Below are 144,179 nucleotides of genomic sequence, written 5' to 3'. Positions count from 1 at the left end.
ATTTGGTTTCATCACTATTGTTCTGTAGTATAGGTTGAAGTCAAGGATGATGATTTGGCCAGAAAATCTTTTATTGTTGAGAATGGTTCTTGATATTCTTGTTTTGTTTTGTTTTGTTTTGTTTTTGTTATTCCAGATAAATTTCAGAGTTGTTCTTTCTATCTCTGTGAAGAATTGAGTTGGAATTTTGATGGGGATTGCATTGAATATGTAGATTGCTTTTGGTAAGATAGTCATTTTTATTATGTTTATCCTGCTGACTGCTGGTAGAATTGCAAGCTAGTACAACTACTCTGGAAATCAGTCTGCTGGTTCCTTTAAAAAAAATGGAAATAGCTCTACCTGAGGACCCAGCTATACAACTCCTGTGCATATACCCAAAAGATGTTACAACATATAACAAGGACACATGCTCCACTATGTTCATAGCAGCCTTATTTATAATAGCCAGAAGGTGGAAAGCACCCAGATGTTCCTCAGTAGAAAAATGGATACAGAAAATGTGGTACATTTACACAATGAAGTACTACTCAGACATTAAAATTAATTGCTTTACTGGGCGTGGTGGTGCACAACTTTAATCCCAGCACTCAGGAGGCAAAGGCAGGTGGATTTCTGAGTTTGAGGCCAGCTTGGCCAACAAAGTGAGTTCCAGGACATCCAGAGCTACACGGAGAAACCCTGTCTAGAAAACAAAAAACAAAAAAACAAAAACAAAAAAATGTAATTGCTTCATGAAATTCTTAGGCAAATGGATGGAACTTGAAAATATCATCCCGAGTGAAGTAATCGAATCACAAGAGAACACACTTGTATGCACTCACTGATAAGTAGATTAATATCTACTTATCACCAACCAGAAAGAAGTTTAAAATATCCATTATACAACTCACAGGACATATGAAACCCAAGAAAAAAGAAGACTACAACAATGTGTGGATGCTACAGTCCTACTCAGAAGGGGAAAGAAAACAATCTCAGGAAGTCAAAAGAGAGAGGGATCTTGGAGGAAGTGAGAAGGGGGAAGAAAAAGGAGGCAGTTCAGATGCAAGAGGAGATGGGGGAGAAGTATTTTGAAAGATGTATAGCAGTGGGAGAAGGGGAACTGGGGTAGCCATGAGAAAGTCCCACATACCAGGTCCCAAGAAGTACCCAGGACCCAAAAAGGAGGACATTAACTGAAATACCCAACAAATGGGAAATAGAACCTGTATAGAACATATCCAGTGGATAGGCATGGCCCCTGGTTGAGGGATGGGGCCACCCACCCACATCAAAGATATTAATCCAGAATTCCTCCTGCCAAAAGGAAGTGCAGAGACAAAGAGTGGAGCAGAGACTGAAAGAAAGGCCATCCAGAGACTGCCCCCACCAAAGGATCCATCCCATCTGCAGACACCAAACCCAGACACTATTGCCAAGAAGCACTTGCTGACAAGAGCCTGGTATAGATATCTCCTGAGATGCTCTGCCAGAGCCTGACCAATACAGATTCAGATGCACACAGCCAAACATTGGACTGAGCATGGGTACCCCAATGGGGAAGTTATGGCAAGGCCTGAAGGAGCTCAAGGGGTTTGCATTCCCATAGGAAGACAACAATATCAACTAACCAGACCCCCCAAAACTCCCAAGGACAAAATCACCAACCAAAGAGTACACATGGGAGACCCATGGCTCCAGCTGTATATGTAACAGAGGATTTCCTTTCAGGCATCACTGGGAGGGGAGCCCCTCAGTCCTGTGGAAGCTCAACAACCCAGGGTAGAGGAATGCTAGAATGACCCAGGGTAGAGGAATGCTAGGGTGCTGAGGCAAGAGTGGGCGGGGAGGTAGGGGAGAAGAAGAGAGGGAATAGGGAGTTTATGGAGATGAAACTGGGAAAGGGAATAATATTTGAAATGTAAATAAATTAAATAACCAATAAAAAACCACATGTGGTCACACCCAGTACCCACTCATTAAAAAACAACTTAGTAGTTTTGTGTGTACACTAGTAACTGCCCTTGCCAAATCTCATTTGTACATAGTGTAACAAATCTCTCTGATGCAGGCAAATCATTAGGTGGCCATGACTCTCTCCAAGATAACTGACAAGATTACATAGAACGACTTCATGGAAGGTAAATTAGTATAGACGTGTTACAGTTAGTATGTGAACGGTTTATGTGTGTGAATGTGCATGTGTTTGCTGATGCTGGAGAGATCAGAAGTCATTGAATGTCAGATCCCCAAAAACGAGAGCAGAAGCATCTATGAACCAATTGGTGTGGGTGTTGGGATTCTAGCTGAGTCCTCTGCGAGATCAGGACACAGTCAACTACTAAGCCATCTCTTCAGCCCCAGAAATTAACTTTCATCACATTTATGTATTTATTTGTGTGTGTTCATACATGTATGGTGGAGTGATTGTGAAGTTCAGAGGACAACGTAGGGGAATCAGTTCTATCTTTCACATGGGACTCGGGGTTTGATCTCATGCTCTCAGTCTTTGGCAGCAGCTGTACCATCTCCACCACCCCTCAGGGGATTTCTAAAATATACTACTCTGAATAATTATGGAGGACAAGTCCAGAGGACAAGGACAGAATCAAGGAGATTAGTGAGAAGGCTTTTGTAGCATCTCAGGGTAGAATGACAGGGAAGGCTGCTCTCAACAAGATGGTGAGGAGTCAGAGTCAGGAATATAATGGGGAAGAAGGAGTCAAGGATGACTCCCAAGTTACCAGTATCAGCAACTGATGAAGAGTATTGACACTTACAGAGATAGGGAGCCACTAGGGAGGAACAGTGGGTGCACCTGACTGTTTGTTTAGGCAGGAAGTTTGACTGTGGTGTGAAGGAACACAATGATCACTTCATTTATAAACACACTCTTTGAAATGGCAAACAATTAGAGTTGTATTTCAGGCCACTGAAAATACATGTCTGAAGTTCAAGATGGGAACAGGGCAGGATGAAGTCAGAAGTCTCCAGTGTGCACATTAATCCTGTTTATTTAACCTTTATTATGATAAAAATATGAAGGCATACAAAAGCAGAGAGGAATAGAGTGGGTATCCCTATTCTTCCTTTCATCCTTTTTTATACTTTGTTAATTTCTATATGGTCAGGTGGCATGGTGGAGTAAAAGTAGTTGCCATGAAAGCCTACCCAGCTGACTTTCAATGTAAGGACCATGGTGGAAAGAGAAACCAACTCGAAAAAGTTGTCTCTGACCTCCACACATATGCGCTGGCACACAAGTTCACACTCAATCTTATCTCATCCCTCCCACCTTCTCTTTCTGGAGTTAGACTGAAAAATATACACACTTGTTAATTAAAGACATATTGTGGCCATAAATACTTCTTCTCAATTAGAGAAAATAAGAATGATAAGTGAGTGTAAAGGCAACTGTCTTTAGCCCTGTGATAAGGAAATGGAGGCAGTAGGATCTGAAGTTCAAATCAACCCTGGCTACAAAGTGAATTTGAGGCTAGCCTGGGATACATAAATCAGTAGCAATGAAGAACCTAACTTCAGTTTAGATATATACTATTTACTTGAGATATAGATGCAAGAGTTTGATCAAAATGGATTTAAAAGTGGCTAGAAAAGCTGGGTGTAGTGGAAACTGCCTTTAATCTCAGGATTTGGAAGGCAGATCAGAAAGGTCTCAGTGTTTGAGAGTACAGCCCAATCTACAATGTGATTCCCAGGACAGTCAGAGATATATTGGAAATGTAATAAGGAAAATACCTAATAAAAAATATTTTTTTAAAAATTGGAAAGCTTCTGTACAGCAAAGGACACTGTCAACAGGACAAAATGGCAACCCACAGACTGGGAAAAGATCTTTACCAACCCTATATCCAACAGAGGGCTAATATCTAAAATATACAAAGAACTCAAGAAGTTAAAATCCAGAGAACCAGATAACCCAATTTAAATAATGGGGCACAGAGCTAAACAAAGAACTCTCAACTGAGGAATCTCAGATGGCAGAGAAGCACTTAAAGAAATGTTCAACATCCTTAGTCATCAGGAAATACAAACCAAAACTGCCCTGAGATTGTACCTCAGACCAGTCAGAATGGCTAAGATCAAAAACTCAGGTGACTGAAGATACTGGGAAGGATATGGAGAAAGAGGAACACTCCTCCATTGCTGATTGGACAGCAAGCTAGTAAAACCACTTTGGAAATCTGTGGGGTATTGGGCTCTGCACAGACAGGCTTGTCTCCAGTCGAGCTTAGGTCTGAACCCCGGAAGGGTAATAATTCACCTACATGACATGGTAGGCACTCCCTCATGCTCCTGGAACTCTGACTCCTGCCTAAGTTACTGCCCACCACAGCCCTCACAAGAGAAGCATGGCTAGACAATGTCCCATGCTCCTGACCTTCAGGCTAAACTCATCCCCAGTTACCTAGCAACAGTAAGATAAGACAGCATACTTTAAAAGGGGCTGTTTGGCCTCTTGCTCTCTCACTTCTCTCTTTCCTTTTTCTCTTACCTCTCCCTTCTCTCTCACCTCTCTCCTCTATCTTTGTCTTCCCCTTTCCTCTCTCCTCTCTCCCTCTTACTCTCTTTCTCTCTAGCCCCCCTCTCTCTTTTTCTCTCTCTCTGTTTCTCTCTCTCTTGCTCTCTCTTTTCTACCTTCTCTCTTTCTCCCAGGCTTTCTACAATAAAGCTCTAAAACTATAGAATGTCTCTGCTCATCAAGGCCCACTGCACTTGGAGGATGGGATAGGCTTTCTCCTAATTTCTAATCTTCTGATGGAAGGCCTTCCTGTGCTCCAGTCAAGATCCCCTGCACTCCTCTTACCAGTGTGGGAAACTCTCCTCCCTTTTCCCTCTCTCCTATAAACCTGGGGCTTTAGGAAAGTAGCCCCTGGGCTCCCAGGTTGGACTGCCCCTTGTTCACCCCCAAAGAGTGGGTCAGAGGCTTAGATGCCCACCCGGGGCTGAGTGGAAAGTGTATGGCAGTTCTCCTATTTCTGCCTGACCAGAGTATAGGTGGAACTCTGGTGAGGCATGGGCCTTCCCCCTCTTCCCCAGGGACCCCTTATTAGTACCCAACAGAAATCAATCTAGAAGTTCCTCAGAAAATTAAAGATAGTTCTACCTGAAGACCCAGCTATACCATTACTGCACATATACCCAAAAGATGCTCCAACATTTAACAAGGACACAGGTTTCACTATGTTTATAGCACCCTTATTTATAATAGCCAGAAGCTGAAACCAGATAGCAGGAGGCAAGCACAAGAACATAAGCAATAGAAACCAAGGTTACTTGGCATCATCAGAACCCAATTCTCCCACCATAGCAAGTACTGGATACACCACCACACCAGAAAAGCAAGATTCGGATCTAAAATCACTTCTCATGATGATGATTGATAGAGGACTTTAAGAAGTACATGAATAATTCCATTAACAAAAATACAGAAAAACACAGGTAAACAGCTAAAAGCCCTTAAAGAGAAAACACAAAAAAAAATCCCTTAAAGAATTACAGGAAAATACAATCAAACAGGCAAAGGAAATAAACAAAACCATCCAAAATCTAAAAATGGAAATAGAAACAATAAAGAAATTACAAAAGGAGACATCTCTGGAGATGGAAAACCTAGGAGAGAAATCAGGAGTCATAGATGCAAATATCACCAACAGAATACAAGAGATAAAAGTGAGAATCTCAGGTGCAGAAGATACCATAGAAAACATTGACACAAAAGTCAAAGAAAATGCAAAAAGCAAAAAGCTCATATCCCGAAACACCCAGAAATCCAGGACACAATGAGAAGATCAAACCTAGGTATAGAAGAGAGTGAAGATTCCCAACTTAAAGGGCCAGTAAATATCTTCAACAAAATTATAGGAGAAAACTTCCCTAACCTAAAGAAAGAGATGCCCATGAACATACAAGAAGCCTACAGAATTCCAAATAGACGGGACCAGAAAAGAAATTCCTCCCGACACATAATAATCAGAACAACAAATGCACTAAACAAAGAAAGAATATTAAAAGTAATAAGGGGAAAAGGTCAAGTAACACATAAAGGCAGACCTATCAGAATTACACCGGACTTCTCACCAGAGACTATGAAAGCTAGAATACCTTGGGCAGATGTCATACAAACCCTAAGAGAACACAAAGTGCCAGCCTAGGCTAGCTACTATAGCCAGCAAAACTCTCAATTACCTTAGATGGAGAAAGCAAGATATTCCATGACAAAACCAAATTTACACAATATCTTTCCACAAATCCAGCCCTACAAAGGATAATAAAGGGAAAACTCCAACACAAGGAGGGAAACTACGCCCTAGAAAAAGCAAGAAACTAATCCTTCAATGAACCCAAAAGAACATAGCCACACAAACCTAATTCCACCTCTAACAACAAAAATAACAGGGAGTAACAATCACTTTTCCTTAGGATCTCTTAACATTAATGGACTCAACTCCTCAATAAAAAGACATAGTCTAGATTTTGCTGAAAGGACCCAGATATAGCTGTCTCTTATGAGACTATGCCAGGGCCTAGCAAACACAGAAGTGGATAATCACAGTCAGCTATTGGATGGATCACAGGGCCCCCAATGGAGGAGCTAGAGAAAGTACCCAAGGAGCTAAAGGGATCTGCAACCCTATAGGTGGAACAACATTATGAACTAACCAGTACCCCAGAGCTCTTGACTCTAGCTGCATATGAATCAAAAGATGGCCTAGTAGGCCATCACTGGAAAGAGAGGCCCATTGGACTTGCAAACTTTATATGCCCCAGTACAGGGGAACTCCAGGGCCAAAAAGTGGGAGTGGGTGGGTAGGGGAGTGGATGGGAGGGTATGGGGGACTTTTGGGATAGCATTGGAAATGTAAATGAGGAAAATACCTAATAAAAAGTATTTAAAAAAAAAGACATAGCCTAACAGACAGGATATGTAAACAGGACCCACCATTTTGATTCATACAAGAAACTCACCTAAGTGACAAAGACAAATACTACCTCGGAGTAAAATGTTGGAAAACAATTTTCCAAGCAAATGGTCCCAAGAAACAAGCTGGCATAGACATTCTAATACCAAACAAAATCGACTCAATACAAACAGATATATAAATTTGGGGTCATAAACAGATGCACTTAGCACTTAAAATGAGCAGAATGCATAGAAACAAACACTTATCTAGGACTAATTGGCTATTCTGGATCTTTTGTTGTTCCATATCAAATTGAGGGGTTTCTTTCTATTTCTGTGAATAATGAGATGACGATATTGATTGTGCTTTCATTGAATCAGTAAATTGTTTTGGTAGGAAGGTCTTTTTTCACAATGTTAATTCTACCAAGCTATACTCTATAGCCCTGGCTGTCCTGGAATGCACTCTGTAGACCAGGCTGGCTTTGAACTCAGAAATCCGCCTGCCTCTGCCTCCCAAGCACTGGGATTAAAGGTATGTGCCACCACTGCCCAGCTCTAGTATGTTTCTTAATCTCTTTCTTCACACATTTAAAGTTTTCTTTATAGAGGTTTTTACCTCTTCTGTTATGTATATTCTAAAATTTTCATTTTATTTGAGAAACTGGGAAGAGGAGTGTGTCCATGACCTCTTTATCAGCATGCTTGTTACTCATACTCTCTTTTGTTAAGACTGGTAAATTTTGTAAGTCAATTATATATTGTAACACTTTGCTGAAATTATTGATAATTCCTACAATTTTTCTAGTCAAATTGTGGGAACAGTGAGTACAAGATAATATAATCTTCAATTGAGAATAATTTGACTTAATATTTTCCCATTGGTATCCCTTCTCTTGCCTTATTGCTCCAGCTAATGCTTCAATCACATTATGGAGGAGCAGTAGGGACATTAGGCAGTCCTCTTCCATTCCTGAATTTAATGGGGCTTATTAATGGTTTTATTCATTTAGGATGATATTGGCCATGAGTTTGTCACACATAACCTTTATTATGTTGGAATATGTTTCCTACAGTCCTACCTGTCCTAGGACTTTTATTAAGAATGCATGTTGAATCTTATCAGACTAATTCTTTTTTATTTTTTTGCTTCCATTGAGATGATCATATAATTCTTGTATTTTTTGTCCATGTATTTGGTTTATTACATTTATTTCTTATATGTGTTAAAAAATAAATTAAAGAATTAGCATAAACACCCAACACAGTATTTTGCCATATTGGGATGTCAATTCTTTTTTGTTTTGTTTTGGGTTTTTTGGTTTTAGTTTTGTTGTTTTGGGTTTTAGGGGGGAACAGGGGGTTTGAGACATGGTTTCTCTGTATAGCTCCAGCTATCCTGGAACTCATTCTATAGGCCAGGCTGGCCTTCAACTCAGAAATCTGCCTGCCTCTGCCTCCTAAGTGCTGAGATTAAAGGCATGCACCAACACTGCCCAGTTGTCAATTCTAATCTCAACATATCATGTAACAACATAGAGAAATAGTCTAGTCAACACAAGGATCTAAGAATTGGTAACATTCAGTCAAAAGAATGTGAGTTGGTAGTCATGACTCATTCAAAGGCAAGTTGCTATCAAACAATCTTCCCGAGTTTTATTATAGTGATTACATATGAACAGATATATATCTTTATATTTTTAACCACAAAGGCATTTATTGATGTTTCAATAGTTATATAGAATAATACAATTAAACATCTAGACAGATATTTTGATGTATTTAAAGACAAAGGGGCTAGTGCCTTGGATTCTAGATGTGCAAGTCTCTGAAAAATACCATCAAAAATAGAGAAAAAGACTAAGAAAAGGAGGCCTGTGACCAGACCATAATGTGAGTCATTGAATAGAAAGTGAAAAAGAAAGGCCATAACATGGAATCATCATGTACTGGGAAGAAATCTATGGTAAGTACATACAAACCATGAAAAATTTATAACAGTACCTGAATGGGAATTTGAATTTCCACTATAAGATCTGAGCTTAGATTGTATTTATACCCACTGCCCAAGTCAATTTGCTATATGAATAGCCAAACTGACTCACTTTAGAAACAATTTTTGTTTATCTTGATGTAGTTAATTTAACATACTTTATACAAACAGTGCTGCATAAATAATTTTATAAAGTGGATGGACCACAACTGTATTTTCTTCACAAGTTCTAGTAGAGTTGAAAGACTCCGTGAGGAGCCCCTCACTCAAGCCTCGGGATAATAGCGAACCCCCAAGAACTCACGAGAGACCAAGCTTGATGCAAATCACATGAGGCTTTATTCAGGGAAAGCCAGAGCTCTGGGGATGACTCATATCCCACGCAGGGGTAGAGGAGTTGACCCTGAGGGAAAAAGGGTCCCAGTTTTTATAGGTCCTTAAGGAGGAAAGGAGAAGGGAGGAGTAGGGGATTTCCAGATCTAAACAATGTCTATTCTAAAATGATTGATTTCTTACGAAATGGGTATGGGAGGGAAACAAGGAAGGAGTTAATGAAGGTGCAGCAACTCCGGATTGGCCCCAATTGTGGTTGCTGGGGAGATTTTCTGACTCTATCCCAGCAACCAATATCACAAACACCTGGCAGTGAGGTGCAGCAGTGGGCACACACCTGGGTTCAAGGAACGGTCAGAACATTGGCAGGCACACAGGTTCGAGGAGCGGCAAGGACATTGTGCACCTCTATTTTTCTAAATCAGTGAAGCTAGTTCTGCTAACAGTGAAAGCTATTTTGCCAATTTCAGGGATTCTGTGACCTTTTACATTCTGTCAGGGATCTTTCAGAGTCTTTTCATATGCATCTGTACTTTCTTACTAGTTTCTATTTTGCTCTTAGTAGTTTCTTGTTTACCAATCATTTAGCCAATGTTGTACTTTTTCCTTTAAAGCAATTTAAAGATATTTTCTGAACCAATAAAAACTTCATTGATTCACTAAATATGAAGTGAATTAATATTAAAATATTTTGCTTTCATTTAAAAAAAGAAGAAAACGTGCCTTCTTTGTATGGAAGCTGAAATCAGGTTTATAGCCAGACTCTTGTTCCTCATGCTTCCAATCTGTAATACATTGTGTTCTATGGCTAGATTCTTTCTCTCAGTGTAGAGTCATTTTTTTCAGTTATGTTCTCAATTTTTTCCTAAAATGCATTGAAAATATTTAAGTGGATCTTTATGAAGAATGTAGCTATGGTACAGTGGAATTCCACAACACTGGCTCTTTTTTTGTTTTGTTTTGTTTTGTTTTAAGACAGGGTTTCTGTAACTCCTTCCATGGGTATTTTGTTTCACCTTCTAAGAAGTATCTGTTAGAGTTCGTCAAAAGACCCTCACTCACAAAGACCACAGAGACTGCCATCGCTGCAAACCACATGAGGGTTTTTATTGATCCAATATGTTGGGGACTCCCCTCTCAGCATGCAAGCCAGAGGAGAGACCCAGAACAAAGAAAGAACACACTTTTTATACCTTGTAGGGGGTAGATTTGAGCAACAAGTTAGCTGGCTTATTCTAACTGGTGTAGCAAGTAACCTTTTCAGACATTGGTTGGTTTGCATAGTGACTACCTCTGGCCTAGTGACTCACTTTGCCTGCCCCCATGGTAGGTTATTATGAATTGATCAGCAAAGTAATAGTACATTTTGAACTTATGAGTCAGCTATTAATGTCACATCTATTAACATCTCGGGGAATCCTAGCAAGGTCAGGGCAGTTCGTGGGGTTTTTCTCAGAATTCAATGTGGGGTGGGGGTAGGAGAATTCTTCTGAGAACTGTTATTTTTGTTATGGTTATTTCTCTGAGAACAGCTAATATTATTTTGGTAGATGCAGGTTTAATCATTTTGACCGCTAAAACTATGTTTTTACATTTGTATAGTCAGCCAGCTTCCTTATCTGGTGTAAATGTATCACATTTTCTATATCCATTCCTCTGTTGAGGAACATCTGGGTTCTTTCCAGCTTCTGGCTATTATAAATAAGGCTGCTATGAACATAGTGGAGCATGTGTCCTTATTACATGGTGTAGCAAATAAACTTTTCAGGCATTGGTAGGTTTGCATAGTGACTACCTCTGGCCTAGTGACTCACTTTGCTTGCCCCCATGGTAGGTTATTATGATTTTGCCAGCAAAGTAATAGTACATTTTGAACTTATGGGTCAGCTATTAATGTCACAGCTATTAACATCACAGGGAATCTTAGCAAGGTCAGGGCAGTTTGTGGGTTTTTTCTCAGAATTCAATGTGGGGTGGGGGTAGGAGAATTCTTCTGAGAACTGTTATTTTTGTTATGGTTATTTCTCTGAGAACAGCTAATATTATTTTGGTAGCTGCTGGCTTAATCATTTTGACTGCTAAAACTATGTTTTTACATTTGTTTAGTCAGCCAGCTTCCTTATCTGGCTCTGTACTTGGCCTGCTAGTACAATTTGGAAAGTCCTTTTCAAAGGGGGGAGGTACTGGATGGTATTGAATTCATTTTATATATCACAGTATCAAAGTATCCACACTTTGGCCTTCCTTCTTCTTGAGTTTCATGTGGTTTGTGAATTGTATATTGTGTATTCTGCGTTTCTGGGCTAATATCCACTTATAAGTGAATGCATATCATGTGTGTTCTTTTGTGATTGGGTTACCTCACTCAAGGTGATATCCTCCAGATCCATCCATTTGACTATGAATTTCATCAATTCATTGATTTTAGTAGCTGAGTAGTACTCCGTTGTGTAAATGTACCACATTTTCTATATCCATTCCTCTGTTGAGGAACATCTGGGTTCTTTCCAGCTTCTGGCTATTATAAATAAGGCTGCTATGAACATAGTGGAGCATGTGTCCTTATTACATGTTGAAGCATCTTTTGGGTATATGCCCAATATTGCTGAGTCCTCATTTGTTCCTAGAACTCACTCTGTAATCCAGGTTGCCCTTCATCTCAACGATCTACCAGCCTCTGTCTCCCAAGTGCTAGTATTATCGGTATGCACCACCATGTCCAGCTAAGATTAGATTTCTCACAAAAGTTTGGAAGGAAGGGCTTTAGATGGAGGATGAGATGCAAAGTAGGGATTCAAAGGAGAGAGCAGCCTGGGCAGAGAGGGTTCTAGATTGGAAATGTAGCTGATTCCAGACAGCTATTGAGAGGTTCCATGTACTTAACACCTGTAAGGTGGGTTGGGATGTGAACCCCAGGTTCAATGGAAAGGAAGGACACATTAACCTTTAGATGGACATTAGGAGAAGAACTAAAGCATTATGGCCACAGACAGCCATGGTGGGGACTTGAAGGGGATGAGCCTTCAGTTAGGAAACACAGAGGGAGTATCTGGCTCTTTCAGTTTCGAGGAGTTGGGGAACTCCCATGCCACATGACCTGTGTATTAGAAGCCACGAAAGAACAGGTTAAAGGATCGCCATACCTATGTAGAGGCATGCCACCATATATTCGTATCAAGCTAGAAACTGGCTTTGAGTCTGTGATTGGAACGATTTCTAGCAGGCGTGAAGAGGGGGAAATTATTGTGAACAGCTAAAGATAAGATTAATTATTCAGTGGGAATTCAGTGCTTAAATTCAACTATTGCATGCAAAGCTTGTATATTACAAGTAAAGAAGGAAAAAAAGAAAGAAAGAAAGGATTCCTAACAAGCCAAGGTTTGAGAGGCTAAAGTTTATTGGCCATGTGAAAACTCCCTTGGACTTATGGGCATACATCACCATGCCCAGTCTTCCTAAGCCCCAAGGTGTTTTTGTTGTTGTTCTTGTTGTTGTTGTTGCTATTATTAGTAGTAGTAATAGTAGTTTGTTTGGAAAGATTTATTTTTATGTATAGGAGTGTTTTGCCTGCATGTGTAAGTGCACTGCATGTGTGCCTGGTACCAGCAGAGGCCAGAAGATGGTATTGGAGCCCGTAGAACTGGACTTATAAATAGCTACTAACCACCATCTAGGCATTTGGGACAGGAACCTGGGTCTTCTGCAAAAGGAGAGAGTGTTCTTCTCTATCAAGCCATCTCTCTAGGCCCAGACTTAAGTGCACTGCTTTTGTGGCTAAACTGCATGTTTTTGTAATTTTTTCTCAGATATTCATTTCTTTTCAGTACTGGGGATTGATCCCTGGGCCTCACGCATTCTAGGCAGCAAGCACTCTCCCACTGAGCTATGCCCTCTAGGTCCTAACTTTTAAAAATGATTCTGCTCCCAATTTTCACTGCAGAGCTGATTTAAAAGCAGCTAGAACCTGGCATGGTGCTGCACACCTATACTCCCAGTTCTTGGGAGTGAGGGCCAGAGGATTAGGAGCTAACCTCAGCTACTTGAAATAGGGTCTTTCTATGTGACCTTGGCTGGCCTGGAACTTACTGTGTAGACCAGGCTAGCTTTAAACATGAAGCAATCCTCCTGCCTCTGTCTCCCAGTGAGGGATGACAGCTAGGCCCTGCAACCCTTGGCTTTTACCTAGAGTCCTGAAGAGTTCACCAAAGTCCTAAACTGTCCTTGTACATTTCCACACACTGTTCCTGATGATAACCGCACCTGAACAATCAACTCTTTCATGAAAAGGTCACAAAAAATGGTCACTTGCTGTTTGCCAGAAGATACTTGTATAGTGTCTATATCTACTTACTGACCTAGATCTGGAGGTGTCATTGGAGGACCAGCTGGTGAGTTTCTCAGCTCAAATGTGAGCTCTTTAGACCCAAAGACCACAAGTCTGTATGGCATCAGTCCTTTTCTTTAGAGCAATGTCTATGCTTCTTTCTTCATTTTTTTTTTTAAAGTATGGGGTCTCTCATATCTCAGTCTGGCCTTAAGCTCTCATTATAGCTGAGGATGACCTTGAACTACTGATCTTCTGCCTCTACCTCCCAAGTGCCAGATTACAGGAGTGTGCAGTGCTAGAGATGAACACAGAGCTTGCTGCATGCTAAACAAGAATTCTACCACTGGCATATACTCCCAGCCCTGTCGATCTCTAAAAATTTCATTATCAGACTAACTTTCTAAAGCTTCACAAACTAGACATTGTTTGCAATGATGGAAATGATTTGGCATCTCAGATGTCCAACACAGCAACCATTATATTTATGTGACCCCTAAACATTTGATATATGGCCAGTAAACTGAATATATGAGAGCTGGAACCAGTGGCATAGCACCTGTAATACCCAGGACATAGAAGGTGGAAACACCAGGAGTTAGAGGCCAGCTTGCACTAAATGAAATGCTTTTTCAAAAAGAATCTATTTAGGTGTTGGATTTGGGGGGGTGTTGTTTGGTTTGGTTTGCTTGAGACTTGGTTTCTATATATAGCCCTGGCTGGCCTAGAACTTTGTACATAGACCAGCCTGGTCTCTAACTAAAGAAATCTACTTGCCTCTGCCTACCAAATGCTGGAATTAAAGGCACCATAACTTACTTTTTTTGTTTGTCTGTCTGTTTGTTGGTTGGTTGGTTGGTTGGTACTTGAAATTTTTTGTTGTTTTTTGGTTGGTCTTTAGTATTGTTTGTTTGCTTGCTTGTTGGGGTTGGTTGGTTGTTTGCTGGGCTTGGTTTAAGACAGGGTCTCAAAATATAGCCAAGACTGGCCTCAAATTCCTGCTCTTTCTGGCTCTGTCTCCTGCATGCTAAAATTACAGGGACATACTACCTGGCCCAACTTAAGTTTATTTAATGTTAATTAATTTACATCTCAATGGCTACTCAGGACCTCCTTAACTGGCAACTAATGTCTATTTGCAAAGGGACTGTTAATTTTGTCAGTTGTGAAGCCTCTGATAAATTGGCCTGCTCTGGGGAATAACCTCCCACCATGCAAAGGGAAGAAATTCTAATTAAGCTCAGTGAGCTACACCCAGAAAGAAGACATGAATGTAAAAGGGAGTCTTTTTTTTTTCCATTTTTATTAGGTATTTAGCTCATTTACATTTCCAATGCTATACCAAAAGTCCCCCATACCCACCCACCCCCACTCCCTTACCCACCCACTCCCCCTTTTTGGCCCCGGCGTTCCCCTGTACTGGGGCATATAAAGTTTGCGTGTCCAATGGGCCTCTCTTTCCAGTGATGGCCGACTAGGCCATCTTTTGATACATATGCAGCTAGAGTCAAGAGCTCCGGGGTACTGGTTAGTTCATAATGTTGTTCCACCTATAGGGTTGCAGATCCCTTTAGCTCCTTGGCTACTTTCTCTAGCTCCTCCATTGGGAGCCCTGTGATCCATCCATTAGCTGACTGTGAGCATCCACTTCTGGGTTTGCTAGGTCCTGGCATAGTCTCACAAGAGACAGCTACATCTGGGTCCTTTCGATAAAATCTTGCTAGTATATGCAATGGTGTCAGCGTTTGGATGCTGATTATGGGGTGGATCCCTGGATATGGCAGTCTCTACATGGTCCATCCTTTCATCTCAGCTCCAAAAAAAAACGTTCCAGCAGAAGAGGGAGGAGGAAGAGAGAAAAAGTGAAGGTGATGGTGGAAATAAGTAGAATTCATGGGTCTGCCATCTGCAACCTCAAGCTGAGGCTGTTTCACAGCACAAAGGTCCTGCCAGGAGAGACCTGTTCTCCCAGGAGTGCTTTCACTCCTGGGCTCAGAAGTGAGATAGCTGCTTTCTCTCTAATAACTATGTGGAGCAGGGTCTGCCAGGAGCACGAGAAAAACAAGAACAGTGAAGCAGCTGGGTCAGAATCCTTCAAGCCCCCCATCTGCACCCCTGAGCTGAGGCTGATTCACAACCGTCTGTGCACGGGTCCCCCCAGGAGAGACCTGTTCTCCCTGGAGTGTTTTCACTCCCAGGCTCAGGGGTGATATAGCCACTTTCTCTCCAATAACTGTCTGGAGCTGGGTGTCGAGGAGCACACGGGGCATAAAAAGAGTGGAGCAGCTGGGACAGGATCCTTCTGGTCACCATTTGCACCCAGACCGTGGGCTGTTCCAGAGCCCTCTATAAACTATGAGAGAGATGGTCTCCCAGGACTGCTGACACAGGCTTTCGGATCCACAGGAGGAACAAGCTCCAGCCAGAGACAGCAAGAACGTCTAAAACCAGCGATTACCAGATGGCAAAACGCAAATACAAGAATCTTTTTTTTTCCATTTTTTATTAGGTATTTAGCTCATTTACATTTCCAATGCTATACCAAAAGTCCCCCATACCCACCCACCCCCACTCCCCTACCCACCCACTCCCCCTTTTAGGCCCCGGCGTTCCCCTGTACTGGGGCATATAAAGTTTGCAAGTCCAATGGGCCTCTCTTTGCAGTGATGGCCGACTAGACCATCTTTTGATACATATGCAGCTAGAGACAAGAACTCCGGGATACTGCTTAGTTCATATTGTTGTTCCACCTATAGGGTTGCAGTTCCCTTTAGTTCCTTGGGTGCTTTCTCTAGTTCCTCCATTGGGGGCCCTGTGGTCCATTCAATAGCTGACTGTGAGCATCCACTTCTGTGTTTGCTAGGCCCTGGCATAGTCTCACAAGAGACAGCTATATCTGGGTCCTTTCAGCAAAATCTTGCTAGTATATGCAATGGTGTCAGCGTTTGGAAGCTGATCATGGGATGGATCTCTGGATAGGGCAATCACTAGATGGTCCATCCTTACGTCACACTTCCAAATTTTGTCTCTGTAACTCCTTCCATGGGTGTTTTGTTTCCTATTCTAAGAAGGGGCAAACTGTCCACACTTTGGTCTTCATTCTCTTGAGTTTAATGTGTTTAGCAAATTGTATCTTATATCTTGGGTATCCTAAGTTTCTGGGCTAATATCCACTTATCAGTGAGTATATATTGTGAGAGTTCCTTTGTGATTGGGTTACCTAACTCAGGATGATGCCCTCCAGGTCCATCCATTTGGCTAGGAATTTCATAAATTCATTCTTTTTAATAGCTGAGTAGTACTCCATTGTGTAAATGTACCACATTTTCTGTATCCATTCCTCTGTTGAGGGGCATCTGGGTTCTTTCCAGCCTCTGGCTATTATAAATAAGGCTGCTATGAACATAGTGGAGCATGTGTCCTTCTTACCGGTTGGGGCATCTTCTGGATATATGCCCAGAAGAGGTATTACTGGATCCTCCGGTAGTACTATGTCCAATTTTCTGAGGAACCGCCAGACTGATTTCCAGAGTGGTTGTACAAGCTTGCAATCCCACCAACAATGGAGGAGCGTTCCTCTTTCTCCACATCCTCGCCAGCATCTGCTGTCACCTGAATTTTTCATCTTAGCTATTCTGACTGGTGTGAGGTGGAATCTCAGGGTTGTTTTGATTTGCATTTCCCTGATGATTAAGGATGTTGAACATTTTTTCAGGTGCTTCTGTGCCATTCGGTATTCCTCGGATGAGAAATCTTTGTTCAGTTCTGAGCCCCATTTTTTAATGGGGTTATTTGATTTTATGGAGTCTACTTTCTTGAGTTCTTTATATATATTGGACATTAGTCCCCTGTCCGATTTGGGATAGGTAAAGATCCTTTCCCAATCTGTTGGTGGCCTTTTTGTCTTATTGACGGTGTCTTTTGCCTTGCAGAAGCTTTGCAATTTTATGAGGTCCCATTTATCGATTCTTGATCTTACAGCACAAGCCATTGCTGTTCTATTCAGGAATTTTTCCCCTGTACCCATATCTTCGAGGCTTTTCCCTACTTTCTCCTCTATAAGTTTCAGTGTCTCTGGTTTTATGTGGAGTTCCTTAATCCACTTAGATTTGACCTTAGTACAAGGAGATAGGAATGGATCAATTCGCAATCTTCTACATGATAACAGCCAGTTGTGCCAGCACCATTTGTTGAAAATGCTGTCTTTTTTCCACTGGATGGTTTTAGCTCCCTTATCAAAGATCAAGTGACCATAGGTGTGCGGGTTCATCTCTGGGTCTTCAATTCTGTTCCATTGGTCTACTTGTCTGTCGCTATACCAGTACCATGCAGTTTTTATCACAATTGCTCTGTAGTACAGCTTTAGGTCCGGCATGGTGATTCCACCAGAGGTTCTTTTATCCTTGAGAAGAGTTTTTGCTATCCTCGGTTTTTTGTTGTTCCAGATGAATCTGCCGATTGCCCTTTCTAATTCATTGAAGAACTGAGTTGGAATTTTGATGGGGATTGCATTGAATCTGTAGATTGCTTTTGGCAAGATAGCCATTTTTACAATGTTGATCCTGCCAATCCATGAGCATGGGAGATCTTTCCATCTTCTGAGATCTTCTTTAATTTCTTTCTTCAGAAACATGTAGTTCTTGTCATACAGATCTTTCACTTCCTTAGTTAGAGTCATGCCTAGGTATTTTATATTATTTGTGGCTATTGAGAAGGGTGTTGTTTCCCTAATTTCTTTCTCAGCCTGTTTGTCCTTTGTGTAGAAAAAGGCCATTGACTTGTTTGAGTTAATTTTATATCCAGCTACTTCACTGAAGCTGTTTATCAGGCTTAGGAGTTCTGTAATGGAATTTTTGGGGTCACGTATATATACTATCATATCATCTGCAAAAAGTGATATTTTGACTTCTTCCTTTCCAATTTGTATCCCCTTGAAAATGCAAGAATCTTACCATCAAGCCAGGCATGGTGGCGCACACCTTTAATCCCAGCACTTGGGAGGCAGAGGCAGACGGATTTCTGAGTTTGAGGCCAGCCTGGTCTACAAAGTGAGTTCTAGGACAGCCAAGGCTATACAAAGAAACCCTGTCTCAAAAAAAAAAAAATCTTACCAACAGAAACCAAGACTGCTTGGAATCATCAGAACCCAGTTCTCCCACCACAGCAAGTCCTGGACACCCTAACAAACTGGAAAAGCAAGATGTGAATTTAAAATCTTATTTCATGATGCTGCTAGAGAATTTTAAGAAGGACATAAATAAATCCCTTAAATACTGTAGAACACAGGTAAACATGTAGAAACCCATAAAGAGGGAACACAAAAATCCGTTAAAGAATTACAAGAAGGAAAAACATATAAAAAGAATTACAAGAAAACAAAACCAAACCGGTGAAGGGATTGAACAAAACCATCCAGGATCTAAAAATGGAAATAGAAACAATGAAGAAACCATACTCTGGAAATAGGAAACCTAGAAAAGAGATCAGGAGCTATAGATGCAAGCATCACAAACAGAACACAAGAAGTAGAAGAAAAATCTAAGTGCAGAAGATACCATAGAAAGCATTGACACAACAATCAAAGAAAATGCAAAATGCAAAAAGATCCTAACCCAAAACATCCAGAAAATCCAGAACACAATGAGAAGAACAAACCTAAGGATAATAGGTATAGAAGAGAGTGAAGATTCTGAACTTAAAGAGCCAGTAAATATCTTCAACAAAATTATAAAAGAAAACTTCCCTAACCTAAAGAAAGAGATGCCCATGAACATATAAGAAGCCTACAGAACTCCAAATAGATTGGATCAGAAGAGAAATTTTTCCTGTCAAATAATAATTGAAATACCAAATGCACAAAACAAAGAAAGAATAGTAAAAGCTGTACTGGAAAAAGGTCAAGTAACATATAAAGGCAGACCTATCAGAATTATATTAGAATTCTCATGAGAGACTATGAAAGCCAGAAGATCCTGGACAGATGTCATACAGACCCTAAGAGAACACAAATGTCAGCCCAGGATACCATACCCAACAAAACTTTCAATAACCATAGATAGAGAAACCAATATATTCCATTACAAAAACAAATTTACACACTATCTCTCCACAAATCCAGTCCTTCAAAGGACAATAAATGGAAAACTCCAACATAAGGAGGGAAACTACACCCTAGAAAAAGCAAGAAAATAATCTTTTAACAAACCAAAATGAAGATAGCCACACAAACATAATTCCACAACTAACAACAAAAATAACTGGAAGCAACAATCTTTTTTCTTAATATCTCTTAATATCAATGGACTCAACTCCCCAATAAAAAGGCATAGACTACCTCAGAATAAAAGGCTGGAAAATAATTTTCCAAGCAAACGGTACCAAGAAACAAGCTGGAGTGGCCATTCTAATATCGAATAAAATTTAGTTCAACCTAAAGTTATCAAAAACAATAAGGAAGGACACTTCATAGTTACAAAAAGAAAAATTTACCAAGAGGAACTCTCAGTTCTGAACATCTATGCTCCAAATGCAAGGGTACCCACTCTCTTAAAAGAAACTTTACTAAAGCTCAAGTATGAACTGCACCTTAAACACTAATAGTGGTAGAATTCAACATGCCACTCTCAGCAATAAACAGATCATGGAAACAGAAACTAAACAGAGATACAAGGACACTAACAGAAATTATGAAACAAATGGATTTGACAGATATCTATAGGATGTTTCAACCTAAAACAAAAGGATATACCTTCTTCTCAGCACCTCATGGTACCTTCTCCAAAATTGACTATATAATCCATCACAAAACAGGCCTCAACAGATACAAGAAGAATGAAATAATCACATGCAACTGATCAGATCACCATTGACTAAGGCTGGTCTTCAATAACAACATAAACAATAGAAAGATTACATACACGTGGAAGCTGAACAACATTCTACACAATGATAACTTGGTCAAGGAAGAAATAAAGAAATTAAAGACTTTTTAGAAGTTAAACAAAATGAAGCCACAACATACCCAAACTTATGGGACAAAATGAATACAGTCCTAAGAGGAAAACTCATAGCTCTGAGTGCCTCCAAAAAGAAACTGGAGAAAGCATACACTAGCAACTTGACAGCAAATCTGAAAGCTCTAGAACAAAAAGAAGCAAATTCACCTAAGAGGAACATATAGGAGGAAATAATCAAACTCAGGACTGAAACCAACCAAGTGGAAACAAAAACAACTATACAAAGAATCAGCCAAACCAGGAGCTGGTTCTTTGAGAAAATCAACAAAATAGATAAACCCTTACCCAGATTAACTACAGGGCACAGAGACAGTATTCTAATTAACAAAATCAGAAATGAAAAGGGAGATATAACAACACAGACCAAGGAAATCCAAAAAATCATCAGATCCTACTACAAAAACCTATATTTAACAAAACTGGAAAATCTGGATAAAATGGACCATTTTCTAGACAGATACCAGGTACCAAAGTTAAAACAGGATCAGATCAATGAACTATAGAGTCCCATGTCCCCTAAAGAAATAGAAGCAGTCATTAATAGTCTCACAACCAAAAAAATCCCACGACCAGATGGTTTTAATACAGAATTCTATCAGACATTCAAAGAAGACCTAATACCAATACTCTTCAAAATAGTCCACAATATAGAAATAGAAGAAACACTACCCAATTCGTTCTATGAAACCACAATTACTCTGATACTTAAACAACACAAAGACCCAACCAAAAAAAAAAAAGAGAACATCAGACCAATTTCCCTTACAAATATTGATGCAACAATAGTCAATGAAATTCTCGAAAACTGAATCCAAGAACACATCAAAACAATCATCCATCATGATCACGTAGGCTTCATCCCAGGGATGCAGGAATAGTTCAACAAATGAAAATCCATCAATGTAATCCACTATATAAACAAACTCAAAGAGAAAAAAAAACATATGATCCTTTCATTAGATCCTGACAAAGCATTTGACACAATCCAACACCCCTTCATGGTAAAAGTTCTGGAAAGATCAGGAATTCAAGACCCATACCTAAACATAGTAAAAGCAATATCCAGCAAGCCATTATCCAACATCAAACTAAATGGAGAGAAACTTGAAGCAATTCCACTAAAATCAGGGACTAGACAAGGCTACCCACTTTCTCCCTATCTCTTCAATATAGTACTCAAAGTCCTAGCCAGAACAACTAGACAACAGAAGGAGAGCAAGGAGATACAAATTGAGAAGGAAGAGGTCAAAATATCACTATTTGCAGATAATATGATTGTATACTTGAGTGACCCCGAAAATTCCACCAGAGATCTCCTAAACCAGATAAACAACTTTAGCAAAATAGCTGTATATAAAATTAAATCAAACAAATGAGTAGCTTACTCTACACAGAGGATAAAGAGGCTGAGAAAGAAATTAGGGACACAACACCCTTCACAATAGTCACAAATAATACAAATACCTAGGTGTGACTCTAACCAAGCAAGTGAAAAATCTGTATGACAATAACTTCAAGTCTCTGAGGAAAGAAATCAAAGAAGATCTCAGAAGATGGAAAGATCTCCCATGCTCATGGATTGGCAGGATTAATATAGTAAAAATGGCTATCAAGCACCAGGTCACCTTGGGCACGAAGTCGGCGGACACCCCCAAGGACCCCAGAGCACTCTCCATGGGATCTAAGGACCTCTGGTGAGTTGAACATAACTTCTGTTCCAATCCAAATTGTGTGGAACCTGAGACAGCATTAATTAGGGAAGCAGAAAACCCGGCCTGACCAGGGTCACAAGTCCCTTCCTGTAAGCGCCAGCACCGGGTCACATTGGGCGCAGAGTCCTCGGACACCCACAAGTTCCCCAGAGCACTCTAGATGGGACCTTAGGACCTCTGGTGAGTGGAACACAACTTCTGCCAGGAGGCAGATTCAAATGCCAGATATCTGGGCACCTTTCCTGCAAGAAGAGAACTTGCCTACAGAGAGTGCTCTGACCACTGAAACTTAGGAGAGAGCTAGTCTTCCAGGTCTGATGATAGAAGCTAACAGAATCACAAGAGGAACAAGCTCTAACCAGCTAGACCTGGATTTAAAAGCATATCTCATGATGATGGTAGAGGACATCAAGAATGATTTTAATAACTCACTTAAAGAAATACAGGAGAACACTGCTAAAGAGCTACAAGTCCTGAAAGAAAAACACAAAAATACAACCAAACAGGTAGAAGTCCTTAAAGAAAAACAGGAAAACACACCCAAACAGGTGGTGGAAATGAACAAAACCACACTAGACCTAAAAAGGGAAGTAGACACAATAAAGAAAACCCAAAATGAGGCAACGCTGAAGATAGAAACCCTAGGAAAGAAATCTGGAACCATAGATGCCAGCATCAGCAACAGAATACAAGAGATAGAAGAGAGAATCTCAGGTGCAGAAGACTCCATAGAGAACATCGGCACAACAATCAAAGAAAATGCAAAATGCAAAAAGATCCTAACTCAAAACATCCAGGAAATCCAGGACACAATGAGAAGACCAAACCTACAGATGATAGGAGTAGATGAAAATGAATATTTTCAACTTAAAGGGCCAGCAAATATCTTCAACAAAATAATAGAAGAAAACTTCCCAAACTTAAAGAAAGAGATGCCCATGAACATACAAGAAGCCTACAGAACTCCAAATAGACTGGACCAGAAAAGAAATTCCTCCTGACATATAACAATCAGAACAACAAATGCACTAAATAAAGATAGAATATTAAAAGCAGTACGGGAGGAAGGTCAAGTAACATATAAAGGCAGACCTATCAGAATTACACCAGACTTTTCACCAGAGATATGAAAGCCAGAAGATCCTGGACAGATGTTATACAGACACTAAAAGAACACAAATGCCAGCCCAGGCTACTATACCCAGCCAAACTCTCAATTACCATAGATGGAGAAACCAAAGTATTCCATGACAAAACTAAATTCACACATAATCTTTCCACGAATCCAGCCCTTCAAAGGATAATAACAGAAAAGAATCAATACAAGGACAGAAATCACGCACTAGAAAAAGCATGAAAGTAATCCTTCAACAAACTAAAAAGAAGACAGCCACAAGATCAGAATGCCAACTCCAACAACAAAAATAATAGGAAGCAACAATTACTTTTCCTAAATATCTCTTAATATCAATGGACTCAACTCCCCAATAAAAAAACATAGACTAACAGACTGGCTATACAAACAGGACCCAACATTTTGCTGCTTACAGGAAACGCATCTCAGGAATAAAGACAGACACTGCCTCAGAGTGAAAGGCTGGAAAACAATTTTCCAAGCAAATGGTCTGAAGAAACAAGCTGGAGTAGCCATTCTAATATCGAATAAAATCAACTTCCACCCCAAGTTATCAAAAAAGACAAAAAGGGAGACTTCATACTCATCAAAGGTAAAATCCTCCAAGATGAACTCTCAATTCTGATTATCTATGCTCCAAAAGCAAGGGCAGCCACATTCATTAAAGAAACTTTAGCAAAGCTCAAAGCACGCATTGCACCTCACACAATAATAGTGGGAGACTTCAACACACCACTTTCATCAATGGACAGATTGTGAAAACAGAAACTAAACAGGGACACAGTGAAACTAACAGAACTTAAGAAACAAATGGACTTAACAGATATCTACAGAACATTTTATCCTAAACAAAAGGATATACCTTCTTCTCAGCACCTCATGGTACCTTCTCCAAAATTGACCACATAATAGGTCACAAAACAGGCCTCAACAGATACAAAAATATTGAAATTGTCCCATGCATCCTGTCAGATCACCATGGACTAAGGCTGATCTTCAATAACAACATAAATAATGGAAAGCCAACATTCCTGTGGAAACTGAACACTCTTCTCAATGATACCTTGGTCAAGGAAGGAATACAGAAAAAATTAAAGACTTTTTAGAGTTTAATGAAAATGAACACACAACATACCCAAACTTACGGGACACAATGAAACCATTTCTAAGAGGGAAACTCATAGCTCTGAGTGACTCCAAAAAGAAACTAGAGAGAGCACACATTAGCAGCTTGACAACACACCTAAAAGCTCTAGAAAAAAAGGAAGCAAATTCACCCTAGAGGAGTAGACAGCAGGAAATAATCAAACTCAGGGGCGAAATCAACCAAGTGGATACAAGAAGAACTATTCAAAGAATCAACCAAATGAGGAACTGGTTCTTTGAGAAAATCAACAAGATAGATAAACCCTTAGCTAGACACACTAGAGGACACAGGGACAGCATCCTAATTATCAAAATCAGAAATGAAAAGGGAGACACAACAACAGATCCTGAAGAAATCCAAAACACCATCAGATCTTTCTACAAAAGGCTATACTCAACAAAACTGGAAAACCTGGATGAAATGTACAAATTACTAGACAGATACCAGGTACCAAATTTAAATCAGGATCAAGTTAATGAACTAAACAGTCCCATATCACCTAAAGAAATAGACGCAGACATTAATAGTCTCCCAACCAAAAAAAGCCCAGGACCAGATGGGTTTAGTGCAGAGTTCCATCAGACCTTCAAAGAAGATCTAATTCCCGTTCTGCAGAAACTATTTCACAAAATAGAAGCAGAAGGTACTCTACCCAATTCATTCTATGAAGCCACAATTAATCTGATACCTAAACCACAGAAAGATCCAACAAAGATAGAGAACTTTAGACCAATTTCCCTTATGAATATCAATGCAAAAATACTCAATAAAATTCTCACTAACCGAATCTAAGAACACATTAAAACAATCATCCATCCTGACCAAGTAGGTTTTATTCCAGGGATGCAGGGATGGTTTAATATATGGAAATCCATCAACGTAATCCATTATATAAACAAACTCAAAGACAAAAACCACGTGATCATCTCGTTAGACGCAGAGAAAGCATTTGACAAAATCCAACACCCATTCATGATAAAACTCTTGGAAATAGCAGGAATTCAAGGCCCATACCTAACCATGATAAAAGCAATCTACAGCAAACCAGTAGCCAACATCAAAGTAAATGGTGAGAAGCTGAAAACAGTCCCACTAAAATCAGGGACTAGACAAAGGCTGCCCACTTTCTCCCTACCTATTCAACATTGTACTTGAAGTCCTAGCCAGAGCAATTTGACAACAAAAGGAGATCAAGGGGATACAAATTGGAAAGGAAGAAGTCAAAATATCACTTTTTGCAGATGATATTATAGTATATATAAGTGACCCTAAAAATTCCACCAGAGAACTCCTAAACCTGATAAACAGCTTCAGTGAAGTGGTTGGATATAAAATTAACTCAAACAAGTCAATGGCCTTTCTCTAAACAAAGAATAAACAGGCTGAGAAAGAAGTTAGGGATACAACACCCTTCTCAATAGTCACAAATAATATAAAATACCTTGGCGTGACTCTAACTAAGGAAGTGAAAGATCTGTATGATAAGACTTCAAGTCTCTGAAGAAAGAAATTAAAGAAGATCTCAGAAGATGGAAAGATCTCCCATGCTCATGGATTGGCAGGATCAATATAGTAAAAATGGCTATCTTGCCAAAAGCAATCTACAGATTCAATGCAATCCCCATCAAAATTCCAACTCAATTCTTCACAGACTTAGAAAGGGCAATTTGCAAATTCATCTGGAATAAAAAAAATCTAGGATAGCAAAAACTATTCTCAACAATAAAATAACTTCTGTTGGAAACACCATCCCTGACCTCAAGCTGTACTACAGAGTAATGGTGATTAAAAAAAATAATAATAAAAAAAATAAAAAAACCTGCATGGTATTGGTACAGAGACAGGCAGGAAGATCAGTGGAATAGAATTGAAGACGCAGAAATGAACCCACACATCTATGGTCACTTGATCTTTGACTAAAGAGCTAAAACCATCCAGTGGAAAAAAGACAGCATTTTCATCAAATGATGCTGGCTCAACTCTTGGTTAGTATGTAGAAGAATGCATATATATCCATTCTTATCTCCTTGTACAAAGCTCAAGTCCAAGTGAATCAAGGATCTAAAACCAGGTACACTGAAACTAATAGAAAATAAAATGGTGAAGAGCCTCGAGCACATGGGCACAGAAGAAAATTTCCTGAATGCTCTCAGATCAAGCATTGACAAATGGGACCTCATAAAATTGCAAAGCTTCTGTGAGGCAAAGGACACTGTAAATAGTACAAAAAGGCAAACAACAGATTGGGAAAAGATCTTTACCAATCCTACATCCAGTAGAGGGCTAATATCCACTATATACAAAGACAAGAAGTTAGACTCCAGAGAACCAAATACCCCTATTAAAAATGGGGTACAAAACTAAAGAATTCTCAACTGAGGAATACTGAATGGCTCAGAAGCACCTAAAAAAATGTTGAACATCCTTGGTCTTCAGGGAAATGCAAATCAAAACAATCCTGACATTCAACCTCACACAAGTTAGAATGGCTAAGATCAAAAACTCAGGTGAAGCAAATGCTGGCAAGGATGTGGAGAAAGAGGAATACTCTTCCATTGCTAGTGGGATTGCAAGCTAGTACAACCACTCTGGAAATCAGTTTAGCAGTTCCTCAGATAATTGGACATACTACTACCTGAGGATCTAACAATACCTCTCCTGGGCATATATCCAGAAGATGTTCCAACTTGTAATTAAGGACATATGCTCCACTATATTCATAGCAGCCTTATTTATAATAGCCAGAAGCTGGAAATAACCCAGATGTCCCTCAACAGAGGAATTGATACAGAAAATGTGGTACATTTACACAATGGAGTACTACTCAGCAATTAGAAACAACGAAATCATGAAATTCATAGGCAAATGGATAGAACTAGAAAATGTCATCCTAGTGGCACAGCTTCTGGGACAGACCCCGTTTCAGGCACCAGACATCCAGGCTCCTTCCTTGCCAGAAGAGAGGTGACCACCCAGGAGGGCTCTGCTGGAGCACCTGGGGGAGCCATCTTGGGTCCTGGATCCCTCAGAGACTAATCTGCACAGATGAGAGTGCAGACTACAGAAGCGACACAGCTTCTGGGACAGACAGAAGGGACACAGCTTCTGGGACAGGCCCTGTTTCAGGCCTTCATCTTCAGCCAGGAGGCAGGTCAGAATGCCAGATATCTGTGCACCTTTCCTACAAGAGGAGAGCTTGCCTGCAGAGAGTGCTCTGACCACTGAGACTCAGGAGGGAGCTAGACTCCCAGGTCTGCTGTCAGAGGCTAACAGAAACACAGGAGGAAAAAGCTCCAACCAGAGACAACTAGAACAACTAACTCCAGAGATTACCAGATGGCGAAAGGCAAACCTAAGAATCTTACTAACAGAAACCAAGACCACTCACCATCATCAGAACCCAGCACTCCCACCTCAGCCAATCCTGGATACCCCAACACACCTGAAAAGCAAGACTCAGATTTAAAATCATGTCTCATGATGCTGGTAGAGGACATCAAGAAGGACTTTAATAACTTACTTAAAGAAAAACAGGAAAACACAACCAAACAGGTAGAAGTCCTTATAGAAAAACAGGAAAGCACATCCAAACAGGTGATGGAAATAAACAAAACCATCCAAGACCTAAAAAGGGAAGTAGACACAATAAAGAAAACCCAAAATGAGGCAACGCTGGAGATAGAAACCCTAGGAAAGAAATCTGGAACCATAGATGCCAGCATCAGCAACAGAATACAAGAGATGGAAGAGAGAATCTCAGGTGCAGAAGATTCCATAGAGAATATCAGTACAACAATCAAAGAAAATGCAAAATGCAAAAAGATCCTAACTCAAAACATCCAGGAAATCCAGGACACAAAGTGAAGGCCAAACCTACGGATAATAGGAGTAGATGAGAATGGATATTTTCAACTTAAAGGGCCAGCAAATATCTTCAATAAACTTATAGAAGAAAACTTCCCAAACCTAAAGAGAGAGATGCAATTGAACATACAAGAAGCCTACAGAACTCCAAATAGACTGGACCAGAAAATAAATTCCTCCCAACACATAATAATCAGAACAACTAATGCCCTAAATAAAGACAGAATATTAAAGGCAATAAGGGAAAAAGGTCAAGTAACATATAAAGGCAGGCATATTAGAATTACACTAGACTTCCCACCAGAGACTATGAAAGCCAGAAGATCCTAGACAGATGTTATGCAGACCCTAAGAGAACACGAATGCCAGCCCAGGCTACTATATCCAGCAAAACTCACAATTACTATAGATGGAGAAACCAAAGTATCCCACGATAAAACCCAATTCACACAATATCTTTCCACGAATCCAGCCCTTCAAAGGATAAGAAAGGGGAAACACCAACACAAGGACGAAAACTACACCCTAAAAAAAGCAAGAAAGTAATCCTTCAACAAACCTAAAAGAAGTCAACGGCAAGAACAGAATCCCAACTTTAACAACAAAAATAACAGGAAGCAACAATTACTTTTCTTTAATTTCTCTTAACATTAATGGACTCAATTCCCCAATAAAAAGACATAGACTAATAGACTGGCTACACAAACAGAACCCAACATTTTGTTGCTTACAGGAAACCCACCTCAGGGAAAAGGACAGACACTACCTCAAAGTGAAAGGCTGGAAAACAATTTTCCAAGCAAATGGTCTGAAGAAACAAGCTAGAGTAGCCATTCTAATATCAAATAAAATTGACTTCCAACTCAAAGTTATCAAAAAAGACAAGGAAGAGCACTTCATACTCATCAAAGGTAAAATCTACCAAGATGAACTGTCATTTCCGAATATCTATGCTTCAAATAAAAGGCATCCACATTCATTAAAGAAATTTTAGTAAAGCTCAAAGCACACATTACACCACTCACAATAATAGTGGTAGACTTCAACACACCACTTTCATCAATGGACAGATCGTGGAAACAGAAACTAAACAGAGACACATGGACACTAACAGAAGTTATGAAACAAATGGATTTAACAGGTATCTACAGAACATATTATCTAAAACAAAAGGATATACCTTCTTCTCAGCACCTCATGGTACCTCCTCCAAAATTGAACATATAAGTGGTCACAAAACAGGTCTCAACAGATACAAAAATATTGAAATTATCCCATGCATCCTATCTGATCACTATGGACTAAGGCTGATCATCAATAACAACATAAATAATGGAAAGCCAACATTCACGTGGAAACTGAACAACACTCTACTCAATGATTCCTTGGTCAAGGATGAAATAAAGAAAGAAATTAAGGACTTTTTAGAGTTTAATGAAAATGAAGCCACAACATACCCAAACTTATTGGACATATGAAGGCAGTCCTAAGAGGAAAACTCATAGCCCTGAGTGCCTCCCAAAAGAAACTAGAGAGAGCATACACTAGCAGCCTGACAGCACACCTACAAGCTCTAGAACTAAAGGAAGCAAATTCACCAAAGAGGAGTAGACAGCAGGAAATAATCAAACTCAGGGCTGAAATCAACCAAGTGGAAACAAAAAGAACTATTCAAAGAATCAACCAAACCAGGAGCTGGTACATTGAGAAAATCAACAAGATAGATTAAACCCTTAGCCAGACTAACTAGAGGGCACAGGGACAGTATCCTAATTAACAAAATCAAAAATGAAAAGGGAGACATAAGAACAGAACCTGAGGAAATCCAAAGCATCATCAGATACTACTACAAAAGGATATACTCAACAAAACTGGAAAACCTGGATGAAATGGACAACTTCCTAGACAGATACCAGGTACCAAAGTTAAATCAGGATCAGATTAATGATCTAAACAGTCCCATTTCCCCTAAAGAAATAGAAGCAGTCATCAATAGTCTCCCAACCAAAAAAAGCCCAGGACAAGATGAGTTTAGTGCAGAGTTCTATCAGACCTTCAAAAAAGACCTAATCCCAACCCTTCTCAAAGTATTCCACAGACAGCCGGCCACCTTCCTGGTGAGAGCACGGGGGTCTGCCTGGCCTGAGAGGTTTGTGGCACAGGCGCCGGCGGGAGCCTTCTTGGCTCCGGGACTCCGCGGAGGGCAGGCTGCACGGGTGACCGTGTGGAATACAGAGTGCCAGCCGTTTCTGGGACGGGCGAGAGTCGCAGAGCTTCTGGGCGGCGCCATCTTCAGCTCCAGATAGCCGGCCACCTTCCTGGTGAGAGCATGGGGGTCTGCCAGGCCTGAGAGGTTTGTGGCACAGGCGCCGGCGGGAGCCTTCTTGGCTCCGGGACTCCGCGGAGGGCAGGCTGCACGGGTGACCGTGTGGAATACAGAGTGCCAGCCGTTTCTGGGACGAGCGAGAGTCGCAGAGCTTCTGGGCGGCGCCATCTTCAGCTCCAGATAGCCGGCCACCTTCCTGGTGAGAGCATGGGGGTCTGCCAGGCCTGAGAGGTTTGTGGCACAGGCGCCGGCGGGAGCCTTCTTGGCTCCAGGACTCCGCGGAGGGCAGGCTGCATGGGTGACCGTGTGGAATACAGAGTGCCAGCCGTTTCTGGGACGGGCGAGAGTCGCAGAGCTTCTGGGCGGCGCCATCTTCAGCTCCAGACAGCCGGCCACCTTCCTGGTGAGAGCACGGGGGTCTGCCAGGACTGAGAGGTTTGTGGCACAGGCGCCGGCGGGAGCCTTCTTGGCTCCGGGACTCCGCGGAGGGCAGGCTGCACGGGTGACCGTGTGGAATACAGAGTGCCAGCCGTTTCTGGGACGAGCGAGAGTCGCAGAGCTTCTGGGCGGCGCCATCTTCAGCTCCAGATAGCCGGCCACCTTCCTGGTGAGAGCATGGGGGTCTGCCAGGCCTGAGAGGTTTGTGGCACAGGCGCCGGCGGGAGCCTTCTTGGCTCCAGGACTCCGCGGAGGGCAGGCTGCATGGGTGACCGTGTGGAATACAGAGTGCCAGCCGTTTCTGGGACGGGCGAGAGTCGCAGAGCTTCTGGGCGGCGCCATCTTCAGCTCCAGACAGCCGGCCACCTTCCTGGTGAGAGCACGGGGGTCTGCCAGGACTGAGAGGTTTGTGGCACAGGCGCCGGCGGGAGCCTTCTTGGCTCCGGGACTCCGCGGAGGGCAGGCTGCACGGGTGACCGTGTGGAATACAGAGTGCCAGCCGTTTCTGGGACGAGCGAGAGTCGCAGAGCTTCTGGGCGGCGCCATCTTCAGCTCCAGACAACCAGCCACCTTCCCGGCAAGAGCCACAGAGCTTCTGAGGCAGCGCCATCCTCAGCTCCAGACGGCCGGCCTCCTTCCGGACAAGAGCCACAGAGCTTCTCAGGCGGCGACATCTTCGACTCCAGACAACTGGCCACCTTCCTGGCCAAAGCAACACAGCTTCTGGGAAAGATCCTGTTTTGGGCCTTCACCTTCAGCCAGGAGGAGGTCCAAACACCAGATAACTGTACACCTTCCCTGAAAGAGGAGAGCTTGCCTACAGAGACTGCTCTGACCACTGAAACTCAGAGAAGAGAGCTTGTCTCCCACACCTGCTGATAGAGGGTAACAAAATCAACAGAGGAACAATCTCTTAACAAAGACAACTATAACAACTAACTCCAGAGAATGCCAGATGGCGAAAGGTAAACGTAAGAATCCTACTAACAGAAGCCAGGACCACTCACCATCATCAGAACCCAGAACGCCCACTTCGCCCAATCCAGGACACCCTAACACACCTGAAAAGGTAGACCTGGATTTAAAAGCATATCTCATAATGATGGTAGAGGACATAAAGAAGGAATTCAATAACTCACTTAAAGAAATACAGGAGAACACTGCTAAAGAGTTACAAGTCCTTAAAGAAAAACAGGAAAACACTGCTAAAGAGTTACAAATCCTTAAAGAAAAACAGGAAAACACAACCAAACAGGTAGAAGTCCTTATAGAAAAACAGGAAAACACATCCAAACAGATGATGGAAATGAACAAAACCATACTAGACCTAAAAAGGGAAGTAGACACAATAAAGAAAACCCAAAATGAGGCGACGCTGGAGATAGAAACCCTAGGAAAGAAATCTGGAACCATAGATGCCAGCATCAGCAACAGAATACAAGAGATGGAAGAGAGAATCTCAGGTGCAGAAGACTCCATAGAGAACATCGGCACAACAATCAAAGAAAATGGAAAATGCAAAAAGATCCTAACTCAAAACATCCAGGAAATCCAGGACACAATGAGAAGACCAAACCTACGGATAATAGGAGTGGATGAGAATGAAGATTTTCAACTCAAAGGACCAGCAAACATCTTCAACAAAATTATTGAAGAAAACTTCCCAAATCTAAAGAAAGAGATGCCCATGAACATACAAGAAGCCTACAGAACTCCAAATAGACTGGACCAGAAAATAAATTCCTCCCGACACATAATAATCAGAACACCAAATGCACTAAATAAAGATAGAATACTAAAAGCAGTAAGGGAAAACGGTCAAGTAACATATAAAGGCAAGCCTATCAGAATTACACCAGATTTTTCACCAGAGACTATGAAAGCCAGAAGAGCCTGGACAGATGTTATACAGACACTAAGAGAACACAAATGCCAGCCCAGGCTACTATACCCAGCCAAACTCTCAATTACCATAGATGGAGAAACCAAAGTATTCCACGACAAAACTAAATTCACCCATTATCTCTCCACGAATCCAGCCCTTCAAAGGATAATAACAGAAAAAAACCAATACAAGGACGGGAACCACGCCCTAGAAAAAACAAGAAGATAATCCCTCAACAAACCTAAAAGAAGACAGCCACAAGAACAAAATGCCAACTTTAACAACAAAAATAACAGGAAGCAACAATTACCTTTCCTTAATATCTCTTAATATCAATGGACTCAATTCCCCAATAAAAAGACATAGACTAACAGACTGGCTACACAAACAGGACCCAACATTCTGCTGCTTACAGGAAACCCATCTCAGGGAAAAAGACAGACACTACCTCAGAGTGAAAGGCTGGAAAACAATTTTCCAAGCAAATGGTCTGAAGAAACATGCTGGAGTAGCCATTCTAATATCGGATAAAATCGACTTCCAACCCAAAGTTATCAAAAAAGACAAGGAGGGACACTTCATACTCATCAAAGGTAAAATCCTCCAAGAGGAACTCTCAATTCTGAATATCTACGCTCCAAATGCAAGGGCAGCCACATTCATTAAAGACACTTTAGTAAAGCTCAAAGCACACATTGCACCTCACACAATAATAGTGGGAGACCTCAACACACCACTTTCATCAATGGACAGATTGTGGAAACAGAAACTAAACAGGGACACAGTGAAACTAACAGAAGTTATGAAACAAATGGACCTGACAGATATCTACAGAATATTTAATCCTAAAACAAAAGGATATACCTTCTTCTCAGCACCTCACGGGACCTTCTCCAAAATTGACCATATAATTGGTCACAAAATAGGCCTCAACAGATACAAAAATATTGAAATTGTCCCATGTATCCTATCAGACCACCATGGCCTAAGACTGATCTTCAATAACAACATTAAGAATGGAAAGCCAACATTCACGTGGAAACTGAACAACACTCTTCTCAATGATACCTTGGTCAAGGAAGGAATAAAGAAAGAAATTAAAGACTTTTTAGAGTTTAATGAAAATGAAGCCACAACGTACCCAAACCTTTGGGACACAATGAAAGCATTTCTAAGAGGGAAACTCATAGCTCTGAGTACCTCCAAGAAGAAACGGGAGAGAGCACATACTAGCAGCTTGACAACACATCTAAAAGCTCTAGAAAAAAAGGAAGCAAATTCACCCAAGAGGAGTAGACGGCAGGAAATAATCAAACTCAGGGGTGAAATTAACCAAGTGGAAACAAGAAGAACTATTCAAAGAATTAACCAAACGAGGAGTTGGTTCTTTGAGAAAATCAACAAGATAGATAAGCCCTTAGCTAGACTCACTAGAGGGCAAAGGGACAAAATCCTAATCAACAAAATCAGAAATGAAAAGGGAGACATAACAACAGATCCTGAAGAAATCCAAAACACCATCAGATCCTTCTACAAAAGCTTATACTCAACAAAACTGGAAAACCTGGACGAAATGGACAAATTTCTGGACAGATACCAGGTACCAAAGTTGAATCAGGATCAAGTTGACCTTCTAAACAGTCCCATATCCCCTAAAGAAATAGAAGCAGTTATTAATAGTCTCCCAGCCAAAAAAAGCCCAGGACCAGATGGGTTTAGTGCAGAGTTCTATCAGACCTTCAAAGAAGATCTAATTCCAGTTCTGCACAAACTATTTCACAAGATAGAAGTAGAAGGTACTCTACCCAACTCATTTTATGAAGCCACTATTACTGTGATACCTAAACCACAGAAAGATCCAACAAAGATAGAGAACTTCAGACCAATTTCTCTTATGAATATCGATGCAAAAATCCTTAATAAAATTCTCGCTAACCGAATTCAAGAACACATTAAAGAAATCATCCATCCTGACCAAGTAGGTTTTATTCCAGGGATGCAGGGATGGTTTAATATACGAAAATCCATCAATGTAATCCATTATATAAACAAACTCAAAGACAAAAACCACATGATCATCTCGTTAGATGCAGAAAAAGCATTTGACAAGATCCAACACCCATTCATGATAAAAGTTTTGGAAAGATCAGGAATTCAAGGCCCATACCTAAACATAATAAAAGCAATCTACAGCAAACCAGTAGCCAACATCAAAGTAAATGGAGAGAAGCTGGAAGCAATCCCACTAAAATCAGGGACTAGACAAGGTTGCCCACTTTCTCCCTACCTTTTCAACATAGTACTTGAAGTATTAGCCAAAGCAATTCGACAACAAAAGGAGATCAAGGGGATACAAATTGGAAAAGAGGAAGTCAAAATATCACTTTTTGCAGATGATATGATAGTATATATAAGTGACCCCAAAAATTCCACCAGAGAACTCCTAAACCTGATAAACAGCTTTGGTGAAGTAGCTGGATATAAAATTAACTCAAACAAGTCAATGGCCTTTCTCTACACAAAGAATAAACAGGCTGAGAAAGAAATTAGGGAAACAACACCCTTCTCAATAGTCACAAATAATATAAAATATCTCGGCGTGACTCTAACTAAGGAAGTAAAAGATCTGTATGATAAAAACTTCAAGTCTCTGAAGAAAGAAATTAAAGAAGATCTCAGAAGATGGAAAGATCTCCCATGCTCATGGATTGGCAGGATCAACATTGTAAAAATGGCTATCTTGCCAAAAGCAATCTACAGATTCAATGCAATCCCCATCAAAATTCCAACTCAATTCTTCAACGAATTAGAAGGAGCAATTTGCAAATTCATCTGGAATAACAAAAAACCTAGGATAGCAAAAACTCTTCTCAAGGATAAAAGAACCTCTGGTGGAATCACCATGCCTGACCTAAAGCTTTACTACAGGGCAATTGTGATAAAAACTGCATGGTACTGGTATAGAGACAGACAAGTAGACCAATGGAATAGAATTGAAGACCCAGAAATGAACCCACACACCTATGGTCACTTGATCTTCGACAAGGGAGCTAAAACCATCCAGTGGAAGAAAGACAGCATTTTCAACAATTGGTGCTTGCACAACTGGTTGTTATCATGTAGAAGAATGCGAATCGATCCATACTTATCTCCTTGTACTAAGGTCAAATCTAAGTGGATCAAGGAACTTCACATAAAACCAGAGACACTGAAACTTATAGAGGAGAAAGTGGGGAAAAGCCTTGAAGATATGGGTACAGGGGAAAAATTCCTGAACAGAACAGCAATGGCTTGGTCTGTAAGATCGAGAATTGACAAATGGGACCTAATGAAACTCCAAAGTTTCTGCAAGGCAAAAGACACCGTCAATAAGACAAAAAGACCACCAACAGATTGGGAAAGGATCTTTACCTATCCTAAATCAGATAGGGGACTAATATCCAACATATATAAAGAACTCAAGAAGGTGGACTTCAGAAAATCAAATAACCCCATTAAAAAATGGGGCTCAGAACTGAACAAAGAATTCTCACCTGAGGAATACCGAATGGCAGAGAAGCACCTGAAAAAATGCTCAACATCCTTAATCATCAGGGAAATGCAAATCAAAACAACCCTGAGATTCCACCTCACACCAGTCAGAATAGCTAAGATCAAAAATTCAGGTGACAGCAGATGCTGGCGTGGATGTGGAGAAAGAGGAACACTCCTCCATTGTTGGTGGGATTGCAGGCTTGTACAACCACTCTGGAAATCAGTCTGGCGGTTCCTCAGAAAACTGGATATAGTACTACCGGAGGATCCAGCAATACCTCTCCTGGGCATATATCCAGAAGATGCCCCAACTGGTAAGAAGGACACATGCTCCACTATGTTCATAGCAGCCTTATTTATAATAGCCAGAAGCTGGAAGGAACCCAGATGCCCCTCAACAGAGGAATGGATACAGAAAATGTGGTACATCTACACAATGGAGTACTACTCAGCTATTAAAAAGAATGAATTTATGAAATTCCTAGCCAAATGGATGGACCTGGAGGGCATCATCCTGAGTGAGGTAACACATTCACAAAGGAACTCACACAATATGTACTCACTGATAAGTGGATATTAGCCCAAAACCTAAGATACCCAAGATATAAGATACAATTTCCTAAACACATGAAACTCAAGAAAAATGAAGACTGAAGTGTGAACACTATGCCCCTCCTTAGAAGTGGGAACAAAACACCCTTGGAAGGAGTTACAGAGACAAAGTTTGGAGCTGAGATAAAAGGATGGACCATGTAGACACTAGCATATCCGGGGATCCATCCCATAATCAGCTTCCAAATGCTGACACCATTGCATACACTAGCAAGATTATGCTGAAAGGACCCTGATATAGCTGTCTCTTGTCAGAGTATGCCTGGGCCTAGCAAACATAGAAGTGGATGCTCACAGTCGGCTATTGGATGGATCACATGGCCCCCAATGAAGGAGCTAGAGAAAGTACCAAAGAAGCTAAAGGGATCTGCAACCCTATAGGTGGAACAACATTATGAACTAACCAGTACCCCGGAGCTCTTGACTCTAGCTGCATATGCATCAAAAGATGGCCTAGTCGGCCATCACTGGAAAGAGAGGCCCATTGGACACGCAAACTTTATATGCCCCAGTACAGGGGAACGCCAGGGCCATAAAAGGGGAGTGGGTGGGTAGGGGAGAGGGGGTGGGTGGCTATGGGGGACCTTTGGTATAGCATTGCAAATGTAAATGAGCGAAATACCTAATAAAAAATGGAAAAAAAAAAGTATTCCACAAAATAGAAACAGAAGGTACTCTACCTAATTCATTCTATGAAGCCACAATTACTCTGATACCTTAACCACAAAAAGATCCAACAAAGAAAGAGAACTTCAGACCAATTTCCCTTATGAATATCGATGCAAAAATACTCAATAAAATCCTCACAAACCGAATCCAAGAACACATCAAAACGATCATCCATCATGACCAAGTAGGCTTCATCCCAGGGATGCAGGGATGGTTTAATATATGGAAATCCATCAACGTACTCCACTATATAAACAAATTCAAAGACCAAAACCACATGTTCATCTTGTCAGATGCTGAGAAAGTATTTGACAAAATCCAACACCCCTTCATGATAAAAGCTTTGGAAATATGAAAAATTCAGGGCCCATACCTAAACATAATAAAAGCAATCTACAGCAAACCAGTAGCCGACATCAAACTAAAGGGAGAGAAACTCAAAGCAATCCCACTAAAATCAGGGATTACACAAGGCTGCCCACTTTCTCCCTACCTATTCAATATAGTACTGGAAGTTCAAGCCACAGCAATTTGACAACAAAAGGACATCAAGGGGATACAAATTGGAAAGGAAGAAGTCAAAATTTCTCTATTTGCAGATGATATGATAGTATATATAAGTGACCCCAAAAATTCCACCAGAGAACTCCTAAACCTGATAAACAGCTTCAGAGCAGTAGCTGGATATAAAATTAACTCAAATAGATCAATAACCTTTCTCTACACAAATGATAAAGGGACTAAGAAAGAAATTAGGGAAACAACACCCTTCACAATAGTCAGAAATAATGTAAAATACCATGGTGTGACTCTAACTAAGGAAGTGAAAGATCTGTATGATCAGAACTTCAAGTCTCCGAAGAAAGAAATTGAAGAAGATCTCAGAAGATGGAAAGATCTCCCATGCTCATGGATTGGCAGGATCAATATAGTAAAAATGGCTATCCTGCCGAAAGCAATCTACAGATTCAATGCAATCCCCATCAAAATCCCAACTCAATTCTTCACTGAGATAGAAAGGGCAATTTGCAAATTCATCTGGAAAAATAAAAAACCTAGCATAGCAAAAACTATTCTCAACAATAAAAGAACCTCTGGTGGAATCACCATGCCTGACATTAAGCTGTACTACAGAGCAATTGTGATAAAAAACTGCATGGTACTAGTACAATGACAGACAGGTAGATCAATGGAATACAATTGAAGACCCAGAAATGAACCCACACACCTATGGTCACTTGATCTTCGACAAGGGAGCTAAAACCATCCAGTGGAAAAAAGACAGCATTTTCAACAAATGATGCTGGCACAACTAGTGGTTATCATGTAGAAGAATGCAAATTGATCCTTTCTTATCTCCTTGTACAAAGCTCAAGACTAAGGGGATCAAAGACCTCCACATAAGACCAGAGACACTGAAATTAATAGAGGAGAAAGTGGGGGAAAGCCTCGAAGATATGGGCACAGGGAAAAAAATTCCTAAACAGAACAGCAATGGCTTGTGCTGTAAGATCAAGAATTGACAAATGGGACCTCATAAAATTGCAAAGTTTCTGTAAGGCAAAGACACTGTCAATAAGACAAAAAGGCCACCAACAAATTGGGAAAGGATTTTTACCAATCCTAAATCTGATAGGGGTCTAATATCCAATATATATAAAGAGCTCAAGAAGCTGGACTCCAGAAATTCAAATAACCCCATTAAAAAATGGGGTTCAGAGCTAAACAAAGAATTCTCAACTGAAGAATACTGAATGGCTTAGAAGCACCTGAAAAAATATTCAACATCCTTAATCATCAGGGAAATGAAAATCAAAATAGCCTTGAGATTCCACCTCACACTAGTCAGAATGGCTATGATCAAAAATTCAGGTGACAGCAGATGCTGGCGAGGATGTGGAAAAAGAGGAACACTCCTCCATTGTTGGTGGGATTGCAAGCTTGTACAACCACTCTGGAAATCAGTCTGGTGGTTCCTCAGAAAACTGGATATTGTACTACCGGAGGATACTGCAATACCTCTCCTGGGCATATATCCAGAAGATGTTCCAACCGGTAAGAAGGACACATGCTCCACTATGTTCATAGCAGCCTTATTTATAATAGCCAGAAACTGGAAAGAACCCAGATGTCCCTCAACAGAAGAATGGATACAGAAAATGTGGAACATTTGCACAATGGAATACTACTCAGCTATTAAAAACAATGGATTTATCAAATTCTTGGACAAACAGATGTATCTGGAGGATATCCTTAGTGAGGTAACTCAATCACAAAAGAAGTCATTAGATATGTACTCACTGATAAGTGGATATTAGCCCAGAAACATAGAACACCCAAGATACAATTTGCAAAACACAAGAAAATCAAGAAGAGGGAAGACCAATGGGTGGATACTTTATTCCTCCTTAGAATAGGGAACAAAATACCCATGAAAGGAGTTACAGAGACATAGTTTGGAGCTAAGACGAAAGGATGGACTATCCAGAGAATACCACACCCAGGGATTCATCCCATAATCAGCCACCAAACCCAGACACTATTGCATATGCCAGAAAGATTTTGCTGAAGGAACTCTGTTACAGCTGTCTGGTATGAGGCTATGCCAGTGCCTGGCAAATACAGAAGTGGATGCTCACAGTCATCTATAAGATGGAACACAGTGCCCCCAATGGAGGAGCTAGAGAAAGTACCCAAGGACCTAAAGGGATCTGCAACCCTATAGGTGGAACAACAATATTAACTAACCAGTAACGCCTGGAGCTCATGTCTCTGGCTGCATATGTATCAGAAGATGGCCTAGTCGGCCATCAGTGGAAAGAGAGGACCATTGGTCTTGTAAACTTTATATGCCTAAGTACAGGGGAACGCCAGGGCCAAGAAGTGGGAGTGTGGGGGGGAAGGTAGTTGGGGGGAAGGACATGGGGGACTTTTGGGATAGCATTGGAAATGTAAATGAAGAAAATACCTGTCTTAGTTAGGGTTTTACTGCTGTGAACAGACACCATGACCAAGGCAAGTCTTAATAAAACAACATTTAATTGGGCCTGGCTTACAGATTCAGAGGTTCAGTCCATTATCATCAAAGTGGGTGCATGGCAGTATCCACACAGGCATGGTGCAGGTAGAGCTGAAGAGTTCTATGTCTTCATCCAAAGGCTGCTAGTGGAAGACTGACTTCCAGGCAACTAAGGTGAGGATCTTATACCCACACCCATTCCAACCAGGTCACACCTATTCCAACAAAGCCACACCTTCAGATGGTGCCACTCCCTGGTCCAAGGATATACAAACCATCACAATATCTAATTTAAAAAAAAAAAGAAAAAAAACAAACAAACAAAAAAAAAAAAAAAGATGGAACACAGGGCCCCCAATGGAGGAGCTAGAGGAAGTACCCAAGGAGCTGAAGGGGTCTGTAACCTTATACAAGGAACAACAATATGAACTAACCAATACCCCCCGGAGCTCGTGTCTCTAGCTGCATATGTAGCAGAAGATGGCCTAGTCGGCCATCATTGGGAAGAGAGGCCCCTTGATCTTGCAAACTTTATATGCCCCAGTACAGGGGAACACCAGGGCCAAGAAGTGGGAGTGGGTGGGTAGGGGAGCAGCGTGGGGGGAGGGTATAGGGGACTTTCAGGATAGCATTTGAAATGTAAATAAAGAAAATATCTAATAAAAAATTGGAAAAAGTTTAAAAAGAAAATATCATCCTTAGTGAGGTAACCCAATCACAAAAGAACATACATGGTATGCACTCACTGATAAGTGGTATTAGCCCAGAAGCTCAGAATACCCAAGATACAATTCAAAAACCACATGAAACTCAAGAAGAAGGAAGACCAAAGTGTGACTACTTCGGTCCTTTTTAGAAGGGGGAACAAAATAACCATGGAAGGAGTTAGAGAGAGAAATTGTGGAGCAGAGACTGAAGGAATGACCATCCAGAGACTGCCCCACCTGGGAACCCATCCCATATACTGTTACCAAACCCAGACACTATTGTGGATGTCAATAAGTGCTTGCTGACAGAAGCCTGTTATAGCTGTCTCCTGAGAGGCTCTACCAGTGTCTGACAAATACAGAGGTGGATGGTCCCAGCCAACCATTAGACTCAGCACATGGTACCCAATGGAGGAGCAAGATAAAGGACAGAGGAGCTGAAGGGGTTTGTAGCCCTATAGGAGGAACAACAATATGAACTAACCAGTTCCCCCAGAGCTCCCTGCGACTAAACCACTAACCAAAGAGTACACATGGTGGGACTTATGGCTCCAGCTGCATATGTAGCAGAGAATGGCCTAGTCGATCATCAATGGGAGGAGAGGCCTTTGGTCATGTGAAGGCTCTATGCCCCAGTGTAGGGGAATGCCAGGGCCAGGAAGCAGGAGTGGGTGGGTTGTTGAGCAGAGGGAAGCGGGAGGGGATAAAGGATTTTTAGAGGGAAAACCCGGAAAGGGGATAAAATAAAGAAAATATCTAATAAAAAAAATATATGTTCCATCTCTGAATATGACCACATATTTGTGATATTAAATGACAGTTGTATCCAAAAACTTGATGCTGAAAAATAGCAATTAAATTTAAAGGCATTAAACATTATACATTATCTTTAAAAGGTCAAAAGTTTTAAAATATACCTGTGTGGTGATGACGTTGTATTGGGCAGCATGGTTCTAATATGTAAGTTCTGAGAAAGTAGACACTGTCACATGAAACTAATGGTTACTGTGTTGGACAGGAAGATGCAAGAACATTTCCATGTCCTCACCAACCTTACATCTGACAAAGGGCTAATATCCAAATTTTATCAAAATAAATAAATAAATAAACTCAAGAAGGTAAACACCAATAACCCAAATAACCCAAAAAGAAAAAAGTGGGGGGGGGGGGCACAGAGCTAAACAGAGAATTTTCAGCAAAGGAATCTCAAATGGTCGAAAAGCACTTTCAGAAACTTTCCAAGTCCTCAGTCAGCAGGGAAATGCAAATCAAAACAACTCTGAGATTCCATTTACACTGGTCAGAATGGCTAAGATCAAAAGCACATGGAAGATCAACAAAGTCAACTAACCTGGACCCCTAGGGCTCTCAGAGACTGAACCGCCAACCAAAGAGCATGCACAGCTGAACTCAAACCTCCCCTCGAATATGTAGCAGATGTGCAGCTTGGTCTTCATGCAGGGGAGAGGGGGCTACCCAAAACCTGTGGCCTGTCTGTGGGATATGTTCTTCTAGCTGGGCTGGCTTGTCTGGCCTCAGTAGAAGAGGATGTGCCTAGCCTCATAGAGACTTGATGTGCCAGGGTAGGGGGATACCCCGTACCCAGGGGTCCCCACCTGCTCAGAGGAGAAGAGGAGGGAATATAGGCAGAAAGACTGTGGGAGGGGATGACAGGGGGCAGTGAGTGGGATGTAAAGTGAATACGTAAAATAATAGTAATAACAAAATAGCAATGAGAAAAAACATTTCCATCATAGCAAAAAAAAAAAAGAAATGTCTAGTCAGTGCAGCTTTAGAGAGAGAAATTTTCAGAAATGGACAGGGACTGAAAGTGTATGTCAATGGTAGAGTGTCACTTGCCTATTTTTATTGCTTTGAACTACACTCTTAGAATTTAAAACAATTAAATATCCAAATTGCATTCTGGAGGATGAGTTATTGGCAAGATCTAAGTGTGTGTTGGATGAGGCCAGTATTAAGCCATCCACTGACTGATTTTCATCTTCATCTTAGTGACTTGAAGGTTAGCCAGTGGCAGCGGTGGTGGTGGCTCATGCCTTTAGTCCCAGCACAGAGGCAGAGGCAGGAGGATCTTTGGGATTTCGATGCCAGTCTGGTCTACAGAGTGCCACGACAGTCGTACATAGAGAAATCCTGTCTCAAAAAACAAACAAGCAAAAGGGTTTAAGGAGGCACTTTTTGTAACTTTTGTTTTTTGAGAGAAGGTCTTACTACGTAACCCTTGCTAAGCTGGAACTTGTGGTAATCTTCCAGCCTCACTCACCTGAATGCTGGGTTTACTGACATAAGCCACAATACTTGATTTGAGGTCTCTTTTCTTAGAAACATTTCAAAAGACTGACTCTAAGGCATGGTGGTAAACACGTGTAACCCCCTATGCAGGACCCTGAAGTAGCAGGGTCAAGGCAAGCTTGGGTGACTTGCTTCAATCCTTATCCCCAAATTTAAAGTATTCAAAAAGGGAGCTAGGAAGCTGTGTGTAGTGACACTTGCCTTCAATCCTATCACTTGAGGGGAGGTAGATGCAGATAGAGCTCTGAATTTGAAGCCAGTCTAGTCTACACAGTGAGTTCCGGGCCAGCCAGGGCTATGCAATAACACCTTTCTCAAATATAAAATGAAGGAGGAGCTATTGGTATAGCCAAGTGGCATAGTGCTTGCTTAACAAATGCAAGGCCTGGAATCCATTTCCCAGTACAGAAGAAACATCACAGGAACAGAGTGTCTTTAAATTTCCTTCTGGCAAACAACACAACTACCTTTTATATAATACATTCCAGATTCTATCCACATAGAGATGGCTTTTTGGCCTTTTGCAACTACAAAGACACAATCAAAACTTTCCTTTAGTGAACATCCCCAAGGTTCATATGGAGCCTGATTCTTAAAGTCCTTTGTCTGTGATTTCTCCAATGAAGTGTCACTACCTATAGCCATCTGAATAGTCCAGGTTTGCAGAGCCTGGCTCAGTCCTGGATCTGAGTATCTGATAATCATTGGAGGAGACCCGAGTGCAGAAAGCAAAGGTCCTGCTGTTTTTTATTCTCTCACCCAACAGCCATTAAAGTCTTCCATAGCATCTCACAAATATTTTCCTGTTTTTAGAGGTTCTATTACATTCCTTATTATGGCTAGCTAGCAGGCATAGCATAATTATTAAACATATCCTACATTGGATTCATGAGCACTTAAGCGTTTTTCTTCAGTGCACTGCTGCCATCTTCAGGAGTTTGGGAGGAACTGCTCCCAAAAGATCATCACAGCTGGACTTGTTAACAGCTGACATTCCCTCAAAGAAGGAAGGAGTGGGGAGAGAAACTCAGCCCTCAAGTGAGTATTTCGTCACCCCTCCCAACCAGTTAAATGCAAATCTGAATTGTGTACGTGGTTGAGGGATTAGGGAGGGGCTGTAGCACTTAGGCAGGGTAGAAATAGGGAAGGGTCTCCATTTACACGGCCCTGGGGGAGTCATCATCCATGTTGAATGCAGACATTCCAGTGCGGCTGCTTTAATGTCTCCCAGGCTCTATAAATAAGCCTTTTAAACAAGTTCATTGGTTCCCCAGGCTGGACGTTGGTGGAGCCTTACTGCTAGGCTTCAATTCTGGTACAAATGGCTGAGATACCTACTTAACGAACGTATCAAAGCAGAGTCTGGCTGCCTGTTTCTCCCTTCACTTCTCAGTCCATACCTCTTACTGGGCCTTCCTGGCTGGCAAACCCCCTCCTCTTCTTTCCCCCCTCCCCGACACTCCCTACCCCGCCCTTGAACTCTTCAGCCCAAGAGATTGGGTTGCTCTTCCTCATATAATCCGTTCATGTTGGTTACCCCAGTCTTTTAGGCCTTCAGGCTGTAGCACCTGTTTGCCCTCTCCCCTCCACCCTCTCTCCTTTCCCCTCTCCTCACATGGCTCAGGGTCAAGTCCACTATGGACTCTCCCAGATGTCCCAGCCTCTGACTGCGCTCTCCCTTTTATCCACAACAAAGCTTCTCCCCCGCCATACCTAGGAGCAGTCGTGTCCTGTCCTTTTTACTGATCTATTTTTTCATTCACTTACCTCAAGTGGTCATTGGCACCATAGAAAGAGGAGGTAGATATTGTTTATGACTCCTCCAGAGTTTTAACAAGATCAGGCCATTATTGTATCCTTTGGGGGAGCAGTGAGACAGGGTTTCTCTGTGTAACCCTGGCTATCCTGACACTCACCCTGTAGACCAGGCTAATCTGGAACTCAGAGAGTCTTTGGCCTCTGCTTCTCAAGGTCTGGGATAAAAGGTGTGCACCTCCACTGCCCTGCCATTATTGGATCTTACAGAATCCAACAATTAGCTCTTCCTGAATGGAAATGTTTATTTTTCAGCATATTTTCTTACTGTATTTATTATCAAGTGGAAAACCTAAATAATTCCTATGGCTCCATCTACTCTTTGTTAACTTAAAAATTACTAATTTTGGAGGCTACTCCGCTGGGGAACACATTGAAATTCTCCCGTTAGCTTTGTAGATAGTGAGTGCCTTTATCTTGTGGATTATGATGATAATGGTTGCCTAGGCAACTTCTTAGAGACTTGAAAGAAACTTTTGCTGAAAGCCCTTGATTGTTCACTTTGGTCTGTAGGAACAAATGGAGAAGGCTAATTAACATCTCTGCCTTATACACATGTCATTTCTATTTTTAAAATGTATTGTGTAGCACATTTGCCATAGAGTATTGCTACACACTCCAAGGTCAGAGGCCCAAATATGGAAGTCAGTACTCTCCTACCTCGTGGATCACAGGGATTGACGCAGATTATGGGGCTTGGTGGCAAACATCTTGACCCACTGAACTAGCTTACTGGTCCTTCTTTAAATAAATTTAAGCACGCATGATGCTTTTCTAGAACCTGAGTTTGCTTCCAAATTCTCACACCAGGTAGCTCACAATTACCTATGATTTCAGCTCCAGAGGCACTGACGCCATCCTATGGCTTTTGCATGTGGCATACACACATGCAGACACACAACCATACAAGGAAAAAATAATTTTAAAATGTATCCTTAAATTTTTTTTCTTTGCGAGGGATTGTCTTGGGGGGGGGGGGGCTTGGGGGGGTGGTTTGGTTGTTTGTTTTAGTTTTTTGAGACAGGGTTTTTCTGTATAATAGCCCTAGCTGTCCTTGAATTCACTTTGTAGGCTAAGCTGACCCTGAACTCAGAGACACCTCCCAACCCCCGCCCACCTCTGCCTCCTGAATGCTGGAATGTAAAATGTGCACCACCACCACCACCACCACTGCCCAGCTCTTGCTTGCTTGCTTGCTTGCTTGCTTGCTTGGTTTCATTCTTTCCTTTCTTTTCCTTCTTTCTTCCTTTCTTTCTTTCTTTCTCTTTTAATACCAACTGCTTTTCACTACCACGTTTCAGAAAACTTTCACAAAATGGTTTTTAAAATAAATAACAACACCAAAACCCTTTACAACCATGGCTAATGTAGTTATTTTCATTGTTCTCAGTCACCTCCAAACCCATTGTGTGCAAAGCTCATCTTTCCATGCATCTACATGATAGATACAGGTTGTGCGTGCTTTATTTTTATCTGTAGCAGTTTATACAGGTACAGCCAGATACAAAGCTTCAGGATAAATTGTCCAAACTTTATACAATGCTAGATTTGAGATTAAAATATGAAACATAAAGTCTATACAAAACTGATAAAAATCAGATGCCAGGACTGAAACTTAGAACCCAACGTAGAAGGAAGTCTTATTTCAAGGGCTTTGCCTGCTACAGAGCAGTCTAAATGAAGTCAAGAAGCTTTGTGTTTAAATTATGCACTCTGCAGATACTGTACCAATCCCAAGAGCTACACATAGATCATAGCAGTTGGCCGGTCCAGCACACGTGGACAGTAAATACACCTGTGCCGTTGACAAACGTGCTTTCTGTTGCATTTCCTGCTTATGACTAGCAAGGAAGTCTGCTGGCACATGTACTCTTTTCTGTTGATTTCTGTCCCAACCTTTGTCTGCTTAACTACAATATTTGAAACTCTTGTTAAATAAGTGATTACTTAATACCCAATTCAGCTGCAGTGTTGAATGGGTCCCAGTAAGGCTAGATGTGCACTCTGTGTGGGGGTCTTCATTGTCCTGGTCTCACCCTTTGCTTCATTAGTTCAGATTCTTCCCAGTGATAGAGCTGCTTCCTTCAGCATAGTCCTCCTGTTCCAATGTAGGCTAAGGACAAACTCAGGAGTTTAGAAAAGTATAGCTCAACTAGTACAGTGCTTGCCAGGCATGCACAAAGCCCTAGGTTCAATTCTTAGTATGGCATAAATCAGGATGATGTCACACACCTGCAGAGACAAAAGCATCTGAAATATAAGGTCATTCTTTACAACGTGAGTCTGAGACAAGCCTAGAAGGGGAAAAACAAAAACCAAACAAGGCATTGGTGACGGGGAGGACATCACTACCTTTGCCAAGGATGGAAAGGTTCATTAAAATATAGCAAATACTTGCCATGACTCTTGAAGTGCCATAGATAAACCAAGGAATGACATTTAAGTTGCCTGAGCTCTATCAGTGAGCCCAAAGACCATCAAGCTCACAGTGGCCTTATGAAAACCAAATACCAGGTTTTGGGTATGGACCCTCATACTCCAAGGTCAGAGGATTTCAAAAAGTTCTTCTGCTGTGACCATCCCCCGAGAGATGAGGAAAAGAGTCCAGATGTTAGTCTCTTTGTCTGGGGAAAGATAGGAAACCTCCCAAGATTGATGACAATACCTGAGACTGTAGGTAACTCCTTGGGGGAGGGGTGTTTGTTTGTTTGTTTGTTTGTTTTCTGAACACACAACTGAAGATGCCAATAGCAGTCCTGTGGGTCAGGAGGAGGCCCAGCAGAGCTTCTGCTCACCTTTGTCCTGAGGAGGAACTGTGTTAGGAATAGGATGAACAATTAGGAAGAGAGAGACAGCAACACTATTGCTTATTCTTGTGTCTACTGGTACCTAATGAGCAAGCACCCCTCCCACTTTTATCAAACATCTGTGGCTGTGTCAGGAAGAATAGAAGCCCTTCTGTCTAATCTTCCTGTCTCACTTGGGAAACAGTCAGAACAAAATAGAAGGATTCTCTTTGAAGAGACTGCTTTTACCTGCTGAGAAGCAAAGTAGCATACTAGCCATGCAATCTTGAAAAGGCACAGAACAATGGAACTTGGCCAGAAATACTAAGCTAGCAGAGTAAAAGAGAATCCATGTAAGTTGTTCGTAGTAGAGTCATGTGGAGTAATCCAAGAAAGAAAATCACTCCAGGATGAAATATGACCTTGCAGGCATCGTGGAGGTCCTGCCTCTGATGGACTGACTTCAAACTGCCATGTCAAAGCATATTTACTGATCATTATACAAAAATTGTTTATTGCGTAAAATAAGTTCCTCATAGCAGAGCCACTGGTCTATTCTATGTGCTACATGAAGAAAAACATCACATCCCTGCAACTTCAGTCCTTTCTGTGCACTGTTTGGAATACCCAATCATGCAAGATATTCAAGGTGTGCCAGGATTGTCTTATGGCCAAAGTCATGCAAAGGTTATAATGCTCTTTCAGGAAAACAATTCTGTAAATCACAGAAAACAATCACTGTTTTCTACAGTGATTTCTTCGGGGACTAAGTACTTCTAGAAAACAACTACTTCATTCTGATGTTTACCCTAGGTAAAATGACTCTACTAGTTTTCCTTCTATGGTAAGTGGACACAGATCATTATTTACTTAGAGAAAATAAAGTCGTTGATTGATTGATTGCTTGATTGATTGATTGATTGATTGATTATGCCTTGGGGTGTGCTTGTATGTCATGACATGCATCACAGGACAACTTAAAGGAGTCAGTTGTCTCCTTCCACCATGCAGGTCTAGGTCACAAACTCAGGTCAGATGGCTTGGCAAGTGCCTTTTACCTACTAAGTCATTTCTCTGTTCCCCAAATTCATTCATTCATTGTTTGTTTGTTTGTTGCAGGGAAGGGTCTCTCAATGGACCCCTGGCTATCCTATAACTCCATATGTAGACCAGGCTGGCCTCTGCCTGTGCCTCCCAAATGCTGAGATTAAAGGCTTATGCTACACCACATCTGGCTAGCAAAAATTCTTGTTTCTAAGTGAAACAGAAAAGTTGGCTCATCAAGATGGCTCAGAGGCTAAAAGTACGTGCTAAACAAGCCTGACCACCTGGATTTGAGCCTCAGAACCCATGTAAAGGTAAGGAGAGAATTGATGCTTCCATCAAGATCACCACACTAACTATGTAGAACCCTGACCACATCTAACGTACCTGATTCCTGTACACCTTAAGCATCAGACCACACTTTCTGCAGCTCAGGAGAGGAGCCTCCCCCCAACACCTTCTATCTGCTTGAAATATTCCATAATCTCGGAGCTCTGACTGCAGTTCTTTGGCGTTCGCATCTTCCTATTCCTCTCCAAGTCTAGCTGCACTGCAGAGTTAGGTTTATAACAATGAATAAAAGGTAAAAAAGAGAAAGACTCCTGTCTAAACACTTGTGTTTTTATTCAGAGATCTGTGCTACTCTCAACCTTGGTCAGAGAAGCATTTTATTGCATGGGGTAGTCGTTCATGCACTTGCAACTGAGAATGAGCATCTGTGGGGATTCAGTCATAGATGGAACGTCTGTATCAAACCCCATCATTCTGAGGCTTGGGGGATTTTTGAGGAAGAGAAGGTAGAAAGCATGTAAGATGATGTGGTGGCTTGAATGAGGGTGGGCCCTATAGGGTCATATGTTGGAATGTTTGGTAACCAGTTAGTGCAACTGAGAAGGGCTAGAAAGTGTGGCCCTGTTGGAGAGGGTGCATCATCAGGGGTTGCATTTGAAGTTTCAAAAGCTCACATCATTCTATTCTCTCCCTCTCCCCTGTCTCTGTCTGCTGCCTGTGGATCAAGATTTAAAGCTCTCAGCTACTTCTACAGTGCCAAGTCTGCCACTGTGCTCCCTGCACCCTGCCTTGATAACAAAATAACCCTCTGAGATTGTAAGCAGGCTCCCAATTAAATGCTTTCTTCTATATGTTGTCTTGTTCATGGTGTCTCTTCACAGCAACAGAACACTAACAAAGACACAAAATTGGGTGGTAAATTAAAAATATGTTGGGGAGCAGGGAAAACTGTGGGGAGGCATTGAGGGATGGAAATGACCAAGATACATTGTGTATTTCTATACAATATTCCACAAAAATTAAATAATTAAAAGTAATATTTATATTGGAAAGTGGTATCTTACTATCTGAAATGAAAAAGTAAAGATAGATAGAGCATATTATTTTCTGTTGCATAAACAATCACCAAAAATTAAGAGAGAGAGAAAGGGGAAGATGTCCACTAAGATTATTTCATTACAAGAGAAGTTATCAAAACACACAAATATAGGGGCTGGAGAGATGACTCTGCAGTTAAGAATACTTTATGTTCTTCCAGAGGACTTGAAGTTAGTTCCCCACATGGCCACTTACAACCATTAACTCCAGTGATATTTTTGCACAACCCAGGATCACTAACTAGTAGGGTTGGCACTACTCACAGTGGACTGAGTCCTTAGACATCAATCATTAATCAAAAAAAAAAAAAAAAGACCCACATGCTTGCCTATAGGTCAGTCTGATGGTGGCAATTCCTAAATTGAGGGTCTTCTTCCCAGATGGCTTAGCTTGTGTCAAGTTGACAAAACAAACACTAACCGGGATATTGGGATACAAGTGTGCACTGCCACACTTGGTTTCTCCTGACATCTTTTGTTGAAAAGGTATCTGTGTGTGTTTATTACTTAATTTTATCTATAAATAGCCATATTTATTTATTTCCCAACCTGTAAAAACATCCTTACTTTGTTAATGTAGCAAACAAATTTCAACTCTGCTTGTGTGCAGACCAGAAGGGAACCTATCTGCTTTGCAATCACCACCACAGTTCAGTTGCATGCAAGCAACACGATGTATATGAGAAAACGACTAGCTGAATTACTAGTGTTAAATACTGAAAAAAAATCAGCAGCTTGTTAACATCTATTTTACTTAACAATGTAGGAAGTTCACAGCCATCAGCAGTGCCTGTGCGATTTTGGGACTGTCTGTGAAGCTGTTACGGTGGTGGACCTTGTAGGTTAAAAATAAATGCCTATTTTCTCTATCATGTGCCAAAGGATCTCTCACAAACTGACCTCATTATTTTCAATCTCATCAAACTGGCCTGACCCTTTGGTATGGCTTTTACTGCTCCCAATGTTAGTATGCATTCTCTTTTTATATTTTGATTCTCAAAAGATATTGATGAGGTTTTTTGTTTGGGTTGGTTGGTTGGTTGGTTGGTTGGTTTTGGAGTCTCTTTCTCTCTCTCTCTCTCTCTCTCTCTCTCTCTCTCTCTCTCTCTCTCTCTCTCTCTCTCTCTCTAGGTTATGTGGAGTAGAGGGAAAGGGGGAAAGCAATCCAATTTTCTTTAAAAGTCAACAGAGTAGGGGCCTTCAAGATGACACAGGCTGTTCAGAATCCTAGCCTGAGGTAGTTGATGGAATTAAGAGATATTCCTGGAAAACAGAAACTGCCCTTAGGCCTCTATTTACATAATATCTATCAATAGAAATCCTTCTGTTACCTAACCTAAATCTTTCTGTTTAGGACATTGTCACCAGTACTGATATTCTTTGGAGGGCCACTTTGGACTTGACACTATGTAGCCCTGTCTAACCCAGAACTCACAATGTGGAGCAGGCTGGCCTCAAAGCCATAGAGATCCACCTATCTTTGCCCCAGAGTGCTGGGATTAAAAGAGTGTACCACCAAGGCCAACCAGAAGGTATTAGTTTGACACGTATGGTGCCAGGGCCCTCTTAGCCACCATGGGCTTTCTCCTCTTTATGTATTATATTCTTATAAAATTTTACTTTGATCCCACAGGAACTCTGATAGTTTCTTGGTGAGTAAGGATGAAGCTGCTACCCATCTCCCTCTGGGGAAATGCCTACTCATTATTTAATAGCAATATATGTATGTACCAAGTAACCATTGTGGTATGTAAGTACAGGTTAGACAAGAGAACTTTACAAGTGCACTAAAGCATTGTGTAGTACATCAAAGTTTTGTACAGAACATCTCATAAAATGAGCTTGCTCATAAACTATGTAATGGAACTGGTCATGGTAGCACAAGCCTGTAATCCTAGCACCTGGGAGAAAGGGGACAGGGCAGGGGGACACAGAGCTCAAGGCCATCCTTATCTATATAGCCAGTTGGAGGCTAGCCTAGGCTACGTAAGACCCTCTCCTAAAAATAAGTAAATGAGCAAATCATTAAACACGGGTTTTTTTTCTGCTTTGCTTTGTTCTGTTGAGACAGGGTCTCACTGTGTAACCCTGGTTGATATGAAATTCTCTATGTAGACCAGGCTACCTTCAAACTCACAGAGTTTACCTGCCTCTGTCTCCTGAGTGCTAGGATTTAAAGCATTCACCACCATTCCTGGTCAGTCACTTCCATTTTTGACACTTTAAATGTCCTGACCACATTTTAACGGTTTTCCATGAGGCTGAAGAGATGACTCTATGGTTAAGAGAGCTTGCTGATTGTGCAAAGGACCAGAGTTCAGTTTCCCAGCACCCTTGCTGGACAGCTCACAGCTGCCTGTAACTCCAACTTCAGAAGGGCATCAGGTATCCGGTATTATTTTCTGTCTGTCCCTTTAAGCCAGTGTCTCTCCCTGAGCCTGTGGTTTGTATTTCCCTGGTTAGACTGGAAGCCAGCAAACCTCATGAACTCTCCTGTCTCCAGGTTTTCAGAGTTGGGTCTATAAGAATGCGTGGAATGCCTGGTTTGGTGTGTGGATGCTGAGATGCCAACTCCAATCCTCACAGCTTTACAAGTGCTCCTAACCATTGAGTCATCTTCTCTAGTCTCTATTCTCATGTTTTAATTTTTTACTAAATTTTTAAATTATATTTATTCCTTCATTCGTGTGTGTGTGTGTGTGTGTGTGTGTGTGTGTGTGTACCACAGCACCAGTGTGAAAACCAGAAGACAGCTTGTGGGAGTCTGTTCTTTCTTCCCATCATGTGGGTCCCAGGGATAGAACTCAACTAATCAGTCTTTGTGGCAAGCTGCCTGAGCAGCCCACTGGTCCATTGGTTTGACTTTAAAATAGATTCTTAATTCTGTGCAGTTCTGAGGCAAGATTTCCAGGTTTAAGCACACATACGCACATGCACATGTGTACGCACACATTTTCAGTTGGGGAGGGCTTTACAATTTAATTCTATTTCATGCACTTTTTAAAAAAAAATTCTCAGTCGCCAACAAATCTTAAAAACTAAAATTCTTAAACCAGTCCACTGGCAAAAATAGCTAAATTAATGGGCCAAAAAGAGTATGCAGAACTTCCGAAGTATATAAGAGCTGCAGCCAGCAGGGTGTGCTGTGGGACTGGCCTGCTGTCTTCTTTAAAACAGATTTCACCATCGGAGTTTTAAAAAGAATATTTTAATGAGAGGCTCTACCAGCAGCTGACTGAGACAGATGCAGATACTGACAGCCAGCTATTGAACTGAGGTCGAGACCCCTATTTAAGAGTTAGGGGAAGGACTGAAAGAGCTGAAGGGGATTGCAATCCCATAGGAAGAACAACAGTATCAACTTACCCAGACCCCTCAGAACTCCCAGAGACTAAGTCACCAACCAAAGAGCATACATGGGCTGGTCCGTGGCCCCAGACACATATACAGCAGAGGATTGCCTTGTCTGGCCTCAGTGGGAAAGGATGCACTTAATCCTGTAGGAACTTGATACCCCAGGGAAGGGGGATGCTGGTGGGGTGAGGTGAGGGTGGGTAGGTGGATGGGGAGCACCTTATCAGAAGAAAAGGGGAGGGTAGAGGAGATGAGGAACTCGGGGGAGAGGGGGACAAGGAGGGGGGGCAACATTTGGAATGTAAATAAATAAAATAATTTAGTTTTAAAAAAGAATATTTTAAAGCTACCAAGAGACATGTTCTGGTTTGGTAGAGTAAAATATGCGAGTTAAAAATGAATGTTAGGTTTAAAACAGTGATAGGAACTCTGGGGATGAGAAATAAAGGGGCTTGCAGTTGGTGATGAGAGAGCAAAGCCACAAGAGGAAGGACAGGGCTTAGGGAAAAAACAAAGCGGTCTTGGCAGCCTCTAACTGGCACCTGCAGCCTCACCTCTTACCGGGAGTGGACCGCCCCCAGCTCCTGGCAAGGTGCTAGACGTTAGGTAACCAAGGAAAACCACCGTTGCATCTTGGTAGCTGTATCCGCCGCGGTTCCTTTGTGGTTGAATGTCTTGAAGCTGTAGTGAGGCTGTTCCCACCGGAGCAGAAAGAAACTCTCCAGGGCATCCTCCCACACGTGTGCGGTAACAAAGGGTCTGCAGCCTCAAAAGGCCTCACTCCCTTGTAATATCATTTGCATCCCTCATCTTGTGTGGCGATTATAGGAGGAAGCACCTAAAAGAAAAGAAGATCTGGCCCACTATATTTTAGACAGAAGAGGAGTCACCTTACTCATGAATATGCCACTCACCTCATAAATATTCATGCAGACTTCCTTAAAAGCCACAATACAGCATCGCGTGCTGCTCTCCACTTTGAGGCAGTCTACTCCACGCAGTCTTTGAAGTTCTTGCTTTGCTTAGCTGTGCTTAGTTTTGCTTCTACACCTTTGTTACGTAAACTTCTGCTCAAACTGAATTCATCCACTCAACAAGATAAAAACCTATGGCTGGCAAGAAGGTTGGGCAAACCTAACAATCTAGCTAGATCCCTTAAAAAGCCTGACACACTGGCACCTATTTATAATTCCAGCATTCCTATGGTGAGACGGGAGAAACCCATGAGTGTCAACTGCCTTAGAATATGCACCATGGCAGAAGCAAGAGAAACCCTGACTCAAAAACAAGGCAGAAGGAAAGAGCTGCTTCCCAAGGTTGTCCTCTCCCCCACCCCATACACTCACATAATCATGATAATAATAATAAAAATAAAAAGATTTTTAATTAGGTTTGCTTGTTTAGATGGGGGCTTTGCTATGTAGACCATAATGGCCTCAAACTCACAGAGATTCTCCCCGCTGCCTTCCTCATCCAGTGCTGAGATTAAAAACAAGTGCCACTGTACCCAGCTTTTTAAAATGTATGTATTATTTATTTTAAAAATGAAGGCTCTTTTTCTTCTTTCCCCTTCCACGCTCCCTGCCACTCCTTTTCTTCTTCTCTCTCTCTCTCTCACAATAAACCTCTAAAAAAAAAAAAAAAAAAAAAAGGCCAAGATCCATTTGTGCTTGTGCGTGCATTTAATTCCAGCACTTGAGAGGCAGAGGCAGGTGGGTCTCTCCGAATTTGAGGCCAGTCTTGTCTACTCAGTAAGTTCCAGGACAGCCAGGACCACACAGAAACCCGGTCTTGAAAACCCTAAATTAATGAATTATTTTAATTAATTATTAATTAAAAATAAGAATAAAATGAAATAGAAGCCAAGGACCTAAAGAGCCCTGCAATCTCTGCCATATTTCTCTTGTGTTGACTTCTGAGTGAACTAGTTAGTGAACTAGTTGCTAATAATTAGTTTATCAAGCAAATCAAACTGATGGAAAGCCAAATTAAAAAAAAAAAAAACTGTTGTCTAAACCCACTCATACTATTTATTTTGACACTCATGTAAGATGTCTATGTAACAAAGGGCTTTCCAACAAGACCAAGACACAGTCTCTTCTGAGGTTCATGTTTCTCCCAGAATCGCTGGTACATGGGACTGCCTATATGAAGCATCTTTGTTCCCACAACAGAGCCTAGGGCAGGTGGATGAGGGAGTGGACATTTTGCATTTCCCTTGTTCTTCATTTTGTATAGTCCAGAAGCAACAATTGCAGAGACAGAGAGTGTCTCGTTAACTTTTCAGACAAGTTTTTAGAACTCTATTCTTCAACAGATGAAGATGACAGCTTCAGTGTCATTTAATTTGTGAAAGTTTACAGAATCTTCATAATTCACCCACCCCAATTCATACCCCTAACTCCCTCCCTCTCTCTGCACCTACCTTCCTCCCTCCCTTTTCCCCTCCCTCTCTTCCTCTCCCCTCCTCTGTTTCCCTCCCTCCCTCACGTGCTCTCTCTTTCTTTCATTTTGTTTTATTTTTATTTTTGACAGGGTCTGATATAAGCTCGGCTGGTCTCAGACTTACAACAGTCTTCCTGCCTCCACCTTTCAGGTGCTGAGATCACAGGTAGGGCACGCTTGTAATTCCAGATTCAGAAAGACTATTCTTTCGGAATCAATTACTTTAGTATCCTGTAGTGGGGTGAAGGGAGAAAGTTGACCAAAGTCTCAGCAAATCTGTACTCTAGCATTCAGGAAGGAAAAAAAATAAAATAACAGGAGGATCAGGAGTTCAAGGTCAGACCCAGCTTTGTGGCAAGTTCCAGACCAGCTAGGGCTGCATACGACTCCAGTTTAGAAATGAACAAAACAAAAACAAAAATAAACACACACACACACACACACACACACTCACACACACACACACACACACCTTTAATCCCAGCACTCCAAAGGCAGAGGCAGGCAGACCTCTGAGTGAGTTCTAGGACAGCCAGGGATACACAGAGAAACCCTGTTGCTCAGTGTATACCACTTACTTTACCTTGTCCTCCAGCTTTCTTTCCAACTCTACCCCAAACTGTTATTTTTTTTCCCATGATCAAGTTGAAAACATTTATAGCCAGTATTCTGTGTATTGTCAGAATTCCCAAAGCTGAAATTAACAAGGACCATCCTATCACCCTATGTAGTTATTTGAGGTAATTCTAAGTTATAAATTACAACCTATGTAAATTAAATATACATGTTTCTTGCTAAGGGCATTTATCTTGTTTCTACTGATGGTGATTGACCTCAGAGACCTAAAATGCCAGGCCCTCTACATCTGAACTTTATTTAAACTGATTCACTTTTCTCTGAAAGAGTCAATTTATTGTTGATTTGGCCTGGGTTTTTGGAGACAGGGTCTCGCTGCATGGTTCAGGCTGGCCTGGAGTGTAGCCCAGATTTGCCTCAAACTCAAAACAATCTTTTTGTCTCAGAATTACTAGGAACTACAGGCTGCCACAACTATTCTCTTTCAATGTCTTTATTATTGCTGTTAACATTTTTTAGATTTATTTATATTATTATTGAGTGTGTGTGTCTCTGTGTGTATGTGTCTGTGGGGGGATGGGGGGTGGGTATGTGGGGGGGAGTGCGTGTGTGCATGTGTGCATGCACCAGAGCTGGCTCTCTCTTTCTACCATGCAGGACCCTGGATTTGAACTCAGGGTGTTAGTTTTGGTAGCATATTCCTTTATCCATTGAATTATCTCTTTAGCTCTTCTTGAAAGAAAGAAAAAAAGAAAGAGAAAAAGATTTATTTAATTCATTTATATGAGTACACTGTAGCTGTCTTTAGACACACCAGAAGAGGGCGTCAGATCCCATTACAGATGGTTATGAACCACCATGCGGTTGCTGGTCTCTAGATCTTCTTTTGATGGTTTAAAAATTAGTTATTGGCAAAGCTGTTTATGGGAGAGGGAGGGATAGGGGGAAGAGAAAGGGGAGGAGTAGAGGGAGAGGGAGGAAAAAAGAAAAAAGATAAAGAACAAGAAGAAGAAAAAGAAAGGGAAAGGAACCCATTTTCTTTTGGGGAATAGCCAAAAGGAAAGAGGAAAATTTTGGTAAGGTACATGTCTCTAATCCCAGCAATTTGAAGATGGAGGGGGTGGGCTGTGATGATTTTGGGACCAGCCTGGACTAAATAGTGAGACCCTGATAGAAGGAAGAAAAGAAGAAACACAGGTATTAAAAATTCCATGAATTTAAAATATCTGATAAACACTGGACATATTACTTTGTACATTAAAGACTAGGGAAAAGCTGGGCAGTGGTGGCGCACACCTTTAATCCCAGCACTTGGGAGGCAGAGGCAGGTGGATTTCTGAGTTCGAGGCCAGACTGGTCTATAGAATGAGTTTCAGGACAGCCAGGGCTACACAGAGAAACCCTGTCTCGAAAAGCTGGGGGCAGGGGGAGGTGAGAGGGGAAGGCTGGGCAAAGAGGACTTAATTAGCTGGGTAATGAGGGGTTAAAATGTTTTCAGGTTGTTAGTGGGGCTGCCTCTAGTTTGTCAAGGACTAACTGAAAGAGGAGTCAGTGAGGACCCCTCTGTACTTGGACTACAACACTATACCGTGGCTACAACAAAGAACCAGGCCTAAAAACAAACATCCAAAGCACCCAGGCCAGGGAGTGCTTGTCTGCTAAAAGCACTTTAGAGTGCACCCTCTCCTGGAGGGGTGAAGAAACCTCCTCTTACAGGCCTGGTGCCCCTGGCACTGAGAAATTGGACATGGTCAGGTCACTTGTGTTTGGCAAACTCCCTTTTGGCATCTGGTAAGAGAAATTGCTCAGGACTTGAAAATAGATCTGTGTTCCCAGAGTGCAGCTGTTAGCACTTTGCTGGAGGCAAGTGAGGCCCATCTGGTTGGTGGTTTTTTTTTTTTTTAATACCAGTCTGTGTGCCATCCATGCTGAATATGTAACAATTGTGCCAAAAGACATCCAGATAGCATGCCACCATGGAGAACACGATTAAGAATCCTTTATTCATTCTCAAAAAGAAAAACCCCACAAAACAAAAAACCTCATTTTCCTTTTCCTGTTATTGGTAGTTTTGAATGTTTGATTTTCCCTGCCACCTCATGGGACCTAACAGTACTGAAATATATAGCTGGGAGTAGAAAAACACAAGACAGAAATCAGGTATTGGCAGCTTTTTCCATTTTCTATGTGTGTGGTTGTTTTTTTAATATTAATACAGAAATCTAAAGCATTAATGTAAATTTAAAAATTTACATGAGAGAGTCCAAGTGTTTACCTTGGCAACAACGATCAACAAACTCATTCAATTTTGTTGTTTGCTTGTTCTGTTTTTGAGACAATGTCTCTCTGTAGCCCCGGAAGTCCTGGAACTCCATAGGTAGATCAGGCTGACCTCAGACTATAGAAATCAACCTGCCTCTGCTTTCTGAGTGCCAAGATTAAAAGCATGCTCTACCAAGTCTGGCTTCCTGTTCAATCTTTCTTTTTCTCTTTGTCTTGGCAGCAGGCGGGCAGGCATAGTGCTAGAGCTGTAGCTGAGAACTTATATCTTGATCCGCAAGCATGAGATTGAGAGAAAGCTAACTTGGAATGGCATGGGCTATTGAAACCTGAAAGCCTTCTCTCTCTGTGACACACCTCCTCTAACAAGGCCACACCTCCTCTACAAGACCACACCTCCTCCAACAAGGCCACTCCTCCTCCAACAAGGCCACACCTCCCCATCCTTCCTGACCAGTTCCACCAACTCAGGTCAACTACTCAAACATATGAGTAGCTCCCTCTTCTCCTCTTCTTCCTCCTTCCTCTGGAGCACTGTGCCCCCCACATAGAGCCTCACCCATGTATAGATGAGTGTTCTTTCACTGAGCTACAGTCCCAGCTCTGAACGCATCAAACTTTTCTTAAAACTACTAGTGAGAAGCTGAAGAGATGGCTCAGCAGTTAGGAATGCCGGCTGCTCTTGCAGAAGGTCTGGGTTCAGATCAAAGCACCTGTCTTGTTAGGGTTTCTATTACTGTGACAGGATACCTTGACCAAGGCAACTCTTACAAAGGAAAGCATTTAATTAAGGCTGCCTTACAATTTAGAGGTTTGGTCCATTGTCATCTCATGGCAGGAAGCATGGCAGCACACAGGCAGATGTGGTACTGGAGAGGTAGCTGAGAGTTCTACATCTGGGTCAGCAGACAGCAGGAAGACAATGCAACACTGGGTCTGGCTTGAGGATCCAAGCCCTCACTCAGTGAAACATTTCTTCCAACAAGGCCACGCCTCTTATTAGAGCCATGCCACAGACTTATGGGGGCTATTTTTATTCAAACCATCACAGTAACCATGACAGAGGGCTCCCAGTTGCCTGCAATTCCATTTCTAAGGTGTCTAATGGCCTTTTCTGTCTTCCAAGGGTGCTCATCCCTACACACACACACACACACACACACACACACACACACCACAGACGAAAAACAAAACTAGTGTTCTAGTTCACTTTCTACTCAATTATTTAACAGGGATTTTTTTCAGTTCTAGTTTTATTTTTAGGTTTGGGGGGTTTTGTTTGATTGGTTGTTTGGTTTTTTGGGTTTTTTGGTTTTGTTTTTTTAAAGATTTTTTTCTTTATTTTATGTATGTTGCTCTCTTCAGACACTCCAGAAGAGGGCACCAGATCTCATTATAGATGGTCATGAGCCACCATCTGGTTACTGGGAATTAAACTTAGGACCTCTAGAAGAGCAATCACTGAACCATCTCTCCAGTTCCTTATTTTTCTATCTTCAAGACAGAGGCTCACACGTAACTTTGGTTGGCTTGGAACTTGATATATAGACCAGACTGGCCTCGAACACGTAGAAACTTGCCGGCCTCTGCCTCCTGAGGGCTAAGATTAAAGGTGTGTGCAACCACACCCCATCCATGACAGAGGTGTTAATTTAATGTTTAATTCTTCATATTCCACATAATATCACTTGTGAGCTAGATGTATATTGTCTGTGAAATGATCCTCTGTTACTTCAAGTGTGTAAAACTGTACCTCACCAATACTTACATGTGTTTTTCTCAGAATGCATCTCTACCTCTAAATGAAGCTTAGCTCAAGGGGATGATCTCCAAGTTCAAGGCCACCCTGGTCTAGAGAGCTGGTTCCAGGACAACCAGGGCTACACAGAAAAACCATGTCTTGAAAAAGAAAAAACAACAACAATAACAACAAAAAGTGGCCGGGCGTGGTGGCACACGCCTTTAATCCCAGCACTCGGGAGGCAGAGGCAGGCGGATTTCTGAGTTCAAGGCCAGCCTGGTCTACAAAGTGAGCTCCAGGACAGCCAGGGCTATACAGAGAAACCCTGTCTGGAAAAACCAAACAACAACAACAACATCTTTTTAAGGCCAAGTCTGTAGGGGCTGGAGTGACAGCTACAGTGTACTCATATACATAAAGTAAATAAATAAATCTTTAAAAAAAAAAAAAAAAAAGACCAAGCCAGTAATCTCAGCACTTAGAGGCTGCGGTAGAAGGATTAGGAGTTTAATGATAGCCTCATCTTCAAAGTGAGTTTGAGGCCAGCTCAGTCTACAAAACAACAATAAAAAAAGACAGGTCTGAGGATGCTGCTCAGCTGGTAGAGTGGTTGCCTAGCAGGCACATAGCTCAGGGTTCAGTCTCGAGCACCTAGTGAACTGGCTAAGGTGGCACACAGCAGTTATTCCATCCCTGGGGAGGTAGCTAAGGAAGAATCAGAAGTTCAAGGTCATCCTTGGCTACACAGCAAACTGGACAGCAGCCTGGGATACATGAGATTCTGTTTCCAAAACTCAAAGCAAGACAAAACAATAACAGAAACACCTTTTCCCCCTCGCCATAAAACTAAATCTTAATATATAGTCAAGGTTAGACCTCCAAGTTGTTTTAATTATTTATTTGACTTATTTACTATTTGTTTGTAATGATGCACATGTGGAGGTCAGAGAACTGTTTTTGGAAGTTAGATCTCTCCTTTCTATAACAGGCCCCTAGACCTTAACACAACTAACTCCATGATGAACATACCATTCAGGCCGTTTAACTCAGCATAAAGCACCACCAACCAAAATGAAAACAAAGGCCTAATCCATCAAAGTCCATAGTAACAGGAAAGTCTCTAAATGTACTAACCTTGCTATTTAGTTTCTGAAGTTCTGCTTCTAGCTAACTGTTCTTGTTAACTGGAGTGTGTCAACCCAGAACATGCTTTTTGTTTTGTTTGGTTTTTTGGTTTTTTTTTTTTTTTTTTTTTTTTTCGAGACAGGGTTTCTCAGTGTAGCCCTGGCTGTCCTGGAAGTCACTCTGTAGACCAGGCTGGCCTCAAACTCATAAATCCACCTGCCTCTGACTCTCAAGTGCTAGAATTAAAGGTGTGTGCCACCACTGCCCGGCTCAGAACATGCATTTTTGTGTTTAAAAGCTTACTCTGTGAAAGGCTCAGTGCTATATTGGGATCCCAGACATCCAGTGTAGTAGCTGGCCTGCTAAGGACTTTCTATTGGCTTAAACCTATATCAGAGCAATCTTCTCTGGTGGATACCCTATAATACTTTCACCTTGTGAGTTCTGGGGATCAAACCCAGGTTATTGGGCTTCAATGGCAAGTGCTTTACCTGAGGAGCTATCTCAATGGCCCTTTTAGAGACAAGCTCTCCATCTGTAACTCAAGCTGGGCAGGAACTCATATGTGGTCCAGGTTGGCAATTCTCCATCACAGGCTCTTAATACTGGCATGTAGGCATGAGTCACAATACTCAGCCTGAAGCTTGTAAAGAACAATTCATTCTTTCATAATTGTATACATGTCTAACAATCATATTACTCTTACTACCTCATAGCCTCTCCCCTGCTACTGAACGCTTTCTTTTTAATAAGCCACTCTCCTACAACACCTCTCTCCCTACCCCTCCCTATCTCTGCCTAGAGATGAAAACCTGGACTGGAGAGATGTGTCAGTGAACAGCTCTGGCTGCTCTTCCAGAGGACCCAGATTCAATAGCCAGAACCCACGTGGCAGCTCACATCTGTCTGTAACTCGAGTTCCAGGGTTTCTGACACCTTCACACAGACATACATACAATCAAAATACAAATGCCCATAAAATAAAAATAAATCATATATTAAGGTTTTTTTTTAAACAGGTCTGTAGAAATGCCTCAGTGGTTAGGAGCACTAGTTGCTCCTACAGAGGACTCAGGGCTTGGGTTCGGTTCCCAGAACTCATAGGTAGTTCACAACCAACGATTACTCTACTTCAAAGGGGCTCCAATACCCTCTTCTAACCCCTGTGGGTACTGTGTACTCTTGTGCAAGCAAAACCCTCACATACATAAAGTAAAATAAATACACAATCTAAAAAGAATGAAAAGAAAAAATGATTCATTTATTTTATATGCTTGAGTATTTTACCTGCATGTATGTATGTGCACTGCATGCATGTCCACAGAAAAGGGCATCAGATCCCCAGAACTGTAAGCTACCACATGGGTGCAGTGAGTGAAGTGGGTTTTACTATATAGCCCTTGATGGCCTAGAACTCACTTTGTAGACCAGGCTGGACTCCAACTCACAGAGATCTATGGTTAAGAGCATTTATTGCCTATTTTGATATCAGACATGGAGATGCAGAGTTTGGAGTTTGGCCATCTGGTTTTAGCCTTGCTTTGGTCCAGTATTTCCTCACTATACTCAGTTTCCTCCTTTTTGGAATGGCAATGTATACTGGAATTGTGTGTTGGAAGTATGTTGATTTTGATTTTACAGGGGGGTGCAGTTAATAGATCACTGAGTCTCAGAAGAGACTTTAAACTTTGCACTTTTAAACAATATTGAGACTGTGATACCTCTATAGGCTCACGTGTTTGAATGCTTAGCCACCAGGAAATGGATCTGTTTGAGAGGGTTATGAGTTGTGGCCTTGTTAAAAGAGGTATATCACTGGGAGGGTGGGCTACGAGGTTTCAAACCTCCAAGCCAGGCATAGTCTCCCTCTCTGCCTTTGGATCAGGATGTGGCTCTGTACTCCTTCTCCAGCACCTCCAGCACCACACCTGCAATGCCTGCCACCATGCTCCTACCATGATAATGATGAACTAAGCCTCTGAAACTGTAAGCCAGCATCAATCAAATGCTTCCCTTTATAAGAACTGTGGTCATGGTTTCTCTTCACAGCAATAGAACAGAGACTAAGAGAGAGGTCCAGATGTGAGGGCTGCTGCTAGCTCAAGGTCCGTCTGAGCTACATGATGAGATCGCCTCAAAAAGAAAAAAGGAGAACAAAAACATCTTTTTAAATGGTAAAATTGATGTAACTGCTAGTATCTTGTCTTCGCTTTTGCATTTCAAAATGTTAATATGTTTTAATTTAGATAGGGGCCCATCAAATGTAAGACAAGCCTTCCTGCTATTGGCTATACCAGGGTCAACTTACAGTGAAGGTCACTAGGATTCGAAGTTCAACAGGGAAAAGAAAGATACCCACATTCCAAGACAGCAAGCTCATCACACAATGTTTCTACCACCCAACTTTTTATTTCTATTTTATCTTTTAAGACAGCATCTTGTTGTACAGCTTAGATTGGCCTGGAACTCTTGGTGACCCTTTTGCCTTGTCCTCTTAAGGGCTGGAATTATAGATGTGAGCCACTCCAACTGTCTAGGTCATACTCATCATCTCACAGAGTAGGTTTACCTGACATTTGTTTTTTATAAATTTTGTTTATATTTAACACTTGAATACCATGACTGAGTTGTGCTTGCCAAGCTAGTACCTAGCTATGCTACTAACGACGAGTAAATACCAAGAGAGCTTTAAATGTTAGGGGCTGCTTTCTTTTTCAGTGTAACATTAAAGATGTACATGGTAGGGCTGGAGAGAAGACTCAGTGGTTATGGTTACAACCATCCCTAACTCCAGTTCAAGGAGATCTGATGCCTTCTTCTGGCCTCCACGGGCACTAAACACAAAAGTGGTACACATTTATATGCAGGCAAAACACTCAGACATAAAATAAAATGAATAAATCTAACAATTTCTTTTTTAAAAAACTATGACCCAGGTGTGGTGGCACACGCCTTCGATCTTTTGGGAGGCAAAAGAGGTAGGCAGATCTCTGAGTTCAAGGTCAGCCTGGCCTAACAAAGTAAAGTCTAGGATGGCCAGGGTTACTTACACAGAGAAGCCCTGTCTTGAAAAAAAAAACTGTGGCTCTGATGAGCTGCACTCAATGGGCCCATCAACAATCTATCATGGAGCACAGGGGTGCTTATGAGGCCACACTGGTCTCTGGGAATATATATGTAGCTAATGGTTGCTGGGGGAGGAAAGTACAATTTTTCAGTAGTGTAAAACTTGTAAGCTGCCCATAGTCATGTGAACAATCCCTTACATATGATCCTGTAAGTAACCTTATCTAAACTGACCGGGTTCCCCACCCCCTTCTCTCTTTCCTATGCCATGAATGTATCATGTATTAAAAATAGAAAAGAAGCCTGTGAGATGGCTCAGCTGGTAAGAACTTGCCACCAAGCCTGATGATCCAAAGATTCCCAGGACCCACATGGTGGAAAGGGAGAAGCAGTTCCCCCCACCCAATGTCTTCTGACCCTCCACACATCTGCCACAGGGTGTATGCATGTGTCCATGTACACACACACACACACACACACACACACACACACACAAACACTTGTGTGAAAAAAGAAAAGAAAGAGAGAAAGGGAGGAAGGAAGGGAGGAAGGAGGGAGGGAGGGAGGGAGGGAGGGAGGGAAGGAAGGAAGGAAGGAAGGAAGGAAGGAAGGAAGGAAGGAAGGAAGGAAAGAAGGAAGGAAGGAAGGAAGGGAGGGAGGAAGGGAGGGAAGGAGGGAAGAAAGGAGGGAGGGAGGGAGGGAGGGAGGGAGGGAGGGAGGGAGGGAAGGAAGGAAGGAAGGAAGGAAGGAAGGAAGGAAGGAAGGAAGGAAGGAAGGAAAGAAGGAAGGAAGGGAGGAAGGGAGGGAGGAAGGGAGGGAAGGAGGGAAGAAAGGAGGGAGGGAGGGAGGGAGGGAGGGAGGGAGGGAGGGAGGGAGGGAGGGAGGGAGGGAGGGAGGGAGGAGGCCAGGTATGGTGGGAATGCTTACAGTCTCTGTATTCAGGAAATGGAGCAAGGAGGATCAGAGCTCCAGGTGATCTTTTGCCAAAAAGCAAGTTCAAGACTGTATGAGGCTATATGAAACTGTTTTGTTTTTAAAGAGGGTGAGGGTTTTTAAAGAAAATAGAGAAAGAAAGTGTGATGGGAATGGGTAGTTTACTTGCATAGTGTGAATGAAGCCCTGGTTTTAATCTCCAGCACTGTATAAAGTGGGAATTGTGACACAGGCCTGTAACCACAGCAGGAGGATGGCAAGTTCAAGGCTTTCCTCAGCTACATGGACAATTTGAGGCTAATCAGGACTGCATGAGACTCTGTCTCCAAAAATCAGATAGAAGGAAGGAAGGAGCAGAAAGGAAAGGAAGGGAATTAATACAGTATGGTAGCTCATACCTGTATCCTAGCCTTTAGGACTGGAGAATTTGAGGTTACATGGCTCAGTATGTAGCCATTCATTTACTTGTTTGTTTGTTTGTTTATTAAATAGGGTTCCTTTAGCCTATGCTGGCCTGGAATTAATATAGTTGAACTCCCGGTCCTCTTGTTTCAATTTCCCAAGATTACAGATATGAATCACAATGCCTACTTTTTAGATTTTTAAAAATTAATATTTTATTAGTATGTTTTTATGGCTTAGCATGGTTAGCATATTTAATAGGCTCCATTGTGACATTTTCATACATGTATAGTACTTTTCCCCCATTTTAATGATTGGAGCCAGGGCTGAGGTGTAGCTCATTTGGCAAAGTGCTTATCTAGCATGTACAAAGCCCTCATGTAAATCTCCAACAGCACATACACTGGGTATAGTAGCACAGAGAGTAAAAGGAGGAGAATCAGGAGTTCAAGGCCATTTCTGAGCTATGTAGCAGACTGGAAGCCAGACAAGCAATATGAGAACCTTTGTCAACATAAATAAGGAGCTGGGCCTGGTGAGACAGGCCTGCAATCTCAGCTGTCTGGGGGCTGAAGCAGTTTTACTGAAGGTTCAATCAAGGCTTGAGTAGGGTAATAAGAAGTTCAAGGACAACCACCTGGTGACTTAATGAGACCCTGTTTCAATTTAAAGGAAATATTGTTAAAGGGCTAGGAATGAAGGTATAGCTCTGTAGCAGAATGCCTGTTGAGTAAATGCAAGACTCTAAATTCAATCCTCAGTGGACAAAGGAAGGGAAGAATACAGTGTGCGGATAATGTTTGAAATACAAGTATTCAGGAGTCAGAAGTAGGCAGGCTGCCTCAAGTTCAAAGCCAGTCTGTTTTATGTAGCAAGTTCCAGACCAGCCAGGTCTGCTTAGCAAAACTCTTTCTGTCTAAAGAGCCAAATATTAAAGATGGTGGTGACAGTAATGCTAGGAGAGAGGAGGGAGGAAGAGTCACGTTGAATGGCTTCATTTCTAATGAAATATCTAAATATATGATTCAAATGTCACTTTATACCTTCAAGTGATACTTGGCTATAAAAATGTGACTGTTATTTGTTAAATTTTATTTGACAGCAGTCCTATCAAGAGACACCAAACACTTCATGACCAAAGAATTCTTCAAAACAAGTGAGAGATAAGCTCTCTTTTAGGGTGTAATGGTCTTCAGGGAGATGGATCAGAATTCTGTTGAGTTGACTTCAATGGGCAGAAACAGAGAAACTTTCACAAAATGTTGAGCAAATCACAAGGACTGTGAAGCAAAACATGCTGAGTATAAACCTATTCTGGTACTAACTCATTTCTGTGGCTCTATTATTAGAGAATACATAGCATTTATTTATGTATACTTTGTCACAGGATATAAGAAAGGAAAAACAGAGGACATTGTATCATCAACAATAACAGTTGCAACATCTCAACCAATTATGATGTATCAGGAATCATATTAACACTTTCTATGAATCTACTATCTGATCTTACTCTTATAACCCTATGTTCAGAAGTTCCCATGACCTCACCTACAGCTAACACAAGCACAGCACACATTTACCAATGCTTGAAAACACACCAAGCTGGGATTGTAGTTTAGTTAGTCGAGCACTTACCACATGGATGTGAAACCCTGGGTTCGATCCCCAGCGCTACAGTACTGGGACATGAGCATCCATGCCCTTGTAATCCTAACACTAGGGAGGATGCAGCCTCCCTTGGCTACAGAGTAAGCTTGATTCCATCCTGGGCTACATGGAACTCTGTCTCAAAAAACAAAAACTAAGAAGCAACATAAACACCCCACACACACCAAGTTCTTAGTAACCCCTTTCATAGTTATATGGCATATGAGTAAGCTTTCAATCAGGTCCTCTCCCTAATTCTCTGAAATAACTGCAACTCGCACAAACACTGCATATTGGGACCAGTTTATTTCATGTCTAGCATCTTCCTGGACCCACAAGCATTTTATCTGTGATCCACTACTATAATGGGGCTAATTTCAGAGATGAGCTGGAGCTTTCTGTTTCCAATGTTTGAGTAGCTCACAAAGTCTCTTAAGCATACCCAGGCCCAAAGTCTGTTGTCTTAAAAACAAATTCCTCTAGAGGTCAGTTCTGATAAACTCCTTGGTCAAGCTAACTGTACCTTGGGAGAGTTAATTATCAAAACAGATGGGCACTGAGTCTCAGGGAGGTAAAAATAGATAATAGATAAATGGATAGATGGATGGATGGATGGATGGATGGATGGATGGACAGAAGAACAGAAAGATAGACTAGATAGATAGATAGATAGATAGACAGACAGACAATTTTTAAGAAACATCTTGACCATTCAACAGTGCCCTAGAGTCTCCCTGTATCTTATCTAGTATGCATTCTCTCCTTTCTCACTTTGTAACAACTTGAACAAGGCTTTTTCCCCCTAAGAAGCTTGATGATTGTCCTTTTATTGCTGTGATCCATTCAATATCCAAAATTGACTTGGAGAAGAAAGGGTTTGTGTGGCTTACATGTCCCAGTCCCAGGTGATCATTGAGGGATCTATTCCTGCACAAACATGACCAAGAAGCAGTTGGGGAGGAAAGGGTTTATTCAGCTTACATTTCCACATTGCTGTTCATCACTGAAAGAAGTCACGACTGGACCTCAAGCAGGTCAGGGAGCAGGAGCAGGAGCAGATGCAGATGCAGATGCAGATGCAGATGCAGATGCAGAGGCCATGGAGGGATGTTACTTACTGGCTTGCTTCCCCTGGCTTACTCAGCCTGTTCTCTTATAGAACCAAGACTACCAGCCCAGAGATGGCACCACCCATAAGGGGACCTCCCCCCTTGATCACTAATTGAGAAAATGCTTTGCAGCTGGGTCTCATGGAAGCATTTCCCCAACTGAAGCTCCTTTCTCTGTGATAGCTCCAGCCTGTGTCAAGTTGACACAAAATTAGCCAGTACAGATGCCATAGCAGTAACTCAAGCAGGAGCAGAGGCAGGAACTGTGGGGAAAACGCTTCTCACTGATTTGCTTCTATGCTCAGATGCTGTCCCTTGCTTATCCCTCCCAGTACCATCTGCCCAGGGGTAATACCACCCACAGTGGGCTGGGCCATCCCACGTCAGTCAACAAACAAAACATGTCATGGACATGCCTACAGGGATCAGTGGGATGGAGGCACCTCTCAGTTGAGGTTCCCTCCTCCCAAGTGACTCTGGTTTTGTATTAAAGTCACAAACAACTGACCAATCAGCACAATGGCTCATATTTCATGGAGGGGAAAGCAACATTTAGGTCATAACTCTCAAATCTCCCATTATCAAATTATACATTTACCTTCATCTAGACCCATTGTTTATAGAGTTCCTCCAGTTGAAGTGAGGGTATCCCTCATTTGTATACTAGACCAAACATCTTATGTTCTGGATTTTATATATATATATATATATATATGTATATATATATATATACATATATATATATATATATAATGTATGTGTATATACACACACACACACACACATATACATATACACACACACATATATACATATTTTTTTCTTGTTTTCACCACTTCATCTACTGGGCTCCAGCCACACCATTTTGCCATTCTCCCTTTTCTTCTCTGTTCTTCTTTGCATTTCTTTCTTGTCCCCTCCCACTAATACCTGGAACTCATGATCCTCCTGTCTCAGTCTCTCAAGTGCTGGATTACAGTGGCTTTGCCTTGGCTGTCCTGGAACTCGCTCTATATACCAGTCTGGCTTCTAACCCACAGAGATCCAGCCTGTCTCTGCACACCTCCAGTCGCAGCACTTGGGAGGCAGAGGCAGGTGAACTTTTAAGTTTGAGGCCAGCCTGATCTGCAATGTGAGTTACAGGACAGCTAGTCCTACACAGGGAATCCTTGTCTTGAAAACAACTTTTTAAAAGTCCCCCCCCCCCCCTTTTTAGTAGAATCGTCTCAACGCCATATATTTTGACCAATCCTTTTTCCAGCGACTAGTAATGCCATTCCCATTTTAAACCAAATTCCCTTCAGTTTGTTTTCAGGTCGGCCTAACAATCTTTATTTTCCTCCAACCGGGGATGCTTTTCTCCGAGCTTCTTTCTGGGCTGCCTTTCCCTTGCTCTTCGGTTCGCTGCTCCGCAGACATCTCTCTCATATCTCCATTGTCTCTAGGCCCTTTGCGCTCCTCGACTCTGAAGGGCCTGTAGAACCCAGGGCCGCTAGAATCTCGCCGTTGCTAGGCTGTTGCTAGGGCGGTTGCGGTGGAGACTTCTGAGAGGACCAACATTCGGCGTCCTAGTGACGGATAAAGTTGGCGCCAGCGTCGCCAGGGGGGTGCGTCACTAACACGGGCGATTGGGGGCGGGGCCAGGCGGAGTCACGTGGTTTGGTTGCCTACGCGCTGCTGGGCCGTGGGAAGATGGCGGACGGAAAGGGAGACGCCACGGCCGCCGCCGGGGCCGGGGCTGGGGCTGAGGCTCCGGCGGTGGCGGGAGCCGAAGTCGAGACTGAGTCCATGGCTCGGGGTCATCGCCCTGCATCTCCGGCGTCGGGAGCGCCGGGCCTACGACCGTGTCTCTGGCAGCTGGAGACCGAGCTGAGGGAGCAGGAGGTGTCCGAGGTCTCATCTTTGAGCTACTGCCGGAGCTTCTGCCAGGTGAGGGGTGGACTAGATGGCCGAGGGTGGAGGGGCGGGGAGGCCGGGAGAAGAGACTCGGGATCCGCCTCAACAGCCGGGGGCTTCGCGGGGAAAAACGCCACCCCCGTATCTCGCCGCGCCCCCGGGCCGGGCAGGCCCAGCTCTGCCGTAACCCGACTTCAGTCACTGCCCGGGCGGATTGCGCTGGGCGGTCCTGAGCCCAGAGAGCTCCCTGCAAGGGCTGTGCCCTGTCGCTGTTGCCTGGGTCCTGGCCGGGTGGTTGGAGCGCCACTGCCCCCCTGAGGGATCGATTGCCAGTTCCTGCAGGGAGATGCTTTTTTTTTTGAGTGGTGTGCTGATCTCCAAACTGAAAAACCTTGTTTTTCTGAACAATCAGGAGAGGTGGGCTCTGACCAGAGACTTATCTTTAAAGTCACATCTTTTGGCTTCCCTAAGATACGACGGTTGGTCTTGGATGGCGTCTGGAGCTTTCTGATTAGGGAATACTGAGCCGGTTGATTGGTTTTTGTGGGGTGTTTGTTTGTTTGTTTGTTTTTGCCACTGTGGGCGGGTGTGAAAAGATATGTTTATGCCATTCTTTGACCTGTTTTGTATTCATCTGCTGGTTGTACTACTAGGAATGGAGCCTGGTAGCTCTGTAATGGAGATTAGTCTGAGTGGAAGAGGTCGGGAGAGAGATATAGAGAATGGCCTCTTTGGCAGTCGGGTGATTGATCGTTTCTGTGCGGGTCCCAATCTGTGGGGCTACATGCTGACAGATGTGATTTTAAGTTTGGTCTCCGTGACCACGTTGCAGTTTTTTTTCTATGTTTTCGAGTGTCTTCCAAGTGTAAATGCTTGCCGTCATTGTTTCTGCATCTGGTACTTAGACTATCAGGTTTCTGCCATCCCTTTGCTCCTCATTTGGAGTACCTTAGAGAATAGAAAATAATCGAGGTATGTTGGTACGTGGACTCTTAATGAGCAATTGAGTGCTGAAAAGATTGTGGAGTTAGAAAGTTGTAGTTGGAGTAGTGAGCAATCTGCTTTGTTGGTCCTGGGCAGAATTAGTTGTCTCTGTTGAGTTCATTTGTATCCCACTCTTTGACCCAGAACTTCGTCTATTTGGAATTTTTCTCTGCTAATATTTTCTATACATTAGATCATGTCAGTTCTTGTGTGCACAATCGTCAGCATTCTCATTATTGTCTACTAATAATGATCACTCTTATTTAGGGCAGGCATGTATTCCACAGATTTTTTCCAACCCTTAGAATGGTGCCAGGAAGACTTATGGAAGTTGAAGGGCGTCTTGGGCATTATAATGGACTCCCAGGCTAGGCTTACAGTGTGATATTCCTCTCTCAAATAGACATTTCATACCACCCCCCAAAAAGAAATGACAGAATTAATTAGTGCAGTTTTGGTAGTGATGAGAAAAAAATGTCACGCAGAGGGTGTAAGGAGACTTCATGGGACAGCCTAGTGAGAATGACAGAAAAAAAATGGATGTAATGTGTGTTGAGAACTGGGAGAAGCCACTTTGGGTAGGGTAGAGCCTCAGACTTACAGGATATAATTGAATCCTAGGAGGGCCTGGAGCAAGAGTGACAGAGGTAGAGATGAGAGGGAACACAGAATGCTGTGGGACAGGAGGGAAGTAATTGCAGGGAGAGTGGAAGTAGGAAAACAACTGTGGATTTTGAACAGAGCTTTGAAGTTTACATTATCTGCCAGCAAAACATTAAAGGGTGACTGTAGCCAGTCAGATCGGATTGTCAGAATATACTGTACAGAAGTAGTGTGGGAAAATTGGACCATTAATTAGACTAGTTGAATAGTTTTCTTGGTTCCCTCTTTCCCCCCTCTGTGTATCCTTGGATGCCCAGGAACTAACTCTTTAGACCAAGCTCACCTTAAACCTCCGCCTGCCTCTGCTCTAGAGAACTGAGATTAGATATGTGTCACCGGTGCCTGACATTGGTTCCACATTGGAAAGGCAGAATACAAAATCTTTTATTGTATGACTGAATCAGAAGATGAAAAGCTGGGAGCACATAATACATAAAGATTGGTGGCTGGTAGTGCATTAAAGAAAAGGGCTGACTGTGCTCCTCCAGTGGTCACTGTTACAGATTGTTCTCAACAGGTATTCAGAAATATCATCCTAGCCTGAGTGTGGTGGGACATACTTTAATCTCAGCATTCTTGAGACAGAGGTGGGGCAAGTGGGCCTCTGAGTTTAAGGCCAGCTTGGTCTATGTGGTAAGTTCCAAGCCATCCAGGTCTATACAGTAAGACCTTATCTCAAAGAAAAGAGAAGAAATGTTATAAAAACTTAAATTGTACCTACTGTTATAACATTTCTTATATGCTGTTATCATATAAGAAATATGTCTATCTCAAGCCAGCCTTTAATCTCAGGAGGCAGACAGGGGAATCTCTGTGAGTTCCAGAACATCCTGGTCTACCTAGTGTGCGTTCAGGACAGCTAGAAATACATAGTGAGACCCTCTCTTTAAAAAAAAAAAAAAAAAAAGGAGGAGTCGGGCGTGGTGTCGCACACCTTTAATCCCAGCACTCAGGAGGCAGAGGCAGGCGGATTTCTGAGTTCGAGGCCAGCCTGGCCTACAAAGTTGAGTTCCAGGACAGCCAGGGCTATACAGAGAAACCCTATCTCGGGGGGGGGGGGGGGGGGAGAAAGAGGAAAGGAGAAAGGAAGGAAGAAAATTATACTTTTAAGTATCTAAAGTGTCTTAAAAGCCTAATGAATGTGGTGTCTCATCTGTAATTCCAACTCCAGGGAAGCAGAGACAAGAGTTCCCCTGAGGAAACTGGCTGGCCAGACCATGTGAAAATAGGAACTCTTTGTTTTGTTTTGTTTTGTTTAAGATTTATTTATTTTTATGTGCCCTTGATGTTTTTCCTGCATGTGTATATGTCTGTGCAAGCATGCCAGATCCCCTGGAACTGGAGTCATAGACATTTGTGAGCTGTCATGTAGGCTGAGAATTGAACCGAGTTCAGCTCTTCTGGAAGAGAACAGCCAGTGCTCTTAACTGCTGAGCTGCCTTTCCAGCCCAGGAATTCTGGGTACAGGGATGCTCATCAGAGACCCTGTCTTGGTTTAAGGTGAAGAGCAAACAAGGAAGATATGCCAGCCTCCAACTTCCATTTGGAGTAAGAGAACCAATTCCAAAAAGTTGTCCTTTGACCTCCACGATACCACTGTTTTTAAAAGTAACTTAAAAAAAAAAAAAGATTAATGCTGCACTTTTTGTTAATGTTGAAAAATCGTCTTGAAATTTTTTGCTATATTTAGGAAACACATTCTCAGTCTGGGTGGACAGGGTGACTCAGTGGATACAAATGCTTGCTGCTGAGCCTCATGACCTGAGACTGACTCCAGGGACCCACATGCTGTCCTCTGACCTCCACATGCACACTCTAGCGTGCTGCTCAATGGATGAATGAAAGAATTGTAAAAAACATTTTGAAAGTCTTAGAACTGTTAACTTTGTTTGTAGCACAGGTTTTGAAGACTTTTTAAAAAAGATTTGTTTATTTTATGTATATGAGTACACTGTAGCTGCACAGTTGTTGTGAGCCTTCATGTGGTTGTTGGGAATTGAATTTTTAGGACCTCTGCTCGCTCTGGTCAACCCCACTCACTCCAGTCGGCCCTGCTTTCTCCGGTCAGCCCCCCTTGCTCAGTCCCTGCTTGCTCTGGCCCAAAGATTTATTTATTATTATACATAAGTACAACGTAGCTGTTTTCAGATGCACCAGAAGAGGGTGTCAGATCTCATTATGGGTTGTTGTGAACCACCACGTGGTTGCTGGGAATTGAACTCAGGACCTTTGGAAAAGCAGTCAGTGCTCTTAACCACTGAACCATCTCGCCAGCCCTTGAAGGCTTTGTAATTGAATTTCATTTAGCATACAAGAAATTAGTTGGGAGGTGATTATACTGGAAGGATAAAAGAGTTACCAAACAAGTAATTTAATGAGTAAATATATTACATACTTTTAAATTCTAGACTTACAGTAACATTGCAGATAGCTTTTGTTTGCTTGTTTGTTTCTGTTTTGTTTTGTTTTGTTTTGTTTTTGAGATGGGGTCTGGCTGTGTAGCCTTGGCTGGCCTCAAATTGGCTACTAGACCAGGCCGTCCTGGAACTCATATGCCTGCTTCTGCTTCACAAGTGCTAGAAATAAAGGCTTGTATCACCATGTCCAGCTCAACTTCGTAGATTTTTAATAGTTAAAATAAGTACTGCACATACCTTTTTTGGGTTGGTTATTGAATAAAGGGGTTCTGAGTCAAATAGGCCATATAATAAGCTCTCTATGGGCAGGGTATACATTCCAAGACTGTCCCAGACAGGTGTATAAAATGAATCTCTTTACAAACTGTTGTTCCATGTCCTCTATTCCCCACCTCACCCCCACATTTACTCATGGGACAGGCAAGATGGCTCAGTAAAATCGATTGCTGCAAAGCTTGATAACCTAAGCTCAGTCCCTAGAACCCATAGTAAGAGAGAACAACTCCCCAAAGCAATTCTTTGACCTCCAGCAAATTCACCTTCACATGTGCCTCCTACCTCAGCTCCCACGGATATGGATGGATGGATGGATGGACGGACGGACGGACAGACGAACTGGCTTTTTTTTTTTTTTTTTTGTAAATCACAGTGACATCACAGAACAGAACATTCACAACGACCAGTATGCAGTACTGAAGGTTGTATGAATGTTGTTTCTTTCTCAAGATGTCTTAGTTTGTATCTTTCCTGTGATGATGTGAGATGACAAAGTGCCTGAGAGATGAAATAAATTGAAAGATGGCTTCTTATGGTCTGCTTACTAGCTTTAAGCTTTTGTAAAAGGATTATTTGAGCACAAGCTCTAATAATGGAACTGGCTTCTCAGTAACTAACATTGTAGCGTACCTTAGCTATTTGGGTATCTTATAGGGATATTTATGTCTCTCGTGGGACAGAGATGGATGGTCCAAGATTTCATCACACTGTTTAAATCAGTGTGTCATTTAAAAGTTAATACAGTATTATTTGGGCACTTTTCCACCTGATATTTTTGACTAACCAAAAAAGTGGAGAGGGCTGATGTTCTGACTTCATTTAAATTAGCTCGATGGACTTGGACTTGGTTTGGTTCTTTTTTTCCATTACTCAATAGCATTTTGAATGGAACTAGTTAGTATATTTATTATATTCTAAGTAAATACATTGTGAAGACTAAGATGGTCTTTAAAAAAAAAAAAAAAAAAAAAACCAACCTTGGGGTGTGTGAGTTGCCGGGGTTTAGCTTTGAAGGAAAACAGCTTACAGCCTCAGCTCCAGCTTGGTTTTTAGCTCTCAGCAGCAATCATGTCATTACTAGTCCCTGTATTCAGGTGGGTTGGTGTGTTTTCAAGTCAGGGTTTGTAGCCCTAGGAAATCCCCCTGCCTCTGCCTTCTGAGTGCTGGGATTAAAGGTGTGCGCCACCACCACCTACCTCAAGTGGGTTTTTGAAGGTGTCTGATGCTGGTTTTGGTGGCTCACACTTGAATCCCGGAACTTGGGAGGTGGAGGCTAGGGAATCAGGAGTCAGCCTGGGCTATATTAAACCTTCTCAAACAAATAAACCAAACTGAAAAGGGTCTGGGGATGTCAATCAGTTGGTAGAATGCCTGCCTGCTAAACAGGAAGTCCTGTGCATGGGCTTGGTGGTGTACACCATTAGTTACTAACTAACTAATACTCAGGAAGTGGAGGCGGGAAGCTAAACGTTTTAAATTTGGCGGTAGGATGTTTAAACATTCTTAGAAAGCCTGAAGCACTGATTTGATTCAATACCAGAATCCACTAAATTGGGTGTGGTGTACTCAGGATCAGAAGTTCAAAATCAGCCTCAGATATAAAATCTGTTAGAGGCCAGCCTGGGCTACAGGAGAACCTGTCTCAAACAACAGAACAAAACCTATATAAGAATGTGTCACACATCATTGCAGGGCTGACTTTTAAAGGCAGGGTCACTATTTATACACCTATATATACCAAGTATAGGACTCTGTATATAGCAGCCTGGTCTTTAACTTGTGATCATTCTCCCCTACTCTACAAATGGTAGGATTGCAAGTGTGGGCTAATGCAGGAAGTTACTTTTAAGCTGTGTCCTCAGTGCTTAGCAAGTGTTTACCACTGACCCCTTCCTCTTGTTTTTGTTTGACACTTTGTATGTAGTGTCATCTGTTCTTTTTCTTGCTGTCTGTGTTTTAGTTGGCTTCCTCCTATTTGTAGCCTTATTTTCACAAAATTCTAGCTTTCTGATTGCATTTATCTATGGTTGAGATTTTAAAATTCCCTGTAGAGTGTATCTGTTATCCTCCCCATCCCCACCCAACACTCTCACTGTGTAGGCCAGGCTAGCCACACTTATCTTTGCCTGCTGAGTGTTCCACCACAGCTTCACCAGTAGTCCCCTTGCTTCACCCTCCAGTGTTTTAGGATTATTGGCATGAATCACTGCACCCAGCTTTCTTTCTGTGCTTTATATTTAATAGGTAGTACAATGTTGACATATAAATGATATTTTTAAAAGATTTGTTCTAGTGTGTGTTCATGTTCTTGAATGCATGTGAATGTCTGAGGCCAGAAGATGGTGTTAGATACGATATATATATATACACACACATGTACAGACATACATACATAGTCCTGGAACTCAGAAATCCGCCTGCCTCTGCCTCCCAAGTGCTGGGATTAAAAGCGAGGGCCACCACACCCGGCAGCAAACTGTTAGGCTGTCTTCTCCTGAATCTGCCACCCACCTCAAGTAATTAGTTGAATGAGCTGTAGTGCTGTAGTGTAGGAACTGTGTGGTATTTGGAAGAGGCAAGAACTTTAAAAGAACGAGGTAGGAGTCTTACCACGTTCTGAGGGACATTATCAGCTTTAGCATGTGTTTTATATCATGTACCTATTTCACTGTACACATTATGGTGTTAGTAAGGCTAGGCAGATAATATGAAAAGCATTTTAGCATTGTGTAATGTTGCAGGATATTTGATCACACTGAACTCTGAGATTGTTATTCACTGGGGAAAAAATGTTTTAGTTGTGGTGTGGCTCAGCCTTAGCACACACCTTTAATCCAAGGGCTTTTTGCTTGAATATTGTAAACAGGATTAAATAAAGTCAAGATAAGGTCAAGAGGCAGAGCAAGCAACCAGTTGACAGGAAGAAAACATAGGAGTCTTAAGAAAAAAACATAGAGAGTAAGAGGGAGTCAGGAGGACAGTTACAGAGATGCCCAGGAAGCAGAGGGGAGGGACATTGAGTTTGAAGGAGATTATTTGACACTGTGTGAGAGAGGGGATTCCTGGTGGGATGTTGTCTGAAGAGGAAGGTCAGCTGGGTGCTTTCTGTGCCTCTCTTTCACTCCAGCATCTGGCTCTCTAGTCTTCATTGGTAAAATGGACCAATCGAGATTTTGTTTTAAAACAAAAAAGTAGAAGAGTTGAGTTAGCAAGTGAATAGGACAGCAGTGCAGAGATGCTGAGATGGGAAAGAGCATGGTAACCATGGAGATTCTTGAGCTTTATGTTTTCTTCATTTTTTTTAAATTTACTGTGCATTTTATTTTATGCATATTGGTGTCTCACCTTTATGTGTGTCTGTGTCACTGTGTTGGATCCCTGCAACTGGGGTTACCTGTGAGCTTGCATGTGGGTGCTGGGGATTGAACCTGGGTCTCTTCTGGATGAGCAGCCAGTGCTCTTAACCACTGAGCCATCTCTCCAGCCCTGAGCTTAATATTTTCAATATATTGAAAATATTAATTAATTAATCAATCAATTAATTAAAAAGTCAGGCTGAATATGTAAGTAGAACAAAAGTTGTCTAGCATGCCATAGGGTCCTGGTTCTATCCTCAGCACACAGACATACTTGAAAACTTGATTATTGTCCATGTTTTCATTTTGTATGATGTGTACATATCTGAGTATAAGTGTGCTCTTGTGTGTGGAGGTCAGGATGCTTTCAGAGTTAGCTCTCCTCTCACAGTGAGCTCTGGGAATTGAACTCAGGTTGTCAGGCTTATGTGGCAGGTGCTTTTGCTTGGCCTGCAAACAAGTAATTTCAAACACATTAGCTTTTCTTCTGCTGCTGCTTTCTCTTGGGAGATATCTGGATAGAAATTACATGGTAAGTTGTTCTCTAAGCAGAAGCAAGCTTAGTGGCCTGTGTAATCCAAGCATTGTATGAAGTGACCCTTGGAGCAGTGAAACTTTGCTTGCAGTGTCTGCTGTGGGACCATTGGTTCTTCTGCTGTTCTCTGAGACCACTACTGTCGTTTCATTCCATGCATCCCACTATGTGGTCATTGTTAATTACAAGTAAATAGGAAGCACCACTAACAGTAAGACTGTGAAGACTGCCAAAACTTAGGTGCTTTGTTTCATTCAGACCAAATGTCTGTCACCTCTTCCAGAGACCTTCCTTAACTTCCAAAGACCTTCCTTACCTATCTTTGGTTTTGATGGGGCAGGTCTCACTATGTAGCTCAGGATAACTTCCAACTTAAATCCTAAACTGTCCCAGTGCGAGATGCACAGGTGTAAGCCAGCACCTTCAGCCCTGGCTATCTTATCTCAAATAGCACTTCCTTGTTATCTTCGGGTCACTGCCTGTCTGACCTGACTCCTCAGCTAGAATGGAAGTGTCCAGAAGGTGTTGACTTCAGAGTAGTTCCTAGCACTTTATGGGAATGCAGTAAATATGATAGTTGCTGGTTTATCAGGTTATCAGACTTAGTGATAGGTGTCCCCATTCACAGAACCATTTCACAAGCCATCATCTTGTTTGTTTTTGTTTGAGGAGAGTCTCGATGTAAGACACATTGGCCTTGGGCTGGTGAGATGGCTCAGTGGGTAAGAGTACCCGACTGCTCTTCCGAAGGTCCAGAGTTCAAATCCCAGCAACCACATGGTGGCTCACAACCATCCGTAACAAGATCTGACTCCCTCTTCTGGTGTGTCTGAAGACAGCTACAGTGTACTTACATATAATAATAAATAAATCTTAAAAAAAAAAAAGACACATTGGCCTGGAACTCTTCAAGTAGCTGGTGCTGGCCTTAGCATTATGATCCTCCTGTTTCTACCTCCTGAGTGCTGGGCTTGCCACATTTGATAGCACTATAATTTAATAGTCTATGTTGTTTTTTAGTGGTTTCTATCAGTATTTCGGAGAACCCTATTAAATATGATTATTTATTTCTGCAACATGAATTCCTAGATTAAAAAGAATGTTAATGGGAGCTGGAGAGATGTCACAGTGGTTAAAAAGCACTGACTGTTGGCTCTTCCAGAGAATCTGAGTTCAGTTCCCAGTACATGATGAATCTCACCATCTGTAGCTCCAAGGGATGTGATGCCCTCTTCTGATCCTCATGGGCGCGCGTGTGCGCACGCACACACACACACACACACAGAGTGCACAGATATATTTGGAGGCAAAACACCTATATACATAAAACAATAAATAAATTACTTTTTAAATGTAGGTAGATATTAGTCTACCAATAAGTTGAACATATTTGTCCACCAGTCATGCTTGTGAATCCTTATTCCATAAATATCCTTGCCAATTTGGTGCTGTGAAACTTAATAGTTTCTATGTTAAAAACATGTTCTCATCTTGTAAATTCAAACTGAAGTAGTATTTCTATGTAAATTGTATATTTAAATATTCTTTTAAAATACCTTATTCATGTAATGTTTTGATCATATTCATCACCCCAAAATTCCTCCCAAATCTCACACACCCAGTGTCTTAAGTCAGGGTTTTACTGCTGTGAACAGACACCATGACCAAGGCAAGTCTTATAAAAACAACATTTAATTGGGGCTGGCTTACAAGTTCAGAGGTTCAGTCCATTATCATCAAGGTGGGAGCATGGCAGTATCCAGGCAGGCATGGCGCAGGCAGAGCTGAGAGTTCTACATCTTCATCCAAAGGCTGCTAGTGGAAGACTTGACTTCCAGGCAACTGGGGTGAGAGTCTTAAGCCCACACCCACAGTGGCACACCTACTCCAACCAGGCCACACCTCCAGATGGTGCCACTCCCTGGTCCAAGAATATACAAACCATCACACCCAGCTTTGTGCCTTTCCCCCCCCCCCCCCCCATACAGTCCAGTTGTGCTGCCTAGATACTCTTGGGTAGGCATGATCTTTCTACCAAGTGTCGCACCCTACTTCCAGGATTCTCTTCCAATAGCTATCAGTTGCCACTAGCCCGTCAATTAGGGACAGTGCTTGGTGCCTCCTTCCCTCCTCCATGCTGAAATTTTGTCTGATTTGAGCTTGTCTAGGTCTTTATGTATGTCCTCACATGTGCAGCTGCCCTTGTTTTTCTGATTTTTCCCTTCTATCATCCACCACCTTTGGCTCCTGTCCCCTCAATCTTTCTGTTTCCCTTTCTTCAATGATCCCTGAGTCTTTTGCAGGGAGAGATGTAATATAGGTGCCTCTTTTAGGGCTTAGCACGCCCAAATCTCTTACTCTCTGAATGTTGACCACTTATGGGATTCCTGTGTTGGTCACTATTTACTTCAAGAAGCTTCTCATAAGAGGGTTGGGAGATGGATATAGCAATGAGTTAGTAGTTTAACTGTGTCTATTTATCAGTTTAATAGTAATAGGTCTCTCCTAGGGCCTATGACATATCTAACCACGGGTTCTTGATCCCAATAACAGTGCCAGGTGTGCGTTTCATCTTGTGAGTTGGTCCTTAAGTCCAATTCGAGTGTGTTTAGTTACTCCTATAAAATGTGTACCACTATTTCCCCAGTAAGCATTATTGCAGCTCTTGAGTTCACAGCTGGGTGAGTGATAACTGTTCTTCACTGGCAGTCGACATCTAGCATCTTCCAGCACTATGAAAGCAAACCAGCAGGGTGAAGTGTCCAGTTGAGTAACAGCTTGATTTCTCTGAGTAGAGTCTTACTGTCAAATTCTGAAGGGTATGCAAGAGCAATGGTGGTAGCCTGAAATGTTTGAGGTTCTATAGGGCCCCGTTTGTCAACAACTCCAAAAGAGGTAACTAATCCCTGGTATCCGTTTTTTTATTTGCTAACCTGTGGTATCTAGTAGGGCTTTTAAGTTGGTGCCATTTGAACTCTATGTATATGAAATATATACATATACATTTCAGTAAGCTTCTATAGTAGATGTCCGTATGACTTTTCCAGAAGGCCTTTACTTTAGGCTTTCCACATTCTTGATAGCAATATTATAGCAGTCAGCTACCACGTCTGTGCAGGCTAGACAAGCAAGCCCTCTCTGCCAGTTCACCTGCATCCCCAGCCCCCAGGGATGAGATTTTTAAAGATGTTATTTAACAGTAAGTGTTAATATTATATTTGTGCCCCTGATGAGTTATCATTTATCCCTCTAGAGTAAATGCCTATCCCAATGGAAGCCTCACTACTAATTTAACTAAGATTGCTTGTTTACATGAGTTGTGCTTACTCTTTTAATTTGGCTTTTCTTTGAAGTGAAATCTTGATGTCTACTTTAAAGGACTTGTAAATGCAAATGTTAATTTAGAGCACATTTCCCCATAACCAGCTAGCAGTGTGGAGAAAATGTCATGCTTGGAAAGGGCTAGTCATTGTGAGCTAGAGAGCACACATATATACCTCTGACTAGGAGTTTGCACTAATTTCATTCCAATTCCTGTTGACCTTCAATCATTCTACAGATCTGTATTGTTGTCTAGAGATAGCTGCTGATATGGGTGGTGGGGCAGAGCAATTGGAAACAGAGATCATTGCCCTTATTACTATTGCTTTGGATAAAAGATAAGTACCCAGCATGTTAAATTTCTTTCAAAGAAAAAAGATGTTTAAGCAGGATTCTGCTGTGTAGCTCAGGCTGTCCTAGAACTTGTTACTCTCTTCTGTCTCCACATTTTAAGGTTATGATAAACATATATACTGTTATGCTTGGCTCAAAAAGGTTTTTGTTTGTTCGATGTTAGGCAAGCTCTCTACAAATCATGTCCCTAGCTTCCCATAAATGTGTATGTGTTATGCTTGTAATGGATATAATAAATTCTACCTTTTGCAATCAATAGATTGGTCTCTATTCAAAAGGCCGCCTTTTATTCCTGATAGATACTGGCATGGTTACTTCAGCTATCCCTACTCTAGTGGTAGCTCACTGAAGCTCCACATTTGCATTTCCCCTTTGAGTCACGTTTCATATTTTTCTTTTGGGGCTTATTTTTGCAATCTGTATCTGGTCCAGGGCTCAGTTGTTTGCCATTTTAGAAGATTAGGAGTTTTTTTTTTTTTTTCATACTATTGAGATTTGAGACAAGTAAGTCTGTGTGTTTCTAGTCTCTTTGTTAGTTGTGCTTGCAAAGATTTTCTTCTCCTTTTGCTTCTTTAACAGTTAATTCAAAGAACATAGAGTCTTAATTTTGTTTAACTTCAATTTTTCCACTTTTCCTTTGAGTTGTATTTTAATCATCTGTCTAAAAAAGTTCTCTCTCCTTAAGAACATAAATTAACTTTCTGTGATTCCCCTCCAGAGATTTTACAGTTCAAGGTTTTTAAATTCAGGTATATGATCCATTTGAATTAATTTTTATATTTAATGTGAGGCATAAGTGGACATTACTTTTGTAAGAATTGAGTTTCTGATTAAACACTTTGTTGAAACATCCCTCTCTGGGTTGTGCCGTGAGAGTCAGTGGTGTTTAGGGCTGCATGTCTGGGTTCTGTCTCCTGTCTGTCTGCTTTGCCGCCAGTAACACTTTCATTTTGCTCTTCTCAAACAGTCTGTTATGGAAGTGATATTGCACATAGAAGCAGGAAAACCAGCACTTGCCAAGGAATATGGAGACTACGGAGGGTTTTGTTTTTGTTTTTCTAGACAGGATTTCTCTGTGTAGATCAGTCTGGTTTCTGTTGCACAGAGATGTGCCTCTGCCTCTTGAGAGATGGGATTAAAAATGTGCATCACTATGCCCAGCCTGGAGGGGTTTTGTTTTATTTGATTTTTTTTAAATAAATGTTCAATATTCCCAGTTCTGTGGGTATTAGTGACTAGCAAAGTAATGTGGATATACTTGCCACTATAGAGCTATAGAGCTATAGGCATGAGCTTTGTACAGATGATTGTTAGGCCACATATTTCACTCCAATTTTGAAAAGGTTATACAGTATTTAGCACAAAATGAGTATTCAGTCAACTTTTAATTGCTTGATAGAGGCCCAGGGTTCAATCCTCATCACTACCAGACAAACCAAAAGAATCCTAGAGGGCTGTCTTGGCTGGAGAGATGGCTCACTGGTTAAGATGGGGTACAGCTCAGCTTTCAGACAGCCAAAAAGCATGTCTTTCTCTCTTACAGCTAGGGTTATTATGCTTTTATCATATGTGGTAAATCTCAAATTTAAAAATATCCACTTTTGTTGCTAGGATTGTAACTTAATTGGCTGAGTACTTGCTGATCATGCAGGAAGCCTTGAGTTCTGTTCCCAGAATCCATTAACCTGGCTGGGTGGCTGGCACAAGTCTGTAATCCCAACACTTGGAAGGTGGAAGGAAGATCATTGATTGCTGAAGCCAGTGGGAGGTATGAGAGGCCCAGTCTAAAAAAGAAAAGAAAAAGAAAAACACATGTCAGCAATTAGCAAATATTGTAGATGAGTCTCTTTAGTAATACTAACTCGCTAAAGGAAAACGGGACAGTTAGTTACTTGTATGTGTCTCCCTCTCTAGAGCCTTCCTGTTGCACATTCAAGTTCCTCTAAGATCTTGAGGCTCATAGTTGATTTTCAATTATTTAACCTTTTCTTTTAGGTTTTTTTTTTTTTTTTTTTATGTGTATGAGTGTTTTGTCTGCTGAATGTATGTGTGTGTACTATGTGTTTGGTGGCTTCAGGGGTCAGAAAAAAGCATTATTAGAACTGGAGTTACAGATGCTTGTGAGTTTGGGGAACTGAACCCAGGCCTCTACAATAGCCAGAAGTGCTCTTAACCGCTGAGCCGTCCGTCTCACCAGCCCCTTATCAAACTCTTAAAAAGATGTGGCTGTTTTGGTTTGGTTTGGTTTGGTTTGGTTTTTTTATGTATATGAAGATTTGCCTGCAGGCATGTATGTGCACCATGTATGTATGTGTGCCTGATACCTCTGGAAGAGCAAGTGCTCTTAACCACAGAGCCATCTCTCCAGCTCTGGCCCCCAGTTCTTGAGCTCAAGCTATCTTTTCTGTTTTACCTTCCTCTAGAAGTTGCATCTTCCCACCTGCATCCAGTTAATTACAGCAGTACATTCATTTACACTTTGGTATAACAGAACTTTTTCATCTTTCCCAAATGAAACTGCTCATTAAACACTTAATTCCCTATTTTATTCTTTCCTTTCCTCTTTCTATGAATTTGACCCCTCTAATATGTACCTTTCTTTCTTTCTTTCTTTCTTTCTTTCTTTCTTTCTTTCTTTCTTTCTTTCTTTCTTTCTTTTTCTTTCCTGTTCTAGAATTTACTACATAAACCAGGTGCTGGGATTAAAGAGGTGTGCCATCAAGCCTTGCTTTTTTTTTTCTCACCCATTTTTTTTTTAATGTATGAGTGTGTGTACATGAGGATATGAGTGCCACAGCATTACATGTGTGTGAAGGCACAACAACTTGTGGGAGCCTCTTCTCTCCTTCTACCATATGAATCCTAAGGCTTGAACTCAGGTCTCCAAGGTTTATCAACAACTGATGGCTCTGAGCTACATCAGCTGCCCTCAGCTTCATCCTTTTACATGTACATATCTTGTTTCTTAGGATTGGTTAATGAAAAATTTGTCTTTTTCTTACTGAATGGTCTTGTTATAGTTTTTGAAAATTACTACACCGTGTATATAAGGATTTTATTTATAGGTTATCTGTTGGATTCCATTGGTCTCTGTCTTTTAGTGATTACTCACAATTGAAAATGTAAAAAACAATTCAGGCACAGGGTGGTGAAAAGGTTGTTAGCTGGTTTGGTGGCACAAGCCTATAATCTCATCACTTCAGAGGCAGAGGTAGTAAGATCAGGAATTCAGGGAACTGAGGCCAGCCCAGGCTACACCAAAATCTGCCTCAAAAACACATAACAAATAAAATGAAAGGATTGTAAACTGAATAAGCAAGATTCTGCATTTCTCCGTCAAGCTGATACTTTATCCATGCAAAAATCACACCTCTTACCTCTAAGGGAATAAGATAATTTGTTCTGGAGTGACAGTGGTCTAGGAACATGGATTCAGCCCACTCCCAATACGGAGTTCCATTGTAGTAGACGTGGTTGGTTATGTGAGATTTTTATTAGTTTTAGAACAAAGAAAGACAATTATCAAATGTGTTGCTGAGGACCACAGGTTCCAACAAAGTAGGGGTGGGGTGGGGTGAATTGTTACAGGTATTATGCTGTTTGACTTCTTAGTTCTTGTGCTGGAAGCTAGTGGTTTGCCAAGAATGCATTTTAAAGTCTTTGATAGTCACAGGGATGTAGGTCAGACAGACATTGGGGAGGGCAATGAATACCTTTTAAAGGGACAAGAAATAACCCAAGGCAATTTGGCTCTGTTCTGCAGCATTTTACCTTTCATAGTCACAAAGTTTTGGCATTTGACCTTGTAGAATTTTTAACACAGGTTAAGTTCCCCCAACTTCATATGCTGTCTAACGTGTCTAATGTGATAGCTCTTCAGTATGTCACTGTCTTATACTAATAATAGGATTGTAAATTAGGATTGATTTTCTTTCTTTCTTCCTTTCTTTTCTGGAGCAGAATCCAGTATCATGTAAAGCCTTAGAGGTTATGGAGCCAGAAATTGTATTTATAGTCCATTCTAAGAAAGTAGTCATGGGGCCACTAAAGCAGATAGTTCCAAACCTGTGGTCACTAAATGAAACAAGAAGATATAAATGTGGGGAGAGAAGTCCTGACAGTGGTAGGAGATAGGAGTCAAGGTGAAGAGTACCTGGTATGTAATGTATGAAACTGTCAAAGAACAAGTCAATAAGAGTGTCATGAATGTAAGTAATATTTTACACATAGGGGAACCTATCTTTATTTTCCACCGCAAAGAGATCAGGGCAGGATGTGGTAGTAGACACCTATAATTCCAGCATTTAGGAGACTGAAGCAGGAGAATTGTGAATTCGAGGCTGACCTGGGCTACATTGTGAGCTTTAGGGTCAGCCTTGATTACACGGTAAGACTCTGCCTCAAAAGTTAGAAACTATGATGTGCATGAATCTACAGTGTGGCTGGGGATATAACTCCGTGGAAGAGGACTTGCCCAACATACTGGACTGAGGGGGTCACACAGCAAAAGTAAAATGAAGTCAAAGAAAGCTCTTCAGTAAATGTAGAGACATAACATCACCATAAAATAAAATGTTTCACTTTACACATTAAGGAAATTCTCAAACTTGCCTGTTAACAGTGATCTGTTTCTGGGTGGTGTTTTTATGCATAATGGAAAATAGCACATATTTAAAGATACACTACTGTTATGGCAAAAGCAAGAAGCATTTTAAAATTAAAAATGAAATGAAGCTAGAAAGTATATTTATGACCTATGACAGGATCAGTATCTAAAATAGTCTGTGGAGATGGGATGGTGGACTGGACCCAGTGAAATGTAATCAGGGTGGACGAAGAAATGTAGAGCGATGGACTGTGAGTAGGCCAGATTTCTGAGCTCAGAGCAGCTGGAAGTAATGTGTAGCGGCTGTGTTAGTACAGAAGCAGCCCAGGTCCCAGATTGCCTCTAGGTACTTCCTCAGTTCAAGCAGCCAGCTGTTTTCTTCTCACTCATTAATGTCAACCCCCTCGGTCCTCATTGCTAACTGATGTTTAAATCTTAGTTCTCATCATCTTTGGAGTCCTCCCATCTCCTTACTTTTGCATTTTAAAATGTTAACCCCTGTTTCAGGGATGAGATTCAATTGCTGACTCCCGCGGAAGCTTGCCCTTTACAATATAATCACATTGCTCAGATTTAGAACTTTATTTTCAAAATAGGATTTCTCTGTGAGGCCCTGGCTATCCTGGGACTTGCTCTGTAGACCAGACCAGCCTTGAACTCAAATGATCTGCCTGCTTCAACCTACCAAGCGCTGGGATTAAACTCTCCACCTCTTAGCTAGATTTAGAATTTTATGTATTTCATTTGTTGAGAAATTAAAATCAGAATAAGATTTCTTGTGTTATGTGCAGATTTTAAAATAATGCACACACTTATCTTTAAAAAAAAATCCAGTTACCCTACGATGTTCATTTGTAATGAACAACTGACACTTGTAGTTGTTTTAGTTGGGTCGTTGTTGCTGTTGCTGTTGCTTTGGGGGTGCAGGTTCTTCTGTAGCTGGATGAGGATGACACTGAACTTCTCATCTGTCACTGACTCTCAAGGGTTGGGATGACAGGTCTGCAAACCATGGCCATCTTTTGGTACTAGGATCAAACCCAGAACAGTGAGCAGGCGAGACAGTTCTACCTAAACTGAGCCACTTCCCTGACATGACCACAGGATTGCAAAGTAGTGGGTGTCACTTAGCACTATTGCCAGAAAACTTCCCAGAAGCAGTGACTTTCGAATGGGAGGTGGATGTGGTAAACTCTGAGGAAGTAGGCCAAATGATGACCACACTGCAGAGGCTGCAGACACTAAAGGTAGTGGAGTCGGAAGTAAAGGCAGAGTTTGGAAATAAGCATATTTATTAAAGCGATAGTAGGTTTGTGAGTTCTGAGTAGACATACAGAATAGTGATAAAACATGGGTATTGGAGGCAGGTGACTAGTTCAGATTAAAGCGTAAAATCTGTCCGTCCCCCCCCCCCCCTTTGGCTCTTCAAGGGGGTTTCTCAGTGTAACCATCTCTTGCTGTCCTGGACTTACTTTGTAGACCAGGCTAGACTCGAATTCACAGAGATCCACCTGCCTCTGCCTACTGAGTGCTGGGATCAAAGGTTTGCACTACCACACCCAGCTTCTGCTTTCTTATTTAAAAAATGAAGTAAAGGTCGGGGATATAGATCAGCGGAGGATGGAAATGACAAGGAAGTCTCTCTGTGTCTCTTTTAAATCAGCTGAAGGGTTGGATGTGGCTCAGTTTGTACAGTGCTTACCTACTGTATATGAAGCTCTGAGTTTGGACCCCTACCCAGTAGCTCATAAAACAGTTCTATAGTCCCAGTCTTTAGAAAGTGGATCAGAAATTCAAAGTCATTCGTGCCTAAATGGGAAGCCTGACACTGGCTAGAGACACTTTTTTTTTTTTTTTTTTTTTTGGCTGTAGCTAATGTGGAAAGTGTGAGTTGGTTACAAGTAACAACACAAGGTGAAAGAGCTGCGGTTTCACCTAGCCACTTCCTCATTGTAAGCAGGCAGCTGCTAGGCAAGGCCTAACATGCTTGAAGCTCTAGGTTCTACTCCAATCTTCCTCTCCCTCTCCTCCTCCTCCTCCCCCCTCATACACACACACACACACACACACACACACACACACACAGAGAGAGAGAGTAGCCTGTGGGCCTAGCATGCTTGGATATACTTAAACTTAGGTGCCATAAGAGCCTACTGTACATCTCAGCTATATATTGTATCTACCTTATTGCTGCTAGGCTCTGAATTTTGTGCATCAAGTTACTATACTAGATACTGTTGGCAACTTGCAACACATCATTAGGCATCTATGTTTCTAAATAAAACCAAACATGGAAAGGTATAGTAAAAATAATAGACAATAGAACATTTTCTGCGCTTTTCTTTTTTTAACTAGAATCCAATTTTATTCAGATCAGCACTGTCCAACAAAATACTGTCTTAATTTATGATCTGAGTTCTGGAGTGTCAGAATAAATTATGGCATACTTTGAAAGCCACAAGACATTAATTTTATAATAAAAAATGGAAGACTAATACTTTTTCAAAATATGCTGTAGAGGCCTGGAGAGATGGCTCATTGGTTAAGAGTTCTTGCTGCTCTTGCACAGGACCTTGGTTTATTTCCCAGCACCCACACCGTGACTCGAAACCACATGTAACTCCAGTTCCAGGGACTCTGAATCCCTTTTCTGACTGAGCATGTACACAATACACATACATACGTCTAAGCACGCACTCAGGATTTTTGAGACAGGGTTTCTATGTAGCTCTGGCTATCGTGGAACACACTATGTATGTACATCAGGCTGGTCTTGAAGTCAAAGCTCAACCTGTCTCTGCCTCCCCGAGTGCTGAGATTAAACTCACATTCCTCCGTGCCTGGTTCAAAATTTAAAAAAAAATTTTTTTTGTAAAGATAACCATTAAGGATATACTCTTTTCTTTCTTCCTAATCCCAGCACAGGTCATTTTTGTTCTGGGGTTCTGGCTTTTAGGATCCTCCAAATAATTTATAGTCTCTACCCTTGTTTTTGTTTGCACCTTTGTTTTATTGATTTAACTTAAAAATTGTATTTATCTGTATGTAAAAATGTTTTGCTTGCATGTAATCTGTGGTTGGTACCTGTACAGGTCAGAAGATGGATGGCATCAGATCCCTTGGAACTGGAGTTTCAGATGACTTATATGTACTGAGACGTGAACCTGGGCCCTCCAGAAGAGCAGCCAGTGCTCTTAATCTAGAAAAGCAACCTCTCCAACCCTTTTTACTCTTTTTTTAAACATTGTCTATTTTGATTAGTTTTAATTATGTAAATTTGTAGGTCTCTGCATGGGTATGTAAATAAGAGTGCTGATGCATGAGAGGCAGGAAAGGGGTGCTGGGGTTTTAACTGCTCAAGGTCAGCTGCAGGGAGCAGGTGCTGGGATTATGAATTTGAGTCCTCAATAAGAGCCTGGTGTGGTGGTGGGTGGTGCACTCTTTAATCCCAGCCTTCAGGAAACAAAGCCAGGTGGATGGATCTCTGTGAGTTTGAGGCCTGCCTGGACAGAACATGTTCCCTGACAGTCAGGGCTACATAACAAAGAGACTCTGACTCAAAACAAACAAGAGCAGTATGTATGCTCTTAGTGGGCTCTTGTAAATTAAATAATTAATTAATATGTTCCTGTGGCAGGTTCCCTACTCACCTCAATGCTTTATCTTCCAGAATGAAAGACACACACACACACACACATTGGGCCACTGTCTAAACTTCACTACCTCCTGCTGATAATTCCAAGTTACTACTTACTACATTCTGTATTGTATCTTGGCTGCCTTGGACCCCACTGGACTGCGCTCTTGTGGCTCCTTCACGTGGCAGCTATCCTTTGTCCTGCACTCCTCTCAGGCATGGGGAATCTCCTTTCCTCCACATTCTCCCAGCCTGGCAGATCTCCTTCTCCTCCTCCTGGAAGTCCTGCCTCTGTCTGCCCTGCCCAGCCATTGGCTGCTGGCATTTTTATTAACCAATCAGAACCAACTGAGATCAGGGTCCTTTCATGTCTTACATGCAGACATGTACAGGTCCCCAATTTTGGGGGACCCAAATTGACATTAGAATACAAGCAGCAGTAGGCCAACTCCACTACATTTCCCCCTTTTGTCCAGTTAAAATGGCTTTTTTTTCTCTCAGATATACATTGAACATAATTTTGACAATTATGTAAATTATAAGGTACAGCATACACTTACAATGTCTAGTACATTATCTTTGTCAATTTAAAGTATTCTATTATCTATCTTAACTTAAAGAGTTTACAATTCTGTACTTAAATTTTGTTTGATTTTTAACTTGTAATACCATCTGAAAACCATCCTTTCGAATCTAGAACATCATCTTTAATGTTAAATAACTTACATTTAATTATGAGATTATAGCTAGTCTTCAACCCGTCAGAGATCTGACTGAGCCATCTCTTTAAATCTATCATTAGCCCTTGCTGACCAAAACCATGTGATTCATGACTATAATAGAGTGAAAGCCCTTAGGAAAGAACCTATTCAATACTATATGCCCAATAAATATAACTACTATTTTGGAATGCATCCCTTACATAAAATGTGACCATCTTGAAGTTATTCTCTCCTGATAGTTTCACAAAATAAAATATGAAGATGACAGAAAAATAGCCCACAATCCCATTACTACTGCAGTCTAGCTGTGTTAGCATATTTTAGTCTAGCTGTTTGTGGTCCTTTTGCCCTACACATTGATTCTTTAATGTACAGATATGTTGCAGTTATAGCAAACTTGAGAACTAGAGAGCCTTCAGAACCGCCAAAGGGAACCGTTGTAACAATTCAGATAAGAGTACTAGGGACTGGGAATAAGTCACTGGCTGCCAAGATGGTGGGAGACTGAGTTGTTTTCTGAACTAGAATCAACAAACTTGATGCTAGTTTCAAAATTATTTTAGTCTTGACTTCTGAAAAGAGGTGGAAATAAAAGGCAAAGGCATATATTTTCTGGTGAAGATACTTGGTTTTGTACATGTTGGACTTTGAGACTAAAATACACCATCCAGAAGAAAATACAAGGATTTGAGATAATATAGCAAGGACTATATACTTGAGGCAGTATTCTGATAGTAATCTGCCTGGAACTTGAATAAGAACAAGCTTGTAAAAGTTTTTAAATAGTTAAGCATGGTGCCTAAATAGTTAGGTATAGTAGTCTTTCAAACATGCCTATCTGATTTTACTTGTTTGTGGAATAAATTTGTTTCCTAAAACAAAGAAGAAATTTCATCAATTTGATCTCTATAGAATGCCACTGAACTTGAAAGGGTACTATTTATCATTTTTCACTCCCTTGCCAGCTTCATTGGTGTCTTCTAAAACAAAACAAAACAAAACAAAACAAAAAAACAAACCAAGGAAACTTTTTCTAAAATGCTTCTGATGGGATTTGGTTTACATGAATAATTTATGTTATTTGAATGAGTATAATTCATTCAACCTAACCTTGCATTAAGAACAGATAAAACTTTGGGAGTTTAGCTTAGTGGTAGAGAATTTACTTACCAAGTACAAAGCCCTTGGTTCAGTCTCCAGCAGCGAATGAATGAATGAATGAATGAATGAATGAATGAAATGAAATGAAATTACTGAATACATAAAAACATTGAAGATTGTTTCAGTGGTTCTTGAAATGCTAAGCATGATCCTAGTGGCTATGTTAAGGAGACTCCATTATTTAGTTTAAACTAACGTGGGGGAAGTAAAGAATTAGGAGTATAAAACTACAAGTCAAGAAGCTGGGGAAATGGCTTAGCAGTTAATAGCAAATAACTACTTTTACAGAGACCTTGAGTTGGTTTGCACCATCCACATTGGATGACTCATGGGGATCCAGTGTCGTCTTCTGGCCACCTCAGCCACCTGCACTCATGTGCATGCCCAAGTGCACATAACTAAAGATAATGTAAAATGCCACACATAGTGACACAGGCCTGCAGAGGCAGATGGATCTCTATGAATTTGAAGCCAACCAAGGCCACATATACATGCATACCTGTATCTAACAATACCAAGTAAAGTGAAACAAAATATAAAATTAAAAAAAAAAAATACAGACAATGAACAAATCCCAAGTCTTGAATCTTTGAAAGTGAATAACATGGACTGTGGCCTGGAGCTCAGTTGGTAGAGTGCCTGTCTGACTTGCTTGAACTCAAGCACAGCAGCAACTGGGCATGGTGGGCACACTTGTAATCTCAGCACTCAAATTCAAGGTCATCTTGGGCTACATGAAACCCTGTCTTTGGAGGACATTGGGGAGGATGATTTGATTAAAATGATACGTTGCTTTTCTGAAAATACAGGACACTCAGTTGAGAATTCAAATGTGTACGCATCACATCATTCAGTGTATTGAGATCATTTTTATATATGTAGCAGGTTGGTATTTCACATGTCATTAAAAGGAGGAGAGGTTGTTTTTTAACTAATTGTAAAGATCTTTTATTGTTCTTGTGTTTTGAGGTAGGCTGTCCTGTAACCCAAGCTGACCTGACTGTGTAGTCAAAAATCACTTTTAAACTAAAACTTCCAAGCCCTGGCAGTGCAGGTGTGCAGCACATCCAGCTCAGAAAGGGATCTTAATATGAAACCAAATGTGTAAAAAGTTTGGAATCCTGCATTGTTACCATATTTCTTTGTAGTTTTTTAATGGGGGGGGGGGGTACATATATGTGTGCCTGACACTCATGTGGAAATAAAGGACATCTTCACCTTTGTAGGTTTCAGGTCATCTGGTTTGGTAGCCAGTGTCATCAACTGTTAGCCATCTTACTAGCCCTATTTGTAATTCTACGACAGTAGTTAAAAATCTTTATAGAATTTACTCATAATCAAGCTGCCTTCTGAAAGTAAGACTTAACTGTAGGAGTAAAAGCCTAATTAGGAGCTTCACTGACCAGTTAGAATGTGTTCTCTAGAGGGGAAATGGTATCTGTTTATGTGGAGCTAAGACACAAAAAAGTTACATCAGGCTTTTATGGTTGTTTGGTTTTGTTTCTGTTTTTGTTTTTTTGAGACAGGGTTTCTCTTTATAGCTCTGGATGTCCTGGAGCTCACTTTGTAGACCAGGCTGGCCTCGAACTCAGAAATCCTCCTGCCTCTGCCTCCCGAGTGCTGGGATTAAAGGCGTGCGCCACCACGCCGGGCCTGTTTTTGTTTTTGAGGCAAGGTCTTGGTATAGCCTTGGCTGTCCTGGAATTTACTCGTACTCGGCAAGATCTTCCTGTCTCTGCCTCCAAGGCTGGCATTAAAGGTGTGTACCACCACACCCAGCTTTACGTTATGTTCTTGGTGTCTTTTCAAGGAAATAAAGGCTCACGTATGTTCTAAGAGTTGAACAAGAACAGTTCATTCAAAGCAAGATAGTATTGCTCAGGATTTGCCTGTCTTCGAGAGTGACAGTAGCCACATGAGTGAGAGAGTAGTTATTTCCTGGGGCTTTGCTTATAAGGTGGGAAAGAGGGACTAATTGTTAAGGGTCATTTGAGTTCTCTACTTTAGTTGACAGACCTGAGTTGTCCCTTCTGATATATCTGATTTTAATTATATAGTCCATTCATGTATAAGCACAAAGTGGTAAATAGGAGATCCTTTCTAAAAGCTCAACTCCTAGACAATTGCCTGATTGTTTATACACCCAAAACCAACCTGTTTCTTAACTTTGCATACATCTAGGAGTATGTTTTAATAAGTGTCTACAAAGAGGAGGAGAAACTTACTCTATTATGGGTAGGATGTACATGGAGCAACCCTCCTTTCCATTTTCCCCTTCAATTTAGTGATGTATTGACCAAACTTGCTACTTTAATTCTGCATGTATATGGAGATCCAACTCAGGTATATTGTGGCTTTACTCCTCTGATTTCCCCCTGTCAGAAGAACCATTCTGCATTCCACTCACTCTGAAGGGATGATTCATGAATTGGTGAATATAGAATTCTTTGACCAAGGCCTAAAAAGACAGTGTGTACACATGTGTTAGGAAAAGAGGAATGAATAGTACATTTGAGAGTGAAGAGCCAATTTGTTTCCTTTTTATTTGTAAAATGATGAAATATGTTTGTTTTTTAGACCTTATTGCAATATGCAAGCAACAAGAATGCATCAGAACACATTGTGTATCTTCTGGAGGTATACCGCCTCGCTATCCAAAGCTTTGCCAGCGCACGTCCATTTCTAACTACTGAATGTGAAGATGTTCTCTTAGTGCTTGGCAGATTAGTCCTGTAAGTTTAAGCTCTTAAAGTACTTAAGAATTGAGTACTGTTGATTGTGATGTTTGCCTGACTTCTTTACAGTGCCACTGTTTATTCTGCAAAGCACCAATTCCCTCTACTCTCAACCTTCATTAAGTTCCCAAGAGGTAAAGTCCAAGTGAGGCACCAGCTAAACAAAATCTACCTTTAGAATCAGTCTCATTCTCTCCCCCATCCCTAACCCCCCACCCCCTTACCCCAAGAGTGACCTGGCTGTCCTGGAACTCTAGACCAGGCTGGCCTTGAACTCAGATTCACCTGCCTCTGCCTCCAGAGTACTGGGAATTAAGGCCTGCACCACCACTGCTCACTGAAGTCTTTCATTCTCAGGTTTGTACTTCAGTTACACAGTCCATTTTCCTTCTCTTTCCCATAGGTATAGAATGAGGTTAATCAGTTTGTTATGACTGTGACCAAGTGCCGAAGAAAACCAACTTAAGAGAGAATTATTTTGCCAGTTTCAGGGGTTTTAGTCCATCATGAGAAGGAGGCCTGGTCAAGTAGAGCAGTCTTCACCCTGAAGCAAGAAGCAGAGAGAGAATGCCTGCCCCAAGAATGGGTTTGCTCCCTTATCTTCCTAATCTATCTGGAGTTCGGGCTTTAGACAGCACTGCTTACCTCAACTGAAGTCTCCCCCTTAGTTAATCATTGGTGGAAATCTTTCACAGATACACCCTGTCCATCTTCTAGGAATCTCAGTCTAATCAAGTCGGCAACCAGAATTCATTACCATAGATTTAGGATCTGGAAATTGGTTATCTTTGAGAAATAGCATATACTTGGAAAAGAAACTGAAACTTTGCAACTTGTTTACATCTTTTGAACTGAAAATAATTTTACCAGCACAAAATATCATTATAGTAAAGCCACCCTATGTGTCCATAGTATTTAGCTGTTTTAATATTGGGTTGCCTGCTAGCAGATGAAATTACACCATTAACATCGCTCATCTCAACAGCTATTCAGATGTAGGCTGGTGCTGTCTCATTTAGATCCTGCATCGCTGAGTGAGATACGTGCTGGTCAGAGTACTCTATCTTTTGTCTAGCCCTACCTGTTTGAATTCTCTTCACCACAGCTGAATCTCTGACATTTTTGTGGAAGGTTAGTATTCCCTATTCATCCCATTGTTCTCCCTTCCAAGTCCCACTTACTTCCTGCCACTTGATATCAGTCTCTACCGGCAAAATGATGTGCTGTAAGATTTAGGTGAGCTGTTGGCAGATTGATATTTTGAGTTCTTTATTGATATTTTTAGGAATCTTCAAAAAATCCTTTTCTGTTGCTTCTTCCCTCTCCCTGGGTAGTAGGTACTGTGGAAGGAAGAATCATTTTTGCTTGGTTTTAGAAGTGAAGAAATCACTTAGCTGGTGGTTCTTTCCCCTGCAAGTGATAGAAACGGAAGTGGATGACAATCTGCATCTCTGTATAACTGTGTCAGCTAAACTCACAGTGTTCTGAGAGCTTGTTCTTGGTCTATAGGTCTGGGTAGCCTTCCTGTACAAGTGAACACTGCTTAGAATGTGACTTTTTTTTGAAGGCTCATATATATCTAAAATATATTAAAACAACAATGTAAACATAAAAGCATTATAGTTTTTCTTGTTTTTTTTTTTGTACTTGAAAAACCAATAGAGCAACTTCAAAGAAAAGGTTTAAAGAGTATACGTATTTAAACTATTTAGAGTAAGTATAAAATTCTTGCATATTTTTTCATGTGGCACTTAATTTATTACTCTAACTTCATTACATACTTACATAGTTATTTGCATTGTAGGAGTTGTTTTGAATTACTGCTTTCAGTGTCTGAAAGTGAACTGCCCTGTGAAGTCTGGGTACCATTCCTTCAGTCTCTACAGGTAAGTCTATTATTTTAATTCAAAGAATTTCTCTGCAAGTTGTCCAAATGTATATTTAATTATTTTCAGCAAAGAAACTTTGAAACTTAGAATAAAACCAAGCTATTACATATTTGTATATTTGTGATTATTAAACTGAAATATTCAGATTGTTCATAAGACAGTGCCTTGTCGATCAATATAAATCTCTAGATCAGCCAAACTAGCTGTCATCGATTCTATTCATACATTATACTCACAGGAGACCACTTGGGTGCTCACTTTTCTAAGAGGGTGGAACAGACTAGAAAATGGCAAGTGTCCTTCCTGCCCAGCAACAGGCGTCAAATGATCCGTTAAGGGTAGAAACTGAAAAGGTATTTTAAAAATATACTTACAAACTAGGGAGATTTTTAACCAGTAAAGTTCCTGCCTTGCAAGCGTGAGGGCCTTGAGTTTGGATCCCCAGAACTCATAGAAAAAGCCAGGTGTGGTACTAGAGGCCTATAATCCTAGGGATGTGAGATGGGAAGCAGAAAGAGGATCCTAGAGCTCATGTCTACCTGGCCTAGCCTCCTTGGCAAAGCTCTGGGCCTCTTGAACAAAGAAGGTTGGTAATATGCTAGAGAATAACACTAAGGTGTTGACCTAAGTGTGCACACACCTGCATATATGCATAAATGCATACAAATAAACATTAAATAATATGAATCGTTTAATTACTGATCTCTAACTAAGAGTCATTGCTCTGTATTATTTTATCTTAAATATTTTATGTCCTTTAATCAAGTAAACCTTAAAATGTAGAGATTATTCAAATCTCCCTTTACAACACGGAGGTACACATAGGAAAGTTAGCTTGCCCAGAGTAACATCCACCACCTTCCGATTCAGAATCCTTCATTAATGGCTTCATGCAGGACACATATTTCACAGTAACTTGGACCTGTTTCATATGGGCACAGATAAAGATTTATATATTAAAAACATACTTTAGAGTATAGAAATGTATTTCCTCTAGGCTATATACTACAAAATGAAGTGATTGTAATGTCTCTTAGGGGATAAGAAAATTCTTTGTCATTCTTGGCCTATTTGAAACCAAGTAATGTGGTTCTGATTTCTCACATACCAAAACAACCATTAGATTCATCTTTCATGTATGGCACATTGATTTCTGCTTTTGTTTGAGATTGGGTTAGCCGAAATCTAAGACCAGGCTGTTCTTGATCTCATTCTGTATCCCAGAAGGCCTCAACCTTGTGACAGTCCTGCCCTAGCCTCAGAGTGCTGGAATTACAGATATGTAGCACTACGGCCAGATGAGCACAAGTATTTTTGTCTTGATGCTTTGAGGCCTTGTTTGGTCCTGGCATGTTGCATTCTAAAAGGACATATATACTTAATTCTTATAGCGCTGTTAGTATTTTTATTTTATCCTCCCTAGACAAAATACTTTCATAAGCTTCTTTATTTTCTTAGAGTGTTTGCTTGAGTAAAATAAGTGCCTCTTCCCCCAGTGTCAGTTTTAGTAGTTAATCAAACTTGTAGGATATATTTTTGAATGTGCTCAGGAAAATTAATGGACTAGCACTGCAGATAAACGAGCGGTTTGGCCCCTGTTAAAATTCTGAAATATAAAAATAAGTTTTCTCATTTTTTTAAAAAGATTTATTTATTATATGTAAGTACACTGTAGCTGTCTTCAGACACTCCAGAAGAGGGCGCCAGATCTCGTTACGGATGGTTGTGAGCCACCATGTGGTTGCTGGGAATTGAACTCAGGACCTCTGGAAGAGCAGTCAGTGCTCTTAACCACTGAGCCACCTCTCCAGCCCAAGTTTTCTCATTTTATGTGACAAACGGACCAAGCAGTACATGGCATTCTGGATACTTTTGTCAAAAATAAACTTTTCTTTCTTTTTTGGTAAGGACTTGTTATGCATGTATCCTTGGCTAGCCTCGAACTTTTAATCTTCTTTTCTCACCTCCCAGGTGTTTTGATTGATAGGCATGCCATCATGTCATCTTTGGGGTATTATTTTGTTTCATGCTCCATCCTCACCCAGAATATGAGTTTGTATCAGCGAAGGCCTCAGGTCAAGTCCTGCTGACCAATGTACAGCCCTCATGTATTAGAAAACCTATTGTGAACAAGTTTTTGTCCTTGTTCTTGTTCTCAGGGCTGGAGATTAAGCTCATGCTGTCTGAGCTCTCTTACACTGGGCTGTATTTCCAGCCTGATGAAGATCTTTGTTATTGTTCATAATAGTTAGCTGCGTTTTGTTGGTTTGGTTTGGTTTTGGTTTGGGGGGTTTTGTTTGTTTGTTTGTTTGTTTGTTTGTTTTTGGTTTGACTAGAGTTCACTTTGTAGCTAGCCCAGGTGGGCCTTGAAGACATGATACTCCTATGTGAGCCATACAGCTTATTCTTCGGTTAGTTTTTATTATGAGCATGCAGCTTATTCTACATGATTTACCTCTTTGATAACCACATGGTATTCTTTACTGTGTGTGAACATGAATTATTTCACTAAATATCTCCTATTTGTTTTAATGGTATGAAACTGAATAACTTACTGCCATTTCAGTTTTATAGATTTCTAGGTGTGTCAGTTGTACTTTAAAAAAAAAACAAAAACAAAAAAACAAAACCCTGTGCTGGCAAGATGGCTCAGTGAGTAAGGGTTTGGTTTGTTGTTGTTGTTGTTGTTTTGTTTTGTTTTTGGTTAGGCCTGACAACATGAGTTGAAGCTTCAGAACTCACTGGTTGGAAGGAGAGAATTAGCTGCCACATGTTCTCTGATGACCTGCACAAAGTATTCTTTTGCACATAAATAAAACATTTTTAAATTAAAAGAATTTAACAGATGAAAAAGTAAACTATTTGGTGTGACATCCCTGACCTTGGTTCTCACTCCTTTAAGGTTGAGGATCATTTCATCTCAGTACTGGGAAATACTAATAACATCAGATTTAGATATATGGGGAGAAGAAAGTATTATTAAAACCATTTACATTTCAGTTACTGTTTATCGCAGTAGGGATAATATTTTCTTCTTTCTGTTTTGTTTTGTTTTTCAAGGCAAAAATTTTTCTGTGTAGCCCTAACTGTCCTGGAGCATACTCTATAGGCCAGGCTGACCTCGAACTCAAAGATCCCCTGCCTCGACCTCCCAAGTGCTGGGATTAAAGATTTGTGCCACCACTGACTGGCTTACTTCTTTCTATCACTGTGTTCTGTTAGGCACTGTAGATCCAATGACCTGATAGTAAATCCTGAAATTTTCATGTAGACCTCTTGTCTTCACTGAAAAGTAAATATCTGTTCTGTGTACAGGACAAAGAAGTCTAAAGGCCTGTCAGTCTGTAAAAGGAAAATGTTAACAATCTAAAATTATTTCAAATAATTACAGGTTAAATATTGGCATTAGTAAACTATTACTGGAAGTCTCTCTCTTTCCCCCATCATAGAAGGTTGGCCTTGAGCTCTTGATCTTTCTGTTTCTTCACTTGTACTCACTGATTGCTGGATATGTGCCACTCTGTCTCACTATGTAGGCCTGGCTGGCCTAGAACTCCAGATGTGCCTTCCTCTGCTTCTCAGATGCTAAGATTAAAGGTTTGTGCTGTCATACCTAGTAGCAATTACGTTTATACGCGTGCACACACACACACACACACACACACACACACACACTAATAACCAAGACCTTAAAATGTTTTGTATAAAGCCATGTCCTTTTTAACTAATACATTAACAAGAATTTAAATAGTTGAAAATCAGGGTTGGAGCTGAGTGAGGCTCAGCAGTACCCCTCACTCCAATGTCATACATACATCGTTTATTCCCATATGATAGTTATTTTTATTTGCAAGGCTATGCTGCCTGAATACTGAACGGGCTGGGCCTTTAAGTGAAGTCTGCTACTGCCAAGGTTAGTAGGTCTGGCCATTGTAATTACTGGGATATTTTAGATATTCTGCTCAGGTATAAATTGATTATGATAATAATTTTACATGAAGGAAATTCATGAAAACATTTTAAATACATTTTTAACTTGCTTGGAAATATTCTAGTAGGGAAGTACAAACATTTGAGGTTTCTCTCTCTCCCTCTCATTTATTTTTTTTTTTTTCTTTTTGGATTTTTTTTTTTTTTTTAAAGATTTATTTATTTATTTATTATATGTAAGTACACTGTAGCTGTCCTCAGACACTCCAGAAGAGGGAGTCAGATCTCGTTACGGATGGTTGTGAGCCACCATGTGGTTGCTGGGATTTGAACTTCGGACCTTCGGAAGAGCAGTCGGGTGCTCTTACCCACTGAGCCATCTCACCAGCCCTCCCTCTCATTTATTAAGTGTTGGGGTCCAGGAGTTTCCTCACAATCTACATCAACACCGACCTCAGTCAGACAGGGATAGTGTATTGAGCATACGACCCAGGACTGATTTGTCAGGGACACAAATCCAGACATTAAGATTCTACAGGGTTTTTACACCTAAAATCCACAAACATTTATGCCAAGTTATTCCACCAGTCAGGATTTAGGGACAGGATTTTGTTCAGAACAATGTCTTTATACACTTATGCTGTTCCCATTAGTTGGAGTATTCAACTGAGTCAAGGAACTTGCCTTGTCTAACATTATTATCTTGTCAAACAGGATGGATTGGACTTGTCTAACATTTTGTCAAACAGGATGTCAGTTACACATGTACATGTCTCTTTCTGCCAAGTAGGATAGCAGTTCTTAGGGAGGCTTTAGGAAATTAAACTTTACTCAACCCCTACTCAAAATGCAAGTCTTTTTTTGTTTGTTTGTTTTTGTTTTTTCGAGACAGGGTTTTTCTGTGTAGCCCTGGCTGTCCTAGAACTCACTTTGTAGACCAGGCCGGCCTTGAACTCAGAAATCCGCCTGCTTCTGTCTTCCAAGTGCTGGGATTAAAGGGGTGGGCCACCACCGCCCAGTGAAATGGAGGTCTTATTCCAAATAGTTTCTTATGTTGGTGCAGGTGTCTCTTATGTTGGGGTCCATCTCAGGGGCAGCTTATATAAGCAAATACCATAAAAGCTTATATACAGGTGCAGGAAATCTTACTGGGTAGTTGGTTCAGGTCCAAGTTCATTGTGGATAACTAGACAAAACAGTTCTACTGACTTCTGATTGGTTTCCAAGGGCACAGAACATAACAATATGTATCAATCAACTTGGGCATGAAAGTTTCTTTCTTTCTTTTTTTCTTTTTTTTTTTTGTTGTGTTTGTTTGTTTGTTTGTTTGTTTTTAGAAAGTTTCTAGAAACAACATTTGAGAACGTTTCCTTATATTAGTAATAGCACAAAATGGCAGGCTAGACAGGTAATAGTTACCTAGGCCTTAATATTTTACCTAGACTTTCAAAGTAAGTATTTTCAGTTTATTGATATTTAACTAAGTTGAGAAGGCAAAGCTTTGTCATTAGCTTCTCTTCTTAAATATGCTCTTTGGTTTTAGGAGTCACATGATGCATTGTTGGAATTTGGAAATAATAATTTACAAATACTGGTTCATGTTACAAAAGAAGGAGTGTGGAAAAACCCCATTCTTCTTAAAATTCTGTCACAACAGCCAGTAGAGACAGAGGAAGGTAAGTCTTAACACTCTATTGGCCATATTGAGTTCTAAGAGATTTGAAATTGGTTATTGATTAAAATTTTGTACCTAAGTTTTTTGTTTTGTTTTTCTGAATAGTAAAAAATAGTTGCTAATGTGTGTGTGTGTGTGTTGCACACTAGAATCCCAGCATGCAGGATCTGGGGACAGGAGAATTGGTTCCAGGTCAGCCTGTTACAGTTTCAAACAAATATTTGATATTTTACTTTTTTCTATAAGAATTCTTACTTTTAGTGTTGTATGTCTTTGTATTTGCTTTAAGTTGTCTCGAATTGAGTAATGATTCTCATATGGAGTTCCTGAAATGAAGATTAAATTGATACAGTTCTTTTGTTTTGTTTTGTTTTTTGTTTTTCGAGACAAGGTTTCTCTATAGCCTGGCTGTCCTGGAACTCACTTTGTAGACCAGGCTGGCCTTGAACTCAGAAATCTGCCTGCCTCTGCCTCCTGAGTGCTGGGATTAAAGGCGCACACCACCACCACCGCCCGGCGCTAGCTAACATTTTATTAAGTATGACTACTGTGTTCATATTGTTCAGGGTTTTTGTTGTTGTCTTTTTGTATAGTAAGCAGCTTAGCATAAGGGTTTGTGGGGTTTTGGGTTTTTTGTTTTTGTTTCTCACATGAAATAACCTGTTGTGTGTGTGTTCAGAAGACATCTATGGGCTAGGGTCTCTCCTTCCACCTTTTCATTGTGGAGAATCTTACCTCAGATTGCTAGGTGGTCTTGCCAGCCTTCAGGTGTTTAGATTTTTCTATTGGCCATGACCTTTGGGGACCTGTTTGGAAAAGATAATTTTCCTTCATAAATGTAGGCAAGTGGGAGACTAACAAATGATTATCAGTAAGAGCTGTTAGAGATCATACACTGCCAATGGTGGGTTATGCTTTGCTTTTGTTTTGTTTTTCAAAGCAGCGTTTCACTGTGTTTCCCTGGCTGTCCTGGAGCTCACTCTGTAGGCCAGGCTGGCCTTAAACACACAGAGATCTACCTGCCTCTGAGTGCTGGAATTTTAAAGGCATGAGCCACCACCACTCAGCTTATGGAGTATGTTTATCATGTATTTTCTAATTTTAGTAGTGTCCTTTTGTTAGTATGGTATATCTGTTTATATCAGCATTATCACAGAGTGATGCATTGCATCACAGTGTTCCTATGGCTACATTGTCACTAAGTGGCAAGAAATTGCCTTTTAGAGGTTTTTAAGTATATGAACATTTTACCTGCAAGTATGTATGCACAGAGGCTTGAAGAGAGGGTGTTGGGAATTCCCCTAGAACTGAGTTACTGATAGTAAGCCACTATCAGTAACTATATATATAGTTATATAGTTATATATGTATATGGATGTGTCTGTGTGGGTATGTGCATGTAAGTACAGTGCCAAAGGAGACTAGAGTCATTGAATTCACCTGGAGCTATAGTTACAGCTGTGAACCATCTCGTGTGAGTTCTGGGAATAGGATTTTGGTCCTCTTAAAGAGCAATATGTACTCTTAACCACTGAACCATCTCCATCCCTACGAACTCCTTTTAAATTAATCCTTAAATGTGATTGTTTTCAGATGATAAAGGACAGATACTGTCAATAATTATTTAGTCTTCCTAACACCTATGGCTGGGGATGGCCTTATAATTGGCAAGTGTTGTACTGCTAAGCTGTTTGTTTATATGTATGCCACAGCAGAGGACAGCTTTGTTAAGTATTGAAACACATGGATTACACAACTGTTGTTTTATTTTGCAGCGGTAGTCATGAACCAGTACCCTGGACGTGCAGGATAAATGCTTTGTCGAGCTGCCTTTCCAGCTCCTAGATTTCCTTTCAACATATAAATATATCGATAAGTAAATAAGAAATAAGTATCTGAGAAATATAGATACTTTTTAAGAAAGGGAAAGAAGCTAGGCATGGTGGCACACACTTTAATCTCAGCTCTCAAAAGCGGAGGCAGGTAGATTAACCTTATTTGAGCTAGACACTCATCTGTGCTAGCTGGCCAGCAGAGAGCTGCCAGTCTCCAAGCTTCAGTAGTGGAGTTAATACATCCTTTTGTGAGTCCTGGTATCAAACTCAAGTCCGCAGAGCAAATGCTTTTATCCAGTGAGCATCACCCCAGCTCTTGAAATAACCTTTCAGTTATTATTTACATTTGTTATTTAATGGTTTAGTTATTTTTATTGAATTTTTTTCCGGTGCATTGGTGTTTTGCCTGACTTTAAAAGTATTTGACTAAGGGTTGATTACCCTTACATCACTAAGTCCATGGTTCCATAGAGAATACAGAAGTCTAAACATTGTAGTTGACCACAGATTGGTAGCAGAAGAGCACAGAAGATATCAGAAATAAATAACAACAAGTAATAGTGAACATTTATTCCATGCTTGCTTTTGTCCTGTTTCTTATGTGTATCACTCCTGTTTCACACATGATCCTGGAATCCCCTTAAGGGGAATGACTTGTATTAACATCTTATACATGAGAAGCTTCATCGTCAGTAAGAATGAATCCTCAGATGGCAATTTAGAAATCTACAGTCTTACTATAACCCCTTATTCTGCATGTACAGAGAAATCTTAGTGTGATAAGAGATAGATGAAAAGTACTGTGCAGCAGGACTGGAGGCTTCATGATAACATTCCTGCTTTCTAGTATATTGTCTCCCGTGAGATTCATAACATGCTCATAGCCTTGTAACACAGATAGAGTGGGGTCTAATAATAGGCAGAACATAGCCAGGCGATAATGTGAAGAGGTTTAAAGAACTGCAAGGCCAGGGGCAAATAACTCTGGTTCTCTGAGGAGAGGACCACGTTTGTTTTTTGAATACTTGACATAACATTACTGAAAACAAAAGAATAAAGAATTACTGATAGGGGGAACTATAATAATTATTTTGTGGATTTAAATGATTATTATTCTAAAATGGGAAACGGCTAAGGTAAATGTGATGTTTTTCCTTCATGACTTTTGACTTTGGTTCCACTTTATACAATTTAAAACCAAAAGCATATAATACTAAGACCCAAGCTCTGCCTGCTAAATCTGTCTCCAGGGTTGGAACTCAGAAGTAGTTAAAAGTAGGTACAACTTCTGGAGAACAACTTGGCAACATGGACCAGAAATATTGAGGAAAGCCTTTAAGCTAGTAGCCCCACTTCTTGGTCTTTGTTTTGTTTTGTTATTATACTCATTGGTAAAATGACCCATGCACAGGCTTGTGAATTGCATCATTATTGATGATTGTTAAGATTGGAAACAAGTTGTAAATGGATCAGTAGGGACTCATTAAGATAAATTATATAATATATGTTAATAGTGAGATTTGGTTGATAGCAATAAATAATAAGGCAACTCTAAGATTGGTGGTAGAATGAACTACTATATCATCTATTTGGTTGGTCAAGAAAAGGATCATTTCTGTAAGGGTACAGAAAAAGATGAAAATAATTGTTTTTCTGGGAGGGAAACTAAAGTACTGATGTCAAAATAAAAGGAAGATTTTCTTTCTTTTTTAATGAATATTGCAGTCTGGAGAGATGGCTCTGTGGTTAAGAGCACTTGCTAGTTGCTTTCAGGAGGACCTAAGTTTGATTCCCTGTACACACGTGGTGGCACTATTCTCTAACTTACAGATACTCACATGGTACACATTTAAGCACACAAATATGAATATGAATACATACATGCATGCATGCATGCATATAGAAAGAATCTTTTGAGGGGCTCTCATGCTAGGTAGGTTTATAGGCATACATCCACCATGCCTGGCTTGGGCCACAATTTTAGCTGCATATGTGTATACACATAGACAATGAGTTATCTTACTTTTTTTTTTTTTTTTTTTGTGGTTTTTCCGAGACAGGGTTTCTCTGTGTAGCATTGGCTGTCCTGGAACTCACTCTGTAGACCAGGCTGGCCTCAAACTCAGAAATCCGCCTGCCTCTGCTCCCAAGTGCTGGGATTAAAGGCGTACACCACCACGCCCATCTTATCTTACTTTTAAAAAGATAATTTTAAAGAAATTCTAGGAAATGTTGACACTCACTTTAATCTCAACAAAAGCAAGTGGATCTCTTGAGTTCAAGGCCAAGACTGGTCTAGATATGAAAGACCCCCTAAGGGGGACCCTCACTCAAGCCTCGGGACAGCCGCGGACCCAAGAAGACACTGAGACCGAACTCAAAATGTTGAAGGCAAGATTTAATAAAGCAACAGCAAGAAAGCACATAGACCAGAGCTCTGGGGTCGAAACTCATGCACCTAGTATGGTGTAGAGGAGAATCGACTTCGAGCCAAATTTTTCACAGGCTTATATAGGAAAAACTCAAGGGGGGAGAGCGGGGCAGGGAAAGTACAAGTTTGCATAACTAAGGGGTTCTGCCAAGGGACAAGGGGTTCTGCCAAGGGAATTCTACGTAACTAAGGGGTCATGTCCTATTATTTGGCAATGTACCCGGTTCATTCTGAGGTTGTTCCAGGAGGCCCTTATCTCAAAAATGTTCTTGGAACAGTCTTTAGTTGGGAGGGTTCGAACTCTAGGGTGAGGAGTTCAGAATTGCATTCTGGGGTGAAGAGTTCAGGAGTAAATTTTTATTCTTCATTCCCCACTCCTTTTAGAAAATAGCTCTAATCTTAGAGCGAGTTTTCAACCTCTTGGAGGACCCGATATTGTTGCCTTAGTACCATAACCTGTACTGCATTTATCCTTTCTCTAATAAAAGCTACCAACTTATTAAGGATGCAGGGGCCAAAAGTAAGCAAAAGCATAAGTGTAATTAAAGGTCCTGCTATGGTGGAGAGGAGAGTGGTGAGCCAAGGGGACTTATTAAACCAGCTTTCGAACCATTCTTGTTGGTTTTCTCTTTCTCTTTTACGTATATCTAGGCGTTCTCTAAGTTTGGCCATAGAATCTTTGATTACTCCTGAATGGTCAACATAAAAACAACATTCTTCTTTTAGGGCAGCACAGAGTCCTCCTTCTTTAAGGAATAATAAGTCTAATCCCCTTCTATTCTGTAGCACCACTTCGGACAGGGAAGTTAAAGATTCTTCTAATTTGGTTATAGACTGTTCTATAGTTCTAAGATCAACATCCATAGCTGCACGTAGTTCTTCATAGTATTGGGGGGTCTTAATTAAGGCAGCGGTTCCTGTACCTACTCCAGCCGCTACTCCCAATCCTAATAGAACTGCCAAAGTTAAGGTAACGGGTTCTCTTCTCCAGCGGACCCGATGCTCAAATTTGTCTAAAAAGGAGCTATCATCATGATACAGGAGTCTAGGAATAAGCTGAACCAAAATGCAGAAATCTTTGGAACTATTAAAAACAGACATAGACACACAAGGAGTGAGACCGGTATTGCAAGCCCACACTGTGTCTAGGGGGGGCACTAGATACTGACCACTTTTGCTAGACTGGATGTTCTGGGTCTGATTACAGAGGTGCCCTTTATCCTGAGGTACCTGGCCCAAACAAAGCCCTCTTCCTGAAACTGCTGCTAGAGTCAACTTTCTGTTTTCTCCCCAAAGGCATTGAGAATGATCTGAAGTAATATTATAAGTCCTGATCTGAGCTATTCCTTCATAATAAGGGGGGCTAGAGGCATAGCATAACCAGCATGATTGAGTCATATTAGGGTTAGTCCTATTTAAAGCTAAAAAAGCTCCCTGGACTAGACTGACCAGACGGCTCTCTGTATCTAGGGGCGGTGGGGAAGCCAAGGTAGGCTTTATGAGGGGAGTATTAGTCCCTAGGGAGGGTACCACCGTGTTGGGCTGTGGAGTTGGTGGAGCTGGTACGGCCGGGACCTTTGGGGGAGCCGGTACGACTGGGGGGCTCTGTTCTATAAGGACCTTGTTGGGCCCTACGAGTGTCACCGCCGGGTCTCTCACTGTCAGTCTGATCGTGAAAATGAACCCAGGATCTCTTAGTGGAATGTATACTCGCCAACCCCACCTATTTCCTTTAAGCCAACTCAGACGGTGTTGTTGCCCTTTCTCGGTGAACTTTATAAGTAGGGGGTTGCAGTATTTACCTTTGCACTTCTGGTCCCAGTTTCTTCAGCGAGGATGTCTGTACATTGATGTACTGGGACGGAATCATTTGTTAGAGGGAGAAGGGTAGCTGGGTTGAGGATGGCAGGGGGCGCAAAGGTTACACGATCATTTAGCAGCAGGCTCTGATAGTGTGTCATTCGGGCATTTGTCATCCATCTGTCAGGTGGCTGCCGCACGATACTTTCCAAGGCATGAGGGGCTACAACAGTCACCTGCTGTCCCATTGTCAATTTGTCAGCATCTTTGATCAGCAGGGCTACTGCCGCAATAGCTTTCAGACATGTGGGCCATCCACTAGCAACGGGATCTAATTTTTTTGACAAATAGGCTACAGGTCTCTTCCAGGGTCCCAGTGCTTGTGTCAACACTCCCCTGGCTACACCCGCTCTCTCGTCCACATATAGGACGAAAGGCTTAGTCAAGTCTGGTAATGCTAGCGCAGGGGCAGTCATTAGAGACGACTTGATAGCCTCAAAAGCTCTTTGGTGCTCTTCTTTCCACTCAAAAGGAACCCCTTCCTTAGTCAAAGGATATAGAGGTGCCGCTAGGGTTGCAAAGCCTGGAATCCAGAGTCTACAAAAGCCAGCAGTCCCCAGAAACTCACGTACCTGCCGTGGGGTGGTTGGCGATGGGATCATCATAACAGTCTTCTTCCGGGCTTCTGTGAGCCATCTTTTACCCCCTCGGAGGGTATACCCCAGGTAGGTTACCTCAGTTTGACAAATTTGTGCCTTTTTAGCCGAAACTCGATACCCCAAGTCACTCAGTTCTGTGAGGAGCCTCTCAGTTCCCTGGTGACACAGCTCCTTCGAGGCCGCCGCGACCAAGAGATCATCCACATACTGTAGTAGGGTAAGCTGAGGGTTTCTAGCGCGAAAAGGCGCGAGATCCCGATGGAGGGCCTCATCAAACAGGGTGGGGGAATTTTTGAACCCCTGTGGTAGCCTAGTCCAGGTTAGTTGACCAGTCTGTCCGCCCTCTGGGTCCCTCCATTCAAAGGCAAACAGGAACTGACTCTTAGGGTGCAAACGCAGGCAAAAGAAGGCATCTTTTAAGTCCAGGACTGTATACCATGTTCTTTCGGGTGGGAGAGAGCTTTATAAATTGTACGGGTTCGGGACTGTGGGGTGAATGTCCAGGACCCTTTTGTTAACCTCCCGGAGGTCTTGCACCGGGCGATAGTCATTGGTCCCTGGTTTTCGAACCGGCAGAAGTGGTGTATTCCAGGGGGACTGACAGGCCACTAAAACTCCTTGGTCTAGCAACCTCTGGATATGAGGTCGGATGCCCTCCCTAGCTTCCTTGCTCATGGGGTATTGTCTTACCGAGATGGGGGTGGCATCAGCTTTAAGTTCTACCACAACCGGAGGCACTTGTTTAGCCAACCCCATTCCTGCTTGTTCTGCCCAGACATTGGGGAACGCAGTTAGCCAGCCTGAAGAGACTGCATTTTTGGGTTGCTCTTCATGCAACCGGTACTCTTCCTCTGTGTTGAGGACAAGGCAGGCAACCGGGGCTTTTCCCCAGCTTACTTGTGGGCCTTCTGAAGTAAATTGGACTTGAGCCTTTAGTTTGGTTAGCAGATCGCGCCCCAAGAGGGGAGCAGGACACTCAGGTATCACCAGGAAGGAGTGGGTCACTATGTTCTTGTTTATCTGTAGGGCTCCTTTGGTCGTCCAGGGGTAAAATTTACTACCAGTGGCTCCAATCACCATGGTCTTTTTAGAGCCTAGCTTGCCTAGGGGGCTAGTGAGTACTGAATGCTCTGCTCCGGTGTCTATCAGGAAGTTGACAGGGGTCCCCTCCACGGACAAAGTTACCCTAGGCTCAGGGAGGGGGTCTGAGCCCCGACTTCCCTAATCATCTTCTAGGGTCAGGACCTTGGATCGCTCCCGGTTTTTAGGGCAATCTCTAGCCCAGTGTCCTTTCTCTTTGCAATAGGCGCATTGGTCTTTTTCCAGTGGTATCTTTCTGCCACCTGGCGGTTTCACTGCCCTGTTGCCCAGGAGCCCTGTTTTACCTTTTCCTGACTGTCTATCATTTACAACTGCGGCCAAAATTTTACTCAAATTTCTTTCCTGACAGCGATCCCGTCTATTTTCCCTTTCCTCCATTTCTTTCTTTTCTCTCTCCTGCCTCTCTTCTTCTGTTTCCCTCTTATGATAGACTTTCTCTGCTTCTTTTACTAAATCTTGGAGCGTATGATCTTGGAGCCCCTCCAGCCTTTGCAGCTTTTTCTTAATGTCGGGAGCGGACTGACCAATGAAGGCCATGGCTACGGCGGCTCTCTGCCCCTCTGACGAGGGGTCAAAAGGGGTGTACCTCCTATATGCCTCCATGAGACGCTCAAGGAAGACTGAGGGTGGTTCAGTCTGCCCCTGCAAGACCTCTCTTACCTTAGCCAAATTGGTGGGCCGTCTAGCGGCTCCTCTGAGACCTGCCACTAGAGTCCGGCGATAGACAAGGAGGCGTCCCCTACCTTCCGCGGTGTTGTAGTCCCAGTTGGGGCGGTTCAAGGGGAAAGCCTCGTCCATGAGGTTAGGGAGGCAGTGGGTGTGCCGTCCTCTCCCAGAACATTTTTTCTCGCCTCCATCAGGATTCTTTCTCTTTCTTCTATGGTAAAAAGAACCTGCAAAAGCTGCTGACAATCATCCCAAGTGGGTTGATGGGAGAACATAAGTGACTCAAGGAGCCCAGTAAGCCCAGAGGGGTTCTCTGAGAAGGGAGGGTGGTTAGTTTTCCAATTATATAAATCAGAAGAGGAAAAAGGCCAGTATTGTAAAGGAATGAGATCATTAGGTCCTGGCGCTGGCCCTCCCAAATGTGCTCTAAGTGGCAAGGCAACTGTTGAATCCGGCCCCCCTTCCTCCCCGGGGCTTCGGCCTCTGCGGCTCCGAGTCCCCCCCGCCGGTCCCTGAGCCCCTCTCGCTATTGGTTCCTGTGGTGGGGCGGCTGCAGGTGGCTGCTGGGGCAGGGGATAAGGGGGAGGTTGGGAGTCCATCCAGAGAAGGTCGTCAATCTCTGGATAGATCTTGGGGGGTGCTGACTGGCCGGACTTTCCGGCTGCATCAGACTGGGCAACCGCGACCGTCAGTTTCGAAGAATTTGGGGTCCAAGGCTTGACCCACGGAGGTGGGAATTGGACGAGATTCTGCCAGGTCACAATGTAGGGGATCTGATCAGGGTGACCCCCTTCCTCCTGAAAAACAATTCGCCTGATGGCGGCGATTAGTGACAAGTCAAAAGCACCTTCTGGTGGCCAGCCCACTCCAAACGTCGGCCACTCGGAGGCGCAAAAGGTCTGTCACGGACCCTTTCTGACCTCCACCGACTTGTTGTGGGCTCTGACCTGCACCTCCTTCCAATGCTCCAGAGTTAAAGAAAGGGGAGTGGACACAGATTGTCCCATTTCCAGAATAATAGTAGACACAACAAGAGCGAACACGAGACTAAGACAAAAAAGAAACCAAAAGCAGCGGCGACTTCACGTCGACCACAAGCAACTCAAAGAATCAGATGGCCTTTCCAAGGCTGGCCGATTGAGACCCTCTGCACGAGGTGGGACTCGAACCCACGATCCCGTAACAAAACACGAGGTGGGACTCGAACCCACGGTCTCGCAACAAGGCGCGAGGTGGGACTCGAACCCACGATCTCGCAACAAAACACGAGGTGGGACTTGAACCCACGATCTCGCAACAAGGCACGAGGTGGGACTCGAACCCACGATCTCGCAACCCCAGATGGTCTCTTGGCCTCCAAAGGGGTCCACCAGGCGTCCCTGGTCCTCCCCTGTTCCTCCTGGGACGTCTCCCAGGGCGAACAGACGGTGGACACCTGGACACGTCTATCCTTATCCACCCCGCGTTCCCTCTCGGAGCGCGGTCTCACTGAGCGTCCGCAAAACCAAAACTGCGGTCACACCAAACTTAGAAACAGAACACAGACACCAGACCAAGACAGGTCAAAGAATCTTACCTTGAAGTGGGTCTAGGGTCTCTGGGTGGTCGCGCTGATCCCGGACGAGCCCCCAAATGAAAGACCCCCGAAGGGGGACCCTCACTCAAGCCTCGGGACAGCCGCGGACCCAGGAAGACACTGAGACCGAACTCAAAATGTTGAGGGCAAGATTTAATAAAGCAGCAGCAAGAAAGCACATAGACCAGAGCTCTGGGGTCGAAACTCATGCACCTTAGTATGGTGCAGAGGAGAATCGACTTCGAGCCAAATTTTTCACAGGCTTATATAGGAAAAACTCAAGGGGGGAGAGCGGGGCAGGGAAAGTACAAGTTTGCATAACTAAGGGGTTCTGCCAAGGGACAAGGGGTTCTGCCAAGGGAATTCTACGTAACTAAGGGGTCATGTCCTATTATTTGGCAATGTACCCGGTTCATTCTGAGGTTGTTCCAGGAGGCCCTTATCTCAAAAATGTTCTTGGAACAGTCTTTAGTTGGGAGGGTTCGAACTCTAGGGTGAGGAGTTCAGGAATGCATTCTGGGGTGAAGAGTTCAGGAGTGTTCTGGAAACACTCTAGATGGGAGGGGTCGGGCTCTGGGGTGAGGAAGAGTTCAGTAATTTTTTATTCTTCAGATAGAGCATTCAGGTGATACACAGGAGACCCTGTATCAAAAAAATTTACACCGGTAGACTTACTGAGTCAGAATCTACATTTAAATAAGTCTCCTGGGTTCTTAGGAGGCGTTTTCAAGTTTGAGAAGCGGTGCCTTAGATTACCCATCTGAAGCAACTTGCTTGAATGCTGCATTATTAGATAAGGCTGTGTAATGTCACAGGCTTGTTGGGTGGCTTTACAAAGTTGAGGGCTTGCTGAGCACTGTATGTTAGTGTTCAGAGCAGCAGTTTCCAAAGTGTGTACTAAACCAGGAGCATATATTTTACAAGGGATTAATATTTGTAAAAGGGTTCTCTGGTCAAATCAGCTTGGGAAACGCTGGGCTAAATGCACATGAACAGTTTTATTCATTGCAGGACTGTTCAGAGATTTGACCAAGGAATCCTTCTTTTTCTAGGACTATCTCTCAGGTCTTTTGGTCGCTGGAACACACTTTGAGAAATGCCTGCTTTAGAGGAAACAGCACCACTGGCTTTGGAATCCTTGGCAAGTGACCTAACTTCTCTGAATATTAATTTCAATCTGTGGACATTACTTGCCTTGGTGTTGGTGTGAAGACTAAATGAGATATATAAGAACATTTAGCATAAAACTTGGTACCTCATATGCATCCCCTTTGTGGTAGCTAATATTGTACAGGTCACTTGCTTCATTTTCTTGAATTTATTTGCACTTATAGTTGATTTCACTATTCTTAACAGTGCTTTAGGGGAGGTGATCATGTAATTTTGAAATATTGACAGTTTCAGTAAAACGTTTGGTGTTTAGAGTAAAACTAATTAATATGAAAATTGTTAGCTCCATTTCCCTCTTGTCTCTGTTAGAGAGGAGTCTTGAGACTAGAATAAGCACTCAGTTATAGAAACTCAGAATTTAGTAACAACAAGCAAATAGAGGCAGGAGAATCATGAATTACAGGTCATCCTCAGCTGTATAGTGAGCTCGGGACCAGCCTGAGATCTGCCAGTCTCTGAAGAAAAGGCAAAAGCAGAACGATGAAAGTGTCATCACTACTCTGGTGTGTGGTACATTGTCATACTATTGCATTTTTCCTTTTTTCTAGTTAACAAATTGATTGCACAAGAAGGACCTTCCTTTCTACAAATGAGAATCAAGCATTTGTTGAAGTCTAACTGCATCCCCCAAGCTACTGCTTTATCAAAACTGTGTGCAGAGTCTAAAGAACTTGCCCAGGTGTCGTGTTTTCAGCAAGCCTATATCACATGTTTATGTTCCATGCTTCCCAGCGAAGAGGCTATTCAGGAGGTGAGTCCAGTAGGTAACCATTCAGTCTTGCTCTAGGTGTGATGTGTCAGTATAGGCACTGCATGGTTTATTTCCCTTCCAGAATGAAAGCCACAGCTCATCTTTTATGCTTAAATAAATAAATATGTGATATATAGAGAGATATATAGATATGTTTAACTTCTTCAGATTGGATATAAAGTTAGTTATAGGTATAGTTGGGTTTCTAAAATGGATAATTAAGAATGCACAAATGATGTTTATAAGTGTTTACACATGATGGTCTACTGTGGAATCGTCAGATATAAAAGTAGGTTTCCTTCTGACAGTTCTAACTTTATTGGATTTGGGAAATTAGTAAATAGGTCAAGGAATAATCCAAGGAGTGTGGGAATTAATTTTAACTTAGTTAACACTTAACTTTGTGCTTTTGCCTCTGTAACACACAAGTGCAGGACTCTAAGCTTCAAGAATATATTTTACTAATAATTAACTGGTCAAACTGGATACCATGGGGTATATAGAATGCTAGTAAAATTGCTGAGTCTTTAAAAACTTTTATCGATTGTATTATTTTAATGAAACATGTGAATCATGTTTCTTAGAAAGTTTGGAATTGGTTCTCTCCAAATGTTTAATAAATCATGCCGAAAAAAATAGGAATGCTTAGTCTTTAAGTCATTATTTATCTTTCAGCCGCCATTCCAGATTTAACCCATGAATTCTTACTTCTACACCGAGACATCTTTCTTTGTTTATAATTGTGCATGTGTGCACACAGGTGTATACATATGAGATGTATTTTTGTGAGCATGCATTCATGGCACTCCTGTGGATGCCAGAGGATACGTTTGGATGTTAATTCTCTCTTTTACCTGGTTTCCAGGGAGCTCAGGTCACCAGGATTGTTGGCAGGTGTCTTCCCTGCTGAGCCAGCTGCAAGCTGAAGTTTCTAACTAAATGTAGGCACCTCAAAGATCGAGTTCTCTACTATATAGTAGTTTCTAAATTTAACTTTTCCCCTGTATCCTGCTCTCTTTTTGCTTCATTCTCTGTACTGTATGGACTTGACCAGCACCAGTCAGGACCTGTGCCTTCCCCAGCCTGCCTCATCCTCATCGTATTCCCCTGCCTCTCTACTCAGTTACATCGGATGGCATTTGCTCCTCTGGTCCTCTGTTATTCGTGTCCTTAATTGTATCTCTGACTACCTCAAATCTTTATCTGCTCTGTTGTATTTACCAATTAATTCATCTTTAAATCAGTTGCACTATATGCATTTCTTTAGTCTACTTACCACCCACCTTCATAGGAAATCTCTGAAACCTGCGCTTCTCCCTGTTGTCCTGTAGAAACTTAGGTACTTTGTTCCTGAATGTCTGCTCACCTCCTTTACTCTGTGTATGTGCACCTCTTGTTATTGGAGGCAGACAGTTCCTCTTCTTCACTCGTATAACAGATGTCTCTCATTCACTCTTTGCTGTCCTAGAGATAGCTGAGAGTCCTTCACTCTGTTAGAAATCTTTAGCACCTTCTTCCTCTACAGTGACTCCAGTTTCTTGTCCTGGCCTACACTGAGTTAAGTTTCAGTGTGACTTTACTGTGAAATATTTTTCTCCTCTCAGGACCTTCATATTCCTTCTTATTCGTTCTCTCCACCCCGGTCCCCAACTGAGCCTGGGTTGGCCTTGAACTCCTGGTCCATCACAGGTGTACAACACCAATCTCAGTTTTATTTAGTACTGGTGGAAATCAAGGGCAGGGCTTCATATATGCCTGGCAAACATCCTACCAACTGAGCTATATTCCCAGGTACTACCTCCCGTTCCCTTCAACTTGTGACTCTCCTGCTACCGAATCTGGCTATAGCTTCTTGGTTTTTTTTGTTTTTTTTTGTTTTTTTTTTGAAAAAGGGTCTTTCTATAGCCCCTGGCTGTCCTCTGCCTCCCCAGTACTCGAAATTAAAGGGATGGGCTACCACTCCCACCTCTGACTGACATTATATGGTTCTTTCTCTCTCTCTTTTTTTTTTTTAAGATTTATTATTATATCTAAGTACATTGTAGCTGTCTTCAGACGCACCAGAAGAGGGAGTCAGATCTCATTACGGATGGTTGTGAGCCACCATGTGGTTGCTGGGATTTGAACTCAGGACCTTCAGAAGAGCAGTCAGTGTTCTTAACCACTGAGCCATCTCTCCAGCCCCCTGACTGACATTATAATATGACATTTGACCCACAGTCTTTCTTACCAATCTGTCATCTTGATGTTTTCCCATGTCTTTTGGTTTTTTCAGGACAGGGTTTCTCTGTGTAGCCCTGGCTGTCCTGGAACTCACTTTGTAGACTAGGCTGGCCTGGGACTCAGAAATCCACCTGCCTCCCAAGTCCTGGGATTAAAGGCATGCGCCACCAACACCACCACCCAGCTTCCCCATGTCTTTTTAAGGTCTCACACACTTTGACTTCCTAGCTCTTCAGTGATTGTTCCTTCTCCTTCTGACTTTGCTTTCCTTTGGTTAAATGTTGCAGTACCCCACTGACTATTTCTGGTATTACTATTAGGGCCCTGATTGCCTTTATGACTTCCTGAGCTTTCGTTTGGTTTAAGTTTTGAGACAGGGTATTACTATTGCCCAGGCTGGTCTTAGACCAAGCTCACTGTAGCCCATGCTGGCCACCAGTTCCCAGACTCCTGCCTCCGCATCCCTAATGAGGGGTTGCAGAATATGTCACCATAGCCTGGCTTGAGCTTGCTTCTCAATGAAGCCAGAAAAGAGAGGGAGTATAGTTAGTTAAACATTTACCTAGTATTAAGCAAGGCCTCATGACTGATCCTCAGTGCAACTAAAAATAAACCCAGTGAAGTCAGTTGCCTTTCAACTATGTTCTCCATGTCAGAAGTGGAAAGATTAGTGAATACATAGCTCCCTGTAGGCTAGGCATACTCTATACTTTTTCACATTTAGTTTCACATCTCTGACAAAGTTCCTTTTTGTTGATAAAAAGTTCCAATTAAAATATGTTGGCTACCTTAATGTAATGCTGGCATTCAAATCTGGGTTTGCTATCAGTAGTACAGGATTGAAAATAGTAAGGTGATAGGAGCTTAGCTCTTAGCATGCTCATGTAGCGGCCTGAAACTCTTGGTTCAGTACTCAATACCATATAAACCAGTCATGGTGCTGCAGACTTGTAATCCAATCACTAGGGTGAGGCTGAGACAGAAAGATAAGTTCAAGGTCATTCTCTTCTACAGTAGGTTTGAAGACAGCTTGGTATACACGAGACCCCATGTAATTGTAATAATACTGAAAGACCCCCGAAGGGAGACCCTCACTCAAGCCTCGGTACAGCCGCGGACCCAAGAAGACACTGAGACCGAACTCAAAATGTTGAGGGCAAGATTTAATAAAGCAACAGCAAGAAAGCACATAGACCAGAGCTCTGGGGTCGAAACTCATACACCTAGTATGGTGTAGAGGAGAATCGACCTCGAGCCAAATTTTTCACAGGCTTATATAGGAAAAACTCAAGGGGGGAGAGCGGGGCAGGGAAAGTACAAGTTTGCATAACTAAGGGGTTCTGCCAAGGGAATTCTACGTAACTAAGGGGTCATGTCCTATTATTTGGCAATGTACCCGGTTCATTCTGAGGTTGTTCCAGGAGGCCCTTATCTCAAAAATGTTCTTGGAACAGTCTTTAGTTCGAACTCTAGGGTGAGGAGTTCAGGAATGCATTCTGGGGTGAAGAGTTCAGGAGTGTTCTGGGAACAATCTCTAGATGGGAGGGGTCGGGCTCTGGGGTGAGGAAGAGTTCAGTAATTTTTATCTTTATTCTTCAATACAATAGTAACACATTATCCTTGAGATATAGATATATACATTTACACACACACACACATATATATATACACACACATATATATACATATATATCTGATAGTTCATTTCAGATAATATGTGGGGAATCGGAGATGTCAGGATGAATACAGAAGCCTTCTGAACTGTGTGTAGTTTCGCTGATGGCCACTACATTTTACTTTCTTGAAGTAAAATCTCTTTAGTGCTTAGGTCAGGCCATTTTCTGCCCACACCCTCCAATAATTTTCCATTTTTCTCAGGTTAAATCTAAACGCCTTCATTCTATTTGCTATGGCCAATGTCTGTTTTGTTTTGTTTTGTTTTGTTTTTAAACTTTCTTAAACAACTTAATGCTCACAGCTCTTCAGCTACCTTGTTAAGGTTTAAGACACAAGCCAAGTGTGTTCTTGTCATAGAGGTTTGTGCTTACAAGTCACACTTCATGGCTACTCTCTTATCTCATAGTATCTTCCTTGTCAAAGATGCCTTCATCATGGTCCAATGTAAAGTAATGCCTTGGAGACTGCTTAGATGTATGGCTAGTAGGCAGAGGCACTGGCATTTCATCTTTGGATCTCGTGATGGAAGAGGAAAGCCAACTTCTAAATGATGTCTCTGACCTCCACATATATTCCATGCTGCACATATAACACACACACATACATAGATACACACACAAAGAAATTAAAAAGAAAATAATGCTCCATATTTTCTCTTCTACTCTGTTTTCAATAAATAGCTGCTACAATGCAGTGTTATAAAGCCAGCTCTTTATTTGAATTCTAGACCAGTGTTTGGGTCAATAGTTATTTGAAGTGGTTAAATTATCCTTTGGCTCAGTTTTTACCTCCCTGTTCTGAGAGGCTTGTCACCTACATTGTTGATGTTTAAGGTTCTTCCTACTGGATTGACTCGAGAAGCTTGTCCTTCCATCCTGACTCCCATTAATCTTTATCTTCCTACTGACTTCCTCATTTTGTTTTGTTTTTTTAAGCATTTACATACTTAGCAGTATCCTAGTGGGAAGAGTATAACCCATAACATTACATTCACAGAGTACTTGTTTTGGGGAAGATGGTCTGGTGGTGCATAGTATGTGAGTAGTGACAGTGTTGGTCATCCTTGTTTTGAGATGTGGACCTAGACAGTGAAGCAGCTATTTGGTGATGTGAACACCTGAATGTAGTTTTCCAAAACTGAGATTGTCTCAATGACTCTTAATTGAGTATAAGTATTGTGTCATAAAGAAATCAAAAACTGAACTGTTTCACATCATCTGTCTTTTCATACTTCCCACTGCAATCTTGAATATAATTACAAAAAGCATTTGCTAAACATTTGTCCCTCCTGTGCTATGTAGTAAGGCCTTCCCACCCACCCCACACACATACACCCGTCTTTAAAAATTTTTTTTGAAAGATTTATTTTTTATTTATGTGTATTTGTGTGTATGTGTGTACATGGCCAGCCAATTAGTCTAACTGGTGAGTTACCAAGCTATGAGAGATTTAGACTCACAGGAGGTTGATAGTGCTCATGAGGTTGACACCCAAAGTTGTTCTCTGGCTTCTGTGTCAAATGCACATTTTTTAAAAAGATTCAGTTCTTGCCACACCATAGATAGACACTGAACAAATATAGACTCTATAATAAGAATTCTTTGGATCTAACATGCAGTACTAGAGAGAAGCAATTGAGAAGACAAGATGGAAGATTTCAGATTTAAGGCCTGTCTTAAGAAAACAGGAGGGAAGGGTAGCACTATCGTGTGTATACATATAGATGATTGGCCTTGGATGAGGTAATACACATTTTTTAAAAGCATGTGTTTGGTTGGTTGGTTGGCTGGCTGGCTGACTGGCTGTAGTATCTGGTAAGTTCAGATACTGACCTTATACCAACTGCAGTATTTTGTGTTCAGAAAACAAATTAAGAAACAGCCATTAATCTCAGTACTTGAGACTTTGTGAGAAAAATTCAGAAGTAGCAGCAAAAGTCTAACTTTGGATTTGATTTCCTCCTCATCCTATAACTTTTCTTTAACTTTAATCATAATTTAAACCTACTTTAATTGTTATTGTATTGGGCATTGGCAAATACAGAGTTCATATAGCGTTATTTGCTAGAAACAATTATAGAAAGAAAAGTACTAAATAATATTAAGCAGCTGCTGTGTTCAATACAGAAGTAATTATGGAAACTAACCATGTAAATACCATTTACAAGCTCTGTGGAGAAGCTGGTGCCTGATTGAACCTTGAAGTAAGGTTAGATGGATAGAATGTGTTAGGAACAACTGACTTGTAATAAAAGACAGGAATTAACTTGTGCTTCCAGTAACTCACTAGTGAAGACCTTGTGTGAGCCAGAGCATGTGAGTTAAGGTCTTATAAGAAACAAGATCTGTTGGCTTGGTGAAAGGAGGTCCTCTGAAACAAATGTATTAGAGCTTAGATTGGATAAAGTTCAGACTCAGCTTTGAAGGTAACAAGTGATAAGGTATGATATTTTGGGGAAATTTGATTAAAGAATAGTGTATTAGGGTTAGGAAAAGAAATTTTGAGAAACAACAGTATTCACTGACAGGCCAGAAATAGGGACAATAAGCAAAATAGTATATGGCTTCAAAATACTCAGAATAATAGTATATGGTAGTGCACACCTATAATTCTAGCCCTCGGAGCTGGAGGCCAATGTGGCCTTCTCAGAGACCCTCAGAGGAGTGAGTAGAGGAGCCAGGGAAGTGTGGGAAGTCAGTCAGCTTATGGGTGCTTGTTGGTTTAATGGTGCTGCAGTTGAACCTTGGACTGTGCATGTGTTGAAGATTATACATGTAGCTGTCAGCTTTGTTTTATCCATGATCTTTCTTGGTTTATTAATAACAGATTAAGGAGCTGAGTTTTAACTTTGATAATAGTACTTGCCTACTACTGCTTTGCTAAGTCAGGTAAACAACTAAGTAAGTAAACAGGTTTTTCATGAAATTACATAATTGGTTCATTTGTGAGGTTGCTGAATTTGCAGGAAACCTCTGTGGGAAATGGGCCTGTTGCTGCTGTTCTACATCGTATCTGGATTGGCAGCCACACATCTGGAAAATGTGTCATGAGGCAGTCTCATCTTTGTGCCAGCTCTGTAGTGCAGTTACACAATCTGGATAACATTAACGTACTACCCACATAGGCAATGTTGCAGATGCTAGCCTTTATGCTGGCTAGTTGAAACATTCTATGACATGTGGCTCTACCTATTTTCTGTTTGTTTTGTTCTTTGTTTACCTCAGGTAACACTGAACATTCTACGTAATCTAGACTAGCTTCAAACTCTTAGTCCACTTCTCAGCCTCCCAAGTAGTGGGGTTACTATAGGCATACACCAGCATGCCTACCTGTATCTGTTTTTTGAGTGTTTTTTGAGTCTTTAGGTGCACAGTCACTCTTGGCTCTTTCCTGTCTCTGGCTGCTTTTGTGCTACAGTAGTGGGGTACTCAATACCAGAAACTGTTTGGTAAAGGCTTTGCCAAATGTTTACCAACTCTTATAATACTAAAAATTTTCAGTATTACCACCATTAAATGACAGTCTCCATGATAACAGTCCTCTCTCTATACTCCACCAGTGATGCCAAAATGGTAATGTTCCCAAAGCCCTGCGTGTATTATGCTAATGATAGTCTGAAGTCGGACTAAAAGGCAGTTCAGCTGTCTCCATGGCTGTCTTTCCTCTGTGCCGTTTATTTCCATTGAGTGGAAAAGTGATGAGCAATGTCTCCCCTGACCCTCTTCAATGTTGAGAATTGAACCCAAGAGCTTCACACATGTTAGGCAAATATAAGATAAATGTAGTTTTAAATATTTCTTGTAATTCGAATTAATTTGTTAGATTTATCAGGACAAAGACATTTATCACACAAAAATTATTTTAAAAGAAGCACTCATTTCATCTAGTTAACAATAGAATTATAAAGAGCCCTTACTTTGGAAAACTACTGGTGACTTGCTACATGTTCAGTAATTGATGTTTTTAATGAGCATATGTTCTAATATAGCATAATTTTTACTCTATTTCAACTTTCAGGAGAAGAGTTAAATTAACCTGAGGAACAGCTGGGAATAAAAGTTTTTTATATGTCAGCACCTGTGTGTATCCTAGTAATGGGTGTGTGTAATGAGAAACCTCTGCTGGGGATCATTTTGCCAAACACATACAATTAAGATTAATTGACTGGGTCATGTGAAAACCAGAATTCATTGCCAGTACATAGTTAGACAAATTAGGAACTGGGGGATCTAAATAACAGAATACCTTGGAATTTGGAGTTCCTTGTTGAAACCGTTTGTATAGAACTAAATGAGATGTCATTGGTACTAATTAAAATGTCTTTTTAATGTGTGCTAGAGCTGTACCTAACTGCATGTATTGTGCCACATGCATGCCAGTGCCTCTGAAGGTCAGATGAAAGGGTCAAATGCTCTGGGACTGGAGTTACGGATGGTTGTGAGCCACCATCTGGGCTTTGGGAATCTAACTTGAGACTTCTCAAAGAGCAGCCAGTGCTCTTAACCACTGAGCTATCTTTCTTGTCCCTAAGTAAAATTTATTAGATTACATTTATTATTTATTTATGAGTGTGTGTGCATGCACATGTGTGTACCCAGCATGTTGTTGCATGGTACTTAGATGTGAGGAGGTCAGAAGACCATTCTCTCATTCCACCATTTGTATGTGAATGGATTTTTGAGTCTTCAAGTGCACAATCACTCTTGGCTTTTTCCTGTCTCGGGCTGCTTTTGTGCTACAGTAGTGGGGGTACTCAATAGCAGAAACGGTTTGGTTTGGATGTGAATGAGATACATATTTTCTTGCTCTTATAGTTTGAAGGCACAATAACATACTTATTTCTTCTCTTGATGGAGACAAGAAAATATAAACAGGATCTAATTTACTTACCAGTCTAACTAATTCTGTTGGGAATTGACACAGTCACTAAGTATAAGTGACAAACACAGAGCAAATACATTTAAACAGGACCCAGTGGGAATTCAGTTTGGGAGTAGAAAAGTAAACAGGAGCATAGAAATTCTAGGTGTAGCTTTAGATTGAGATTTTGTTAAACAGAAAACCATCTGATCAGATTAAAGGCACGAGCTACCACTCATGGCTTTAAAATTATAATCTTAATACTTATATTTTTTCCATATGGTCATATGGGGAATTAAGTATACTCAAGAAATACACTAAGTCTGTGAAGAATTTAAGACTTAAATATTTAAGTGTTTTACTCCTAGAGTAGAGTTCTTCTAAAATAGTTTTTTGTTTGTTTGTTTTTTCGAGACAGGGTTTCTCTGTGTAGCCCTGGCTGTCCTGGAACTCACTTTGTAGACCAGGCTGGCCTCAAACTCAGAAATTCGCCTGCCTCTGCCTCCCGAGTGCTGGGATTAAAGGCGAGCGCCACCACGTCCGGCCTAAAATAGTTTTTAAGCCAAGGCTTCATGTCTGCTAGAGGGTCAAGCTACCACAGTGCTGTAACCACAGCCCCAAACAGTTCTGAATAGGCATCTTCCTAGGGTTTGATATGAGTTCGGACTTTGTTGTTGTTGTTGTTGTTGTTTGTTTTGTTTGCTTTGGGGTTCTTTGTCTTGTTTGTTTGTTTGTTTGTTTGTTTTGAAACAAGGATTTTCTGTGTAGCCCAGGCTGGTCTTGAACTCACAGAGATCGACCTGCCTCTGCTGCCCCACCCTTACTCCCTCCAGTGCTGAGATTAAAAGCTTGCACCGTGGATTAGTGTTGATGCTTTGGTTGATAGCTCATTGGACTGGAAGGATCGCTGCAGAGGCAAACATAATAAGTTCAAGAATCCAGGGAGGTGGCTCATGCTGGTAATTCCAGTATTTGGGAAACTGAAAGATTAGAATTGCTGTGCGTTCAAGATAGCCTGGGCTATATAGTGAATTCCAGCACAGCCTGAACCACAGAGCAGACCCTATGTCAAAAATAAATAAGTTTTAAAAAGAGAGTTGTAGAAACAACTGAGGCAGTAAAGTGCTTGCTATACAAGAATGAAAACCAGAGTTTAATACCCAGAGCCCATTTTAAAAATAAAACAAAATAAGCATAGTGGCACACTCCTATAATCCAGCATTGAAAAGGGAAGAGATAGGGGACTACCTGGGGCTTGTTGGTCATGTGAGATTTAGGACAAAGTCTGAGTTGGAAGAGTTCTTGGAGCCAAGCTGAGTGTAGAGGCCTTTGGTTCTCTGTGAATTCAAGGCCAGTCTGCTCTACATAGTGAGTTCCAAGACAGCCAAAGCTACAGAGTGAAACCCTATCTCAAAAAACAAACCTGCAAGAGAAAAATTGAAGCCAGGAATGAATATGAATAGCTTTTTCAGAGGGCCAACAAGATGGCTCAGCAGGTAGAGGCACACCTGACAACCTGAGTTTAATCCTGGATCCCACCTGGTGGCAGGAGGAATCTCAGGGAGTTGTCCCATAACTTTCACTGGAGTTTCACATGCGCTTTTTAAAACGGGGGATGGGTGTGGGGGGAGATTAACTGGTTTCAGAACTCTAGGAAGTAAAGGTTTGCAATATTTGAGGGGATTATTCACATACAGGAGAAAGGAAGGAGAATGAATTGTCACCCCCTTGAGTGTCTTCAAAGTTAGGATAAGGAGTTTCATAAAAGGAAGAGAGGAAGCAGGGTGTGGTGGTGCACGCCTTTAATCCCAGCACTCGGGAGGCAGAGGCAGGCGGATTTCTGAGTTCGAGGCCAGCCTGGTCTACAGAGTGAGTTCCAGGACAGCCAGGGCTCCACAGAGAAACCCTGTCTTGAAGAGGAAAAGAGGAGACAGGATGTGGTGTCCCCAGCTACTAAGGAGCTTTATGAGTTTGAGGCCTCCTGGGGCAACTTACTAAGACCCTGTTTCAAATGGAGGAGTGGTGGGCAGTACTCTGTTACTGTCCAGGCTTCTTCCCTTTGCAGTGCAGTTAGTAAACATTTTTATTTCTACTAAAGAATGAGGGCAGGTGGATGAAGCTCAGTTGTAGAGTGATGGTTGTCATGTTAAGCCCCTCTGTTCACTACTCAGCACTGGGGGTTTTAGGAAAGAGGAGACAAGGGATGTAACTTCTGATGGAAATAGCCAGGTGATGGAAAGAATTTTACTCCTATGGTAGCAGTGTTTGTGAATACTTTAAGACTGCAGAATGTTTGTGTTTGTATTAATAAAGAACAAATAGGAGCTTCTTTACAAAATGCCCATACCTTTCTCATCTTAATAGTTTGATAAATGAAGCATCCGTGCTCTACTACTCAGATTTTACTTTTACTTAGTCAGTAAAATAGTTACCATGCCTCTCATTCTTGTCAAAGAAATTATCAAAGATAAAGTGTTACAGAAAAAGTTACCATTTTCCTTTTAACTTAGCTATCTCCTTCTTTGATAGATTGCAAAGGTGGACTGCAAGGACGTGTTAGACATCATATGTAATCTGGAATCTGAGGGTCAGGATAACACAGCATTTGTTCTTTGTACAACTTACCTTACCCAGCAGCTCCAAACGGCCAGTGTATATTGTTCTTGGTAAGTATACTTACTTTGTATATACTTTGTTTGTTACTATAGAGCTTGGGATTTAGGATCTGTGTGAGATGTAAATCTTAGCACATAAATAAAATCTTGATTACAATAAAATCATTTAAATAAAAATGCTATTAGTATAACATAGAAAAGGGATGGTAGGACGTTTCTCTTGCTGGTCCTGTGGATGGTTGTCTCTTGTCTCCCGTAGATGTCTTCTTTCTTGAAGCAGCATTAGCATTACGTCAGCATTATGGAACAGAAAGAAAGAGTATTTCCCCTTAACATTTGTTAATATCTTCTGGTTGTAACTTGCTCTAATTTAGAAACCCATTAATGAAAAAAATTAGATTACCTACGAGTCCAGCTAAAATTTGCATTACAAAAGGAAGTTCCTTTGGGTGCCTATTTGATTTGCAACCTTGGTACCATGTAGATGACATTGCATTTTTTATTTAGTTTTGTTTATGTATGCCTGTAGAATGCTTAGTTACTAAAAAAAAAAAAAAAGAAAGAAAAAAGAAAAAAGAAACAAATATATCCATAAACTCTTAATTCTAAATGTATTAGATTTATTAGATAAACTTGATAGGCAGGAAATACTTGTCAGTGAACATTTCATTAGCAATAGAAACACTGCACTGGAGCAGCTGAGAAAGGCGCCAGCTTGAGGAAAGCTTAGCTTTTTCTTTTTTGCTTTTTTTTTTTCCCCTAGAAAATCTAGTAAAGGCCTTTCATGTACTTGATTGGTCTTCCTCTAGAGCTGCTTTAGCTATCTGTATGGTTTTCTTAGAGTGGGAAGAGAGTGTGTGACTCACGAGTGCATAGGTATACCCACTAGCCATGTCATGCTTGTGGAGATTAGAAGACAATCCTGAGTAAAGGTTTTTCACTTTCCACTTCCATTTTTTTGTCTACCATTTATATAGAAGTATTTATTGATATCCTGTAAATTACCTCACCCCATCATTCATTACAGTATGAGGCAGTAGAATCAGTGATTGAGAAATGTTATGATTTCTTAGTCTCAAGTTTGAAGTTATAAAGCACAAGCCCAAAAGTTTTGCTTCTTCCTTGAGTGCATTCCTTTCACTCAAACAAAACATTTTTTTTGTTGTTGTTTTGAGCCAGTGTCTCCATATCCCAAACTGACCTTGAACACTCTGTTCTCCTGGTTCCACTAACCAAGCTTTGACCCTAGGGCTTTACACAGAGAAGAGCTGCTGTGGGCCACAGCCACATAACACAGACTAAAATGCAGGTTGTAATCTGTCACTGAATCCATGACACCGCATGTGTGTGTCCTATGAACAAAGAGACTGTGGGGTAAGGGCCCCACCCAGGTCTTAATAATCATTGTAGGCATTTTACCAGAGTGAAATAATATAAATAAAACAAATTGTTAAATAGCAGTGAGATGTTTTATCATTAAATCAAGTAAAACCTTTTTTTTTTTTCCACTAGGAATCTGGAGATTAGAAATTCTAGCTTCAGCAAGTAGATTAGAAACAAAACCTAAATTTTTCTTAGTATGGTTAAATATATTTCATTTTCAATAATAAAAACATCTGCTAGTTGTATCTAGACTTTTGAGACAGAATCTCTCAACATAGCCCTGGCTGTTCTCCAGCTCACTGGGTAGTCCAGGCTGGCCTCAAATTCACAGAGATCCGGATCTGCCTCTGTCTCTGCCATGTAGTTAATAAAATCGTATATAGAACATTATCTTCTTGTTCTTTGCTGCTACATATGCTGGGCTAGCTGGCCTAGGAACTTCTAGAAATTCTCTCTCTTCCTGGCATCTTGGAACAGGCACAGAACTACAGATTCTATACTTCTGCATCCGGCTTTACATGAGTTCAGAGAATTCAAGTCAGGCCCTCATCTTTGTATGACTGAAGAGTCTTTAAGTATTTTCAGAAACACACCCACGCATTTATTGTACTTTTATTTCTTGTTTGTTTTCCTCCTTTGGTTATTTGGGATAGGATCTTAATCTGTAGCCCAAGCTGGTCCTAAATATAAGGTACTGCCTCTGTGCAGACATGAGGCATCCCACCCACACCCAGCTTCAGACCTTTCCTCCTATTTGTGTGTATTTCATGAGTACTTGTGCTTAGAGAGCAGAGGTCAATTGTCTTCCACCTGTTTTCCCTGCTTCCTCTCAGCAAACCCAGAATTTTCCAATTAGGCTGACTGAGCTGGCCAACAAACATGGGGATCCTCTGTTTCCAGGATACCAGTACTGGGACTCTAGTGTTCCCCACACCCAGCCTTTCACATGTGTGCTGGGGATCCAAACCCAAGTCCTCATTCTTGTACAGCAAGGCCTTTACACACGAAGCCATCTCCCCAGACTCCTCCCACAAGTTTTTAGTGTTCTTGACACAACTTTTCTTTTACAGTGGTCTTTTTCTTCCCCTTTTCTTTTTACTCAGCCACGATTCACCGGAACCTGTAGCTGTCTCTAGGATTAATGCTGTTCCCTGGAAGTGGGAAGGGATTAATGGGGATTTATTTTTCCTCTTGGAAAAAAAAAAAAAAAACAAACAAAGAAAGAAAATCTTAGTCACTTTACACTTTGTTAAAAAGCTTCTTCTTTCAAAACGAAATAGAATCTAATTTTAAAAAGAAAACAACAAAAACCCTTTCTTCCTTTTGTGGGGTGGGTCTAGATATTGCAGTCAGAAATAATCACCACACATAACAATAAATTTAAGAAAGGTTTAATTGCAGAACTACTGTTCAAGTAAGACTAATTTGTTATGCTGGGCACTTTTGTGTGTTTAAGATAGAGGGAATCCATGGCTCTTGTTTAGGAAAGTATTTCAAGACTGGAGTTGCAGCTCATGCTTGTCATGAGGATTTAGGAATCTGAGGGAAAGGGGGCGCCATGAACTTGAGGCTGCCCTGCCTACAGAGTATGAACCCATTGCTAGCAAAGTTTAAGTGACATTTTTGTTGTGGGGTGCCCTCAAAGTCCACAAGAGGGCATCAGATTCTTGGTGGTTAGAGTTACAAGCAGCTATGAGCCTCCTGGTTTGGGTACTGGCATCCAAATTTGGGTCCTCTACAAGAGCAGGAAATATTTTTAATGGCTGAGCCATCTTTTCAAACCAGTGAGCAAGCGTCCCTATGTGGGTATGTCTGTGTATCTGTATTCATGTGTGCTCACATGTGTGCACATGCATCCCGAGACCAGTAGAGGATGTAAGGTTCCCCTGAAGCTGGAGTTACAAACCATTTGTTGTTCATTTCTAGATATGGATGCTAGAAACCAAATTCTGTGCCTCTACAAAAGTAACAAGAGCTCTTGATTATTTGACTATCTCTCCGGCACTAATGAAATTTTTTATTTAGGGTTTTTTGTGGTTTTGAGACTGGATCTTGCTCTTCATTCCAGCTGGCTTCTTACCTATCGAATAGCCCATCCTGGTCTTGAACAGATAACAATACTCCTAACCCAGCCTTTAAAATACCAAGATTACACATCTGCTACCATGTCTGGCTTTAGAAAGTAAATTTAAGATAATTTACATTGCATAGTCTTTAATCTTCAGAATTATATGTAATTGGCTTTATTTAGTAGATTTCACATACACACACAGGAACTCGGGGGAGGGGGTGCACATACTAAGCAAGTATTATACCTCTAAACTATGTTCCCAGCTTTCACATACATATTTCTTTTGAAAGATACTCTTTATTCATTCATTCAATCATTTGAGAGCAATGTCTATCTACATAGCCCTGGCTGTCTTGGAAGTCACTTTGTAGACCATTTTACTTAAACATTCAGTGACATGGGCTTAGTGGGGCCATCAGGTTGACAGGCTGCACAGATTTCCTTGGTTCTTGCCCATCTCATTAGAAGAGGGTTTAATTCACTCAATATAAGCAGACTAATCCAAAAGTTAAACCTTTTAGAACACGGGGGAATCTACGAAAGAAGCTTAATGGCATCATAAAGGAAGTAGTTGGTTTTTAGCTTTACACAGACAAGGAGAGGAATCAGAACTTCCAGGATGGATGGTGTTGCCCATTTTAGGGGAGTAATGGAGAATATAGACAACTTTTCATTTGGTTTCTGTTGCATGTATTGCCAGCTTACTTTCATTGACACAAAAAAAAAAAAAGTGGTCAAATGGGACAGCAAACACAAGTTTAAATATTTAATACAGCCATTTTTCTTTACAGGGAGCTGACTCTCTTTTGGAGTAAACTGCAAAGAAGAATTGACCCATCTTTGGAGACATTTTTGGAGCGTTGTCGGCAGTTTGGTGTCATAGCTAAAACACAACAGCATTTATTTTGCCTGATTAGAGTCATACAGACTGAAGTGAGTAGTTTATGCTTTCCGTATTGATCGTGGCAACTTCTCAGAGAATTCTTGTTGGATAAAGAGAATCTAAAATTATGGAGTTGGCCCTGCCTCGCTGATGTGCACACTGGCCTCTCAGGAGCCACAGGTTGGGTCTGGTGTGGGGGGTTTGAGACACTGTCTCACGTAGTCCAGGGTGCAATCCAATGCCGGGTCCTCCTGCCTCCTCCTCGGTACTGGTTACCATGTTTGTACTACCATGCCTGGCTTTTTGGTTTTAAAACTAACTTTGAGCTGACTCCCTCTCCCTGTCTCACTGTCATTCTAGAATGAGAAATGGGGATCATGGGACTTGCCATGTGGGTGCTGGAAATGAAACCCAGGCCATCTGAGAAGCTGAGCAGTGTGTGCTCTTAACCACTGTGTCGCCCATCTCTCCAGTTAGATTCATCACGTCTCTTTAAAAACAAAACAAAAAACATTTATTTCTCTGTGTGTGAGTACACACCACATCTTATGTAAAGATGAAAGTAATTGTTTTCCCTTTCCTATGTGGCTCCTAGGGAATGTATTCTTACCCACTGAGCCCATCATCTTACTGGTCCTGTCTAGACTTAAGTTTAAAGAGCCAGTCTGGGTAGTATAGTTAGTGTAAGGTCAACTGATTGGAGACCATTATTTTCGAAGTCCCTTTTGATATCACATGTATAACATAATTGTATAATTATGTATTTAAGTATTCATACTTGAGGAAGAGATTTTTCTAAAGCTGAATGCCAATCAACAAGAGTTCTCTCTCTTTTTTTTAAGCGGGGCTTAGAAAAATAATACTAGTTTACAATTATGGGGGTTTTGCACCATATTTGCATCACATGCACGCCTTGTGCCAGAACTGGGTGTTGGATCCTCTAGAACTGGAATTTTCAGATGATTCAGAGCCACCATGTGGATGCTGGGAATCAAAGCCAATCCTCAAAGAGCAGCCAGTGCTCTTAACCATTGAGCCATCTCTTCGGCCCTATTTAAGTGGGTTTGGTTGGGTTTTTTGTATGTGTTTGTTTGTTTTATTTTGTTTTAAGACAAGATCTTGCTATACAGTCCATGCTAGCTTCAGTTTTGCTGTTTGGCTTTCCTAAAACAGAAATTATATACATGAGCCACCAGTGATAGATACTTAGGGTTAATTTGGAATCTACAGATTTTTAAGAACACAAAATAATGGGGAAGCTGCTAGATATTAGAGAAAGGTTTTTGTTGTTGTTGTTGTTTGTTTGTTGGTGGCTTTTGGGTAGGAGTTGGAGTTGTTGGTTTTGGACAGGCTGAGGAATTTACCACTTAACCTGCAGCACCAGAACTCTCAGATGTGGGTATGAGCTATATCCTTGCATAGTCCTCACATGATGTCTTCCTGAAGGCAGAAGAAATTTAAAGTGGTAGGTGAAAGGGAATTAAGTTGTAAACTTGTTAAAATTGAGATTTCTTAACTAAGATTCATGGTGGCATGCATAGAAAAATTCTCCTCTTTTTATATAGAAATGTAATATAAATTAAAATGGATACAGTTCAGGTCCACATGTATAAAGCACACATTGCTTAATACCAATTCAAAGTCTTAAGCTGTGCACCCTGACTTTTCTAACCTTGACTATGGTATGTCCATTTAGAGAGCAGGAGAGAAGTAGGACAGATACTCCATGATATGATACACTTTCCTAACCTAGATAGCAGCACATGCATGTGGGTCATCCAGCTGCAAGAGGGGCTAGGCTATGTATGTTTCATTGTTATGGATGACTTTGTAACTATTTTAAAATCAAGCAACACATACCTGTCTATAATTACAGTACTTGTGAGGCAAAATGCGGCATCAAAAGTTCCAGTTAGCCGCAATAGCAAATTCTTCTCAACTAACCAAGGACTGGAATTATAGTGAACTGGGCTAGGATTTGCAAGACTCTGTAATCAAGATGCTTGTACTTTGATATGGCCCAAGGCTGTCATCTGAGTTTCTACATGATTAGTAATCAGGACACGCATGTTCATTCCCTCGGCCCAAACAAAAGCTAAGCTTGGTAGCACACACCTTTAAATCTGGCATTCAGGAGGTAGGCAGATCTCTGTGAGTTCAAGGCCAGCCTGGTCTACATAATGAGTTCCAGGACAGCCAAAGGTACAAAGAAACCCTGTTTCCAAAAAAAAAAAAAAAAAAAAAAAAAAAAAAGAGTAGAAGGAAAGAATATGAGGCTTGGAGAGTTGAGAGCTTGTATCAAAGTCTAACTCGAACCTATGCTGCTGACCACTGCTCATTTTACCACACAGTCCTCTTGGCTCACTGTGTCGCATCTCATTTCAGCTTTTCCATAAATTCATGCATACTATAATCTTTGGGGTTTGTGATCATATCTTTTTGTGAGTTTTAACTATTTTCCAGGAAGTTATTTTAGAGAACTTGTCTAATTTCTCTTCCTCTGTGGAAAACAGATTTGGTTACACCTTTGACTAATGTACAAAACAATTCTTTCAGAAGAAATTGGAGAAGGGTCAGTTACAAGTGTTGGGACTTTGAAAACCACATGGTTTTTATACAAAAAGTTCCTTAAATCCACCTGTATAAGCACTTGTATACCTGTGTTGCCTCGTTCTCTACTTACTTTGTGTGATTGCTTGTATCTTCCCACCTCAGCCTTTTCAGTGCAGGGATTATAGGGATCTGTTAATACCTAGGTTTAAACTCTATCCATTTTACCCAGCATACCACCATTCTTTTATCTTTTATTGAGTTCTTGTCCCATTTGGACTCGTGTACATTTATATTTGTGTATATATTTGGTTCATGGGTTATTTCATTGAAGGGTAAGAACTATTTGAGCATACAGGATCATCAACAGTGCCTGGTGGCACAGCACACACCAAGACCCTGTCCCAAAACAACTGGAACAGTATGCTGTATAACTGCAGAAACTGTAAATATATCTTCTTGTTCCTAATAACGATCTAATTCAGTCCTTTGCATGTTGAGACAAGAAGGATCTAAATGTGACTCTGGGTGTGGTGATATTTGCCTGTGATCCCAATATTTGAGGGAGGGAGCTTCAAGGTATGTATACATTTGCCTGAAGGGAAAAAAGGATTTAAGATGAATTTTGAGAACCCAAAGGATTATTTAGTTGGTGGCACTATATCTTTAGTTGTTTGTTAAAGTTGTTTTAGAGCAGACTTTTCTGCTTGGTGGCATTTTAACATGTTCCATTACTCATGGAACAAATAGTTCTGTTCCCTTGAATTTATCAGTATAAGCTGGACAGGTATATATTCCATCTTTCATGTGCATCTTTGGTGAGAATGTAGGCCTCTGTACATTCCTGCTTACACAATAAACAGAAAAGCATACTGAAGAATATTACAGTTATAATAATGGAACTTTTAATTAGCCTTTATCGATAATAAATAGCCTTTATCCACTGGGCTGTTTCACTGCCTTGTTTATTTCAGGCTAGCCCCAACTCTACTTAGCCCTAGCTGGTCACTAGTAATCCTCCTGTCTCAACTTCCCAACTGCTAGAATTATAAACATGTGCTAAGAACTCTGAAAGTTTGAGAAGTTAAGTGGGGATGGGAGGCACTAGAGATAGGGTTTCTCTGTGCAGCCCTGGCTATTCAGGAACTTGATCTAGAGAACAGGCTGGCCTCAGACTCAGAGATCATACTGCCTGTGCCTCCCAAGTGCTGGTATTAAAGGTGTGCACCACCACCACCACCCAGTATAAGAAATTAAACTATATTAGCATCAGAAATTAGAGTAATCCTTTATGTATAAAAAGACTGACTTTTCCTTCCTCCTTTACTTACAGGCACAAGATGCTGGCATTGGGGTATCAATTTTATTATGTGTCAGAGCTCTTCAACTCAGATCAAGTGAAGATGAGGAAATGAAAGCTTCGGTCTGTAAAACAATTTCCTGTCTTTTACCAGAAGATTTGGAAGTCAGACGAGCCTGTCAGCTTACAGAATTCTTAATTGAACCCAGTTTGGATGGATTCAATATGCTGGAAGAACTGTATTTGCAGCCAGATCAAAAATTTGATGAAGAAAACGCACCAGTTCCAAATTCCCTGCGGTGTGAGCTTTTACTAGCTTTAAAAGCCCATTGGCCCTTTGATCCTGAATTTTGGGACTGGAAAACTTTGAAGCGACACTGCCACCAACTCCTGGGACAAGAAGCCTCAGATTCCGATGATGACCTAAGTGGCTATGAAATGTCTATTAATGATACAGATGTCTTAGAGTCATTTCTCAGTGACTATGATGATGGAAAAGAAGATAAGCAATATAGAAGAAGTCTAACAGATCAGAATAAGGAGAAAAGAGACAAAAAGCCCATTGGTTCCTCTGAGAGATACCAGAGGTGGCTTCAGTATAAGTTTTTCTGTTTGTTGTGTAAGCGGGAATGCATAGAGGCCAGGATTCTCCATCATTCCAAGATGCACATGGAAGATGGAATATATACCTGTCCAGTTTGTATTAAAAAATTCAAGAGAAAAGAGCTATTTGTTCCTCACGTAATGGAACATGTTAAAATGCCACCAAGCAGAAGCCACCGTTCTAGAAAGAAATTACTATTGAAAAGCGCTCAAAGGGGTATTTATCCCAAGAGTCCTACTGGAAGTCTGGAACAAAATCCAGAGCAAGCCAGGGGAGAGTCTCATGAATATGTCACATTTAGCAAGTTAGAAGACCGCCGCCTGCAAGACAGAGACTTGTACCCGTGTCCGGGTACAGATTGTTCCCGTGTGTTCAAACAGTTTAAATATTTAAGCGTGCATCTTAAAGCTGAACACCAAAATAATGACGAAAACGCCAAGCACTACTTGGATATGAAAAATAGGAGAGAGAAGTGTACTTATTGCCGGCGGCATTTCATGTCAGCTTTTCACCTCCGAGAACATGAGCAGGTGCATTGTGGTCCTCAGCCTTACATGTGTGTCTCTATAGATTGCTATGCAAGGTTTGGGTCAGTGAATGAACTCCTTAACCACAAGCAGAAGCATGATGACCTCCGTTACAAATGTGAGTTGAATGGCTGCAATATTGTGTTCAGTGACTTGGGCCAGCTTTACCACCATGAAGCACAACACTTCAGGGATGCATCCTACACATGCAATGTCCTTGGCTGTAAAAAGTTCTATTATTCTAAAATTGAATACCAGAACCACCTCTCCATGCATAATGTTGAAAGTCCAGATGGAGAATTAAAGAAATCAGTGAAACTTGAGGAACCTGGAGCAGGTGGGAAGCAAGATTGTGTGGACCAGTCCCATCTACTTGATGAAACTGAGAAGTCCCATTCTCTTGAAGATCACCATCTCTGTCCAGGGTCAGCTAGTGCTCATATAGACACCACAGAGACCCTGAAGGACAACAGCGACAGCAATTCTAGTGATCAGTTAAGTCACAGCTCTTCCACGTCAATAACTGAGGAGTTAATTGACACCCTAGACCACTCTGAAACCATGCAGGACCTGTTACTGTCTCATGAGAAAGTCTTTGTTCCCTCCAGTTTAAAAGACAAGTGCTCCAATGTGGCTGTTTGTTTTGATGGAACTAAATTCACCTGTGGTTTTGACGGCTGTGGCTCCACCTACAAAAACGCAAGAGGGATGCAGAAACATCTGCGGAAGGTGCATCCGTACCACTGCAAGCCAAGAAAAATAAAGACAAAAGACCTCTTTAACTGCCTGGATGACAAACATAATGAAGCTGACAAGTTTGATGCAGAACCTAAACCTAGCTCTGATACAAATAGTGACTCCCCAGATGAAGGTCCAGATCACAGTATCCACACAAAATGCAAACGAGAACATCAAGGTTATTCCCCTGAACCTTCCATTTGTGCTTCTAAAAGGCCATGTACAGAGGATACAATGTTGGAACTTCTGTTACGTTTGAAACATTTAAGCTTGAAGAACTCAATAGCACATGGCTCTTTCTCAGGGTCATTGCAAGGGTGCCCATCTAGTGGTGCTAAGTCTCTTCAGTCAGTCCCATCTTCCATTTCAGACGTTAATCTTCAGAATCAGGATGAAAATATGCCAAGTCAGTACCTTGCACAGTTGGCGGCAAAGCCTTTCTTCTGTGAGCTTCAAGGATGCAAATATGAGTTTGTGACCAGAGAAGCTTTGTTAATGCATTATCTTAAAAAGCATAACTATTCAAAAGAGAAGGTCCTTCAGTTAACCATGTTTCAGCACCGATATTCCCCATTCCGGTGTCACATCTGCCAAAGGTCATTTACAAGAAAAACACATCTTAGGATTCATTATAAAAACAAACATCAAATTGGCAGTGACAGGGCAACTCACAGACTGTTAGACAGTGAAAAATGTGATCATGAAGGGCCATGCTCAGTAGACAGACTGAAAGGTGACTGCTCTACAGAACTTGGTCCCAACAGTAATTCAGAGACCACGCAATGTCATTCTAAAAAAGATGAATGCAGCTCAGAAACAGACTTGGAGTCCTCTTGTGAGGAAACAGAAAGTAAGATCTCTGGTATCTCATCACCAATAGGTAGCCATAGAGAAGAGGGAGAGGAGAAAGAGGGGAGAGGAAGTAGGCGGACTGTTGCTAAAGGAAATCTGTGCTATATTTTGAATAAGTACCACAAACCATTCCATTGTATCCACAAAACTTGCAATTCTTCATTTACCAATCTAAAAGGCCTGATTCGCCATTACAGAACTGTGCATCAGTACAACAAAGAGCAGTTATGCTTAGAGAAGGACAAAGCAAGAACCAAAAGGGAGCTTGTAAAATGTAAAAAGCTATTTGCTTGCAAATATAAAGACTGTAACAAGCGCTTCCTGTGCTCCAAGGCCCTGGCTAAGCACTGTAGTGACTCTCATAACCTAGACCACATTGAAGAGTCTAAAGTGCTTTCTGAGACGGAGTCTGCAGCGAGGTTTTCTTGTAACCAGCCTCAGTGCCCTGCTGTTTTTTATTCATTCAGTAAGTTGAAACACCACCTGTTGGAACAGCATAATATTGAAGGAGAAATCCATTCGGATTATGAGATCCATTGTACTCTTAATGGCTGTGGCCAGATTTTCAGCCATCGAAGTAATTACTTCCAGCATGTCTACTACCGACATAAGGACTATTATGACAACCTGTTCAGCAGCCAGAAAGTAGCAAATGAGCGGCTTCTAAGGAGTGAAAAGGTGTGTCAGACAACTCAGGCACAAGGACTGACGCAGACGCAGGGGCAGACACAGGGACAGACGCAGGGACAGGAACAGCAGGCTGCCAAAAGGCCATTTAATACTAAAGCTAAAAAATGTGGCTTACTCAAAGATAAAAAAGCTCCAATTACCTTTAAAACAAGAGCAGAAGCGATCCATATGTGTGTTGAGCATTCTGAGCACACACAGTACCCGTGCATGGTTCAGGGATGCTTGTCTGTGGTGAAGCTGGAAAGCAGCATTGTGAGACATTACAAACGTACCCACCAGATGAATAGTGCCTATTTAGAGCAGCAGTTGGAGAACCTTGTGGTTTGTGTTAAGTATGGTACCAAAATTAAAGACGAGCCCCCTTCAGAAGTAGAGCCCTGTGTAAAGAAAGAGGAAAGTACTAGCTGTGAATCGGTGCACACAGAGAATGGAGCCCCAGGAGACAGCAGTGTGCCCCTCCCAAACACTGATTCTACTTGCCCAGCTGAACAAGATGTCGGTCAGAAAGGGTGTTCAGAAAGAAACCCAGTTTTTGACACACACAGTCTGCTCTACAGGGGAACTTTGAAATGCAACCATTCTTCAGAAACCACTTCTTTGGAACAGTGTAATATAGCTCAGTCTTCTCCCTGTAAAATAGAAAGCCCCATACCTAATCCCAGTGGGACAGAAAGTGGTACTTATTTCACGGACTTCCAGCTGCCATTACCAAGGATCAAAGAAGAACCTGGGCAGCATAGTTCAGGGCAAGAAAACACTGTAAAGAATGCAACCCAGGTCCCAAAAGAGAATATTAGAAAGCATTCTCAGCCCAGGTCATTTGATCTGAAGACTTACAAACCTATGGGATTTGAGTCTTCCTTTCTGAAATTTATTCAGGAAAGTGAAGAGAAGGATGATGATTTTGATGACTGGGAGCCTTCAGAGCACTTAACATTGAATAACTCCTCTCACCCCAGTAATGACTTGACAGGGAATGTTGTGGCAGATACCATAGTGAATGAGAGTGCCCCTCAAGTTGACATACCTCATTCTTCCAGTGACCCTCCAGTTTCAGAGAACCTGACTGCAGTCCCACCATTAGTAGTAGCTGAAGCAACAGCAGTTCCTTCCTTGGAAAACCTGAGGGTTGTGCTGGACAAAGCATTAACAGACTGTGGAGAACTTGCCTTAAAACAGCTTCATTACCTTCGGCCTGTGGTTGTCCTTGAAAGATCTAAGTTCTCTACACCAATTTTAGACTTGTTTCCAACTAAGAAGACAGATGAGCTTTGTGTAGGAAGTTCCTGAATCACTGTTGTTTTTGAAGCACCTAGCTCCAGCACTGCAACATGGGGACACTTGCTAACGTGAACAAAGGCTGGGAATCAGCCACACTTGCTTAGGATAGAATAGGCTGTGTATGTACATGAATGTACAATATCTGTGTCAGCAGTATTGGCGGCGTCCAGTAGCTTTCCAGTTGGTTTATTGATTGGGATTTTTGTTTGTTTGTTTGTTTGTTTATTAAAAAAATGGAACTGTACTCTTGTTTGGTGCTAATTAATACATCAAATATACTGGGGCTTCCTTTTTCCAATTAAGTGTGCATGATTGTATATGGAACATATATTAAAGTCCCAGGGTGGGAGGGCTAGGGAAAGGGTAGGAAGTTCTTACTTGACTTGAATGTGCACCCAAGGGTGCTTTGTGTAATATATTGTACACTACAGCATCTTATATTTTTTGAGTTGAGTTTCAATAAATTACAATTTTTCACCCACTTGTTTACTCATAGAGTCTTCATGTCACATGCACACTGCAGCTGCACTTGTATTCTCTGGAGTGTGTCTCATATTTTACTCCAGTGATTTTTCTGCTAACTAAACCATATGTTTGTTCTTTTATGACCCTGTCTTAATGTTTTTGTGGTAAGAAAATCCTGAGATTTGAGTTATTTGCCTTAAGATTCAGGATAACTCCCAGAAGTAGACTGCAAAGACAGGAGAGGGTGTGCCAGGCAATAGCAACTTCAGAAGAAGGTTCTCAGAAAACTACAGATGATGCCATATGGTGGCAGTGAAAGAGATGGGATTTCTGCAGAGGTAGAGTTGGTACTTAGCTGAGAGCCTCCAAAGGATTGAATATCTAAGAATGGGTAGGAGATAAGTAGTTGGGAACTCAGCAGTTAAAGCACTTGTTGATTTTACATGGGACCTGTAAGCACCCAAGTGGCTACTCATAATTGTTGGTAATTTCCTGGGCTCTGACATCCTTTTCTGGCTTCGCTGTCACCAGACAGACATATGGTGCACATACATGTGTGCTGGCAAAACATAAAAATAGGTTTAAATAGTTGAGGCAAACTTGGCAGTTGCACTATAGAGAAGGATAGATGAAGTCAAGATAGATACATAGAGAGACTAGAAAGATGGTCAGCAGGTCAAGGGCTGCCTGCCAGGATGGACAAACTGACCCACCTGCTACAAAACTGATTCCTGAAGGTTGTCCTGACCATAGCACATTTACCATGACGTATGAACATAAATCATTTTTATCCTTACTAAGGTAGATGAGGAGACAGGACTGTTGGAACTTACAGCCAACATGGCCAACTAAGGTGGAAATACAAAAGGAGTGGGTATTTGGGAAGAAGACAATTTCATGATGAGTCTGGTTTGTGTGTGTGTGTTCAGTGAGGGACAACTGATGTTTGTGGAGATTTTTGGTTTTGCTTTAGTCTCTATTCTGCAGGTTCAAACTATCTGTCTTGTGTTCCTGAGTGCTAGAATAACACTTAAAATCACATCAGCTCCAAGTCAGCTCACTAAGTTGATTAGCCTGGAACTGTGATCTTCCTGCCTCCTCCTCCTGAGTGCTGATGCAGACTTATCCCTCACCCTTTCTCCTTTTGACTTCTCACTATGTAGCCTTGACTGGCCTGGAATTTGCTGTGTAGACCAGGCTAGCCTCTGCCTCTCAACTGCTAAGATTAAGATTAGTGGCATGTGCTATCACACTCAGCCAAGCTAATAACTTTTTAGATATAGATTCTACATATGAGAGGAAATGTGTTTTATCAATTTGAATCTGGCATATTTCACTTAACCTCCAATCCACCTTTGCTACAAATGCCTGTTTTCAAACTACACCATTTTGTATATATGCCATAACCTTTTTATCCGTTCATCCATTAGTAGATCTTTAGGTTGATTCCATAGTTTAGTATAAAAGTCCAGCTTTGACATCAGGGTAAACTGAGGTGGAGCATGAAATCGGCAGTTGATTGGGGCCACCAAGGTGCTCCCTGGTTTGTTCAATTAAGAAAATTCCTTGGGGGCCGTAGATTCTTGGATCACTCAGACTTTTTTTCTGAAAGAATAAGTCTAGATTCACTGGAACCAGTAGTCCCTGTGGCCAGGAAGAGGCTTTTCTGAACTCTTTGGAAGAGGATCTATCTGAAATCTTTGAACTTCTTGGCAGCCAGAGAGAAGGAAAAAAGAAAATGGGGGTCAAGAATCACACATACATACATGTACACACAGTCCATAGATGAAGCAAAGCAAGCCCCAACAACTCTCATACATACGTACATACATACCTACCTACACAGACACAACACACACATTCACACATTGGGTGGCTGGAGCAAAGCTCCAACCAACTTTACCTATGTACACATACACATTTGATGGATGGCTCAGTCTGGCTGTTGTGAATAGTGTTGGAGTATGGGTGAACAAAGATCTCTAATATATTAATGTTGGCTTTGATTCTTCCTAGTATACAGCCATAAAATAATATACTAGTGTTGGCTTTGATTCTTTCTAGTATACAACCATGAGTGCTAAAATGGTGCTTTTGGTAATTCTTTTTTATTGTTCCTGTATATAATATTTTTCATCTATTCTTTGAAATTTTAATACAGTATTATTTGATCATAACCACCCTCTATTCCCTTCTATAACTTCCCTAAAATTTCTCTACATATCTTCTTCCTGTTTTCATGTCCTCTTTTTTTTTTTCTTCCATCCCATAAGTCCAATTAGTACTATCCTTATGCAGATGGCTGTGGGGTCATCCACTGGAACTTAGGCACCCTACTAGTAACCATGTCCCTAAAGAAAAAAAGATCCTCCTCTTGTAGCCCTCCCTGCCCCCCTGATAGCCAACCCTTCTCTCGTAGTCCTTTCCCTTGTAGTTATCAACTGTCAATAGTTCCTCACCTAGGGTTAGCATCTCACTCTTTTGTGGTTGTAGGGTTTTGAGAAGGAGTCTAATTATGTAGCCCAAGCTGTCCCCAAAACTTAAAATATCAAGTGTTGGGATTACATATTATACTGTCATGCCTGGCAGTTGTTTCTTTTGTTTTGGGACTATGTAGCTCTAGCTGGTCTGAAACTCCTAAACCAGGCTATCCTGTAATTCAGAGAGATCCCATGCCTCTTACCTGCTAGGATTAAAGGTGAATGCTATTACAGAAGTATGTCACAGCAGCTATTCTTAGTTTTGTTTGATTTTGAGGAATCAGAACACTGATTTCCATAGTGACTATACTAATTTAGATTCCTACCAGCAGTATATAAGGCTTCCTCTTACCAAGCCTCATCACCAGCATTTATTGTTTTGTTGTTGTTGTTTATTTTGGATAATAGCCTTTCTAACTGAGATGAGGTGGAATCTCCATGCAGTTTTGACTCACATTTTGCAAGTGGCTAGAAATGTTGAACTTTTTCTTTTCAATTAATTACTGTTCTTGTACTTTGGAGCACTGTTAAAGTCAGTTGCCATTTTATTAGTTGAATTTTCTTTTGATGTTTAATTTTTTTAGTTTTTTACATATGCTGCTTATTCCCCCATTGTATGAATAGCTAGTAGCCCCTTATCCCAGTTCTGTAAATCATTGCTTCACTTTGTGAATTTCTATAAATCATTTTTTTAAACCTGAAACAATTACATATGTTGATTTCCTGCTGTTTTTTCTTTCTTTCTATTTGGTATTTTAAGACAAGATCTTGATATATAGCTCAGGCTTGCCCAGAACTCTCCCTCCTGCCTCTACCACCCAAGTGCTGTGATGAAAGAGTGTGCCACCAAACCCAGCTTTTGTTATTTCTGGAGCTATATTTTAGTCCTGTTCAGAAGGTTGTGTCCTGTGCCTGTATCTTTTAATATTTTTTTTCTTTTATAGCATTTAATGCTCACATTAAGTTCTTTTGTGCATTCTGAGTTGGTTTTGTGTACATTGAGAACTAGTCTTCTGCATGTTGATATCCTGTTTTCCCACCACCATTTGTTTAAAAAGCTACCTTTTCTTCAACTCTGTCTCAGCACCATTGTTGAGAGTCAGACAGCTGCATGGGATTGTTTCTGCTTAAGTCTACAAAAGGTACAAGTCAGAAGAAATCATTAAGGACTCTTAATGATTTTTCAGAA

General features: G+C 41.4%; 1 protein-coding gene and 2 long non-coding RNA genes across 9 annotated transcripts; 2 read left to right on the top strand and 1 right to left on the bottom strand.

The window, feature by feature from the left end:
• The first annotated feature begins 44,900 nt into the window (after positions 1 to 44,900).
• On the top strand, positions 44,901 to 50,719 carry Gm40239. The gene is made up of 2 exons (XR_868089.1): positions 44,901 to 44,972; positions 49,655 to 50,719. It is a non-coding gene; the product is annotated as a predicted gene, 40239 (long non-coding RNA).
• On the bottom strand, positions 47,196 to 55,489 carry Gm30102. Of its 3 annotated transcripts, XR_868091.1 has the most exons (4): positions 55,236 to 55,489; positions 54,876 to 55,159; positions 48,415 to 48,562; positions 47,196 to 47,981 (listed from the first exon to the last, which is right to left on the bottom strand). It is a non-coding gene; the product is annotated as a predicted gene, 30102 (long non-coding RNA). The 3 variants fall into 3 exon arrangements; XR_376614.2 differs by having other exon boundaries at positions 47,196 to 48,562; XR_376615.2 differs by having other exon boundaries at positions 47,196 to 48,562; positions 54,883 to 55,159.
• A 15,798-nt stretch (positions 55,490 to 71,287) lies between these two features.
• On the top strand, positions 71,288 to 140,526 carry Rlf (rearranged L-myc fusion sequence). Of its 5 annotated transcripts, XM_030253080.1 has the most exons (9): positions 71,324 to 71,574; positions 96,151 to 96,305; positions 98,113 to 98,194; positions 103,671 to 103,803; positions 114,923 to 115,011; positions 115,589 to 115,791; positions 127,081 to 127,217; positions 131,412 to 131,553; positions 135,387 to 140,526. In XM_030253080.1, the coding sequence occupies exons 6-9, from the start codon at positions 115,630 to 115,632 to the stop codon at positions 140,052 to 140,054; spliced, it is 5,109 nt and encodes a 1,702-aa protein (XP_030108940.1). In that variant the 5' UTR covers positions 71,324 to 71,574; positions 96,151 to 96,305; positions 98,113 to 98,194; positions 103,671 to 103,803; positions 114,923 to 115,011; positions 115,589 to 115,629; the 3' UTR covers positions 140,055 to 140,526. The 5 variants fall into 5 exon arrangements, with proteins under 5 accessions (XP_017175404.1, XP_006502720.1, XP_006502721.1 ...); XM_017319915.2 differs by lacking the exon at positions 114,923 to 115,011 and having other exon boundaries at positions 71,288 to 71,574; positions 96,151 to 97,439; XM_006502657.4 differs by having other exon boundaries at positions 71,288 to 71,574; positions 96,151 to 98,194.
• The last annotated feature ends 3,653 nt before the right edge of the window (positions 140,527 to 144,179 follow it).

The sequence above is a fragment of the Mus musculus genome, chromosome 4 (genome assembly GCF_000001635.26).
Source record: "Mus musculus strain C57BL/6J chromosome 4, GRCm38.p6 C57BL/6J".
In the NCBI taxonomy this organism is placed as follows: Eukaryota; Metazoa; Chordata; class Mammalia; order Rodentia; family Muridae; genus Mus; species Mus musculus.
The sequence above is the reverse complement of the archived record's forward strand: the minus strand, read 5'-3'. Positions and strand labels throughout refer to the sequence as shown.

Excerpts from the sequence above, each read along its gene's own strand:
- Rlf (NM_001346660.1), top strand. The coding sequence starts at position 71,338 with ATGGCGGACGGAAAGGGAGACGCCACGGCCGCCGCCGGGGCCGGGGCT. Across the intron at positions 127,218-131,411 it reads GCCAGTGTATATTGTTCTTG|GGAGCTGACTCTCTTTTGGA; the intron begins GTAAGTATACTT and ends TTTTCTTTACAG. Across the intron at positions 131,554-135,386 it reads TTAGAGTCATACAGACTGAA|GCACAAGATGCTGGCATTGG; the intron begins GTGAGTAGTTTA and ends CTTTACTTACAG.